General features: G+C 36.2%; 17 protein-coding genes and 2 long non-coding RNA genes across 25 annotated transcripts; 8 read left to right on the top strand and 11 right to left on the bottom strand.

Moving 5' to 3' along the window:
- Nucleotides 1-5,161: 5,161 nt before the first annotated feature.
- Nucleotides 5,162-8,893, bottom strand: LOC105953036 (putative anion transporter 3, chloroplastic). Its single transcript, XM_012976654.2, has 8 exons — nucleotides 8,069-8,893; nucleotides 7,139-7,365; nucleotides 6,680-7,028; nucleotides 6,529-6,573; nucleotides 6,273-6,419; nucleotides 6,049-6,186; nucleotides 5,912-5,945; nucleotides 5,162-5,808 (listed from the first exon to the last, which is right to left on the bottom strand). The coding sequence occupies exons 1-8, from the start codon at nucleotides 8,516-8,518 to the stop codon at nucleotides 5,639-5,641; spliced, it is 1,560 nt and encodes a 519-aa protein (XP_012832108.2). The 5' UTR covers nucleotides 8,519-8,893; the 3' UTR covers nucleotides 5,162-5,638.
- Nucleotides 8,894-9,436: 543 nt separating this feature from the next.
- On the top strand, nucleotides 9,437-18,220 carry LOC105952724 (Transducin/WD40 repeat-like superfamily protein). Of its 2 annotated transcripts, XR_016033805.1 has the most exons (23): nucleotides 9,437-9,666; nucleotides 9,771-9,989; nucleotides 10,656-10,764; nucleotides 10,870-11,244; nucleotides 11,346-11,401; nucleotides 11,619-11,865; nucleotides 11,935-11,990; nucleotides 12,097-12,343; nucleotides 12,432-12,595; nucleotides 12,749-12,891; nucleotides 12,973-13,074; nucleotides 13,224-13,359; nucleotides 13,522-13,608; nucleotides 13,670-13,831; nucleotides 14,192-14,539; nucleotides 14,764-14,909; nucleotides 14,999-15,123; nucleotides 15,215-15,349; nucleotides 15,432-15,517; nucleotides 15,616-15,810; nucleotides 16,016-16,412; nucleotides 16,725-16,906; nucleotides 17,942-18,220. XR_016033805.1 is itself a non-coding variant. In XM_088823901.1 (21 exons), exons 1-21 carry the CDS (start codon nucleotides 9,622-9,624, stop codon nucleotides 16,400-16,402), a joined length of 3,570 nt encoding a protein of 1,189 aa, XP_088680027.1. In that variant the 5' UTR covers nucleotides 9,502-9,621; the 3' UTR covers nucleotides 16,403-16,587. The 2 variants fall into 2 exon arrangements, 1 of the variants encoding a protein (XP_088680027.1); XM_088823901.1 differs by lacking the exons at nucleotides 16,725-16,906; nucleotides 17,942-18,220 and having other exon boundaries at nucleotides 9,502-9,666; nucleotides 16,016-16,587.
- Nucleotides 18,221-21,577: 3,357 nt separating this feature from the next.
- On the top strand, nucleotides 21,578-23,934 carry LOC105953037 (protein OCTOPUS). The gene has a single exon (XM_012976655.2). It carries the CDS (start codon nucleotides 21,798-21,800, stop codon nucleotides 23,766-23,768), a length of 1,971 nt encoding a protein of 656 aa, XP_012832109.2. The 5' UTR covers nucleotides 21,578-21,797; the 3' UTR covers nucleotides 23,769-23,934.
- Nucleotides 23,935-25,377: 1,443 nt separating this feature from the next.
- Nucleotides 25,378-28,768, bottom strand: LOC105953038 (uncharacterized). Its single transcript, XM_012976656.2, has 3 exons — nucleotides 28,596-28,768; nucleotides 27,534-27,900; nucleotides 25,378-26,819 (listed from the first exon to the last, which is right to left on the bottom strand). Exons 2-3 carry the CDS (start codon nucleotides 27,777-27,779, stop codon nucleotides 25,743-25,745), a joined length of 1,323 nt encoding a protein of 440 aa, XP_012832110.2. The 5' UTR covers nucleotides 27,780-27,900; nucleotides 28,596-28,768; the 3' UTR covers nucleotides 25,378-25,742.
- Nucleotides 28,769-29,619: 851 nt separating this feature from the next.
- On the top strand, nucleotides 29,620-32,333 carry LOC105953039 (Pentatricopeptide repeat (PPR) superfamily protein). Its single transcript, XM_012976658.2, has 3 exons — nucleotides 29,620-31,859; nucleotides 32,000-32,119; nucleotides 32,213-32,333. The coding sequence occupies exon 1, from the start codon at nucleotides 29,696-29,698 to the stop codon at nucleotides 31,778-31,780; it is 2,085 nt and encodes a 694-aa protein (XP_012832112.2). The 5' UTR covers nucleotides 29,620-29,695; the 3' UTR covers nucleotides 31,781-31,859; nucleotides 32,000-32,119; nucleotides 32,213-32,333.
- Nucleotides 32,334-32,457: 124 nt separating this feature from the next.
- Nucleotides 32,458-33,765, bottom strand: LOC105953040 (8-amino-7-oxononanoate synthase). Its single transcript, XM_012976659.2, has 2 exons — nucleotides 33,322-33,765; nucleotides 32,458-33,223 (listed from the first exon to the last, which is right to left on the bottom strand). Exons 1-2 carry the CDS (start codon nucleotides 33,661-33,663, stop codon nucleotides 32,783-32,785), a joined length of 783 nt encoding a protein of 260 aa, XP_012832113.2. The 5' UTR covers nucleotides 33,664-33,765; the 3' UTR covers nucleotides 32,458-32,782.
- Nucleotides 33,766-33,829: 64 nt separating this feature from the next.
- Nucleotides 33,830-36,293, bottom strand: LOC105953058 (protein NRT1/ PTR FAMILY 8.1). Its single transcript, XM_012976685.2, has 5 exons — nucleotides 36,111-36,293; nucleotides 35,762-35,883; nucleotides 35,447-35,664; nucleotides 34,809-35,359; nucleotides 33,830-34,731 (listed from the first exon to the last, which is right to left on the bottom strand). The coding sequence occupies exons 2-5, from the start codon at nucleotides 35,874-35,876 to the stop codon at nucleotides 33,906-33,908; spliced, it is 1,710 nt and encodes a 569-aa protein (XP_012832139.2). The 5' UTR covers nucleotides 35,877-35,883; nucleotides 36,111-36,293; the 3' UTR covers nucleotides 33,830-33,905.
- An 848-nt stretch (nucleotides 36,294-37,141) lies between these two features.
- Nucleotides 37,142-37,991, top strand: LOC105952725 (F-box/FBD/LRR-repeat protein At1g16930-like). The gene is made up of 2 exons (XM_088823876.1): nucleotides 37,142-37,754; nucleotides 37,906-37,991. The coding sequence occupies exons 1-2, from the start codon at nucleotides 37,142-37,144 to the stop codon at nucleotides 37,989-37,991; spliced, it is 699 nt and encodes a 232-aa protein (XP_088680002.1).
- A 1,381-nt stretch (nucleotides 37,992-39,372) lies between these two features.
- LOC105953047 (F-box/LRR-repeat protein At3g26922) lies at nucleotides 39,373-50,622 on the top strand. Of its 3 annotated transcripts, none has more exons than XM_088824165.1 (4): nucleotides 39,373-39,586; nucleotides 39,900-40,805; nucleotides 49,909-50,052; nucleotides 50,167-50,622. In XM_088824165.1, the coding sequence occupies exons 1-4, from the start codon at nucleotides 39,539-39,541 to the stop codon at nucleotides 50,482-50,484; spliced, it is 1,416 nt and encodes a 471-aa protein (XP_088680291.1). In that variant the 5' UTR covers nucleotides 39,373-39,538; the 3' UTR covers nucleotides 50,485-50,622. The 3 variants fall into 3 exon arrangements, with proteins under 3 accessions (XP_088680291.1, XP_012832121.2, XP_088680292.1); XM_012976667.2 differs by lacking the exon at nucleotides 49,909-50,052 and adding an exon at nucleotides 40,898-41,041; XM_088824166.1 differs by lacking the exons at nucleotides 39,373-39,586; nucleotides 39,900-40,805 and adding exons at nucleotides 48,373-48,613; nucleotides 48,911-49,816.
- A 3,883-nt stretch (nucleotides 50,623-54,505) lies between these two features.
- LOC148767234 (uncharacterized) lies at nucleotides 54,506-55,782 on the top strand. Its single transcript, XR_016034067.1, has 2 exons — nucleotides 54,506-55,066; nucleotides 55,140-55,782. It is a non-coding gene; the product is annotated as an uncharacterized LOC148767234 (long non-coding RNA).
- Nucleotides 55,783-56,644: 862 nt separating this feature from the next.
- On the top strand, nucleotides 56,645-59,233 carry LOC105952726 (F-box/LRR-repeat protein At3g26922). The gene is made up of 4 exons (XM_088824844.1): nucleotides 56,645-56,826; nucleotides 57,223-58,137; nucleotides 58,226-58,369; nucleotides 58,701-59,233. The coding sequence occupies exons 1-4, from the start codon at nucleotides 56,779-56,781 to the stop codon at nucleotides 59,007-59,009; spliced, it is 1,416 nt and encodes a 471-aa protein (XP_088680970.1). The 5' UTR covers nucleotides 56,645-56,778; the 3' UTR covers nucleotides 59,010-59,233.
- A 1,851-nt stretch (nucleotides 59,234-61,084) lies between these two features.
- On the bottom strand, nucleotides 61,085-63,622 carry LOC105953049 (FBD-associated F-box protein At4g10400). Its single transcript, XM_012976671.2, has 4 exons — nucleotides 63,374-63,622; nucleotides 62,137-63,021; nucleotides 61,884-62,048; nucleotides 61,085-61,625 (listed from the first exon to the last, which is right to left on the bottom strand). The coding sequence occupies exons 1-4, from the start codon at nucleotides 63,419-63,421 to the stop codon at nucleotides 61,317-61,319; spliced, it is 1,407 nt and encodes a 468-aa protein (XP_012832125.2). The 5' UTR covers nucleotides 63,422-63,622; the 3' UTR covers nucleotides 61,085-61,316.
- A 3,115-nt stretch (nucleotides 63,623-66,737) lies between these two features.
- LOC105953045 (F-box/LRR-repeat protein At3g26922) lies at nucleotides 66,738-69,101 on the bottom strand. 3 transcript variants are annotated; one of them, XM_088824320.1, is made up of 5 exons: nucleotides 68,720-68,928; nucleotides 67,765-68,477; nucleotides 67,551-67,632; nucleotides 67,330-67,473; nucleotides 66,738-67,211 (listed from the first exon to the last, which is right to left on the bottom strand). In XM_088824320.1, exons 1-5 carry the CDS (start codon nucleotides 68,765-68,767, stop codon nucleotides 66,903-66,905), a joined length of 1,296 nt encoding a protein of 431 aa, XP_088680446.1. In that variant the 5' UTR covers nucleotides 68,768-68,928; the 3' UTR covers nucleotides 66,738-66,902. The 3 variants fall into 3 exon arrangements, with proteins under 3 accessions (XP_088680446.1, XP_088680445.1, XP_088680447.1); XM_088824319.1 differs by having other exon boundaries at nucleotides 67,551-68,477; nucleotides 68,720-69,101; XM_088824321.1 differs by having other exon boundaries at nucleotides 66,815-67,207; nucleotides 67,551-68,477.
- Nucleotides 69,102-71,121: 2,020 nt separating this feature from the next.
- Nucleotides 71,122-75,245, bottom strand: LOC105953051 (uncharacterized). Its single transcript, XM_088823875.1, has 6 exons — nucleotides 75,201-75,245; nucleotides 74,157-74,264; nucleotides 73,393-73,448; nucleotides 71,924-72,842; nucleotides 71,681-71,824; nucleotides 71,122-71,536 (listed from the first exon to the last, which is right to left on the bottom strand). Exons 1-6 carry the CDS (start codon nucleotides 75,243-75,245, stop codon nucleotides 71,225-71,227), a joined length of 1,584 nt encoding a protein of 527 aa, XP_088680001.1. The 3' UTR covers nucleotides 71,122-71,224.
- Nucleotides 75,246-86,473: 11,228 nt separating this feature from the next.
- LOC105953048 (F-box/LRR-repeat protein At3g26922) lies at nucleotides 86,474-88,795 on the bottom strand. 2 transcript variants are annotated; one of them, XM_088824960.1, is made up of 4 exons: nucleotides 88,554-88,795; nucleotides 87,396-88,322; nucleotides 87,176-87,319; nucleotides 86,474-87,032 (listed from the first exon to the last, which is right to left on the bottom strand). In XM_088824960.1, the coding sequence occupies exons 1-4, from the start codon at nucleotides 88,599-88,601 to the stop codon at nucleotides 87,024-87,026; spliced, it is 1,128 nt and encodes a 375-aa protein (XP_088681086.1). In that variant the 5' UTR covers nucleotides 88,602-88,795; the 3' UTR covers nucleotides 86,474-87,023. The 2 variants fall into 2 exon arrangements, with proteins under 2 accessions (XP_088681086.1, XP_088681085.1); XM_088824959.1 differs by having other exon boundaries at nucleotides 86,474-87,036; nucleotides 88,554-88,783.
- An 886-nt stretch (nucleotides 88,796-89,681) lies between these two features.
- Nucleotides 89,682-91,851, bottom strand: LOC105953055 (F-box/FBD/LRR-repeat protein At5g53840). The gene is made up of 4 exons (XM_088824962.1): nucleotides 91,650-91,851; nucleotides 90,508-91,386; nucleotides 90,267-90,410; nucleotides 89,682-90,119 (listed from the first exon to the last, which is right to left on the bottom strand). Exons 1-4 carry the CDS (start codon nucleotides 91,680-91,682, stop codon nucleotides 89,808-89,810), a joined length of 1,368 nt encoding a protein of 455 aa, XP_088681088.1. The 5' UTR covers nucleotides 91,683-91,851; the 3' UTR covers nucleotides 89,682-89,807.
- A 934-nt stretch (nucleotides 91,852-92,785) lies between these two features.
- LOC105953057 (protein NRT1/ PTR FAMILY 8.1) lies at nucleotides 92,786-95,789 on the bottom strand. Its single transcript, XM_012976683.2, has 4 exons — nucleotides 95,223-95,789; nucleotides 94,910-95,127; nucleotides 94,267-94,823; nucleotides 92,786-93,714 (listed from the first exon to the last, which is right to left on the bottom strand). The coding sequence occupies exons 1-4, from the start codon at nucleotides 95,341-95,343 to the stop codon at nucleotides 92,880-92,882; spliced, it is 1,731 nt and encodes a 576-aa protein (XP_012832137.1). The 5' UTR covers nucleotides 95,344-95,789; the 3' UTR covers nucleotides 92,786-92,879.
- Nucleotides 95,790-96,904: 1,115 nt separating this feature from the next.
- LOC105953052 (F-box/LRR-repeat protein At3g26922) lies at nucleotides 96,905-99,126 on the top strand. Its single transcript, XM_012976679.2, has 4 exons — nucleotides 96,905-97,036; nucleotides 97,362-98,237; nucleotides 98,319-98,450; nucleotides 98,657-99,126. The coding sequence occupies exons 1-4, from the start codon at nucleotides 96,989-96,991 to the stop codon at nucleotides 98,966-98,968; spliced, it is 1,368 nt and encodes a 455-aa protein (XP_012832133.2). The 5' UTR covers nucleotides 96,905-96,988; the 3' UTR covers nucleotides 98,969-99,126.
- A 4,128-nt stretch (nucleotides 99,127-103,254) lies between these two features.
- LOC105953060 (uncharacterized) lies at nucleotides 103,255-105,424 on the bottom strand. The gene is made up of 2 exons (XR_016033912.1): nucleotides 104,924-105,424; nucleotides 103,255-103,766 (listed from the first exon to the last, which is right to left on the bottom strand). It is a non-coding gene; the product is annotated as an uncharacterized LOC105953060 (long non-coding RNA).
- Between the last annotated feature and the right edge of the window lie 15,809 nt (nucleotides 105,425-121,233).

The raw sequence follows: 121,233 nt of genomic DNA, 5'->3' as shown, positions 1-121,233 counted from the left end.
TGGCTTTTGGCTTTTGGCTTGAGAATTTGATCCCATGTCAGATTTTATCAATTTCTTGATTTCTTCTCATCAGCTTAATTAAAGACTTCTAATGACCGTAATTTACCCCTGTAGAATTATTATTATGTAAAATTAAATTAATACAACTGGACTAGTCAAATTCTATTAACTTAGCGAAATAGTAATTTAACGACATTTTTTAGCACGTTGCCTTCGACTCGGGACCGGGAAAATTGATGTGTATAATTGGATTTAGGCCCAAGATGCTCAAATTGGCCCATCTAGAGGAAAAATCCAATTAACACTCTTAATTACATTCAACTTGTCCCACATTGGTTTTTAACAAGAAAACCACATCAAACTACACCTATAAATATGTGTTATCATACACATAACAAGGTAAGCACTATTTAGGCAATTAATTAATATTATTTGCTTATATTGTGATAGTTTTCTGACTTGAGCGTCGGAGGACAATCGCCGGGCCACCCCCGGCGTGTCACCTAGTGTTTTCAACTGTTTTGTAGGTTAACGAGTGGAGCGATCCCTTCGACTACCTCGGACGCGTGGCAAGGACTCTTGGCATTCCCGATATTGGGCTTGAAGATTCCCGGACTTAGAAGACCTGTGGGCTTCAAGACCATTGGGCTGACCCATCATTTTTGGAGCAGCATCATTTTGGCGCCGTCTGTGGGAAAGCAAACTAGATCACGTGTCATGACGAAGAGGATCAAGGCGATCCCAACCACTAGCCCCGAAGAGCGGAAGAGTCTTAGAGCCGCCCGCCTCGAGGAAGCGACGGAGTCTCAGAGCCGCCTCGAAGAGCGGAAGAGTCTTAGAGCCGCCTCGAGGAAGCGACGGAGTCTCAGAGCCGCCCCGAAGAGCGGAAGAGTCGTCCGCCTCGAGGAAGCGACGGAGTCTCAGAGCCGCCCCGAAGAGAGGAAGAGTCTTAGAGCCGCCCGCCTCGAGGAAGCGACGGAGTCTCAGAGCCGCCTCGAAGAGCGGAGGAGTCTTAGAGCCGCCTCGAGGAAGCGACGGAGTCTCAGAGCCGCCCCGAAGAGCGGAAGAGTCTTAGAGCCGCCCGCCTCGAGGAAGCGACGGAGTCTCAGAGCCGCCTCGAAGAGCGGAAGAGTTTTAGAGCCGCCCGTCTCGAGGAAGCGATGGAGTCTCAGAGCCGCCTCGAAGAGCGGAGGAGTCTTAGAGCCGCCTCGAGGAAGCGACGGAGTCTCAGAGCCGCCCCGAAGAGCGGAAGAGTCTTAAAGCCGCCTCGAGGAAGCGACGGAGTCTCAGAGCCGCCTCGAAGAGCGGAAGAGTTTTAGAGCCGCCCGTCTCGAGGAAGCGACGGAGTCTCAGAGCCGCCTCGAAGAGCGGAAGAGTCTTAGAGCCGCTTCGAGGAAGCGACGGAGTCTCAGAGCCGCCTCGAAGAACGGAAGAGTCTTAGAGCCGCCTCGAACCAAAAGAACTACGGGAGCGGCCAACGAAGGTGGTCAAGGCGATCTCCACCAACCGCTTCAAGGTAACGCTGGAGTCATAGAGCCGCCTCGAAGGAAGAGAACGACGGGAGCGGCCAACCTTGCGGGATCTTCAGCGCCGGTCATTTAGATGACTGCAGACGAATTACAAGCCTTAAAAGAGTATCGCTCGACAGCCAAAGTTATTTCTCCGAACGAGCTCCTCGAAGAGGCTCACCACCACTCGCCTCAGTGTAGAGCATCCTCAGATCGTGAGCCTCGAAGATACGCTCGCCACCAATCGCCTCATCACAACCCATCATCGAACCGCCCCCTTCGAAGAGAAGCTTGCCGCCGGTCACCACGCCCCGTGAGGCAGAGGGCTCCTCCAAGGGAGAGAGCGGCGCATAGCCGTCGAGAGAGAAGTGTTTCTTCTCGGCCGGGTGTGGCACGCCACGAATCACGATATGACAGGAATATCGAGCGCTCCTTTCGCCATAGAGACTATTGGAAATAAATTTGGAAGTAGATATTCCCAATCTGAAAAGAAAATGAGCCGTGAGGGCATTGATGACCGTAACTCAAGGAAACCTCGACGAAAAGCTTCGAGGCCAACGACCGCTCGCTTTGAAACATTCCCCACTCGAATAAGCCCATTTGTTCCTGTCATTATGGAAGAAGTCTTACCTCTCGGATTTAGGATCCCCAATCTACCCCAATTTGACGGGACCGGAGATCCCCAAGAACAGTTAAATAACTTTTACGCCAAGCTTGACCTCTACGGCCTCAGTAACGCAGCTTACTGCAAGATTTTTCAGACTACGCTGACTGATCAGGCACAAGTTTGGTTCAACGGCTTGCCCGGAGGGTCCTTAGACAATCTGGACCAACTAGCGACACATTTCCTTAACCACGACTCAATGAATAAGAAATATGCCAAAACTGGATCGTATCTCTTCAAGGTCATACAACGAGACGGAGAGCCACTTAGAGATTACATACAACGATTTGTCAAAGCAGTACATGAAGTGCGCCACGTTACTCACGAGATGTTAGCCGGCATACTACAACAAAATTTGAAGCATGTTCGTTTTCGAGAGTCCATCGCGGGCCGACCCCCTAAGACCCTGGAGGAGCTCTTGAACCGCGGTGGGAAGTACATACGGATTGAGGAGATCACGGAGATGAGAGTACCCCTTAAACGAAAGCGCGACGTGGAAAGCCACAACTATAATAGAGAAGAAGAGAGACATCCCATCGAAAATCGCACCTTCGGGAAGTTCTCACCTCAAGGATAAACTTCTTGACATGATGATCATCGCTGAGCAGAAGGGTATTCTTCAACCACCGAAAAGGATGAATGAGAATCCAGAATGACAAAAGTCGGATAACTACTGTGAATACCACAGATATCGGGGTCACACTATTGAGGAGTGCTTTCAACTTAAGCAATCACTCGAAAGACTTCTCCAAGATGGGCACTAGAGCGAATTCCTAAAACAATCGCAATCCTGAAGAAATACTTTACTTAATGTTTATTATTGCCCCACGCGGGCTCCATGTAATTTCTTTTCATCAATAATTCGGGGGCAAATCGCCCCGCGCAATATTTCCAATCAGGTAATAAGTCGCTAGCATACCGCACCGCTCAATATTTCCAATTATGTAATAAATCGGCAGCACACTATCAGCCGCAAGATTATTAATAAACTATTTTAGCCGGTGGGATACCGCCGCCGTAATTTCTACATCAACCCTTTGTCTTCTGCACCCAGAGCATTGACAATCGATTTAACAAAAATTCAACAGATTCAAAAAGTAGCTAAATGGGAAGATATCAAGGATCACAAAGGGTCTGGCCAACTCGAACCTTGGTTTCTCGCTCCCAGAGCTCCAAAAAATAGAGCAACTAAAGCTCAAGGAAGTCTGATCTGCCATAAAAGTTCGTATAAAACACTTAGGCAAACAGACTTCCCACATAAAAAACTTGAGGGTCTGATCAACCGCCAAGTACAGAAATACGGACTCCCCACTAGGCAATAAAGCCAAGGGGTACCGTTTCACCTAGAAAGATGAAGCATAACTCATTCTTTACAAAATGTGCGCTTTCCACTGGCAATAAAGCCAATGGATATCACCCGCTAAGAAAACTAAAATAAGTCCTCGTTCTTGGTGAGAAACTGACTAACGATTCACAAAGTGTCGAAGCTTTATCTCAAGAAACAAAAAAAAAAAAAAAAAAACAAAACGAAACGAAAAATATATATATATATACAAATATAAAATTAGCATTTGACAGTAGGCAACACCAACCATTCCACAATTTTCCGCAAGATGGTGTCACCAGTACCTCGAATTTCGAGCCACATGACATCACAAATTCTCTCGCTGACGTCACGCAGCCTTTTGGCCAAGCACATGGCTAATGTCACGCTACCCTAACACTTAACAGCTCCGCCTCGATCCCCGCACCGGATGATATCACACTTTTCTTGGCTGACGTCACGGCCCACTCAGCCCACCTTTTTTCGAACGAGATACCAGACCCATCCGAGGGGACCCAGAGCCGACCGAGTTGACTCGAGGAGACCCAGAGCCGACCGAGTTGACTCGGTCGGCTGCAGCTGCCCCCAGCCGCACGAATTTTCCTTACCGCGTGACATCGCACCGGTCCAATTTCCGAGTTGCGACCGCCCACAGTATTTTCCTTTTCTTGGAAAACGAGCATCAACACTCTCTTGCTTCTAACTTTCTCCAAACAACTCCGAATTTCGCAAAATTTGCACCGACAAATTCTAAATTTTTCACACTACAACTTGTAACTTCCAATATCGTGGAATTTCTCACGTGTTAAGACAATCTACGGATTTATCAAAACGCCACATTAACATTGAAGCCCGGTAAGTTTTTCGACAAAACTTCTAAGTACTTCGAGTCGCGAGACCAAATATTGAATTTCGCAACATACTCAAGCCTCAAAACGCACCCCACAACATATCGGCCCTCGATATTCTCATCCCCATTGGTACGAATCCGATTACAAAAATACGGACTTCGTACTAGGCGTTAAAGCCAAGGGATACCGTCCTACCAAAAAAGATAGAGTAAAAGCTTATTCTTTACGAGAGTCGAGCCTCCCACTAGGCGATATAGCTAAAGGGATACCGTCTCACCGAAAAAGATGAAGCATAACTCATTCTTTTCAAAAATGGACTTCCCATTAGGCGTTAAAGCCAACGGATACCGTCTTACCTAAAAAGATAAAGTAAAGCTCATTCTTTACGAGAGCCGAACCTCTCAATAGGCAATATAGCCAAGGGATACCGTCTCACTGGAAAAGATAAAGCAAAACTCATTCTTTAGGAAATGCGCGAGTCCGATTAGGCAATAAAGCCAAGGGATATCACCTATTAAGGAAGATAAATTAAGTTCTCGTTCTTGAAGAAAAACAGACTCCCAATTCACGAAGTCTCGAAGCTTTTTCCAAAACAAATTAGCCATTGGCAATTTTTTCCGAAAAAGATAAAATGCAATTTCGGTATTTTCTCCTAACAGAAAAAAAGGGGGAGATACGTATTCAAGCGACCATTTCTTATTTACTCCCAGGCAGGTCTACGAGGCCGTGGCCCAACCTGGGAGTGGGGGGCTTAATGATGTGTATAATTGGATTTAGGCCCAAGATGCTCAAATTGGCCCATCTAGAGGAAAAATCCAATTAACACTCTTAATTACATTCAACTTGTCCCACATTGGTTTTTAACAAGAAAACCACATCAAACTACACCTATAAATATGTGTTATCATACACATAACAAGGTAAGCACTATTTAGGCAATTAATTAATATTATTTGCTTATATTGTGATAGTTTTCTGACTTGAGCGTCGGAGGACAATCGCCGGGCCACCCCCGGCGTGTCACCTAGTGTTTTCAACTGTTTTGTAGATTAACGAGTGGAGCGATCCCTTCGACTACCTCGGACGCGTGGCAAGGACTCTTGGCATTCCCGATATTGGGCTTGAAGATTCCCGGACTTAGAAGACCTGTGGGCTTCAAGACCATTGGGCTGACCCATCATTTTTGGAGCAGCATCAAAAATGTATTATGTAAACGAGGTCATTAGTTTATCGAGGTTCTATTGTATAATTTCATCAAATTTTCAGTCATATGTGATCTCATTCATTCCATCTAAAACACTCTTTCTCCGGTTGCGTACAAATTCCAAAAAACGGTCGTAGCAAAATAAAGGCACGCCGTGAGGGTTAAGAATGCTTGGAAAGATCCTAGCCACTGCACGAAGAATCCTGTTCCGATTGTACTAATTATTGCTGCTAATGTACCAGCTGAATTCGAAATCCCTGCAATTAATTTTTTTTCGTAATAATTAGTACGATATTGCTGCTCAATCGAAATAATTGGAAGAGGAAAATTAATTTAAAGAGTGTGTATGTATTAATATACCATGAAGATATCCGGCACATTGTGGTGCAATATCCTGAATCAAACAATCACAAGAAAGGAAAATTAATTCGAATTTTCACCGAAAAAATAGTAGTAAACGACTAAAACGAAGCCAAAAATAAATAAATAAAGCTTACTTGCATATTGAGTAAAAAGCCAGCTTGACTGAAAGAGCTTAAACTCAGTGCTATTGTTAAAAATACAGCTGCAACCGTTGGTGTTCTTACGTAGTTCAAACAGAGCAATGCAACACCAGGCCCGATGAATCCAATCGACTGTCGCGATCAAGAAAGTCACCCGCATGTTAGTATAGACTTTTGCATGGTTTTTACAGTGAAACATTAACATTTTTTTTTATTACCTGCATAATTTTTCTCGCTGATGTAATGGAATATCCCGATTGTATTAAGTTATCCGATGCTGCACCGGCTATATAGCCGGATATTGCCATTGTTCCCCAAGGAACTGCACTAAACCAAGCTGCTTGCTTCAAATTCACATCAAACACCTAACACATCACCACTAAATATTATTAAAAATATATAATAATATTTTCCGAAAATAGAAATGTAATTTGAAAAAAAAAACCAAGAAATGTATAATTTAACGGCACTCACAGTTTTAAAGTAAACGGGCATCCACGACAGAAGAACGAAGTACCCCTGCATACGAAGAAGCACACTACGGATTTAATTTATATTACTAAAAAAAATAACATCGGTACCCTCTAAATGTGGAAAAAAGAAAAGAAAAACGAAAGAAACTCACCCAGTTATTAGTGACATTAGCCAAAATAATTGCCCACGTTGGCAATTTCGATAGTAGAAGGGCTAGAGATGGAATCTTGCCCTTAATTTCGTTAGAATCGGATTTTCCAGCTTGAATTAAACGTAATTCAGATTCACTAATAGAGGTGCAATCTTGAGGGTCATTAGTCACCTTAAAAATCCAAGTAACTAACCAAAGAAGTCCAAGAGAAGTAAAAAGAATAAACGGCCCGGAAATTCCGATCGATGACATCATCACCGGAGTTAAAACCAACCCCACCACATTCCCGATCTGGAATCCCCCCATTGATATTCCGACAGCTGTAGCTCTTTCATGCGTCGGAAACCATCTAATAATATTGCAAACACGCACCAACAAATTAAAAAAAAAATATTTCTATTCTTAGATTATATCTTAGTAAGAAAAATGAAGAATAAGAATATTGTAGAATTTTTTTACCGAGATAAAAGATTATTCATTGAAGGTAAAGCTACGCCTTCGGCCAATCCAAAGAAAGCACGCATAATTAAGAGGCTGGCGGTTGAGTGATTTGCCGCCCATGGAGTGAGAAGAGTTGCTAGAGACCATAGAGCGGCTCCCCATGCAATGACTTTTTTCCCTCCGTATTTATCGACTAAGGCTCCTCCGATTATCGATGAACACATATATCCCCATAAGAAGGATGACTATATAATATAAATCAATAGTTACATATAATCAGCAAATGTAACGAGAAAATAATACGGAATATAAATCATTTACGAACCAAGCAATAATTGTACATTGGTGTTTTAATTTAGCTCTCGTATTTCGATTCACAAGTTCATGATATAGTGTTTTTTTTTTTTTTGTGGATTCGTGTAAACGAACTGAGTCTCGATAAATACTACCGAATAGAAATACGCGTCGATGTTATATACATTCGTTTCAGTTGTACAGTGTTAAGGAAAACAGAGGTTCTCATTTGCAAATTGAAATTTCTTGGCTTTAAATGTGGATTTGTTTTTTCTATGAATGTGTTTACTTTGACTTAATCATGTGTTCTACACCTAGGATTTACTTTTGACTTAATCATGTGCTGACTAGTTGACACGTGTGACTGAGTCGGATTCAGATATCTGCAGCTTTCTGTATTCTTAAAATAATGGTCCTAGTCAAGAATAATATTATATTATTATATTATTATAATTGAGGTTCAAAATCAGGGTTTTGGTACATCATACACTGTCAATTCATTCAGCGGCGGCGGCGGCCGCGGCGGCTGCTATACAAGCTACGCCACCGATCACCATCTCAACAACCACAAAAAATATAAAACAAATAAAAAAATAATAAAAATAAAAATAAAATAATAATAATAAAAATAAAAATAAAAATAAATAAAGGTACCTGAACAATGCCCAAGAAGGAACTGCTCCAGCCATGTCTGGCAGCAAGAGGTACAATGGCAACAGACATCACAACCCTATCTGCATTACACAAACACATCACCGCCGCCACCATCGCCACCACCTTAAACCTCTCCGCCGCCCTGAATCCGCCTTCGCTCCTCCCCACAAACAGCTCCCTCTCTAATCCCTCCGCCGTACACCTCACCCCACCACCACCCCTCCTCTGCTTCTTCTCCTCCTCCACAAACACACTCTCTCTCCTCCTCCTAGCATGCAGATTTCCCAATCTTTCTCCACTCCCAACAGAAAATCTCATCACCCATTTTTTCCGAACTTGTGATCTCGAAAACGAATGCGCAGACAATCCAAAACGAATCGGGTCAGAATTCGAAGTGGGCTGCCCCGAAGGTCTCCGAAGCTGTATCTTACACGGGCTGACGCATGCCATGAGCTGATGAGAGAGAGAAAGTAGAGAGAGAGAAGAGAGAGAGAGAGAGAGAAGAGGCGTGGTTCTTTTTTTTGTAATAAAGATTAAAGAATTAGAGATAAAATAATAATAGATTTTTTTTCCTTTTTTATGTGGGAAAAAAAAATATATACTGACGATGGCGTGAATCGTGATGGTGGCTATTTAATGAGGCATTAACGTGTTGCCAAACTGTATTCAAAGTGGGGTTTTGTTGCAGAAGAAAGATAATAAATCTGAATTTTCTGCGGAAAAAAAAAGGCAGAAATAAATTTCGACAGTTTTAATTTGAGGAATGAAAAGAAAGAAACAGAGGATGGGTTGGTGAGCTTGTGAGATGTTCAAATCTTTGATATTAGGTAGGAATATATATATTCAATACAATATATACACGGTAAATTACACCTACATCCTGATGTATGCTAAAATAGCTTTAAGGTCTTTATATTATTGGTAATTACAGCTACGCCCCTGAAACAATTATCGGAGCCAATATTTTCATGTTCTGGAGATTGATCCGTTAGAACCCTAGTAGAATAACTTGTCCGATGCATTATTCCGTTAGAGTTTCTAACAATGTTTCAGCGAGGTAATTGTAATTACCGATACTACATGGACCTTAAAGTTATTTTAGCATAACTCGGGGATGTAGGTATAATTTATCCTATATACATATTAATAATTTCGGATCCTCCAAGGTAGTAACATGGTCCTTACGTGTGCAATCGAGGCGTGGCTTTGTCCATTTCTCATGCCATTTGATCTAGTCTATAGTACTTCCCACCTTTATTTCGTCATTTTTTATTTTATTTTTAAATTATGAATATTTAAGAGAAAAATAAAATAGGACTAAGTTGGACTTGGGTTGGAGATAACTTTGGGCCCCTCTATCGATTTAATAGATTCAATTGGGCCTTAAATTTGGCCTCCAAATCCATTTAAATTTCTATTCTTTAATTCACACTGATTTCGCGCCCCTCTCTCTCTCTCTCTCCCCACATATACATACAAATACATACAAATATACACAGAAGTTCTACAACACAACTAGCTAGGGCTCTCGATTGAATCAGAAAAGGAAGAACATGAAACGAACTCGAAATCACAGTAAACCGCGCGTTCCTCACAATGTGCGTAAAATCGAATTACCCTAGATCTCTATCTCCCTCTCCGTTGATTTTTTTTTTTTTTACCTTCAACAATTGATATTTGTATTCTGGTTTAATTTTTGCAGCTGATTTTAGAGGAAATAATTGGATTGACTACACAAAACGGGAATGGATTGTCGTCGAGCATTTCGAGTTCCAAATTCGCTTACATTGCTGGCTGTGTGGTGGTTTTGCACGATGTTCGTTCAGGCACTCAGTCACACCTGGTGGCGCCGAATCGAGTTCCCAAACCATTGAGCTGCGTTGCTTTATCCAGTGACGCAAGTATTGTTGCAGCTGGGGAGGTATAATTGCTCGGCATTCCTTTGTACGATCATTTCATTATATTTCTGTCTACGATTTAAAGTATTTATGTAATTATACTCGGTTTCTCTTTCCCATATATTTTTAAATAATTAAAAATGATACTAAGGTTGTGTTTAACATCATTATTAACTCATTGAGGAAGATACAAGTCTCTAGAAGTTCAAAATTGAGCGGTATTGAAGTATTTACCATTTATGCATAATTATGTTTTATTTAATGTAGTGATTTAATTTGTCCTCATGGAGAAACTTGTAAGTTTTACTTGAGGGTGCGGAGATGGTATTGTTTTATTAGTTATTTCTATAATTGCAATTCAGAGGTGTCGAATGAAGATCAATGGGGCCTTATATATTCAAAGGACATAAACTATGTATTAAGATGTTTTTATTGTTAACTAAAAATATGATATATTACTCAGCAATCACACACTGTTTCTAATTCCAGTATATCATTTGTGGAATTTGTTAGTTTTAGGCATGAAGCTAAACCTACCATTTCTTTCTCATTTTATTTGGTCTGTGAGTAGCTTGTGATGTGGCGAATTCTTCCTATATATTTTCATTATATGGATTTGATGTACCACGCAAAGTTACAAGAACTTATAATTCACATTTTTTAAATTTTCCTTTGCTATGATATTCCAGTCAGGGCATCAACCTGGAGTATTGATATGGAATTGCACCACCTTAGCCTTCAAATGCGAGCTCAAATGCCATGCATATGGCGTGGCATGCATGGCTCTGTCACCTGATGGTCAGTTAAGCTTAATCAGTTTCCAAATCAAATAAAAAGTTGAATCCTCCCCTCTTGACAAACTTGCCGTTCTTGGTCTAAAATCCTATCTACTGATACTTACAGGCAAACACCTCGTCTCTGTTGGATTTCCTCGTGATGGATATATTTGTCTCTGGGACTGGCAAAATAAGATATTAGCTGCAAAAGTCAAGGGATCTTCAGTTTCTTCTCCTATCACATCTATTGACTTCTCGTTAGATAAAAAGTTCATCGTCTCTGCTGAGAAGAATCAATTGAAGATCTGGAAAGTTAGATGGTCTCCTGGATCTCGTGCAAGTACTAGATCCGTTTCTGTGACTTTGCAAAGGAAAGTTGACCTAGGTCGTCACAAGGACTGCTCATTTCTAGTTGTTACATCTCCAAGATGGACGAGTAATAGCTCTATGAAACACATTCAGGCTGATGAACAGATTCCTTTCTATGCAGTTACAGAAGAAGGCAAATAAACAACTTACAGTCAGTACCTAGATCATCTGGTCATACCTTCAGCCTTTTCTTTATTAATAGATACTCTTTCCCCACTTTTTTGGGGTTCACAGGAACTTTATGCGCGGTATATCTTGGCTCATCAGTCGTTAACTCAGTGGACTTAGAGGTAGATGTGGCTGTTTCTCATTTTTATGTTTGTAGAATTTAGATCCATTCACATAGTTTTATTTGAATGCTCTGTATATAGTACAAGACACGGGGTTTTCCTTTTCGTGTGGTTCCACACGTCTTCTTGTTAAAATGGTTAGGAAACACCTTTTCTATTACAAGTTCGAGTTGCAATTTTCATCTAAAACTGTTTCCATTCTCGTGCTCCATCTCAGGTAGAGAAATGTTATGCACTATCGATATCCACAAGTTTGGTTGCTTGTGCATGCAATAATGGACTCGTAAAACTATTTTCGACCAACTCTCTTAAATATGCTGGTGGACTATGTTATGTTGAAGCCAAAAGAAGCACTGAGTCAAATGTTGTGGACTGCCAAAAAGACAATAGCCAAGTTGAAAGTCAAAATTGGCCTGCACTTCCAGATGCCGTTGCTTGTCAATTTTCGACACCGGAAAAGCTTGGTAAATGAAAAACTGTTCTTGATTGTGGGATTTCTCACTCATTCTTCTAATCAATATTTTTTTCTGCAGTTGTGGTTTATGATGATCATAGCCTTTACATATGGAATATTGATGATATACACAAGGTATTTTTATAGTGTTTAGTTTTCCTCCACATAGGCAATTTATCTACCCAATATCTTGAACTTGTGATAGTGATTTATCGCAGTAACAGAATTGTGTCTTATCCAGGCTACAAGGTCTTGCGTGCTTGTCTCACATAGTGGATGCATATGGGACATTAAAAATGTTCCGTGTGAAAATATGCACGATCCATCTCTCTGCTGTGTTGCTAAAGGTTGTTCGGGTGGATTATCTTTTGTTACATGTTCAGCTGATGGTAACATTAGGTTGTGGGATCTTGCATTTCAATCTACCTTGTCAGAAACTAGATTGTCTATTCCCTGGGATGGCAGCTCCAATGAAGCCACTTGTTTAGGTACTACTTATACTCTTTCAAATGAATCCAAGATTTTTTTGCTGATAAGATTTGGTAAGTTCTACTCCGTTTATCCTGCTGACTGCAGTGAGTGCTGGAATCTTCGAACGTGATTCCGTTGCAAAAGGTGTATCCTCTCCAGGGTTTCGATCAATGGCAGTTAGTTTAGATGGAAAGCACCTTGCAGCATGTGATTGCCAGGGAAATATCCATGTCTTCAATTTATCCACTTTTGGTTATATTTTCATTCATGTAAGAAGAACAACTTAAGTTAGTTTCCATTATATTCATCTTCAAAATGACAAAGGATCTACCTACCTCTTTCACAACTATCTTCTTTCCTTCGTCAAAGACTTATATTCTTTTTGAGCCTCTACCTTGCTTTATGTGTCGTATTGATTGTAGGATGATCATGGTGCAGAAATCCTTTCATTAAGTTTTAACATGGCAGACAAGAACCATTTTGCTTCCAATGAAACTCGTGAAAGTCGCCAATTTCTCGCTGCAGGAGCACGGGGTGGAAGAATCTATCTTTTCGATGTTGAAAGGTTTAGATCGTGAAGTATTTTGCATTAAACAATTTGACTGAAAATTTAATTATCATCTCATTCTTCTACTTATGGCACCAGGAACTTTAGTTCCTTTGGCAGTATTGACTACCACACATCCAACGTTATATTAGTAAAGGTTGCACGTAGTGGTCGCGAGATTCTCAGTTGTGGTGCTGATAGGTGAGTTCGTTGTTACTAGAAGGGCTAGTAACATGTATATTAATTTGTCAAATGTGATGTTATGGAATATGGCTCAAATGTGTTGCTTCACATGCACCAGTTGATCTAATATCTCTACCTTCACATATTCAACTGATATTCTCCTGTAGGTCTCTGGTTCTTCACAGTATAGATGTGAGTGGGACAGAATGTAAGACTTCTGGCCTTCACAGGATTGCGACTAGTGGAACCATTTATGATGTGGCTATAGGTCATTCAGTCAATGTTGCTTTTACCGTGGGCCAGGTAATATGATCGAGGCATGTCTCTCTACCTTCCACATTTTCACTTTAAATTTTGAAATATGATTCCTTAACATTAAACATTTATTTCTCAAGTCCAAATAGTGTGCCCATATCATTTTTTTCGTTGGAGGGCTCTAGTATAATCCTTCACATGATTTCACAGGATAAGAAGATAAATGCAATGGATATTCAATCTGGAAAACTGATTAGATGGTTTCAGCATGATGGAGACATTGGGAGCCCAATTAAGGTATGCCCATACACAGTGCAAGAGGTTTAATCTAGATATTAATTCGACTCTCTGACTGCAGGTAACTATTGATGGAAGCCACAGTTATCTGGCTTGTTCTTACTCGAACAGATCTATATGCATATTTGACTACATAACTGGGGAGATGGTTGCACAAGCAACTGGACACGGCGATGCTATAACAGGCATCATCTTTTTACCTGACTGCAAGCATCTTGTTTCTGTAAGCCATTTTCATTTTAATTCTTCAATATTCTATGTTAGTAGTGCATGATTTGTAGTCTTTTTGTTTAAGAAAAAAACAGCTTATGGTGCTGAAAAAATGCAGCAAAGTTTAACTGGATAAATGATTATGAGAGGCGCAAGTGATAAAATAACCTACTGGAAAGGCTGATTTGCAGATAGAAATTAGCATATCGAACTGTCTTTCACACTCCTTCCGCATTTTAACCTCCCAGATTCTTTATTTCTTAATTATAGGAATAGCGTGTTTCTTTGCTTCTCCTTGGGGCTTAATAATTTTTTCACACTTTTTCCTAATGATTTTTTTTCTGCACAATTGTTGATTTTCTGGTGACTTCAGGTTGGTGCTGACAGTTGTATTTTTGTTTGGAAACTCCCCGCTCTTCTGTCCTCACGGATTCTGGAAAGAATTAAGGATGTTCAGCTTCCGGCAGAAAGCACAAATCAGCCCAGGACTTATAATGTGATAAAGCCTGACCTAGTCGTTGACCATCAAAACAATGGCTATATCAAAGAAGCATCTATAAAAAGTAATCTTAACAAATTTTGCGAGGAAATGTCTTTCCAAGATCACAGCAGCCCAGAAATTCCAGGATTTAGGTTCAGTATATCTCAACTTCCGAACTGGGCACGATACCAAGTTACTAACAACTCCCTGCCCGCAAATATAGATTCTAGTTTGTCCGAGGTACGGCAGCTAAAACATTGAAAACGTCACACTTCAAAACTTCTTCTAAATATTTGTTTGCGGAAAAAAAGCAACTGTGTTTTGATCGTTAGGGAAATCAATATTCTGGATGTTAAAAAAATATTATTCAACAACACTGATTCACCTCATAAGTTGTAAAATAGAGTGAGTAATGCACTATCAAATTAAAGAAAATTGACATGTTCCGCGAATTTTGCCATTAGGTTGGTGAACAAGAATATCCATGTCTTAAACCACAAAGTCCATCTAGTGATATTCCAGAAATTGGCCAACAAGGTGGATCCTTTTCCAGAAGTCTGTCAGAGACGCATAGCAGCCCAGTATCTCCAAGTCCTCCGGGAACTTATAGGTGAGCAGGCAATTTTGTTCTGCAATGACTAACGAGTATGTTTTTTTTGCCTTTCTGGTTCTCTTACATTTATGTCTGTGGTTGAGCAGCTGGAAGACAAACCACCGTTGGTTAACCATTCATACAGTTTGTATGGATTCACTTGGTACCCCCGAAACATGCGATTTAAAGGGCCTGAACGTGCAGGGATCTGCAACAGAAAGCAGATGGACCAGTAAGCTACTTCTATTAGCACACAATCACTGCTATTAACAAGTGAAATCTAATTCGCCAAAGTATTATGACTTACTATGATTCTTATGCAGCACAAGGCCTGACAACTCATTCCAACAAGCGCATCAAGCTCTCCTCTTTGGATAACAGCAGTGATTGTCCTCCTGTAGAACCCAACTTCCAACAAAATGAGCATGCTAATTTACAGGATGCCCCTTTTGAGGATTGTAAGTGCAGTATAACTGAGGTTTCTATATGATGGTACTTTTCAACTCTGGAGTAGCAATTTAAGCGTTTCCCATGACACAGATAAAGATGTTGATGTCCCCAGAAAGGATTCTCAAGGAAATGAATTCTGCAATATGAGTTTTGGCAACTCGTCTGCAGAACGGAAGGTTTGGAAATTACAATTTATGCATCCCATTTGCGCCGCGCCCCCCTTAATTCGTGGTGAGTAAGTGCAGAAAATGTGACATTTTCTTTATCTTTGCAGACAGATGTGTCCAAGTTACCAACCAGGAGTAGCTGCCAGTCTCGGTGTATAATGCAACCAGAACTTTTTGAAGACAACACCCAAGATTGTATAGATGGATCCCCGACAAAGATCAAGAACACCAATTCCAGTTTCTTTCAGACGAAACCATCAACTTTGCACGAGGGTTTGGCCCATGAAAAATACTCCAGAGAGGTACACAATAATGCAATTTTATTTTCATTGGAGTATCTTAGTTAGGACTTTGGGTAATAGCTGGTCAACTATGAGATATCAAACACAAAAAGAGCATTTTTTGTTTTGTTTAAGCTAAATGCAGATCCTTGCTAATTCAGTAATGCCATAAGATTCACTTTATAAGCATGTTATCACTCTTTTAATATTGGATTCATTTCCACAGGATGCAAGAAATGGATCACCGAGCTCAATTAGGCAAATTAATGATATCACCCCCACAACTGATTCCACTGAAATCCCTGATTGCACAACGCCTACTGAAATGCCATTGGACACGAAAGTTGTGAATATCAGAGGCCAGGAAGCACTTGATAAAGTCAGAGAGGCGGAAGTCGTGAGATCATGTGAAGAAGCATTACACAATCTGGAAGCTGCAGCTGAGAATTTATTGCAGTCATTTTGCCAATTAGCAACGACAAATATTGGAGACGAGACATCAAGGGGCTCTAAGGTTCAGTTGTATGCTAAGGCAGCAACGAGACTTTCATCAATAGAGAGCAAGATTCAGGCAGTAGCCAAATTACTTCAGCCAGCCAGCCAAATCCCGTGACAAGAATAAGGTCAATGTTTATGCTATTTAGCGAATATCAATGCTTATAGCAAATAAAATTGAAAAATACATAAGTTATCTAGGAAAATTAGGCCTCGATTAGTTACATATGTCGAATTAATTTGCACTATATCAAAATTGATTAACTAACTGTCTTGTTATTAACTAATTATTTAGTTAATAAATACATCACTTAGATTATATCTTGTATTAAATTTATTAAATTATGATATTATGTCATTTGTCTATAAAATCTCATACGTAACAAAATTAATATATTATTCTAATAATGAATATTATCTTTTTTTTTTCTCTCTTTCAGGTTCCCTTATAAAACCTCATACTTAACAACATAGAGTTAGCCGTTAGGGGACCCCAAGGAATCATCCGCCTCAAGCAGGCTTTAAAAATCTGACCAACAGAAAAAAATAAAAAAAATCAAATGCTTGCCTATTTTTGGATTGACCAAGAGATGACCATGCGACTCAAATCGAGAAATATCTGGTACATCTGAACCCTTTATTCAATCATTAGCTTTCTGGGCCAACTTTATTTTAGCACTGAAGACTGAATGTTATCTCTATATGCATGGACTTCTGCACAACTCCCCACTGTGGAATTGAAATGTGGGCTTAGAGTTAGTGTTTTTTTAGCCTCTAAAGTGATGCATACCCCAGCCTGTAAAGCTCTGCTTGGGCCCGTTCATTATTTCACTGCATCAATGGAAATCGAGGGCCCGAAAAGAGAAGCAAAGAATTTAGTCTTTTCTATTAGGATTATTCCTTTTCTCCCCTCACATCAGCGATCAGGTCTATCACTTTATAATATTAAGAAAAAAAGTAAAGTGATGAAGCAAAAGCAAAACAGCCAGCAGATTTTTGCTTTTGCTATGTCATTGAACTTTGAGAATTCATCAACAGTGATGATTTTCATGCAATTTTTAGTGTTAAAGAAACCAAAAAAAAAAAGCTGCTACGAAAGCGCTTTTTTTTTTTAGTTGATTTAAAATCATGTGTAGTAACTCCGGAAACAGTGATAATGATCAGCTTAAGATCTGTTTGGAATATTTACCAATCCCCATGTACCGATGCGCCTAGAAATAAGAAATCTCATCTTGTTTTGTGCTTCAATGGGTTTGTCTGGCTTTAGTAACATGCCAAACTATATATTCCTTCACTCAAAGCTTTATATTCATGCTATGGGGATTAAAAAATCCATTATGAAATTCTTTTGCATGCTACCGGGCTGTGTATTAATTTATAACTGACATGGTTAACTTTAGTTTTAAAAGGCTAAAAAAGCTTAACCAGGATTTTGAGTATCATTACCTTTAATCATTCACTAATTTGTGGGAGATTAGCATATTGCACCATGAACTATAGTTGCAGGCCTGTGGAATAATCTGTAATCCAGGTTTGTCGGATTTCGTTTGATTTAGGGGTTAAGAAAGTTTGCATGCTCAACTTATTTGAATAAATTTAAGTTCTATATACTTGGAATTGCCTTCTTATATTTGTTGTTATTTTCCCTCCTTTTTAGATGCTGGAAATCAAGTAAAACACCTCAAGGCTCAAGCTTTAGCTTGTCAGAAGTAAGTATTACTATACCCTTAATTTAGTCGAACTTTACTTTTCGTATTATTGCAAGACTTGATTCGATTCGCTCCCTTTAATTTATTAAATCTTACGTTTTTATAGATTACATAATCAACAATCTTAGTCTTAAAAGTGACATCTCCTTGAGACAAGCATGACCATTACCATGTTCACATTTCGACAATGATATTTAGAGTTTATTGCATTTGGTACCCTTATGTTATATTGAATTGCTAAAAAAATCATGTTATCGATATTAACAAAAACACTTGTAATATATTCTTTTAGCGCATAACTCCCTAAACGAAATAAAATAACGGGGATAATTTTCTAATAATTAGAATAAAATAGGGGTACCAAATACAATTAACTCATAACTTAAATATGCTTATAAACAGATAATCCTAGTTCAATATCAGCCTTATATGTTAATACACATTTCATTATTTTTTTACCTTTATAGACTAGGATGAAAAATAAGGTTGTGAATAGGTAAATTTGGGTCCAAAATGAAGGCTCCTTTTTATAGTGGGATATATCATTTGACAAAATGTTCTTTATTAGACAAAAAATAATTTGTGGGGTAAAGGGGTTAAATAAATGGTCCGATTCTTTTTAATGAAATGATGGAGGGATCCTTTTTTTAATTTTTTTAATTTAATTTCTCCCATGTAATTAATCATTAGACCTGTAAATTTGCAATTGCATGTTCGAATTAGAGGCATATAACATGGGGAATAACTTTGGGATGCGAGTGATTATGGATAATAATTACCTTCTAGTCCATAATTTAAGACATCATTATTTGATATAATTATTATTAATATCTACCCACGAAATTTGGCGGGACGCACGCGTGAGCTTGATTTCTTGATTATTTTCATATTCATACATAGATTTATTTCGACTCGTGGAAATTAAATAGAATAATATTATTAACTCCATTAATTCTCAAGAAGGGCATGTAAGTATGTAACTATACTGGAACTGTAATTTTGTCTTCATGTCCAGAAAAGTAATTTAATAATAATATTTTAATTAATAAACACACATAAAAAATAATATGTAGGGGGGAAACATACTCTGATAAGTTCGCTCATAGAAAATGACAAAAGGAATTAAGGAAGAGAGGCAAATCTATTGCATGGATCCTCAAAGTTAAAATTTAGTATTATTCTAGTATTAGTGTGTGAGCATGAGATCTTTAGTTTGTCTGAAAAGAAGATCTCTTCTATCAGTGGTAAGATAATTTTGTTTATGCCTAACTAGACTAGGTTTATACATTAGATGCCTCATCTTTTTTATGGGATATTTATTTTGTTATTAATAAATTAATAACTGTCTAGAAAACAAATAGAAAAATGAAACCCTAAATATTGTCTTAGATTTGTTTGATATATTGATTGTAACATATAAATAACAATTTTGGCTATTAGTGAATAAAACTAGTAAGAAAATGAAAGGACAAGGCTAGATCAAGATGTGGTCGAAAGACAAATATTGAGTACTTTTATTCTCTGGTTGATAATTCTTTTTCCTTGATTAAAGAATGAAAAAAAAAAAAAGTAAAAGTGCAAAGCTGAGATGGAGCATCACTTTATTTTTATGAACAAATATATAAAATGTTAATTTCTAGATGTATATATATAAAGACGAAAGTCACTGTTTGTATGTATACATATTTTGTATACACGAGGGGTCACTCGTGCAGAGATTATTGCAAATTATTAAATAAAAAAAAATATACAGTCCAATGAATTACCTGCTTAGTTTATGCATAATATTTATCAAACTCTTTTCATATTTTTCTTTTTTGTTTATTACAATTTTGTGAAGTACAATCCAATGAATTAGATGGCATATTTGAAATTTTATTTTTTGTAATTATTTTTGCAGAGGTAGTGGGAGTGGAAGGTAATGGGAAATAGGAATGTGGTGAATGGGGCAGGGTCATTTCTTTTTCTTCAGAAAACACATTTTGGACTCATTTAGACATATGTCCCCACTTCATTTCACGCCTTTTTTTTCCCCTCATATTTCACATCTTCCCACTGCTGTTACGGTAAAATACACCGAGTGATTTTAAACTATAGATCTACATATACTAATACACACACTCATGTATATGTGGATTTAGTGGGAAATTTAATAATATGTTGACATTTTAGTTGTCAATTGGCAAACTTAAGACCTAAATTTAACACTAGCAATAATATATTTGACTGGTAGTCATATTTATAAATAGATGAAAGTACTATTAATTAACAAAACAAGTATAGCAATAATGGAGACACATGCATGTATATAATTTATATAATAAATCTCAAACATGGAAGAAACAAATTAAGGGCAGAGCCAAATTCCAAATTAAGTGTGACATATTTATGTTCCCTTTGCAGCCACAGTGTGCATACTCAGGTTGAGAAAAACGGAAAGCAAATGGAAATTGAAAGAATTTAAAACCCGACAATGCTAAAGAAACAGTATAAAAAAGAAAGGCTGAAATCAAAATAATAATAATAATAATAATAACAATAAAGCAGAGACAGCGATTTAAGAATGTAACACATTATTGAGATTACAGACAGAGAGAGAGAGAGAGAGAGAGAGAGAGAGAGAGAGAGAGAGAGAGAGAGAGAGAGAGGAGAGAGAGATTTGTGCTTTTGCTTTTCCTCTCTCACAGGAATCTTTGAAAATCAAAAGTAATCTTCCCAAACGTAAGGAGATTTTAGTATTTACTGATTTTTAATCATCTAATTATTTTTTAACAGCATTTCAAATATGGAGTATATATATATATATATGATCATGGGATATTAAATTATAGGGTAAATTACGGCTATCTTCTGAGATAATGTTAAATTACGAAAAAACCACTTATGTTTGGGTAATTACAACTACATATCATCTCAACTATGAATCTTCTTATACGTTCATTCATATGGTGTTAAATTCAACAAAATCTTCTAAATTCCATGGTTCCCTGGTTTGTACTCGTTTTATGCATAAATGCACCATAATCTGATATTACAAGTCAAGAAATACATCGTATGATCAGCTTGTTTCAAAATGTGGAGTTCAAATAAGGAAAAATAGGTAGAGAATATTACACGTAATTTAGAAAATTTTATTAAATTATCCAAACATAAAATGTTTTTTCTTATTTGAAACCAGAAGAAAATAGACAGTAATTTACATTGAATAATATTACACATCATAGGTCTGTGTTTGACAAGAGACATTACGTTGACTTTTCTGATATTAACGTAATTGACAGGTTAAATTTCGGCATGTTTTGGGTTATTTTTATTTTATTTTTCCTATCAGATTTTAAAAAAAATACACACATAAAAAACCGACCCATTATCGTAATTACACACCGATGCACTTTAAATATTGAGTAATAATCGAAATAATAATATATTTATTAATATTTTATGGTGAACCACAAAACAGTGTTTTCGAGGCAAGTGTGAAACAGAGAGAGAGACGGAAGAAAGAAAAAAAAAAAGCATCCAACGGAAAAGTAGACACATTATTTATTTAATTAATTAATTAATAAATAAAGAGAGACAAGGGAAAATATTTTACCCTTTTTTTTCTTATTTATTTACCTTTGTTCCCCTTCTCTCTTTAATCCATTTTCCACTCTCCCAAGCTAATTTCTGTTTTCCTTTTTTCTCTCTCACACACACTACCACACTCTCCGAAACACACACAATTGTTGTAAATGCAATGCCGTTGTTGTAGTTTACTAACATGAGCGGGGGGAGAAGACTGCACACTCACTTCCAACGGTTATGAATACCACTTCTGCAGACCCAACAGCGCCTCCGCCTCCTCCGCCGCCGCAGCCGCCGCGCTCGTCCTTCAGCTGCGATCGCCACCCTACCGAGCAGTTCTCCGGCTTCTGCCCCTCTTGCCTCTGCGAGCGCCTCACCACTCTAGATCAGTCCTCCACCAACACCCCCTCCTCATCCCGCCGCCCGTCCTCCGCCTCCGCCGCCGCCGCCGCCGCAATCAAATCCCTCTTCTCCTCCAGTACTTCCAAAGCCAACAACTTCCCCCCTCCACCGCCGCCCCTCCCGAAACCCTCAAAACCCACTTCGCTGCTGCCCGAACTACGCCGTACGAAGTCATATTCCGCTTCAAAAAACGAAGCTTTAGGCCTTTTCTTCGAACCCCAGAGAAAATCTTGTGACGTTAGGGTTAGGAATACTCTTTCGACCCTCTTCACACTCAACAACAATAGACCCACCGCAGATTCCGCTTCCGCTTCGTCTTGTCATCAAAACCACCAGAATAGCAAAAACAGTGAATCCTGTGTCGCAAATAAGCCAGTGGCGGAAGAATCGGAAAATGAGGATGATTTTAGAGATCCTGAAAATATAGAGGATACCATCTCTTCCAATGGCGATGAAATTAGGCCTGTTCAAGATTCTCATTTCGAAAGTTGTCTGATAAATGCGGTTGAGCTAGACGTTAACAGCGGCGAGATTGTCGAAGAAGAAGAAGAAGACGAAGACAACGTAAGCGTAATCGATTCGAAGCCAATGAAAGATCACATAGATCTCGATACCCAGGAAAAGAAGCCTTCAGGTGGAGGGTTTTGGTCTGCCGCCTCCGTTTTCAGCAAGAAATGGAACAACTGGAGACAAAAACAGAAGATCAAGAAACACAACAATGGCGAGAATCTAGCCACATTGCCCGTGGAGAAGCCGATTCGAAGGCAGTACAGAGAAACCCAATCCGAAATCGCTGATTACGGATTCGGGAGGAGATCTTGCGACACGGATCCTAGGTTTTCGCTCGATGTAGGAAGGGTCAGCTTCGACGGTCCAAGGTATTCGTTCGACGAGCCTCGAGCTTCGTGGGATGGTCACTTGATTGGGAGGAGTTTTCCGAGAATGGCGCCTCCGATGGTTTCTGTATTGGAGGACATGCCAGCTGTACGCGTGAAACGTTCCGATATGCAAATTCCGGTGGAGGAACCACCAACTAACGAGGACGAGGGTTTGCCCGGTGGGTCGACTCAGACGAAGGAGTACTATCTAGATTCTTCTTCTAGAAGGAGGAAGAGTCTCGATAGGTCTAGTTCGATTAGAAAGGCTGCAGCTTCTGTGGTGGCTGAGATTGACGAACTAAAGATGGCGTCCAATGCTAAGATTTCTCCGACGAGTGTGGATTACTTTCACGGGGCGAATGTTTTAGTGGATTCGAATTCGAACTCTTTGAGAGACGATCTATCCGAAACGTTCGAGCTGAGCACTAGTGGGTTTAGAGATAGTAGTGTGCACGAGAAAAAGGATGCGAAAAAATCAAGAAAGTGGAGTTGGAGGATATGGGGGTTTATACAGCGGCGTAGTGGCGGCACTAAGGAGGAGGAGGAAGATGACGAGAAGTACAGTAGGGTGAATAATGGGGTGGAGCGGTCATTATCGGAGTCTTGGAATGGAGATGCGAGAGGCGGCGGTGGTGGATTGAGCAGAAATATGTTTCGGAGCAATAGTAGTGTAAGCTGGCGTAATGCTAACCAAATCGGGGGTTCGTTTGGGAGTGTGAGAAAATCGAATGTGGAGATGAGTGAAAATGGGAAGAAGAAGAACGGGTTTGTTTTGGAGAAGAATCGGAGCGCTAAGTATTCCCCCAACGATTTGGATAATGGGCTTCTTCGATTTTATTTGACGCCTATGAGGGGTAGCAGAAGAGGGGGAATTGGGAAACCTACTAATTCGAATTCGATTGCAAGAAGTGTCCTGAGGCTGTACTGAGATTCAAAGGTCCTCTAATTGTTTCTTTCGATTTTAGTGCTAAAATTTGCTGCATTTGTTGTGTAATTCGGTTTATTTTTGTTTGCAATGCATCTTGAATCTTTGATCGGAAATGCTATTTTTGGGTTTTTGAATAATGAGAAAATGCATACTTATCGCTGTTCTATCTTTCTATTGTATACTAAATTAAGGACGAATAATTACTTATCCGATTTGATATTTTCGTCGTCTAATTCCCTTTGTTCGTTTCTTTTAGTGCTACTACTTTAAGAAATTACCTCTTGTGTGATTCGACTTGTACAAATGCGAAATTTCCGGAGTTAAACACCGATGCATTATCTTGGTGAGGGGCACAAGGGTCCCATTTACGATTTGAACTTTCTTTTTGATAGGATCTTATGAAGTGAAGGGAGTTTTACGTCATATTTGTACCATAGTTTTCGTGTTTATGCATAATTGTTGAAAGAAATCGAAACTTCGTGTGTTGTGTTTTACGAGTCCCTTTTTGACTTTGATGCTAATAATCCTACGATTTTATTTTGCCGAGTGGATTTCATGATTATTTGCTCGTTGGCAAATGATAGTTGTTTGGTCAATAGTTTGAGTTCTAGAGATCACCTTACCATCTTTATTAAGTCCTCATCATTGAAACAAAGCAAAGTGGGAATTCCACCGAAAAAAGGGAAACAATGATGTGGTCGACGAAAATCGAAAATGGAGAAATTTGTCTCAAAACTTGGCAAAAATGTAACTTGGTTCAACCGAAAGAATTCGAACATTTGATCGAAATCTTGATCTCTCTTCATTTATGTTACTATTATATAGTTCGTCAAAGCACGCCTACGCTTACTTTTATATTATCTTTGCTTTCTTTTCTAACAGTACATTGTTTAACTTGATTTATGACCGTGATTAAGGAAAACTTATCATTGTCTTCTTTGATTTTTTGTCAGTGTTTCTGGTAAATTAACTGTGGTAAATTACAGTTACAAGTGCCTGAGGCTGTAGAACACAGAAAAGCACAATAAACCTGTAACAAAGAAATTTTGGGACTTTTGGAAAAGTTACGAGGAGAGATTAGTCATTTCATAACAGCAAATTATATATTATATGCTTTTGCTTTGTGATGGTAAGTGTAAAAGCTCAAAGATCGATAAATCTATGGAAATAAAAGTCAAAAAAGTGGCAAGAAAAAAAACATCCTAACATGCGAGTTCAAGTTGGATTACTTAAAAAGGAAGATGTTAAGAAAGGGACTAAGAGAAAAAATTGGCTCCCATCCATAATAATAATAATAATAATAATAATAATAATAATAATAAATAAATAAATAAAAATTGCAACGTTTTAAGAGCAATTTTTTAATATATATTGTTGAAGTTTTGGGCTTGTAATTTGAATTTTATGATTGGAACCAATTTGAATTGTATCCAAGCCAATTAAGCCCAAATCGGGTAAGAATTCTTGATTTTGACCGGTCAGATTATTTCGTTTTTATCATTTTTTTGTTAGAATTCAGGTATATATAACATGTTAACCAAACAAAATCCAAGTGAACTATAGCAAGAACATGGAGTAAAAAACATATTAGTACGTACAGTCAAGCCAATTGAAGAACATAATTGATTGTAGGACAGAAGTAATAATATCCACACATATTTGACAACTTATAAGCTCCAAATCTACATTCTCCTTTTTACACAAAACACCTAAAAGTCACTGATTCTCAACTAACAAGAACCCTTGTATGAGCAAAAATTACCGCGTACGCTTAATCAAATGGATTAAATTGGAGACGAAGCACGCGTCATCAACTTCGACGAAAATAATGGCAATTAGTTCTCTTTTGCCATGGTATTAAGATTTAAGATATGAGACAAAAAGAATGTTATGTATATATCAAGAAACCAAGAGATACCAATGTGAACGCAGTCGAGCAACACTGGTTCAGAAAATAAACCTTTTCTACGAGAGTCAAACCCCACGCAAATATCTACCCTTCGCATCCTTGCCATTGCAGATCCCTCTAGACTTTTTCTGGAAACCCATGTAATTAAAATTCTCTGCTCCATCCTCGTTATCAGTATCGATTTGTTCTATAGACAACGACCTTGTCTGAATGCTCATACGGTGAGGAATGTGGACATTGAAGTAATAATCAATAATGTCTTTACTATGTTTGTTAGGCAAACACTTCAAAGCCTGTTTCACAAAGCTCTTCCCATTGGACGAAGGTCTCTTTTTCACTAGTGACTCGAAAGTCTTTCTTTCCTTGTGGGACCACGAATTCGAGACTTGTTCGCCCATTTCATTAAATTTCCAAGCGAAAAAAGCAGGACCAAGATCACGTTCAAGAATTAGTCTTTCCTCGTGTATGTGTTGTCTGATGCAATCAGCAGAGCCTTTGGATAGACATCCACAAGAATCCAGCCGCCCCTTTCCGATTTTTCTTTTATTGGTTTTCATATTTTCGATTTCGATTTCGATTGGCCAAACTTTTGAACCCAACCACTTGGAATTATCAGAATCACTCTTATATGCACCAATAAGGATATTTCTCCACTCGGGAACATCTGCCTGGAAACGGGGCCCAACTGGAACGACACTTGTTTGGAGATGATCTTCGATGGAATTCAGCAACCTAGGTGAGCGGCGATGAGGTGGCAATTGTCTAACTTCATTAACAATTGGTTTCTCTGGGCTCAGCAAGTTTGAACCATTTATAGATTTATCCGAATATACTATTCGAGATGTATCTTTGTGGGGAAAATTCAAGAATTCTGTATTGTCTAGAAAGGAGCAGTCATCGGATGCATCTTTCTCTGACAGATCGTCAAATGCGGATGAAGTGCTGGAAGTATGAGAGTGAAAGATGAGTTTCGACTCAAGGCATTGGGTGGAGTCGACTGAATTGAGCAAGCATGATAGTGATGAAGCGTGGGATAACTGCCTCCTACTCAGTTTTGCTATGCTTTGTTGGTTCGGCAAAACTAAGGCAGAAGGAGCTATCAAAGCATCTTTTTTGATGAACTGCTCTAGTTTCCGCTTTTTCTGTAAGAAGAAAAAAATGATTATTCTGCATGAACGACCACGAGCTTACAGATATTGATTTAAGTTGAACAAAATTATGTAGCGTATCTCATCCCGATACTTCACGGTTTATTTGGAAAGTTCCAAGTTTGGCTGGAAAAGTTATTAAAAGTTTTCTGTCCCCAAGGTGAAAAAAGTAGAATCAAAGTTTTCTAGATATAAATGCTGTCCTGTTTCTTCTGTTATGCCTATCTTCAAACTTAGTACTAATGCATAATTAATCATTGCACTGAAAGAACAAGTATATACTAACTAAATAAAACAAAGCCACGCTAATGTTATATAGCTATGGAACTACTTATTCACAACTAGGTAACTTATGTAGGTATTCTTCATTCGAGACAACGTCAATTAATTGACGTCCCAAATCTAACATTAGACATTACGTAGACAAAGAATGTTTACGAATTTCATCCTTAATCAGCAACCTAAACCAAAGTGAACTAAAACAATCAGACGAGAGTTAACTTTTAAGAAGCCTTGTTCAACTGAACCCGATTCTTCTATGTGAAACTAAACTAATTTCGTCCTATAAATGGACAGTGACAAACAATACGATCATATTAAGTTAAGCATATAATTTTCAACACGAGATGACACATAAATAAAGTCTGATTCAATAATAACAGAACAAAAACCAACAAATTTGCAACAGATGAACGTTAAAAACCTTACCCAAGGAATTTCGGAATCTTTAAGGAGCATAATTTTCCGTATCCGAAGAATCTGATTCATCAAAGGCTGAATATCATCCGATTCAAACTGCTCCCTGTCAGGATCGAGGGCAAGCCTCTTTAGCCGAGCTATCATTTCTCCTTCAGAATATCTTCCAAAAACTGAATTATGCTGCACATCCTCTATGCCTTTACTGGAAGCAGCTTTAGCATTTTTCTTCCCCGTTACTCGCACTTGTTTATTCATCTATCAACCAAGAATATAAAACGACGAGTAACCCCCAGTTCGGAACTTCAATGTCACAACAATTCAGGAGGTAAAAACTATTGACTCGATTTTCGGAGCTCCTAGGAAGTAAGTCCCGAACCTGAAACCATATATACATACACAACAAGCGTAAGTACTACATTCCAAATCCCCAAATCTCTATTTCTATATTCATCTTCAGAACAAATATCCCAGGGAGGCGGGAAACACAAAGGGGCAATTGCTTAGGTTTTCTACCTTCATCAAGACACCATGTTTGTTGGAAGACAATTCAATAGCATTTAATGCAACATTTAGTTACTATTTTACATGAAAATGAGATAATCCTGATTGTAATTAATTCAATCAGTACATACAACTGAACTACATACAAAAAAAACATATAATAAAAAATAAAAAATTCTCACAGTTCATTACTCAAGAACTACAAGCTTTGGTCTCTCTCGCTACATCAAAATTTTAAAACCCTAATTTCAAAAATGCAAAATCGGGAAGTTATACTCAGGCAAACAAAAAGAAATACTTAACCATGGAATATTCCGTAATCAAACAGAGTACACACTGCATGAATCTTCCGCCATTAAACAGCTACTTATAAAGAATCCAAAAGCATAGATACAACATGTAATCAAATATAAACACTTCGTATATCGCATAATGCATAACAGAAGATGGATCTAAGTGCACAGAAACCAGAAACACAGGGGCGAAATTTGAAGTGAAACACTCAGAATTACTCGATCAATAAATAATTTTAAAAAAAATGAACAAGGAGTATTAAATTATGTAGCGTACACATTATACGCAATCGCATATGAAACTGGTTAGACATATTGGGTCGACATTTTCTCCTCTTCACTTTTTCTTCCGAGAGAGAAAGTGTGCCAAACAAACCCTTCGGAGCTTATGATGATTTTGTTAACACAGTTTAAGATTCTCTTTTTTTTTTATTTTTTTTTTATTTTTTTTTTTAAATTTTTTTTTCTAGACTCTTCTCTTCTATCTAGTTTTCATTAGTAATAGGAATGACTCTGGGTACGGATCTAGCGAGTTTTAGATCTTAATTGATCGATTTGAAGTAGGTTTAGGGAAGTTAAAAAGACACCGATTACAAACTCTAAAATTAGGGTTTTCAATTTCCCTAAGTTTCATTTTCCTTTTGTTTTTTATTTTACATTTCTCTTTTATGCCCTTTTTTATAGTTTAACTTTCTCGAATTCCGTTGTTCGTAAGCCATCACTACCAATTATCGAGCACCGCTAGCGGTCATGTCTTTTGAAATTTATTTATTATCATAATTTAAATGTAATGAAAGACATTCTATTTACTTTTCATATAACATGTATAAAATGTTGAGTTTAAATTTTATATAAATTCGAGTATGGGTTCGGACGAGTCTGGTGGATCGGGACCTGTATGAATTCTATATATATATTTTACTAATCAATGTTGGGTTTCAATAAATAGATATGGTTAGTCAAGGATAAGATTTGAATTAGATAGTCCATTGGACTAGTCGAATAGGCCCAAATAAGTCCAATGCAATATTTATATTTAATTAAGCAAAATAGAATCATGGGCCCACTTCATGGAATGTCTAAAATTTCAAATTGAATGATGGAATGAATTTTGGCGGGAGAAACCACGACTCCCACATTGCAAATTTGCAATTTTATGTATCACCACTCACCAGAGTAAAATAAATGAAGGATTAAAATCATTTGTTTGAATAATAAAAAAACAAAGTATTAAAAATTAGATAATAATAATAATAAATATTCATATGCGAAAAGACATTATAACCCTAGGCCGCTATATAATATTACGAAAATAAAATAGGCCGTGAAGTGAGGTATATATAGAGAGAGAGACAACCTAGCTCGGTTTTCTGTCTTATGGCACAGCTGCACAAAAACCTGACCAACAAACGCCTCATTCAGCTTCTCAAATCGGAGAAGACTATTAACGGAGCTCTAAACCTGTTCAACTCAGCCAGTAGCAACCCTAGTTACACACACTCTGCGGCGGTCTTCCACCACATCCTCCGCCGCCTCTCTCTCTCCGCCGACCCCAGACTCCTCCCTCACATCACTCGCATCGTTGACCTCATTCGCGTACAGCAATGCTCTTGCTCCGAAGACACTGCACTATCCGTTTTAAAAATTTATTCACGAAATCTAATGGCGGAGAGAGCTATGGAAGTTTTCCAGAAAATGAAGGAGGTTTTTGGGTGTGAACCCGGGGTGAGGTCTTATAATTGCTTGCTGAATGCGTTCGTCGTTTCGAATAAACTGGATAAAGCCGAGCTTTTCTTTAAGCATTTTCGCACGATGGGTGTATCTCCAAATTTAGAAACTTTTAATATTTTGATAAAAATTGCATGTAAAAAGAGTGATTTTGACAGTGCGAGAAAGTTGATTGATAATATGTGGGAAATGGATTTGATTCCGGATGTATATAGCTATGGAACTTTGATTAATGGATTCTCAAAGAATGGGGATTTAACCGAGGCCCTGAAGGTGTTTGATGAAATGCTTGAGAGAGGCCTGAGGCCTGATGTTACGTGTTATAACATTTTAATTGATGGGTTTTTTAAGATAGGTGATTATAAGGAGGCCAATGTCATATGGGAGAGGCTGACAAAGGATTCAAGTGTTTACCCAAGTGTTGTTACATACAATGTTATGATCAGTGGCTTGTGTAAGTGCGGAAGGTTTATCAAGGCCCGGGAATTGTGGGAAAGAATGACAAAGAATGAGCAAAAAATGGATTTGTTCACATACAGTGCTCTGATTCATGGGTTGTGTGAGTCGGGGGATATTGATGGCGCAGAGAGGGTTTTCAAGGAGATGGCTGAGAGCAAGATTTCACCTGATGCTGTTGTATATAATGCAATGTTGAATGGTTTTTTTAGGGTTCGAAGGATTAAAGATTGTTTTGAGTTGTGGGAGTTGATGGGAAGAGAGGATTGTCGAAATGTTGCAAGTTTTAACATAATGATGAGAGGGCTGTTCAGTAACGGTGAGGTAGATGAAGTTATTTCGATCTGGGAGCTTATGAAGGGAAGTGGTTTTCTAGCTGACTCAACAACTTATGGAATTTTAGTCCATGGATTTTGCGAGAATGGATACAATAACAAGAGTTTGCATGTGTTGGAAACTGCTGAGCGGAATGGGGGTGTTCTAGATGCTTTTGCTTATTCAGCGATGATTAGTGGGCTGTGTAAAGAAGCAAAATTAGTTGAAGCAGTTTCTGTGCTGAAAGGTATGGTTAAAAGTGGCTGTAAGCCAAATGCTCATGTTTATAATGCTTTAATCAACGGCTTCGTAGCTGCTTCTAAATTTGAGGATGCAATTAGGCTTTTTCGTGAAATGGGAAATAGGAATTGTTCCCCTACCATTGTTACCTACAATACTCTTATTAATGGGTTGTGCAAGGGTGAAAGGTTTGCTGAAGCATATAGCCTTGTGAAGGAAATGCTAGAGAAAAGATTGAAGCCAGGCGTTATCACTTATAGCTTGTTGATAAAAGGTCTCTGTCGTAGCCATAAAATAGAGATGGCTATCAATTTGTGGAACCAGGTAACGAGCAATGGTTTTCAACCTGATGTACAGATGCATAATATTTTGATTCATGGGCTCTGTTCTGTTGGCAAAACGCAGCTTGCTCTGTCACTGTATTTGAATATGAATTATTGGAACTGCGCTCCAAATCTTGTTACCCACAACACACTTATGGAGGGGTTTTATAAAGATGGCGATATAAAAAATGCTTCGGTAATTTGGGCTCGCATATTAAGAAACGGGCTGCAGCCGGATGTTATTTCCTATAACATCACTCTCAAAGGTCTTTGTTCTTGCAACAGAATATCAGTTGCCATTTTGTTCTTACACAATGCCTTGACAAATAAAATTGTTCCGACCCTAATTACATGGAACATACTTGTCAGAGCTGTTGTCCTTTCTGGGGCTCGGAAATGATTCTCTTGGTTGAGACATTGGTTGTACTTTTACTTGGAACCCCACCCGGTCTGGTTCACCAACTATGCTGTTGTGATAGGTCAGCTTACTAGCTATTCCTCGATCGATAATCTTTTACTAATATAGTCTTGGATTTGGAGGTCTGTTGCTTCCTTGGCTGGGTAATATGAAATTCTTGGATTGTTTAACAACATTTTTTTTGCTTGTGTATTTTGTTAGATTGGATGAAACAGTCTGGCCATCATCGTTGGTGATTGTACAGTGCGGCTGGTTGGATGACGCCGGGATTTTTTTTCTCTTTCTTACTGGCTTATGTTTTGCTGAAACCAGTGATGAAAGGTAGTCGACTATCTTTTGCGCAGCCGCAACTTTACATTTAAATTAAAGGTATGTCTTCTATGGTACAATGTTTTAATTCTTATTTTCTCACAGTGGGTGCCCGATAGTACCGCGAGAAGAGCAGATTGCAAAAAATTCAATAGAAAGCCATATTAAATTTCAAAGAGGTACAGTACTGCTTTGTATTAGCTTTAAACGAATACGACGAGTGTCCGTTTCTCTTACATAATAATCAATGTAAATATAATACTCATCTTCTTTTGAACTTTTCAATCTTGTTGCTTGCTTTTACTCTTCACCTTTTTGTGCTATGTTAATCTAGGCTCTAGAGATATATGTTTATTGAGCAGCAAAATTTTTATTATGAGTTTGATTATGTTTCGGAAATAAGTTCATTACACAGCATTAACATGGATTTGGTGATTAAAGTTGTGTCACTGAAAACTATATATGATGCAACATAAAGGTCGGCGTGATATATCAGCCCCAGATATTAGTATTTTATCTGGAGTTATAACTCATGCTACATTTGAATGTGCACACATTTAAAACCTAACTCATCTGTTTTCCTCTAACGTATACGTGTTTAATTTATGCCAACTTCGGTAGACAGCTATGAACAACTTGTTTGTAAAACGAATCACCAGAGAACCGAACACCTCGCTACTTAGATTCTTTGTTTTTCTCTTGTTCTACTTTGTCTGTTTTTGCTAACATACTCTGTTCATAGATGAGTTGAGAGAGCAAACCCACCAGAATAACCCCGAGAACTGCAACCTTCTTCCAGTCGAACGATGAAGAAAGTGACGCGTCAGCAATTCCGATACCCACCAAGACAATCAGTGCAAGGTAAATGTTCTTTCTGATTATCGAACCAGCAGTTTTCCTAGTCAGCTCCGTGATTTTCATTGCCTCCTCCATAGCTATTGCCTTGTCCACCGGCTTTTTTTCCCTCAGGTTCTTGAAAAACAGCCCTTCGTTTCTGTCGTCCTCAATTTGTCCTTCAAAGTCCGCAACCACTTTCTCACTCTCTTCAATCTCTGATTTATTCAACTCCACAGACTCCTCAAATGCCTGCATTTTACTCTCTATGTTCTCCATTATCTGCTCAAGAAAAACGAAATAAAACCCCGTTATCATCAAATCATAATGTGCTTAAACAAGCCCACCTTTTTTTTCTTAACAGGAAATTAAACACAGACCCTAGCACCAGCTTCATCCAATTCTTTGAGTGCATTCTCTCCAATCTGGTCCATTTCAGCATTGGCTTCTTCGGCGAATTGGGTAAGATACGCTGATCGTTCATCCAAGTAACCGGTGAGACGAACTTTTTGTGTTTGAAGCATAGCAATCTTCACAAGAAGTTCCTGCTTACGGCTATCTCCTTGAGGAGGTGGTGGTGGAGTTTCTTCATCTGAATTATCCGACGACGTGTTGGATTTGCAGAGAGAGAGGAAGAACCTCCTCTTCCTAAAAGTTTCTCTCTCTGGAAAAGGTCCATGGCTGGTAGTAAACGAGGTTTGTATTGATTGAAGTGAAATCATAATTTGTTGTTGTTGAGGAAGTAGAAAAACAGAGTAAGAGATTCAAGATTGGAATATGCACACAGTACATGTGTTTTGGACCTCTCATCATATTTGCATTATCTTTTGCTCAAATATATATATTTTTTTTCTTTTTCTTTTTGGGCCCACAAATATGTATACTATTATTTTATTTTATTTGAATAAATAAACAGAATTAATAAATCTGTTTTTGAATTACAATTAGCTTAATAATTAAAGAATCAAGGAGATTTGCCCACAACTTTCTTGTAAGTATACCAATTAGCAATCAATAAATAGGCAAAGAAGTTGATCAAACTAAGTATAGCCAGCAGCCAATAGAAGTAATCAAGATGCCCTCTATTCAAATTCTTGTCAGGAATCCATCCTAGCCCTCCATTTCTTGTAGTCACATTAGCCACAATAGTCACCAAAGCAGTGCACAAATAATTCCCCAAAGCATTCGTCGAAAGTGAAAGCGCTGCACAAAGGCTCCTCATTGCATCGGGGGCTTGATCGTAAAAAAACTCCAACTGCCCGATGAACGTAAAAACCTCCGCACAACCAACCAAGAAATATTGCGGAACTTGCCAAAAGATAGTCATCGGAACAGTCTTCTCGTCGTACAAGTTATTTTTTCGGACGTAATTTAATCGACTGACTTCAAGTGAACCAGCCACAACCATTGCGAAAATCGAGATCACTAGCCCGATTCCCATTCTTTGGAGCTGAGTGAACCCCCTCTCGTTTTTCGTGTACTTTCTTGCGATGGGGATGATTATTAGGTCGTATACAGGCGCCCAGAAGATTACGCTGAGTGTGTCGAAAAGGGATAGAGATGCCGCTGGAATCTTGAAATTCGGACCGAGGTGCTGGTCCATTGTGTCGCCTTGTAGAACGAACATCGTGTTCATTTGGCTGTACACTGTGGAGAAAACTATGCCGGTTGCCCAAATCGGAAGCAGTCTTATTACCGATTTCAATTCTTCCACTTGTGTCACCGTGCAGAGACTCCATGGCTTCACATTCTCATCGGATTCTGTCGCCACCGCAGCTTTGTCAAGAAACCTAAGACATCCAATCATGTCTTAATTTAGTCAACCTTAAACTTTCCAAATTTTTTTTTTCAATAATCAAGAAAATACCTGAACTTGTCTGTGTGCTCAAGCTTTCTGCTACCTTGGATGTTAGATTCATTATCATCAGTTTCGTAAAGAAGGGACTTATCCGATGGAACTTCTACGTTGACCTTTTTCATGCACGCAACCAAAACCTGACAGATTCGAGTCAACGGGCTTCCACCGGGTAATTGAATACGATAAAGACTTGTTCCAACGAAGAAGAAAATAACCGCAACAGCCATCGAAACTGCAGGCACACCGAAACCCCAACCCCACCCCACATTCATTTGTATCCACACCAAAACCGAAGAAGCGATCATAGCGCCTATATTTATCGACAGATAAAAATAGTTGAAAAACGAGCTCTTCTTTTTCTTCTCCGTCTCGTCACTCTCATCGAACTGATCAGCACCAAAAGACGAAACACACGGTTTTATTCCACCAGTTCCGAGCGCTATTAAGTACAGTGCTGCAAAGAAGGTAGCCGTCTGTGAAGACGTTGGATGACAGACATCGTCGACGCACTCGGGCTTTAGTCCCGGGATTGAAGCAGACATTGTCAAGAGTGCCATTCCCTTAAAACAAAAACGGAAAAGGGAATCTTTTTAGTGTATGTATTTTTTTCGAGGAAATGTAATTAATGAAGTTTTATTATTACTTACGAAAACATAGATGGAAGAAAAAGTGGCGATGGTCCAGTATCGACCGAGGTAAGAATCGGCTAAGAATGCACCGAGGAGAGGTGTAAGATAGCATGTGCCCGACCAGTTTGTGACACTGTTCGATGCAGCGACGTTGCCTAAACCGAGCCGTGTTGTGAGATAGTTGACTAAATTTGTTCCCATGCCATAGTATGCTAATCTCTCGCAGCACTCGGTCACTGTACGAAACCGAAAAGGGTTTCACAATATAAAAAAATTTTGAGGTTTGAAGAAAATATTTTTAGTAAAGAAATTTAGGAAATTCGGAAATTCGACCAAGAATGAAGCGACAGGCTTTCCAAGTTCCGGTTTTGTCCTTGTTAGCAGGTTTCTTGTAAAAGTCCACGGTACCATCTTTGGTATAGATATCGGCCTTGTCGTCGTCTTCCATTGGCTCTCTGTTGTGTAAAAGAATGACGACTATTCAAACCGTGAAATTAATACGTACAAATGAAATCGAATTTTGGCGAAATATATTAAACGAAATTGTTATAATTCATAGATAGTTTTGTTTAATTTGACAAATTATATTTTCATTTTTAATCATCAATTCATATATGAATCGACGTTCGATAATGCGTTAAACATGCATATTGCAGATTCTGATAAGCCAAACAATACAAACCTGCAAGAAAATGTCGTTTTCGACGACACGGTATATATGTGAGGTAAAAACCAGAGCAGAGTTGCCTGGTTTAAACCTCGTATATATACAAAATACGACGAAATGCGAATGAATTAATACACAGAGAGGGGATGAAGAAATGATTATGAAAACCCTGCAGATATATGGGAAATATATATATATATATATATATATATATATATATATATATATATATATATATATATATATATATATATATATATATATATATATATATATATATATATGATCAAATGTATGTGGACTCCTTTTCGCAAGTTTGGCTCCCAGTTTTCAAATTCATTGGCGTAGGATACTACTAGCTATTTTTGGTGCTAGTAGTTTGTGGTTAACGTTTATTAAGAATCTATTATGGCCAACTTTTTTACATACATGCAGTTCTTGTTTTTTATAATAATATCTAGAAGAAAATAAAAGTTATCAAAACTAAATTAAACAAGGGGAAAAAATTATCTATTTTGTTCATGTAATTATGAGTTTGAACTATATAATATTATTAGTGTAACTTCAGAATTTCTTTTTTTAAATTTTCGGAAATTAAATCCGGGCTAGAAATCGAAAAATCGGAGATAAGAAGTTTCGAAATTCGGGACGAAAAATATTGTTCAAGAATTAAAATATTAGGATCGGAATCTGCGGCTCAACTGGCCTAAATATAATTCACTTATAATAACTAATTAAAAGGAAAAGTAAACATTCTTTAAATAATGAGAAACTCTACTAGTCGTGGCATGCACCATATTAACTTATTAAGTGCTGAAAGATTCTTCTCATTCTGCACTACACGACCTAATTAAATAGGTAAGGTTCTGTTATTTTATTTCCGAAGATTCCGTCCAAAGATTGAAGCTTAACGGCGGGGAAACGAGAGATTGATTCGATATTTCAACTTCAGAAGGTAAGCTCTCAACACTTCACTTTTTCTTCGATGATTTAATATTATTCGAACCTCGATCTTAAATTTGAAACAACAAATTTAGGTTTGCGGTATGTCTGTCTTACTGTTCCATAGCTGTTTCGATCGGATAAGTCAGTTGCCGGATGATATTCTCGTTCGTGTCCTGTCGTTTCTATCGCTCAAGGAAGCTGCACGCACTAGTGTTCTTTCGTCTCGTTGGATAAACTTGTGTAAACACAACCCTCGTCTCGTCTTTGATGCGAACAGTTTGCCGGACAAGATTGCGAAACAAAAAGGGGTAGCCGTTGTTGTAAAGTGGCGAAAGTATGTGAAATGGGTGAACTGCATACTCCGGTCGCATAGGGCCGCCGCGTTGAAAGAATTCGCCGTCTTTCACGAACTTAGTCGGTTGGCCAGAAACGATATCACTCGTTGGCTTGAATTTGCATTTGCGAGACACGTCGAAACGCTGGAGTTGGACCTTTCGCGGAATTTGGACTACTTTGGGTATCGGCACGAACACTATGTTTTCCCCGAAGAGTACTTTCTGAACGGAAGTATGGACTTCAAGTCCCTCAAAGTGTTGTCTTTGAGAAGCGTCGAGGTTACTGATGGAGCTGTCGAGTTCTTTTTACGCAACTGCCCCTTGCTCGAAGAATTGGTCGTCGAGGACTCGTATGAAATATCTAATCTCGAAGTTTGCGGTCGGTCCTTGGTTTTAAAACACTTGGAGTTAACATGCTCCGATTTGAAATCCGTTAAGGTTTCCGCGCCGAATCTTGCTTCACTTAGTGTTCCGGGACCACAAGAACTCTTTCTTGAGAATGTTCCGATGCTTGTTGATGTAACTTTTAGCCTTGGGTGTCGAGATTCCGTCAAGAATATTCTTCCGGCACTTTCTTGCTGCATTTTCCGATTGGAGATTCTTAGCTTGCAGCTAACAGCCAGCCCGGAGGTTAGGCAATCGGATTGCGGTTTTGTTATTTCATACTCGTTTTTTATTTTAGAAATAATCGTTACAAATTACTTTCTTTAATTGCGGTAGGAAATTGTTCTCTCCACATTTCCTTAACTGCCTAAATTGAAGAAATTGGCCATACAATATCGGGGAGGACACGACGAAAGTCTTATGGGACTCACCCCTCTAATAAGGGCATCTCCCTACTTGCAGGAGTTTGTTTTAAACGTACGTCTTCGAGCATATTTGATTAGACCTATGCTCTTTTAAATCTACAACATTCGACTTATGTTTGAGTTCTTGATTTTTTTTTTTTTTTTTTGCGTGTGCAGTTAGTTCGATGGGGACATTCGAAGTCTGATATAGGAGTGAAGAATATTATAAAATTTTCGCACCATCACCTTAAAGTGTTCAAGTTCTGCGACTATTACGGTCACGTCAACGACATTGAATTAGTTGGGTACATGTTGGAGAGTTGTGTCGTGCTCGAGAAAATAATTTTTGATTTTTATTATACGTTAAAACATCACAACGCGAAGCAACAACTTAAAGCACAAGTACCTCACCACATTGAATTGGTTATTCTTTAACTTAACATTATTGTTGTTCCATTATCGAACCTCCGAGAGGTGTCCTGTGATTGACTAGTTCATGATTTTTATATACTTCATCCGTGCCATATTATATTTCGTTGGTAACGAAAAAAATATGATATTAACGGACTAAAATACCCCTTCTTATCAATACACTTTCTAATAATTCTTTCTCCATTAGTTAGGAGCATGAGAACAAATTTGTATTGACCGAAAACCCTCCGTGTATTCCCCTTTTCGACTTTAAGTCCCTCAAATCGCGATCGAGCTCTTTGTTCGAAAAATTGATTGCTCACAGCTCAAATTAAGATAAAAATTTATCTTGAAAGTTGTGGTCCATCCCTAGAATTAACGGGCTGTCACGCATTGATTTTTCTTAAGGTTTTCGCTCCGAATCTTACTTCACTCGCTCTTGATTGAGAATGTACCAATGCTTGTTGAAGTATCTGCCCATTGTTTTCGAGATTTTGTCGAGAAATTAATTCACATAACGTAAACCGAAGAAGTTGGTGATAAAATTATAACAATTTAATTTTGTGATAGGACTTAAAAAAAAGGAAAAAATTATATAATAATAATAAATAAATATTAATTAAAAAAAAAAAAGTGTTTTTGGGCTAGGCCAATCAAATAAGTGAGGTTTGGACCAGGTTTTGGGCTAAGCACAATATAGACAATAGTTTTATAAGCCCAGGGTTGACTCTCGCTCGTTGACTTCAGAATTGAGCTTCTTCTTCGTTTCATTCTTTTTTTTTTTTTTTTTTTATTTTATTTTATATTCCTTTTTTGAGGGAAACTCAAATCAAATCCAGTTGCAGCACTGCTCCATCTCCAGCTCCAGCTCCGCTAGGGCACAGTGAAAATCTGAGTTTTTTTTTTCAGACTAGTATTTGTGTAGAAATTCCGAGCTCGCAATACATTCAAAGATTCAATCTTTATGGGTGAGAAGCGACTCAGACATGATTCCGATTTCCAATTGAAAAAGGTGAGCTCTAAAATCCTGCTGTTTGTTACCTGCAAAACTCAACCTTCTTTTTTTTTCTTCTTTCAATTGTCGTTTCGGTTAATGCTATGTGTTTTACGTTTCCTGCGTTGAAATCCCTATTTTTGGTATACAATTCAACCCTAATTTTCGTGGCTGATAGTTTATTTTTCTGTTCAATGTTGAACACGACTTAGTTTCCTTGGTGGATTATAATAATTTAGCAAGTAGATGGTAATTCAGGAAGGTGGGGAATTTTGTTTATTTAGTTTTGACTATATTTTTTTTTCTTTTTTTTTTATTATTATTATTACAGTGTGCTAAGAAGAGATACCAACATAGTGATGTTGATAGGATAAGTCAATTGCCGGATGATATTCTCGTCACCATCGTATCTTTTCTATCGCTCAAGGAAGCTGCACGCACTAGCGTTCTTTCCTCTCGTTGGATAAACTTGTGGAAACACATACCTTGTCTCAACTTTGATGCAGAACAAAAGAGGTTATGGGATGAAGAATCGGCAAAAAAATTATTGGATGAAGAGAGGCGCAAATACGTGGAATGGGTGAATTCGGTCCTCAAATCTCACAAAGCAGCCACCTTGAAAGAATATAGGATATCTTTCGATTTGTGCCGATCTACTGGCGAGCCAGTTAATCGGTGGCTTGAATTTGCATTTTCTAGACGCGTTCAGATTTTGGAGTTGGACCTTTCACCAACAATTATGAATTGGCGTCCCTGGTCCAAAACTTATGCCTTTCCTGAAGAGTTGTTGACTCGAACTAGTGGTGGGGCATCCATATTGGAACCCGCTTCATGTATCGACTTTAAGTCCCTCAAAGCATTGTCTATGAGATTTGTTAACGTGTCAGGTGAAGCTATCGAGTTCTTTCTGCGCACTTGCCCTTTTCTCGAGAAATTGGTTGTGCACAACGCATCTGAGTTATCAAATCTTGAAGTTTGTGGTTCATCCCTTGCTCTAAAGCACTTGGAGTTACAGTCCTGCCACAATTTGACATCCATCAAGGTTTCTGCGCCGAATCTTACTTCACTTACTCTTCCGAATGTAAAAGGACTCTTGCTTGAAAATGTCCCGATGCTTGTTGAGGTATTTGTAAGCTGTGTTTGTACTGTAGATCCAGTGGAAAAGTTATTAGTTGCACTTTCTGGCCGCATTTTCCAATTGGAGAGTCTTTCCTTGGTGCTGCCATTCTACCCAGAGGTTAGACAATGGGATTCGTGTTCGTTCGTTATTTCTTTCTTATTTTATATACACATAATAATAGATACTCTTTACTTGCGGTGGAATTTTAGGCAGGTGACTTGCTCTCCATGTTTCCTCAACTCCCTAAACTCAAGAAGTTGGTCATTAATTATACGGTAAAAGATAAAGAAAGTTTTATCGGGCTGACCCCTTTGATGTGGGCATGTCCCAACTTGCAGGAATTTGTTTTTGAGGTATATTTTGACCTTGTATTTGTCTATGCAATTTGTTCCATAAATATGTTTGTGTAGTAGACGATGTTCGTTTTCTCATACTTGGCAGCAATAATATATGTATGAATTGAAAGTGTGTTTTTTTTTTTTTTTTGGCAGTAAATTTGTGATGAACCTTCGAGATTGTTAAGAAGAAAAGTGAAGAAGAATCCCTTAAAGGTTGCACACGAGCACCTAAAAGTGTTCAAGTTCCTTGGCTATTGCGGTAGCAGCAGTGATTTGGAATTTGTGAGATACATTTTGGAGAATTGCATAGCTCTCGAGAAATTAATTATCGACACTCATTTTCAAGTCAAAATGGGCCGTGCAATACATTGCCAGGAGCTACTAGATATAGATCAAAGTACAAGGACTAACGTAGACCTGCAGTTACCACTGGTAGTAGTACCCAAACACATTGATTTTCTTCTTCTTTAACTCTTAATTCTATTAAATTATGTCTTTTATAGTATTTATGAGTTTAAGTGACTGATGTTGTGTAATCTATTTATTCAGGAATTGCTTTGTTTTTAATTATCGAATATTGAGATAATTATTATTGTAGATTTGAGTGGTGTTGCATAGTTTAGTTTTGTATTCTGCAAGTCTGTAATATTGAGGTTTTAGTGTTGTCCCTTTGGTTTCATTTGTAGGACTATTACCTGAGAGTACCTTAAAGATATTCTCTATAATTTTACGTTTGTTACCGTTTTACACGAGTCCTTCAACGGGAGATTTTTCACGATTTTTTTTTTATTCGAAAGAATATTCCCCAAAAATGCTGATTTTACCTCCACAAACACGTCATTTCTATAAGCTACTTTTTAAAGAGAAAATTACCCTAATGGCACTTTTATATGGAATCTTTATTGTTCTTAGATAATACACACACAACTTTTTCGTATACATAATTAATTCGAGTGTAATTTTTGTCTTTAAAAATTAGCATAAAAAAAATAACACTTTTGCAAGGGTATAATTGACATTTTTTGGATAATATTCCCTAGAATAGAAAAGATAATGTGAAAAATCACTCAGTAAGAATTTGGTGCAAGACATAAACAACCGCCACAAAATTTTTGTAACTATTGATAGGTGGTGTTTTTTAGGGGTGAGCAAAGAAACCGAAAAATCGAAAAATCGAACCGAAAATCGAAAAACCGAGCCGATATGTACCGTCCCGACTTAAAACCGCATATATGGTAAATATTTTTTGAAAAATCGAAAATATCGGTTCATGTATGGAGAATTTAAAAATTACCGAACCGATTTATACAAAATGATGTATTTTTTATATATATTATAAATACTTACCCTAGCGTGCGTCTATCTTTCGAGCGCCTCCATGTGACATCTTTTTCTATTAATTAATTTTGGTTGTGACGTGTTTTTTATTAGTTAATTTTTTGTTGTTATTTGTTAATTTTCTCAAATAAATATAATGAAAGTCCAAATACATGGGTGTTATGCCGAACCGGTTCGAACAAATAGACAAAATCGAAACCGAAAATAACCCGAATTGATACCGAAATGGTTAACCGAAAACCGAATCACACCGAACCGAAAAAACCCGATATATTCGGTTTTTAAATATGAGAAACCGATATTATCGGTACGTGTTTGGTTTATTGGAAAAACCGAGCCGTACTGACCCGTGCACACCCCTAGTGTTTTTCGTAATGTATCCTAAGTTCGGGAGGTTTTTAGTAATTTACCCTTCTCTTTATTAGGTATAACCGTTGAGCTTAATTAAGAACCATCACTCGACTCTGAATTAAATTAAGGGGAAAGCTTATTTCAAAAAACTTATTTAAAAAAAGAACACAAGAAAAATGGCATATTTACCATTGTGGATGGGAGACTCAATATGAATTTAATGGCATTTCCCGTTGCAACGAAATTCAATTTAATGGAATATTTGTTTTTTTTCTTTTTCTTTAATACAATAAAATAACATTAAACTGGAAATTAAAAAATCCCTGGGAGAGTAGGGTTGTTCATGAGTCGGGTCGGTTGAATATCGGCCGATTATCGGCCCGACCCGACCAACTGACTATTACAAATATGCAAAACTATTATCGGCCCGACTATTGTGGGTCGGGTAACGGTTGGCAACCGACTTTGTCGGTTGCCGAAACAGTTCGGTTGCAAATTATCGGCCGATATCGGCCACATTAAAAAAAAAAAAAAAATCAAATTTTCAATTTATGAGCAAAAAAAATACTATTCTCATTAAATAATTCTCGAGAAAAACTTCATTTTTTTTAACTCATAAATAGTATTCTAACAAATATAAAGAATCCCACATATTTATGTTATAAATATATTCTGGTTTGTTTCTTCTCGTTTGGCTTCTTTGATCTTTGTTTAATGTGAGGTATAAAAAAAAAAAAAAAAAGAACGAGTATTCTTCCTGGACAATCAATGAGATTATAATATTTGAAAAAAAGAGAGGTCTGATTCAATGATTCAACTACTTCAAATACAAAAACACATTCTAAAAATATTAGCATCTCCCAAAAACTCAAACATTATTGCCCAAAAATTAAATGTAGGGTCAAAAGGCTAGAAAAAAAATAATATAAAAATAAAAGTCGGTTGGTTGGGTAATATCGGCCAACCGACTTTTTAATATTTCAAAAACCATAACCGACCCGACTATGCATGGGTCGGTTGATATTATCGGCCCAACCAGAACGGGTCGGTTGATGGGTAATTATCGGCCGCAATAGTCGGGCCGATAATGAGTCGGTTGTCGGGTAAAACCGACCCATGAACAACCCTATGGGAGAGTAGTGGATTATTTGTCCATTAATTTAAATTTATTGAAATGAGTTAGTATAGTTCAATGGCTATTTGAAAATTTTAATGTATTAAAAAATACTGAAAAGGGTATAACATAAATCCTAGCCATTGATCAAAGGTATTAGACAAATCCTAGCCATTGATCAAAGGTATTCTTATTTAAAAAATAGGGATCCGCGTGCATCTGTAAAGATGGTTTTCAGCCAATCATAATAGGGTAATAGGGGTGACTTGGATTGTGGTTGTATGATATTAAACAAATCCTAACCATTGATAAAAGGTAGTCATCCAACGGCCTAAAACGTCGATCCACATTAAGTGGTTAAAACTAATCCAAGCCGTCGATAAAATATAGATCCGACGGTTCTTAGAAAACACAGATTATAATATATATTAGTCGGTTTTTTGAAATCAGATCCACCATTTTTAATTCAATTCAATTCAGATCAGATCAAATCACGCTATGGCACGACGAAGGCAAGTCCGTCGCCCCCCCTCTCCTCCTCCGTTTGTGCATTCTTCTCCAACGCTAGATAAGCTGCGCGAGTTCGGCGTAGCATTGAAGAGGGAAGAGATGAAGGCCAAATGGATGGCAATCGCAAAAAAGGCTCGTGCCAAGGCGAAGGGGGAGCATCAACGTAAGAAACGGAGTCGCTGGCACCGAGTCACACGTGCCCAATGGGTGGCTGCAAGGGACAGGGTGAAGTTGATTGCTGAAGAGATCCAGGATATGCCTGTTGTCACTGTGGTCAGTAAGGAAGATGTGAAAGATCTGGACAAGCTGCATGACTGTTGGGGCTTCTTCGGACGTGCGAAGATCCTTCACCAGAGAAATGCAGAACCAAGAGATTTCTGGGCAGTTTATCTTATTGCCCTGAAGTCTGATTTTGACTGCTTTGATGAATTTGTGGATTAGGTTACAATCGTGAGCACAGGGAATTATTGTATGGGTGGTGGGTAATTGGGTATATAATATGATGATCATATATAATATGGGTATATAATATGCTGATGATATATAATATGATGATGATATATGGGTATATAATATTGATATGGAGGTATATTGGAGATTAGAAATTTGGAGTTTATGGCAATTATGGTTGTAATCGGTTTGAATTCAATGTTAACAAAAAAAAAAAATATTATGATAATTAGTCTCTTAATTTCTGTTTAATTGCTTTCCTGTTGAGTACTCTGTTGAGTACTCTGTTGTTACCTATTTCTCAATTACAAAAACATTCTAAGCTGCTGTTTACATAATACAGTCAGTGCACCATAATTCTCATTCTAAACTGTTTCGTCTCTTTGATCCGAATCTCCTATACAGATCGGGTTGATGAAATCTCTGAATTTCTCGATCGAATGTACTCGTAAATCGTAATTGCATTTTTCATCTTTGATTCTGTATTCTTCAATTTCTGTGTCAGAGTGACACACACACACAGGGTTTGAGTCTGATTGTAGCTTCTATTAGTGTAACCGAAGTTATCCCTCGGACCGTAAATGTTTGTTCGGGCATTTTTTTTAATAGACTTTATCAAGCAAATACTGTTACAGTGGGTATCTAACGTACAAGTGTTACCGTGTACAGTGTGTATTGCATTCGAGATACAACTTGATTAATTCATTGTTTATTGCATTCGTTTGTGTTTGAAGTAGCAATTATGCAGAATTAGGAATTGCGCTCGATAGTTGTGAAAGATCTGGACACATGCTTATATATAGAGGTATGATTATCGTCATTCTTAATTGATATTGATGCATTGATTATATATATGGACACTTGGTTTATTGATTGCCTTTTGGATTGTGTTGCTCTGTACAGGAGGCTATTGTTGATTTCTGGAAAAAAAAAATATGCCGATGCGATTCATCGTTTGCAATTAAATACCCTCAAAGGTGGAAGCACGGACAATTCATGATGGGCCCGCTTCTTCGTGTACTTGTCGAGGTATTTCTTTCTTTGGAACACATAATAAGTTGCACTGATGAGTATTTGGATAACAAGGATTTAAGCAAGTCGGGGTACGTAAAGTTTATGCTATCTAAGGAAAGTAGATTGAATTAGTAAAAGAAATATTTCGGTTCTAATCGGAGCTTTTGCTGCTCCAAACCATTGCTCTGAACTCAAATCGCAAAAATAAATCGAAAATAGAACGGAGGGGTGGAAATCCGATGATGGGATCGGAATATGAACTTCGGAAAAATTCTGATTTTTCAGAACTAAAAAATCCATTATAATTCTGTTCCAAAAACATCGGAATTCCAGAAATCGGAATGCTCAAAAATTGAATTTTTTCGGATCGGAAGCGACCGCAATCAGAAAATTCTATTTTTTTTAGAAACTTTGAATATAAAATTTGTAATAGTATATATATATTATAAGTGTAATTTTCGCTTTTCTATCTCTCAAGGAAGCTGCACGCACCAGCGTTCTTTCTTCTCGCTGGACAAACTTGTGGAAACACGTCCCGCGCCTCGATTTCGATGCAGAAACTGCATTGTGCAAGACCTCACACGAATACGAGTTGTTGCACAGTGAAGTGAGCGGCAAGTACGTAGAATGGGTGAATCGCGTCATCTGATCGCACAAAGCGGCCACCTTGAAAGAATTCAGAGTGTGTTTCGATTTAAGCCTCACTGTCGAGAATGCAATCACTCAGTGGCTTGAATTTGCGCTCGTGAGTCATATCGAGCGGTTGGAGTTGGACTTTTCAGCCAAAGCTCTTAACATAGGCACCGTGGGTTCTACATATTACGCTTTTCCGGAGAAATTCCTGAAACGCCCTTCACAAAGTTCCTCTATTAACTTTAAGTCCCTCAAATTATTGTCTTTGAAATGTGTTAATTTGACCGGTGAAGCTATCGAGTTCTTTCTACACAACTGCCTTTTGCTCGAAAAATTGGTTGTTCATTTCTCGAGTAAGATATCAAGTCTCGTAGTTTGCGGTTCATCCCTTGCTTTAAAACACTTGGAATCATATTCTTGCAATAAATTGAAATCGGTTACGGTTTCCGCACCGAATCTTACTTCACTTGCTCTTCCGAGAGCGGAAGGACTCTTGCTTGAGAACGTCCCGATCCTTGTTGACGTATCTGTTGGTTGTTCATTTACTCAAGATTACGGGAACGAGTTACTCGATGCACTTTCTTGTCGAATTTCCCTATTGGAGATTCTTACCTTAATGATTACGTTCAAACTAGAGGTTAGACAGTAGAATTGTCGTCATTGTTTCTTTCTTGTTGTATATATAACACATTATATTTACTCTTTACGTAGCCGTTGAATTTCAGGCAGGTATCGTGGGCTCCAAGTTTCCCCAACTTCCGAAACTGAAGAAGTTGGTCGTTGATCATCAGCCATGCGATAAAGAAAGTTTGTTGGAAATGGCACATTTGATGAAGGCGTGTCCCTACTTGCAGGAATTTGTTTTACAGTCGACGTGTGCGGAACCTCCGAAGGCGTGTCCCTACTTGCAGGAATTTTTATTTTTTGCGTGTGCAGTTAGTTCGATGGGGACCTTCGAAGTCTGATATCGAAGTGAAGAATATTATAAAGTTTTCCCACCATCATCTTAAAGTGTTCAAGTTCTGCGACTATTATGGTCACGTCAACGACGTTGAATTAGTCGGGTACATGTTGGAGAGTTGTGTCGTGCTCGAGAAAATAATTTTTGATTTTTATTATACGTTAAAACACCACAACGCGAAGCAACAACTTAAAGAACAAGTACCTCACCACATTGAATTGGTTATTCTTTAACTTAACATTATTGTTGTTCCATTATCGAACCTCCGAGAGGTGTCCTGTGATTGACTAGTTCATAATGTTTATATACTTCATCCGTGCCATATTATGTTTCGTTCGTAACGAAAAAAATATGTTATTAATTTAACGGACTAAAAAACCCCTTCTTATCAATACACTTTCTAATAATTCTTTCTCCATTAATTAGGAGCATGAGAACAAATTTATATTGACCGAAAACCCTCCGTGTATTTCCCTTTTCGACTTTAAGTCCCTCAAATCGCGTCGAGTTCTTTTTACATTACTGCTCTTTGTTCGAAAAATTGATTGTTCGCAGCTCTAAAATATTATCTTGAAATTTGTGGTCCATCCCGAGAATTAACGGGCTGTCACGCATTGATTTTTCTTAAGGTTTTCGCTCCGAATCTTACTTCGCTCGCTCTTGATTGAGAATGTACTATGCTTGTTGAAGTATCTTCTGCTCATTGATTTCAAGATTTTGTCGAGAAATTAATTCACATAAACTGCATAAACCGAAGAAGTTGGTGATAAAATTATCACAATTTAATGTTATGATAGGACTTAAAAATTATAACAATTTAATTATATACTAATAATAATAAATAAATATCAATTAAAAAAAAAAAACAAGTGTTTTTGGGTTAGGCCAGTCAAATAATTGGGCTTGGACCAGATTATGGATGCAGTTTTGGGCTAAGCACAATTTATTATAGACAATAGTGTTGACTCTCGCTCGTTGACTTCAGAATTGAGCTTCTTCTTCTTCTTTCTTCTTTTCCTTATTTTCTCTCCTTTATTTTATTTTATTTTCCTTTTTTGGGGCAAACTCAAATCAAATCCAGTTGCAGCACTGCTCCATCTCCAGTGAAAATCTGAGTTTTTTTTCTTTCAGAAAAGTATTTCTGTAGAACTTCAAAGATTCAATCTTTATGGCGGGGAAACGACTCAGACATGATTCCGATTTCCAATTGAAAAAGGTGAGCTCTAAAATCCTGCTGTTTGTTACCTGCAAATCGATTTCCGATTTCCGATTTTTTATTTCAATTGTCGTTTCGGTTAATGCTATGTGTTTTACGTTTCGTGCGTTGAAATCCCTATTTTGGTATAAAATTGAACCCTAATTTTCTAAGGCTGGTAGTTTTTTTTTCTCTCTTCAATGTTGAACACGAGTTAGTTTCCCTGGTGGATTATGACAATTTAGGAAGTAGATGGTAATTCAGTTGGGTGGGGAATTTTGTTTATTTAGTTTTGATTAGAATATTTTTTTTTTACAGTATGCTAAGAAGAGATACCACCACAGTGATGTTGATAGGATAAGTCAATTGCCGGATGATATTCTTGTCACTATCGTATCTTTTCTATCGCTCAAGGAATCTGCACGCACTAGCGTTCTTTCTTCTCGTTGGATAAACTTGTGGAAACACATACCTTGTCTCAACTTTGATGCAGAACAAAAGAGGTTATGGGATGAAAAATCGGCAAAAGAATTATTGGGTGAAGAGAGGCGCAAATACGTGGAATGGGTGAATTCGGTCCTCACATCTCACAAAGCAGCCACCTTGAAAGAATATAGGATATCTTTCGATTTGTGCCGATCTACTGGCGAGCCAATTAATCGGTGGCTTGAATTTGCATTTGCTAGACGCGTTCAGAGTTTGGAGTTGGACCTTTCACCAACAATTATGAATGTGCGTTCCTGGTCCGAAACTTATGCCTTTCCTGAAGAGTTGTTGACTCGAACTAGTGGTGGGGCATCCATATCGGAACCCGCTTCATGTATCGACTTTAAGTCCCTCAAAGCATTGTCTATGAGATTTGTTAACGTGTCAGGTGAAGCTATCAAGTTCTTTCTGCGCACTTGCCCTTTTCTCGAAAAATTGGTTGTGCACAACGCACATGAGATATCAAATCTTGAAGTTTGTGGTTCATCCCTTGCTTTAAAGCACTTGGAGTTACGGTACTGCCCCAAATTGACTTCCATCAAGGTTTCCGCGCCGAATCTTGCTTCACTTACTCTTCCGAATGTAAAAGGACTCTTGCTTGAAAATGTCCCGATGCTTGTTGAGGTATCCGTAAACCGTGTTACTACTGAAGATCATGTGGAAAAGTTATTAGTTGCACTTTCTGGCCGCATTTTCCAATTGGAGAGTCTTTCCTTGGTGCTGCCATTCTACCCGGAGGTTAGACAATGGGATTCATGTTCGTTTGTTATCTCTTTCTTGTTTTATATAAAAATAATAATAGTTACTCTTTACTTGCGGTTGAATTTCAGGCAGGTATCTTGCTCTCCATGTTTCCTCAACTTCCTAAACTCAAGAAGTTGGTCATTAATTATACGGTAGAAGATAAAGAAAGTTTTATCGAGCTGACCCCTTTGATGTGGGCATGTCCCAATTTGCAGGAATTTGTTTTTGAGGTATATTTTGTCCTTGTATTTGTCTATGCAATTTGTTCCATATTTTCACAAATATGTTTGTGTAGTAAATTGAAATAATATATGTATGAATTGAAAGTGTTTTTTTTTTGGCAGTCAATTTGTTTAAAACCTTCGAGAATATTAAGAAGAAAAGTGAAGAAGCATCCCTTAAAGCTTGCACATGAGCAACTAAAAGTGTTCAAGTTCCTTGGCTATTGCGGTAGCAGCAGTGATGTCGAATTTGTGAGTTACATTTTGGAGAATTGCATAGCTCTCGAGAAATTAATTATCGACACTCATTTTCAAGCCAAAATGGGCCGTGCAGTACATTGCCAGGAGATACTAGATATAGAGCAAAGTGCAAGGACTAACGCCAACCTGCAGTTACCACTAGTAGTAATACCCAAACACATTGATTTTGTTCTTCTTTAACTCTTAACTCTATTAAATTATGTCTTTTATAGTATTTATGAGTTTAACTGACTGTGATGTTGTGTACTCTATTTATTCAGCAATTGCTTTGTTTTTAATCATCGAATATTGAGAATTGAGATAATTATTATTATTGTAGATTTGAGTGGTGTTGCATAGTTTAGTTTTTTTGGATTCAATGTTGAGGTTTTATAGTGTTGTTCCTTTGGTTTCATTTGTAGCCACCGAATAAATAACTAATACAAGGGACTATTTATTACCTGAGATTCCCTAAAAGATATTCTCTATAAAATTTTGGGGTCTTTACGTACTTATTCATAAAAAGCTACAGACAATAAACATCTTTATAAATAAGCCCACACATAGCTTCTCAAATTTTAATATTCTTCAATTTCATTCTTAATTTAATTTAACCTCAATTTGACTCCAAATTTCACAAATTATTCAATTTTGACCCAAAACACATTTTTATGGACAAATTTGTCCGTCTACGGCGTTGACTTTTTTTTCTCCTGATTTTTCAACCACCGATTTCCGGCGATGACTTTTTCGAATTTTTTTCTTTCTTTCTGTAACACTTTTTTTCTTCGTTTAAACAACAATATTGCTGTGATTGACAGTAATATTAACTATATTACTGTTAAACACAGTAAAATTAACTAAGCTACGGTTTAACACAATAATATTGCTATATTAATCTCTAGCACAATAATATTAACAAACAAAACTCATTATTATTGTGTAATAGAGTAATATTACTATGTTAACCGTTCAACAAATGTAAACATAATAAAACACATTTTTTCGTTTTATCGGAAGCGTGAAAGATTAATTTATGTACCAGAATAATAAACTTGTTACGAGCCCGTTTTCACTAAGTGGGATCAAACCACATCATTTCATCCTAGTTGGATACCGGCCCTCTATATCCGAGTTGTTTACTACCGGTATTCCATTAATCTTTCAATTTAAAAACCGTGAAATGCAGCTTTTCAAAATTATGCTTATGACACACATAACATCACAAATATCAATCAAGTGCCACAAAGTCACACAATTATCACAATTTACCACATATTTATAATTTAGGCAAAAATCAATTCACACACATAAACACACACAACCACACACGGCACACACCTAATACACACACACACACACACACACACACACACACACACACACACACACACACATTCAGCACACACACATGCAACCACATATTAAAACATCATCATTTAATATTAAACCATGCTTGTAAAGCAAGCACCCCTTTTTCACCTTTCATTTAATGAACTTATTACCACTTCTAGGTAATAATTCATTCCAATAAATTCCAGCAGCAATAAACACATCCATGCAGTAAATTAAGGTACAAAATCCAAAATCTCATCACTCATAGTTATTTAAGCAAAGCCATGAAAATAAAAGCACAAAACATAATAAATGACATGCAAAATGTCCTAATTTCGAAATAATAACAAACTAATTCCAAAAATTCCCAAATTAAATCCTAGAACTCCTAATTGATCCAAGTTTCAGATTCTGAAATTAATTTAAATTTTCACAAAGTTTTGATTTTTTTTAAAATCAAAAACTAGAAAAATTCCCCTTTCTCTTTAAAAATCCAAAACTCTAATATACCCTTAATTACTTTGAAAACTTTATAAAGAAAACTTTTTCCCCATATAATACTTGCTGGAAAACAGATTCCAGAAATGACAGATTTTTCAGAAATTATAGTTTGACCCCAAAGTTTTGAAGATTTACACATGCAACCACACTAAAAGTTCAAAATTCACTTTTTCATGAAAAACCCCTAACAATCTGAAATTTTAATTCAATAAATACAGAAAACAAAGTTAGAAAGTTACATTATGCAAAAATTTCGAAAATTATATATTTTACCCCAAAATTTCTAGATCTATACATGCAAGACCACTAGATGTTCAAAATTCACTTTTTCTTGTAAAACCTCTTTAAATCTGAAATTATTCTTCAATAAGTGCTGAAAAACAGTCTTGAAAACACATTTAGGACTGACTTCTCAAAAATTACAGATTTGACCCAAAACTTCTTAAGATCTAGACATGCAACCTCATAAAAGTTCAAAAATTCATTTTTCTTGAAACCCCTTTTTGGAATCCGAAATTTTTAATGCTTTTGACCAATAAAACTTGTATCTACCCACTACCAACATAGACGATGCATGCAAGAACACGAAATCAACATTAAACACATTTTTTCCATTTTCCCCAAAAAACCCTAAATTTTCGAAATAACTCCAAATATTTTAAGAAATTTTGAAAACCATTTTAATACTATTGATGCCAATTAATTGCAGCAAGAAATCGGAATTTCTTACCTTAATAACCGAAAGAAAAATGAAGGAAAGATCGAAGGGAAGTGCTTCAATGGTTGATGCCAAACTCTAGCCAAACTATTTTGATTGTGAAAAAGATTGAGTGGGTTTTCAAATGAGATGTATATTGCTTTGATGAATGGTGATCTAGGCTACTCCATGACCGTGGTTAAATAGGTGAATTTTAAAGTGATTTTGGGATCTCTTTAAAAAATGGGAGTTGATATGGAAGGAGATGAAGAATAGAGGTGGTGATGTTGCTACGGTGGAGAGAGAGAAAGGAAGACAAGTAGGGGCGGTTTAGGTGTTGGAAGAGTAAACAAGAAGAGTGGCTTTTAATCCTACTAAGCAAGTGAGTTTAGGCAAAATGATTATCATTTGCCAAATGGAAAGGCATGCAATATTATCTCTAATTTATTTATTTAAATAAACACAACTTGCACTAATCACACACACATATATACACGGTCACACACACACACACACATATATATATGCAGCAAGTATTAGTATATATATATATATATATATATATGTATATAGATGCATGAAAATGCATACCTATATATATATATATATATATATATATATATATATATATATATATATATATATATATATATATATATATATATATATAACAATTTAATTTTGTGAGAGGACTTAAAAAAAAGGAAAAAATTATAACAAATTTTTTTTTGATAAGTAAAAATTATAACAATTTAATTATTAATAATAAATAAATATTAATTTAAAAAAAAAACAAGTGTTTTTAGGTTGGGCCAATCAAATAACTGGGTTTGGACCAGGTTCTGGGCTGAGCACAATTTATTATAGACAATAGTTTTATAAGCCCAATGTTGACTCTCGCTCGTTGACTTCAGAATTGAGCCTCTTCTTCTTCTTTCTTCTTTTCCTTATTTTCTCTCCTTTATTTTATTTTATTTTCCTTTTTTGGGGCAAACTCAAATCAAATCCAGTTGCAGCACTGCTCCATCTCCAGTGAAAATCTGAGTTTTTTTTCTTTCAGAAAAGTATTTCTGTAGAACTTCAAAGATTCAATCTTTATGGCGGGGAAACGACTCAGACATGATTCCGATTTCCAATTGAAAAAGGTGAGCTTGATTCTTCAAAAAACCTGCTTCCTTTTATCCGTAAAAACTCGAATAATTTTTGTTTTTATTTTAATTATCGTTTTGGTTCATGCTATATGTTTGATGTTTCAGGCGTTGAAATCCCTCTTTTGGTATATAGTTGAACCCTAATTTTCTTAGCTGATATGATTATTCCAATCCTTAAATTCTATTTTTTTTCTTCATCAATGTTGAACTGCTAGTGGATTATGATAAATTCCTCGTGAGTTAATTATGAATTTCTTCTTTTTATTTACTTACTTATTTATTTATAAGCAGTGTGCTAAGAAGAGATACCCCAGTGGTGATGTTGATAGGATAAGTCAATTGCCGGATGATATTCTCGTCACTATCGTATCTTCTCTATCGCTCAAGGAAGCTGCACGCACTAGCGTTCTTTCTTCTCGCTGGATAAACCTGTTTGAATCGCGTCATCCGATCGCACAAAGCGGCCACCTTGAAAGAATTCAGAGTGTGTTTCGATTTAAGCCTAACCGTCGAGAATGCAATCACTCAGTGGCTTGAATTTGCACTCGTAAGGCATATTGAGCGATTGGATTTGGACTTTTCAGCCAGAGCTTTTAATATAGACTTTTCAGCCAGAGCTCTTAATATAGGCACCGTGGGTTCTACATACTACGCTTTCCCGGAGAAATTCGTGAAACGCCCTTCACAAAGTTCATCTACTAATTTCAAGTCCCTCAAATCATTGTCTTTGAAATGTGTTAATTTGACCCGTGAAGCTATCGAGTTCTTTCTACACAACTGCCCTTTGCTCGAAAATTTGGTTGTTCATTTCACGAATAATATATCAAGTCTCGTAGTTTGCGGTTCATCCCTTGCTTTAAAACACTTGGAGTTATATTCTTGCTATAAATTGAAATCCGTTAAGGTTTCCGCACCAAATCTTACTTCACTTACTCTTCCGATAGCGAGAGGACTCTTACTTGAGAATGTCCCGATGCTTGTTGAGTTATCTGTTGGTTGTTCATTTACTCCAGATTACGTGAAAGAGTTACTCGATGCACTTTCTTGTCGAATTTTCCAATTGGAGATTCTTACCTTAATGATTACGTTCAAACTAGAGGTTAGACATTGTGTCTTTCTTGTTTTATATATAACACATAATATTTACTCTTTACTTAGCCGTTGAATTCCAGGCAGGTATCGTGGGCTCCAAGTTTCCCCAACTTCCTAAACTGAAGAAGTTGGTCGTTGATTATCAGCCACACGATAAAGAAAGTTTGTTGGAACTGGCACATTTGATGAAGGCATGTCCTTACTTGCAGGAATTTGTTTTACAGTCGACGTGTGCGGAACTTCCGAGATTATTAAGAAGAAAAGTGAAGAGTTCCTTAAAGCTTGCGCACGAGCAGCTTAAAGTGTTCAAGTTCCTTGGCTATTGCGGTAGCAGAAGTGATGTCGAATTTGTCAGATACATTTTGGATAATTGTAGAGCTCTTGAGAAATTAATTATCGATCCTCATTTTCAATTCCATTTTTCCAATTTTTCGTATGTATCGCAACACCCGGATACACTAGATTTAGAGCAAAGTGCAAGGACTAACGCCAAGCTGCAGTTGGAACCACTAGTAGTAGTATCTCACCACATTGATTTTGTTATTCTTTAACTTAATTCTATAGGCAGTTGTTTGCGTAATTAAATTATATGTTTCGTTTATTTAAGAGTTTAAACGAAGCCTAATTACTGTACTGTTGTGTATTATTTCATCATGGTTAGGGTTTTTTTTTTCTTTTTTAAATTATGGAATATGTCAATGAATTGAGATGGTTATTGTTGCAGAATTGAATGGCATTTGAATGATTTTTTATTTATACCAGCATTTTTCATGCACGGAATATCGTTTTAAAAGTGAAAACAATGATTAGTTTAATAAATGACAATAATAACTAATAATAAAATTTAGATGTCGGTAACATCAATATCTATACAAATTTAACAATACAAACTCATTCTTAAAAAATATATATAAACTTAATTTTTATAATATGAAATTGATCATTAAATAATAACACAAAGAAGAATTAAAGAAAATAAAACATACTAGAAAATAGGAAATATTACTAATAATAATAATTATAAAGATATAGATATGGTGGCTTAGGATTGCGCTAGCCGAGATTTAAAAATAATAGAAAAAAATAACTGCGAAATAAGAGATTATATATATTACAAATATGTTATTAGAGTTTCTTAGATTTGATGTGAAAATAATTAAAAAAAAAAGTGGCTGCGAAATAAGAGATAATATGTATATTACAACATGCCATTAAATTTTCTTAGATTGCCACAACATTTCTTTTCTTTTTATATATAAAGATTTCAAAAGTCTATAGTATAGATTGCAAAAAACAATTATCGAAATTTTATACAGAAAATAAATTTCAAAAGAAAAGTCAAAAAAAAATCTGGCATTTATTTTGTAAATTCCCAGAGATACAGAGTAAATTACATACCGAATAAGCAGTCCCAAATTTAAAAATATATTAGAATTTCTTTATTTGGACATAAATTAAAAGTAATATTTATATTAATATTTTTTTCACAAAAAATAAAAAATGCAAGTGGGGTCCTAAGATGGGCCCAAACGCGGCCCAAAAACAGTTGCTTTCTCTCTCTTATATATATATATACGTTGCCCACTCCAGCAAAGAAAGTTTACTCGCCGGTATCTCAACCTGGTTTACGGCTTCGGGTTTCCTCGGAGAAATCACCACAAGAGAAAAACTAAAAAAAACCCTGCATTTTTTTTCTCTTCCTCATTCCGATTTGGTTTAATGGCTGGAAAACGTGACAAAATTGATCCTGGTTTCCAAGCAAAGAAGGTCAGCTTCCATTTCTGAAAAAAAAAATTAGAAGATTTAAGCTTTTTTTTTTTTTTTTTTTATGACTCATGATATCTACTGTAAATCTATGGATTAAATTCTCTGTTTATGTTTATTAAATTAATGAATCAAACCCCGTCATTTTTTTCTTCTTCTTCAATTTGCCACACACACAAAAAAAAAAAAAAAGAGTTAATTAATGAAGATTTTTGGAGATCATGCAGTTTCAATTTGATGAAATCGTTATTCCCTTATGTAAAAAACCAGATTAAATTACCATGTTTATTTTACTGTTACTGTAACTGTTGCTTAGTTGTGGATTGTAATTGATTATATTCATGAAGAAAAAAAAAGAAAGAATTGTGATTGATTGTTATATATATCTGTGTTTGATAGCGGGCCAAGATAACCTACAATGATAAGGACAGAATCAGTCATTTAGCCGATGACATTCTCGTAATGATCCTGTCTTTGCTATCGTTCAAGGAAGCCGTATGCACGAGCGTTCTCTCGTCTCGTTGGATACACGTGTGGAAACAAATCCCCTCTCTCACCTTTGATGCACACGTTTCTTTGAAAAGGGTTGCAAGAGGGTTCGACATCAGCACGATAAAGAGGCAAAAGTACGTGAAATGGGTGAACAGCGTCATCCAATCTCACGAAGCGGCCGCCTTGAAAGAATTCCGAATCTGCTTGAATCTGAGCAACTTAGCTCGGAAGGCGATCACTCGGTGGCTCAAGTTTGCGTTCGCGAGACGTGTTCAGGTGTTGGAGTTGGACCTTTCGGCGAAAGAAGTGTTCTTTCGCCGTCAGTTTTCTCATTGCGCTTTCCCCGAAGAGCTACTGACTCAAAGTTGGGGTGAAGCATCTTCGTCGTCGAAACCCTCTTCGGATGGTTCCGGAGTTGACTTTAACTTTCTCAAAGTGTTGTCTTTGAAATATGTTGTTGTGACATGTGAAGCCTTCAAGTTGTTTATACGCAACTTCCCGAAGCTCGAAAGATTGGTTGTCGAAGGGACACACGACTTATTAAAAGTTGAAGCTTGCGGTCCGTCGCTTGCCTTAAAACACTTGGAGTTAAGCTGCTGCGAAAATTTGAAAACCGTGAAGGTTTCGGCGCCAAATCTCACTACACTTATTCTTGCGAAAGTGGGTGTGGAGAATCTCTCGATCGAGAATGTTCCAAAGCTCGTTGAGGTATCTGCTGATTCTCGTGGCGACGGAGTTCTTGCAGAAAAAATACTTTCTGCGTCGTCTTCCTGGATTTCCCAATTGGAGATTTTTAGCTTGAAGCTATCTGCCAAGACAACGGTTAGACGTTATTAAAATTGTTTATTTGTTTATTGTTTTATTTAGATGGAGATAATGATTAGTTTTTAAATGGGGTTGATTTCGACAGGAATTCGTTCCCTCCGCAGCTCTTGAACTAACTAAACTGAAGAAGTTGGCGGTCTTTATTTATCATGGAAAGGGTTACGAAAGTCTTATGGGAGTGGCTCGTCTGATAAAGTCGTGTCCCAACTTGCAGGAATGTCTTTTTAAGGTACGTTCGTTTTTATATTAGAAGTCCCCATGCATGCACTTTATATATGACGTTGGCTCTTGTAGAGGACTTGCCGTCTGGAGAGGTCGAGGGGCTATTTGGTCTTTTTACAAACATCATTCTCAAGTCACCTAAAACTACTTTTTACTTGATTTGGAAATTGTTTATATGCCACGTGTTTTTACAAATTTATTTACTGTACATAATCGTTGCTAGATTCGTAGTCGTTTTGCTTTAATTACTCTCGATAAACGGCAATGCATAAACTGTTTTCAAGCAATAAATTAATTTCCTTGTCTTGTTTCTTCTTTCTTTCTTTTCCCATGTGCAGTTAATGTGGTGGAGTCCTTATTGCGTACGTAGAGTGCTGAAGAGTAGCGTGAAGTTTCCCCACGAGCACCTGAAAGTGTTCAAGTTTTACCGCTATTTCGGTCGCCCTGATGAGGTTGAATTACTCGAGTCCGTCCTGGAGAACTGCATCGTGCTTGAGAAACTCGTCATTGATCCCGATTACCGTTCACCGTATTTCGTTGCACCACAAAACCCTGATGACGAAAACGAGAAACAAGCTGTAGTGGATGCATTTAAGCTCGGGATTCAATCCCAACTACCTCAGCACATTGAGTTGGTTATTCTTTGACATAACTCTACAACATGTTTGTAGCATTTCCCGTTTGTTGTATTCAACATGTTTGTTGTACTTTATGAGTTTAAAACTACAAGACTAGTGTTTACTTCTCTTTGATTTCTTATTGAGATGCTGGAATTGGTTTTTTAATTTTTTTATTTTTTTTTATATGTGAAACAGTGACATAATGTACGAGGCATGTACTGTGATTTACTATGGGTTTTTTTTTTGGTATACTTTCGGTGAACTTTATTCGGTTATATTCTAACGTGCGTGCATATAGATTGTTTGCATATTTTACATACATCCACGTGTAAATGTGTGTACATTATTGTGGGAAATGTACTTCACCAGGTGTAGTATCTACATGCTCGATTATATTCTGACGTGCATGAATATAGATTGTTTGCATGTTTTACGTACATCCACGTGTAAATGTGTGTACATTATCGTGGAAAACTGTACTTCACTAGGTGTAGTATCTACATGATCGATTATATTCTGACGTGCATGCATATAGATTGTTTGCATGTTTTGCATACATCCACGTGTAAATGTGTGTACATTATTGTGAAAACTGTACTTCACCACGTGTAGTATCTACAAGATCGAATATTATAATCTTAACGTACCGAATTCAACCTAGTGTAGATGCTAAACACAATCAATTCCGTTGAGTATTACTAAAGGCAAGTAGCAATAATCATACCTAGCTAACGGCTAAAAAGCATATTAATTATAACTGAAATGTTAAACGTCATCTCAATTTTACGCGGCACTTTCATTCGAGATTATGCTTAACTTTCTTAAGAACCAAAATTCATGTACCAACTGATAAGTGATCCTGACTTTTTCACTATTACAAATTATCTTTCACTCTATAATTTGAAGGACGCGTTAATTGTCATTTTTTTCATTTTTTTATTCATCACACTTACTGTTCTAACAGATAAATAGTGGAAAAATAAATAAATGTTGTAAGAAATAATAATAAATAAATAAAAAGGAAATCGGGTTATTTATGATTGAAGAACATTTTCTGTGATATCCGTCGAAAGGATTAAGCTTGATGAGTCTGAAGCGAGTCGGACTTGATTCCGAGTTTCAATCCGAGAAGGTAAGCTTTCAGGAAAGCTGGCTGCATTATAATCTTGTTTTGCCTCGTGATATATGTTGCATGTTTCCAGCATAAATTCCCCATTTTGTTTACTTAAGCTAGAAACCAAACCCTAGATTTTGTTTTGCTGACGTGATTATCCGAAACCCGACGCTAGTATTTTTTTGTTTATTTCTTCAATTTGCAACAAGAAATTATTATTTTTTATTGGGGATTATATCTTGTTTGACAGCGTGCCAAGATAATATACGGTGAAAATGATCGGATAAGTCCGTTTCCCGATGACATTCTCGTTAGTATCCTGTCTTTTCTACCGCTGCAGGGACAAGTGTTCTCTCGTCTCGTTGGATAAACTTGTGGAAACACACCCGCTCGCTCGACTTTGATGAACACATTTCCTTCAAAAAGATTGCACTAGGATCAGACACAAGCAGTGAGGACCTGCCCCCTCATTTTTTAGAAATTACAAAAAAAACCCTTTTTTTGAGATATTACATTCAGGCCCCTTCAGTTGGTAAATTCTCACATCCACCCCTACAAAAGGGTGTTAATGTAAGAAATCTATAAATTATAAGGGTGCATATAATTATGAAAAATGAGGGTTTTTCTTGTAAATAGACTCTTACCTAAGGGGCGGTTGTAATATACCCTTTTATTTAAGTTGCATAAAATAAGAAGTAAGAACTATTAATTTATCAATTGTTTATATTTATTTTGAGATTTATATCACAAATTATGCTCACCTGTCACAAAATCCACCAGCTTTGTTCTCCAATTTTCCCAGAAGATTGTGGTGAAATGTGAATTTTGGGTTATGATATGAATATAATTGATTTTTTCTATTTTAATTAGATGAAATCTTAAAAAGTAATTTTATATAATTACACTATCTCTTGAAATCAAACGCAACTAAAAAGAAAATAAAATACGGGCCTGGCATAATGCACCATAGAAAGTTTCGGGCCCAAAATGTTCAAAACAACAGCTTAACATCTTATTGTTCTTAATTTAAATTAATAATTACACTTAATTGTTCTTAACTAAAATTCATAAAAACAAATCAAATTAAATTAATAATTACACTTAATTGTTCTTAACTAAAATTCATAAAAACAAATCAAAACAACATGTTCTTAATTTAAAATTCACAAACACACCAAAACAACTTATTGTTTTTAATTTAATTAAGTTTATAGACTTCATTAAAGGATAACCAATTCAACGCGTTGAGGTACCCGCGCTTCAAGTTGCTGCTTTGCAAAACCCCTTGCGATTTGTATTCTCTCTAAATCTTCACCGCATAGTTCGAAATCACGCAAAATCGGTTCGAATGGATCAATGATTATTTTCTCAAGCACAACAGAGTTCTTCAAAATGTACCTAACTAATTCGACATCACTCGAGCGACCGTAATAACCACAGAACTTGAACACTTTAAGGTGATGGTGAGGCAACTGTGAAGTAGTATTCTTCACTTTTCTATGTGATCTCGAAGGATCATCCATCCATAACTGCACATGAGAAAAACACACAATAAATCTATTGCTGCATAAGTAGAAAATAAAATTTGGATAGATAAAGATAGCATATTTCATCAATAAGAGCCAAAATATATTATCAAGCGAACAAGTAGGCTTTTTATTTTCGACGGGTGCAAGTGATGCTTAGACCGTCATTCTGTGTGAATGATTTTTAAAATTTATAAATATCAATTCATCTAAATCAATTGAAGCTCAAATGTCGGAATTAGAATATGAAAGCAAACTTACCTCTAAAATAAATTCCTGCAAGTTTGGAGATGCCCTTATCAAAGGGGTCAGTCCCATAAGACTTTGGTCATGGTCTGTCCAATGGGATACGACCAACTTCTTCAACTTAGTCAGTTCTGGAAATGTGGGTAGAACAACTTTCGTCAAATGCATCCCAAGGCCCAACTAAACAGAGCATTATAATTAATTATTATGTTAAAATAAAAATAAAAAATAAATAAATAAATAAAATAACTCAATTCCAATGTCTAACCTTCCGGTGGGAATTCAGCTGCAAGGTAAGAATCTCCAATTGGGAAATGCAGCAAGAATATGTAGGAAGTAACTTTTCGACAGAGTCATTGTAATGCATACAATTGATATATACCTCTTTAAGCATCGGAACATTCTCAAGCAAGAGAACATCGATATTCGGACCAATAAGTGAAATAAGATTTGGCGCCGAAACCTTAACAGATTCTAAATAGTTGCAGTGCATCAATTCCAAGTGCTTTAGAACGAGGGATGGCCCACAAACTTCAAGATTTGATATTTTATTAGTGTAATGAACAACCAATTTTTCGAGGAAAGGGCAGTTGTGTAGAAAGAACTCAATAGCTTGACCTGTCAAATTAACACATTTAAGAGATAATTCTTTGAGGGATTTGAAGTCAATACACGAATTTCCACCACTAGTTCTTCGGGTGAGGAACTCTTCAGGGAGAGTATAATGTGTGCGTGGAGATGTTTTGTTCTTAACTTTTACGGAAAAGTCCAAATCCAACTTCTGAACATGTCTCGTAAACGCAAATTCAATCCACCGGGTGATTGATTCCTGAGACGAAAGACCCAAATCGAAACAGACACTGAATTCTTTCAAGGTAACCGATTTGTGTGATCTGATGACGCGATCCACCCATTCTTCGTACTTTCGCCTCTCTTCACTGCATAAATCATAGTTTTCTCTAATCCTGGCTAGTGCATTGTCTGCACGAAAGTCGAGAGAAGAGGTAGTGTGTTTCCACAAGTTCATCCAACGAGATGAAAGAACAGTAGTTCGTGCAGCTTCCTTCATCGATAGATAAGATAGGATATTGACGAGAATATCATCGGGCAACCAACTAATTCGGTTATTATCACGTTTCGATCTTTTATTACACTATCAAACAAAGATAAATGCTTCATCATAACTAATTAAGGAAGATTAGTAACAAGAATGTTGAAATTCACTATCCCAATTCTGAATGAAAACCACTAGCTAACGTTTATGGCATTGACCAAGTTATATAATAATCCACACAAAACTTTAATTTATTGTTGCAAATAATTGAGGAAAAGGAAAAACAACCCAGTTGAAATTATAATTCATCAAATAAGAGAGGGAAAAAATAAATAAAAAAACAATAAGCAATAAGCAATAACCAAGACGGGTATTTCATATACAACATATGGTATGAGAAGAGGAAAAATAAATAAATAAATAAAATTACAAAGAAAAAATACAACCACACCTTATTCAATTGAAACTTGGAATCAAATCCGAGTCGCTTCCGAGCCATTAAAGCTTGAATCTTTGGACCTCAAAAATAATAATAATAGTGCCAGGTGGAGGTGGATCGGTGCCCTAATTCAAGATGCATTAGGATTTCTTATTAAATTTAGGGTTCCCTTGATTTGTTATTGTGATCATAGATAAGTATGGGAAAGTGAAAGGCACGCGCGCGGTATTATTTTGAGGCGTAATAAAATGAATTGGGATTACATAATATATTGTCCTCTGTCAGACTATTATTTTTATTTTAAATGCTTCGGTATTTTAAGTTTCTTCTAATGTAAATTGAAGTCACTTTTATTCTTAAATTACAAATTCAAATTAAATCATAAAATTTCATTTCTCTACCATTCTGAAATTAAATCTTTTCGAAAATACTAAATCTATATTTTAGTAGACTGTGAATTCCAATTGGAGATTCTTACCTTGCTGATGAGCAGCCTTAAAAAAGTAATTTTATATAATTACGTTATTGCTTGAATTCAGACGCAACTAAAAAGAAAATAAAATACGGGCCTGGGATAATAATGCAGCAAAGAAAGTTTCGGGCCCAATAACAGTTGTCGCTTCCACCAGTCAGTGGGGACCTTTATTCTTAAATTAAAGACTAATTAATAAGATTCTTAATCTGTGTGAAAAATCCTTAAACGTCAATTAACTTGGGAAGGAGGGAGTATTATTTATTTTGTTCCGACAAGAGCCCTAATTGTGTAAGAGCATATGTTTTGATTTAAGCGAACCATCTCAGATAGCAGTAACTACGTGGCTCGAATATGCGCTTGCCAGACGAGTTCAGAGGTTGGAGTTTGACCTTTCTGCTGCAAATTCCAGCCGTTATTTCCGTGCCGACTTAAATTATGTTTTCCCGCAAGAGTTACTGATGGAAAGCAATGGCGTGGGATCTACGTCGCAACCCCCTTCAGACACTTGTTTCTTCAACCATCACCCTCGCACACGTTTCGATTTTAAAAAAGTCGATTTTAATATATATAAAATTTCTAATAAAAAACAACTACATTAATTGGGAACGGATCTAGAATTATCTTACATTTATGTGGATTGTAAAAGCAGAACGATTTTTAAAAGTCGATGTCTATGATAATTTTATTATAATTTATTTACGATGGTTAAAATTATTCTGAATTTTACACTTGGCATACAAAATCAAAATCAAAATCCAAAAATATATACTATTGTCCAACTCAAGAATTAGAGTAGTGACCTAATTTGAGGTGATGTATTGTACTTATTATAATTTATGCATGAATTACTAAAATCGAATTTACAATTTCTTCCAATATTAGCTCAATTCAACAACTCAAAACACCAATGAGCAATTGCTTAATTGTTCTACACTTGTGTGCAATTGGTTCTGAAAAAAAGAAAATATATCAAATAACTTGTTACTTAAGTTGCTGTTCAATTGAAACACATGCTTAGTGGGCCACATGCTAACTAGTCATATTATCATCAAAAAATTGTTATTAAAAAAAAAAAGAGAAATGATAAAAGATATCATTAAAAATTAAAGTAGCCATCAACTGAACATATATTTACTAATTAATAAAAAAGAAACTAAACATATTAATAACTAGTGTTATTTAATATTAATAAACATGGAGAAAACACACACATAAACGATCAGTTGCTTGTGCTACACTTGTACAAAGAAAATCAATCAAATTAAATAGGAAAATAAATTGTTACTAAGATTGATCATGCTAAATGATATGGTCGGTGCCACCCTCTATGCTATATATATATATATATATATATATATATATATATATATATATATATATAGTTTTAGGAGAAAAGCAAATAATTATGACATGTTGAAGAAGCAAAGTCTTGAAATAGATGGCAACAGGGCAATATGAAGAATACTATCTGTGAACAAGAGTACTACAAAGTTGGCAATAAAACTATAACTCATCATCATCGATTAAACGCAAACACATGTAAGTCTATAAATACCACGTAAAACATATTCATTGTTTCCACCACAGAGAAAAGAAAGAAAGAAAAAAAAAAAAAAGAAAGAAAGAAAAGAAAATGCATCCGATATAGTGGAATGGAGTACTGATGAAAAGTTTCTGAGAGAAAACTGCCCCGACAAGGTTAGTGATCACATAAGGCCGGAGATGAGACTTGATCTGGCCGAGATACGCAAGGACCTTAATGAGTGGGCAGAAGCACTTGTATTCTTCCACGACACGATTCCAGCTGAGGAATATGAAGATGTGGACAGCCTGAAGGTCCTGAAGAAGAAATTCCTCTTCAACGGAAAAGTTGACGTCTTCATTCCTCACGGCAACTTTTCCGTTGAAGAGGAATTTCTTCTCCAGGACCTTCAGGCTGTCCGCATCTTCATATTCCTCAGCTGGAATCATGTCGTGTAAGAATACAAGTTCTTCTGCCTTCTGATTAACGTCCGCGCGTATCTCGGCCAGATCAAGTGTCATCTCCCTTATGTGATCACTAACCTTGTCGGGGTAGTTTTCTCTCAGAAACTTTTCATGTGTGTGTGTGTTTTGGAGCTAACTTCTGCTCAATTTGCATAACATTAGCTCTGAAAATGAAACAAAATATTCAATCTTCTCTTTTGGAATGCGTTTCTTTTGCATGGCCGGTGACTTTTTAGGTATGTCTTTCTGCTTTTGTTTTACCATCGATGATGTCTTCATTACATCACCAAAAAAAAATTGTTCATAAAAATTAATTTTACCAAAATGAGTATTCAATCGATTTTCTTCATATTTGGCTTCTTTAACATATGATTTGACTATATATGTCCCCCAAAAAAAGTATTATTATAATTAATAATAGTAATAATGTGGTTAATTAATGTACTTACTGGCTTTAATTAGTCGAAATAACAGCAGTCTTTCCACACTCATAATAGTATGAAATCCTAATTTATTGCTTAAAATATTAATTAAATAAGACGAGTTATTAATGTGTTTAATTTTTTTTTTCTTTTTTTATAAGAACTTTGTAATGATATGGGTCCTAAACATGTGCTTCAATTGACTTATTTCATAGATTTTTCTTTTTTCAGAACCAAGAATATAACAAGTCTAGAACAAGCAACTCATCATTTATGTCCAGAGTTGTTCAATTCACCAAATCTTGCAATAATAAATTGTAAATTCAATTTTAGAAATGCAGAAAATTATAATCAATAATTACATCACCTCAATCAGTAAATATAACGACTCACTGAAAATTAATTAAAAATATTTAAAATTATCTGAATTTTATAATTTTTAGTATAAAAAGAAAAAGAAAAAAAAGCTCTCTCTACTGATGGTTCAATGAAATCAACCGAAAAATGGGCCGACAGATAAATAAGTGGGCCCTTTTATAATTCAACTTTGAACCAGCCCAACACAGCCCATAACCATAATATTCTTAAATTGCTTAATCATCGTCATTCCTCAAAAATTAATTCAATTTAAACCTTGCAGACACAAACTATTAATTAATTAAAGAATAACCAATTCAATGTGCGCGGGCACTTGTGGTTCAAGCTGTCGCTTGGCGCAATCCCTCGCAATTATTTCCTCAGCTACTATATGAGGGCGAATTGGTACACGGGGAATATATACTACGGTGTGTGGATCAATAATCAATCTCTCAAGCACCACGCAGTTATCTATAAAGTACCTGACAAATTCAACATCGCTGCTGCGACCATAATAGCCACAAAAGTTGACCACTTTAAGGTGCTCGTGAGGAAACCTTACATTACTCTCGACTTCTCTATCTGACCTTGAAATTTCTAACCAGCCTAACTGCATTCCATGGAAAACAAAACAATACGTAACTTGTTTCCGCTAATAATAATAATAATAATAACAATGACTTTATTTCTTTTGTTTTGTGTTAACAACTACGGTGAGGAGGAATTACCTTTAAAACAAATTGCTGCAGATACGGAGATGCCCTGATCAAAGAAGTCAGTGCTATGAGACTTTCTTCACCGTGTGCCCAATAGTCAATCACTAGCTTCTTCAACCTAGGCATTTCGGGAAAGTTGCACAGCACCGTACTTCCCTGTAAAACGAAAAGAGGTATTTATAATGCATAAATAAACACAATAGAGAATAACGAAAACAATTTAATTATCTAACCTCCAACTTGTTCAGAAACAGATGAAGACTCTCTAGTTGTGAAATGCAGGAATAGAGTAGTAATTTTTCGACAGAAAACTCACTGTAACCGCAAGAAACAGTCAACTCATCAAGCATCGGAACATTCTCAAGTATGAGTTCGTTAAATAGATTAACTGAGAGTGAAGTAAGATTTGGTGCAGAAACCTTAACGGAATCCAAATCAAAACAGTACCATAGCTCCAAGTGCTTCAAGACGAGGGATGAGCCACAAATTTCAAGATTTGTTATTTTTGTTATTTTGTGGACGACCAATTTTTCAAGCAATGGGCAATTATTTAAAAAGAACTCAATAGCTTCACGAGTCACAGTAACAAATTTCAAAGACAACGCTTTGAGGTGCTTAAAATCGAAACGTGTGCGAGGGTGATGGTTGAAGATACAAGTGTCCGAAGGGGGTGGCGACGTAGATCCCACGCCATTGCTTTCCATCAGTAACTCTTGGGGGAAAACATAATTTAAGTCAGCACGGAAATAACGGCTGCAATTTGCAGCAGAAAGGTCAAACTCCAACCTCTGAACTCGTCTGGCAAGCGCATATTCAAGCCACGTAGTTACTGCTATCTGAGATGGTTCGCTTAAATCAAAACATATTCTGAATTCTTTCAAGGTGACAGCTTTATGCGATTGCAGAACGGAGTTCACCCATTCTATGTACTTGAGGCCCTCCTCCTCCTCTAACTCCCTTGCCCTTGCCCTTGCAAGCTTGCACATTGCTTCCTCTGCAACGAAGTCGAGAGAATTGGTGTGTTTCCACAAGTTAATCCACCGCGAACAAAGAATACTCGTACGTGCAGCTTCCTTTAACGATAACAAAGACAATATAACAACAAGAATGTCATCCGGCAACTCACTTATCCGATCATCATCATCATCATCACCCACACACTATCACCAAAATAAGATACTATCAATTAAAAATCTAATAAACAATTTGCCGTAAAATTACAATTCACAACTTCAACTTAACTCTACTATAAAAAAAAAAAAAAAAAACAATAGGAGCTGAGCATACTGACAACTTATATATTAACTATCAATTAATTTCTACTTCCAAAATTGAAAAGGGAAAAAAAAGCTGTTGAGAATTATAAAACCAGGAATGAATTACAGATTTTTTGAGAGCTCACCGTCTTGGGTTGGAATTTCCGATCAATTACAACTGGCTTCGCCACCATCAAGCTCGAATCTTTGAACACAGAAAAACCTCGCACAATTGCTGGACAAAAACTAATCTGCAGCAAAAAACGATAACTGGGGTGTATTTCAATTAGGGATCTTGGCCCTGCTTTATTTTTAATTCTTTTTTCTTTTTACTTTCCATATGATTTTTAGTGATGATAGAAAGATTACTTTTATAGATTTGATATAACTTAAATAGAACCAATTATAAGTTTTAATTTATTTTCTTCGTTTAACGAACTTGACAAAGAAACAATCTTTTTGGGGCGTTGCTCTTGGAGTCCTCATTGGGCCTCACATTCACATACATTATTTTTCTTTGTAAATTTCAGGGGTAATTACTAATTAATAACTAATATATAAGTATGAACAATCACAATTTGTCTAAGTAGAAAACACTAACTACGTCGGAAGGAAAATGTCAATCGGGACGAAGTGTAACTATAATAAAATTTGGAAGGTGGAGAAACACTTTTTTTTTTTATTTGTCCAGAAAATGCAAAAATGGGAAATTTTTAGGGGTGGAATGTTTTTTGACTTTTTGTCACTGTCTTCCTTTTTTATTTTCAAAAGAAAAAAGTCAAAGACGTCAAAAGTTCAGAATTAAAAAATAAAATTGTTTAATTATGTTGATTAATCAATAATAAATCAATAAAAAAATAATCTTCCACGTCAAATGATATTGAAATTTAGGAACAAACTAAAAGAACTTATTAGGTGGTATTTGCAAATGATTATTTAAAAGCAAAAGTTAGAAATTGTGATTTAAATCAGTTTTAAATGTTTATTTCTAAATGTTGGGGTGTTTGCAAATATTTCAGAAAATAATCTTAAATAGAAAAAGCAGGGTTATGGGTGCTTTAAAAAAAATAGCTTAAAGCAAATTATTTTAAGAGAAACAAAAAAAAAAAGGTTAATTTTACAAACATCTAAAAACAAATTATGAACAAAAAAAAACTTATAATCACTTTCAAAAAGTTTTTGCAAACACCAAGCATATTATGTAACCGACACAAATATACTAATGCCTATATAAATTAAGTTAAGGGTAAATTACAAACACCCCCCTAGGTATGGTCAAATTACAAAAACACCCCTCTTGTTTGGATAATTACAACCACCCCCTCAACTCCTCAAATTTAGTGGAATCTTCGAGATTATATGGAATATTATCACTTATGTACCCATTTTATCCCATTCAAACTCTACATTATGAAGCAAGATGATCATAATATGTGATTTTTAGCTTGTATATATCAGTTTTTGGTGCATCGAAAACTGTATTTTTACACAAAACGAGTACAAACTAGAGCACATTCCACGGAATCTAGATGATTATGTTGAATTTGGCACATTAAGGGTGGAGGTGTAAGAAAAAATCATAGTTGAGGGGGTAGATGTAATTATCCAAACAAGAGGGGGATTTTTGTAATTTGAACATACCTCAGGGTGGTGTTTGTAATTTAAAGAATAACCAATTCCATGTGTTGAGGTACTTGTGCTTCAAGTTGTAGCTTGGCATAAGCTCGTGAAGTTCGTTCCTCGACTAATTTCTCTGGTGGTAAAGATTTACGGGAACGTAGGAAAAATATTAGTATGAAGATGTCATGATTCATCTAATTTTAATGAAGAAAATTTTAGTTGTTTACCAAGCATGTGAACAAAGTCGATGCAACCAGTAATACCATATCATTTTAAAGTTAATGTAATTATGAAAAAATATCTACGATAAATATATATATTTTTAGAGGAAATATTTCCAACGTGCTTCTAAGAAGTATATTCAATGCCATGGATCTTATTAACAAACCTTCATCTTTCAGTATTATACGAAATAATAATTAAAAAAAACAAGAATATAAATATTAAATTCTAAAAAATTATAAATAATAAGATTTCTAAAATTTTGAAAACGTTATTTTTCGTAACATTTGAAGTATGTTTCTTTGTCCGTTATAAGTATTTTCAAATGACTGCGACTCGTGCCCCATGAAATAGCAATATATAATCGTTTGCGTGGAAAATAGGCTTTGAAAATATATGCATCATAATTTCGCACATGTTTTTTCCCTCTTTAATTCATCAACCTTTTCATTGGAATTTCTATAATTACTATATGAGATATGCAGGAATATTCAACTCTTTATTTTTAATTAGTCATTAAAGTAAAATTGTAATCCATATAAAGATGAGATATGCAGGAATATACTACTCTATTAGCCACATGGCCCACATCTAAGGGCTTAGTCGGGTAAAATTATTTTTAAATATTTTATCAACTCTCACAAAAAATATTTACGAAATATTGTTAAAAGGCAATATAGAATTGATGACTTCGAAATGCAGTACATGCCAAAAAATATTAGAAATGCTTTCAACATCCAATAATATCCATGATCAAAATAACATAATTAGTGATAGTTTAAACTCATAAATACAACACAAACTATTAATTAAGGAATTATAACCAATTCGATGTGGGCAGGTACTTGTGATTCAAGTTGTCGCTTGGTGCATTCCATTGCAGTTACTTCCTTAGCTAATTTAGTAGGGGTAATTGGATCATGCGGTGCATATGGTACACAGTGGGGATCAATAATCAGTCTCTCAAGCACGACACAGTTATCTATAAAGTACCTGACAAATTCATAATCACTGCTCCGACCGTAATAACCAAAAAACTTGACCACTTTAAGGTACTCGTGGGGAAACCTTACACTAGTCTTGATTTCTCTATCTGACCTTGAAAGTTCATACCAGTCGAGCTGCATTTCATTGAAACAAAACAAAACAAGATAAGTTGTTGCAAGAAGATAAACATGTTATAACTAGGTCATAAGTTCTTGTTTTATATGCCAAAGAGATGACAGACCAAAACCAAAACAAAAACAACTAAGGTGAGAAATTGCCTCTAAAACAAATTCCTGCAGACGAGTAGATGCCCTTATCAAAGAAGTCAGTGGTAGGAGACTATCTTCACCCTTTGAGCAATAGGCTATCACCAACTTCTTCAACTTAGGCATTTCGGGAAACTTGCACAAATCTGTACTTCCCTGTAAAAAACCCAAACGAAGTTGAGTTTTTATAATGCGTAAGTAAATAAAAACAGAGATGATTACCAAAAAAGAAAAAAATAAATTGAATTGTTTAACCTTTAAGTTGTTGAGAAATAGTGTAAGACTCTTCAACTGTGAAATGCATGCAGAATATGCAGGAAGTAACTTCTTGCCAGGAAAGTCACCATAACCGTAACCAACACGCAATTCATCAAGCATTGGGACATTCTCAAGTATGAGTTCCGAATATACCCTAACTGTGAGTGAAGTAAGATTTGGTGCTGAAATCCTAACCGAATCCAAACCGAAGAAGTAGCATAGCTCCAAGTGTTTTAAAGCGAGGGATGAACCACAAATTTCAAGCTTTGACATGCTTTCTGTGTGAAGGACAATAAATTTTTCAAGGAATGGGCAATTATTCAAAAAGAACTCAATAGCTTCGCGAGTGACGGTAACAAATTTCAAAGACAATGCTTTGAGGTGCTTTAAATCGAAACAAGTGGCTGAGGTGGTGAACTCTTGAGGGAAAACATAATTTAGGTCAGGGTTGCCAAATTCATAGTAGTCATTTTCTCTCACCATATTCAATCTAATCATTTCGAGTGTTCCCGCTATAGCCATGGCGAGAATCGAGATGACGAGTCCGATCGCCATTCTCTGGAGCTGGGTGAACCCATTTTTGTTGCCGGTGTACTTTCGGGCGAAGGGTACGATGATCTTGTCGTAGACCGGGACCCAGAAGATGACGCTGACCGTGTCGAAGAGAGAGAGAGTGGCGGATGGGATCTCGAAGGATTTGATGACGTGGAGGTTCATTGTGTTGCCTTCCAAGACGAAGAGTGTGCCCATTTGGCTGTACACCGCGCTGAAAATGATTCTGGTTGCCCATATCGGAAGAAGGTTTATTATGGCTTTTAGCTCTTCAACCTGAGTTACGGTGCAGAGTCTCCATGGATTAATTTTCGACCCATTTTTGCTGTCTGATTGTGTCTCTACTGCTGCCTTGTCGAAGAAACTGAATCATTTGGCCAACGAACATAACAAATCAGGGGCAATTAGGTAAATAAACATACCAACATATATAAATTTTAATTTAATACGTGACAATAACAGTTATAATAAAAATAACTAATAGTATAATAATAAAATTTACTAGTGGTATTTAAATTACATTAACAACGTCAACATTCATACAAATTTGATAAAATAAACCTAGTCCGCAACGTATTATATAAACTCAAATTTCCAAATATGAAACTGATTGTTAAACAGATGAATCAATTAATAAAGAAAAAATATCAATAATAATAAAAAAAAATCATAGAGAAAAAAAAATAGAAAATAAATTTATTTTGTAAGATGTCACTATAAGGAAAGCTGAATAATAAAGAAAGATGCAAGTTGTTGCAACTGAGATAAGAACGAAAAAAACAAAGAAAAAAATAGAATAAAAAATTAGTAGAGATTTTTTTTTTCAAAAATTTCCTTGGTTTTTTTAGGCTGCATTTCTTTCTTTTATATATAAGATAAATATTTTGAGAATTTAAAACCCTAATAATTATTACCTAAATTTTTCAGTGTGTTCAAGTTTCCAACTCCCCTTAAGAGCATCTCCAAGAGTCTAATGCAAATTCATATTTTATACAATATGAACAACCAAAAGAAAAAAAGTGAAAAAAAAGTAATAGATTGGCCAAATTGTAACTTTGGTTTCTCAAATTTGAGAAACCAAAACTACAATTTAGCAAATGTAGGAAATATTAAAATAATATTATATTGTACTTTATAATATATTTAGCATTAAAAAATATTTTATATTGTCTTACTTGTTTTTATTTGCAAATAAATGTACTAAAGATGAAATTTAATTATTATTTTACTTAATATAAATAATAATTAAAATAAAAAAAATTATCATTTTAATTACAATAAAAAAATATTTCATAAAGAATTATAAAATTTTAATGTTTATTAATATATATCAATTAAGTTATTGAAAGTTATTTTATGAAATTTAAAATTAATTTTGTATACTTATTAATTAGTATTATAAGTTATTAGTATATTAACCAAAATAAAAGTCAAATAAATTTGTATAACAAAGATTATTAAAGATTCAACTTATAAATATATTGTTTAGAATAATACCCATTTTTATTAATATTTATAATAATTGAATATCATGTAGAAACTATTTAATAAAAAGTAATAAAATATAATAACCGTGTAAAATATGAACAATGATGTTGGAGTGCACTGTTAAAAGTGGAGTGCTAAAACACTGTTCGTTGGTTATACTATAGATATAGACAACCGTTTTTAGACAAACTGTTGGAGATGGCCTAACTGCAGATTCATGTTCTTCCTCAGTTTCATAAAGATCAAATTTATCCTTAGGCACATCCACACCGACTTTTCTAAAAGAAGCAACGATGACCTGGCAAATCCATAGTGAACTTCAACATGAACAAACTAGATCCTCCCTTGGATGAGTTAATCAACATGTTGGTCAGTTTCGAGTCCACCATTAAGAAAAAGAAGTTTGTTCTCATTGCTGCTACTTCTGGAAAGAAGAGTTCTTCCCAAAAGAAGAGAAAGGAAAGAGTTCCCTTCCCAAACAGCAAGTTCGAAGTGGGTGAAGGTAGTGGGGGCCCCTAAGGCGAAAATCAGCAAAACGTAAGGAGATAGGTCAAAACCCCGCACAACTTTGGCACGCTAGATTAGGTCATGTCTCTTTAAGAAGGATGAACGATTTTGTTAGTGAAGGATTGTTCTCTTTGGAGGACGTGAAATCACTACAAACTTGTGAATCTTGCCTTAAAGGGAAAATGACCACAAAGGGTTGTGGGCCCACGGCTAGCTTACACCTGAACCATCGAGGGTCACACTGCTCGTGCACATGAGATCTTTGAATAAATGGTCAGAGATAAAATGGTTTATCTTTGCATGATTGGAAGTCAATATGATTGGGTCCAACATTCGTAATTTGGAATTATGAATGAGAATAAGAAAATGAAAAGAATAGGCGAACATCTTAGTGGACTTTCTAAATCGGGAAGTTTCCAAATATAGAAAGTGCACTGAATTTGGGTTTCCACTTTTGGAAAGTTGGAAATCGAGAGTTGGCACTCGTAATGATGAGGACATAATAATGATTCCGAAAATATAATCGTTACAATTTTCCGATCATTGAATTGAGAGAGACGAGTAAGTAAAAGAACTAACGAACTTAAGCTGTTGGCCCCTGTCCAACTTAAGCCCGTTAGGGTTTTATGCAAGACACTATAAATACTTGATTTATAGGTCTTACTCACATGAGAATACACGAACTAACCCTATCCGCTCTCACCTCTCTCGGCCAATCTCAACCCACCGCCACCACCGCCGCTGTCGCCACCATCTCGCCGGAATCGGCCATCCGTTGGCCGATCCTTTTGGTATTTCTTTCCTTCTTTCTGTTCTTCCGTTTTTCTAACTATTACGTGTCTAGTGCCACGTATTTAGTAGATCGAAGTATACGAGGTGAAATCCAAGAGGAGGAAGATCGAAGAATCGAAGATGCGAGAAGGCAATTCTGAAAAACTGCTCTCGGATTTTCTGCGCTGTCCAGCGAGAAAATTCTCCATAAATCAACCGTTGATCGGATGGACGTGAAATTTTGACCGAAGCTTCTTGACTCATAAATATACAATTTTCCAAAAGGAATTGTCGATCTAGTCAATAAGAATGGAGATATTGAAGTCGGAGTAAGGCTATAATTTCAGATCAGCAAACATGTTGGATCAATAGGAGTGAGAAGAGCAGCTAGCCATCTTCTCGAGTCTTCGTTCGATTCACGCTTCAAGACAGCACGTGAATCAAACGCGCCGCTGTAGATCGGATCATCGCCGTCGCTGCATCGCCGTTGCTGCCCCGGATTGCACGGATTGGTTTCCGTGGCAATCTAGCTTTGCTTAGTGCGTCTACCTCACGCTTCAAGAGGTAATGTTTCGAATCTATTGTCATTTTATTCGGTTACGTTTAAATTAATATATGCATGTTCGTTTTAATAAGAAACTTGTATGATTTTATGTGACTACATAAAATTGGTTTTATTATTGCGAGCATGATTATTTGATTTAAACGCGAGCATGCTAATTGATTTAATTTCGATTAAGTAATTGATTTAAACGCGAGCATGCTAATTGATTTAATTTCGATTAAGTAATTAAGCATGTATGTTGTTTTAATTTCGCTGGAAGCACAAAGGTACGCAATGTATGTTGTTTTTAATTTCGCTGGAAGCGCAAAGGTACGCAATTAATTGTTTTCAATTATCGGGCATGTGTTTATGTGTTTTAAAGTTGTTTAATTCGCATAATTTTTTTTGTTTTCCGCTGCGTACACGTGCTCGTAACCCAACAATCTCAGCCTCCAATATTATCAAATTAACATCCACCAACTATCTTTCGTGGAAACTGCAACTTGAGGCACTTCTCATAGGTTACGATCCATACAAATTTATTGATGGCTCGCATCCCTGCCCAGCACCCACAATTCAGAAAAACAATGTGACTTTGCCAAATCCAGATTTCTCTACATGGATTCGCCAAGACAAATTAATTTTCGGCGCCTTGGTTGACTCTCTCACACCACCTCTTGTCCCGCTTATTCAACAAGCCCAGACTACAAGTGATGCTTGGACAACACTTGCACACACCTATGCTCGTCCTTCTCGTGGTCATATCAAACAAATCAAGGACCAGATTAAAAACGCCGTCAAAGGTTCTCAAACCATCACTTCGTACATGCAATTCATCAAAACCCGGGTTGATGAATTGGCTGCTCTTGGCAAACCCATGGACCATGAAGATCTTGTTGAGAAAATTTTTGATGGTCTAGATGACGACTATAAACCTATTGTTGATGTTGTTGAAGCTCGTGAAACACCAATCACCTTTTATGTGCATGTTCGGTTACGTTTAAATTAATATATGCATGTTCGTTTTAATAAGAAACTTGTATGATTTTATGTGACTACATGAAATTGGTTTTATTATTGCGAGCATGATTATTTGATTTAAACGCGAGCATGCTAATTGATTTAATTTCGATTAAGTAATTAAGCATGTATGTTGTTTTAATTTCGTTGGAAGCACAAAGGTACGCAATGTATGTTGTTTTTAATTTCGCTGGAAGCGCAAAGGTACGCAATTAATTGTTTTCAATTATCGGGCATGTGTTTATGTGTTTTAAAGTTGTTTAATTCGCATAATTTTTTTTGTTTTCCGCTGCGTACACGTGCTCGTAACCCAACAATCTCAGCCTCCAATATTATCAAATTAACATCCACCAACTATCTTTCGTGGAAACTGCAACTTGAGGCACTTCTCATAGGTTACGATCCATACAAATTTATTGATGGCTCGCATCCCTGTCCAGCACCCACAATTCAGAAAAACAATGTGACTTTGCCAAATCCAGATTTCTCTACATGGATTCGCCAAGACAAATTAATTTTCGGCGCCTTGGTTGGCTCTCTCACACCACCTCTTGTCCCGCTTATTCAACAAGCCCAGACTACAAGTGATGCTTGGACAACACTTGCACACACCTATGCTCGTCCTTTTCGTGGTCATATCAAACAAATCAAGGACCAGATTAAAAACGCCGTCAAAGGTTCTCAAACCATCACTTCGTACATGCAATTCATCAAAACCCGGGTTGATGAATTGGCTGCTCTTGGCAAACCCATGGACCATGAAGATCTTGTTGAGAAAATTTTTGATGGTCTAGATGACGACTATAAACCTATTGTTGATGTCGTTGAAGCTCGTGAAACACCAATCACCTTTGATGAACTCCATGAAAAATTGATCAATAAGGAACTCTCTTTGCGGACTCAACAACCCACCACATCACCGTTTCCGGCTACTGCCAACGTTGCTCATCGCCACAATACTTCTGGTGTCTATCGGTCCAATTTCAAAAGACCATCTATGGAGCATACTTTTGGCGCTCACCATGTACCCGCACCATCAGCACATCGGCCTCCGTCTCGCCCATATCTTGGAAAATGCCAAGGTTGTCGGGCACAAGGTCACACAGTCCAACAATGCCCCTCGTTTCGATTGGTGTCTACTTCTCCCTCGCAGTCAGCATCGCCTATGCAAACACCATGGTCACATCGATCACCAACCCAACCATGGCAACCTCGTGCACATGTTGCAACCAACCATTCATCTAATACTCCTGATTGGCTTCTTGATAGTGGAGCTTCCCATCATGTCACTTCTGATTTGGGCAATCTCTCTCTCCAGACTCCTTATGCTGGCTCTGACGATATTATGATTGGCGATGGCACGGGTCTTCCTATTACCCACACTGGTTCTATATCTCTCACTACACCTACTAATACCTTTTCTTTGCATAATGTTCTTTGTGTGCCATCTATGAAAAAGAACTTAATTTCTATTTCACAATTTTGTTGACACAATAACTCTAGCATTGAATTTTTCCCTTCTTCTTTTTATGTGAAGGATCTGCGCACAAGGGCAATACTTCTGCAGGGTCGCTATAAGGATGGTGTTTATGAATGGCCGGCTACTCTTAATTCCTCATCTTCACTTGTTGCTTTTTCCAGCTTTAAGACCACTTCGTCCGAGTGGCACCGTCGACTAGGCCATCCATCCCTTTCAATTCTTAAGCATATTATTACACATTCGAAGTTAGAGTTGTCGAGTCCTTCCTCTTTGTCCTTTAATTGTAATGCTTGTCAATGCAATAAAAGTCACAAACTCCCATTTTCTAGTTCATCGATTATCTTCAACTCTCTTTTACAAATTATTTTCTCTGATGTATGGACATCATCTATGCACTCATTTGATGGTTTTAAATATTACACTATTTTTGTTGATCATTTTACCAAATATATTTGGTTTTACCCACTAAAAAGAAAGTCTGATGTTCTAGATGTCTTTATTCGATTCAAGGCTATTGTGGAAAAATTCTTTAATCGACAAATTGTTACACTTTATTCTGACAATGGGGGGGAATACCGAGCACTAAACCACTTCTTGGCCACACATGGAATTTCACATCTCACCTCTCCACCTCACACCCCCGAACATAATGGGTATTCTGAACGTCGCCATCGGCATATTGTCGAAACGGGTCTCTCCTTCCTTTCAAATGCCTCTATGCCACTTACATATTGGTCTTCTGCCTTTGCTGCTGTTGTTTATTTAATTAACCGGTTACCCACTCCTACTCTTAGTCTTCAGTCTCCTTATCATGTCCTATTTCAATCCCCACCAAATTATTCTAAACTACGAATATTTGGGTGTCTATGTTATCCGTGGCTCCGCCCGTACTCCCCTCACAAACTAGCATCTCGTTCTGCCCCATGTGTCTTTCTTGGATATTCTTTAACACAAAGTGCATACTTGTGTCTTGATCCATCTACTAACAAGCTTTACACATCGCGTCATGTCAAGTTTGTTGAGTCGATATTTCCCTTTTCTTCTATCGAGTCTCATCTTCCTCGTCCCACCGACGAGACCTTCTCTGAGTGGTTTCCCTCTCTTATCTCTTTGCCGGTCACTCGTGCATCATCCTTCGACTTGACCTCTGCTGCCCCTGTGACGTCGCATAACTCACCAGCAGACCTTCAAAATACCACCATTGTTCCATCAGTACCTGCCTCACCCACCCCAGTAGAACCAATCCCACCGCCACAACAAGAAACCCTAAATCCCTCGTCCGCACCCTCCGACCCAACCACTACACCACGAGTAATCATTACCTGATCCAAACACAATATTCATAAACCTACTCGAAAACTCAACCTCACTGCCCAATTGACCAACCTTGATGTTCAACCAACTTCGGTTACCCAAGCCTTTAAAAATCATAAATGGAGACAAGCCATGTCAGAAGAGTATGATGCCCTTGATAGGAATGGCACTTGGGAACTTGTTCCTCCTGATCCAAATCAAAACCTAGTTGGATGCAAGTGGATTTTTCGAATTAAACATTTACCATATGGTTCCATTGACAGGTACAAAGCACGCTTGGTTGCTAAAGAATTTCATCAACGCCCCGGTGTGGACTACTATGAGACATATAGTCCTGTTGTTAAACCGACCACTGTTCGCATTGTCTTGAGCATTACTGTTAATCGCGGATGGCCTCTTCGACACTTAGACGTGAATAATGCCTTTTTACAAGGAACTCTCACGGAGAATGTCTTTATGGCACAATCACAGGGCTTTATTGACGGTGACAATCCACACCATGTGTGTAAGTTGCACAAAGCCATCTACGGTCTCAAGCAAGCACCACGTGCTTGGTATCATGAATTGCGGCAATTCCTTACTCACTCAGGCTTCATCAACTCTCACGCCGACACATCTCTATTTATTCTCACTACAGGCAAAGCGTTGTTATATTTATTGGTGTATGTTGATGACATAATCATTACCGGAGACAATTCTGATGTTGTGAATACATTTATCGATCTCCCTCTTAGCGGGTCGGTTTTCTCTCAAGGATCTTGGTACTTTAACATATTTCCTTGGTGTTGAGGTTGTCTCTCATAAAGACGATTTACTTATGTCTCAACGAAAATATATTCTGGATATTCTCGCCAAAACCAAAATGATTGAAGAAAACCGTACTCACTCCACTTGCCACTGCGCCGCCACTTTCTTTACATTCGGGTACAGCACTTTCTGACCCTTCTGAATATCGGACTATCGTTGGAAGTCTCCAATACTTGTTGCTCACTCGCCTGATATTGCCTTTGTGGTAAATAAGCTTTCTCAGTTTATGCATCGACCGACTAGTGAGCACTGGAATGCTCTTAAGTGTCTGTTACGTTATCTTTGTGGTACAGTGGATCATGGCATTACCTTTTATCGGCACTCTCCTTTGTCTCTTCATGCTTTTTCTGACTTTGATTGGGCAGGCAACAAAGACGATTTCACATCGACCAGTGCTTATATTGTTTACCTCGGTCGAAATCCTATATCTTGGCGTTCCAAGAAGCAACGAACTGTTGCACGCTCATCTACTGAAGCAGAATATCGCTCTGTTGCTGCTACCGCCGAGGAATTGTGTTGGCTTAGTTCTTTACTTACTGAACTTGGTGTTCACATAGCTCAACCTCCGGTTATTTACTGTGACAATGTTGGTGCCACCCATTTGTGCTCTAATCCCGTGTTTCATTCGAGAATGAAACATGTAGCATTGGATTACTACTTTATTCGGGAGAAAGTTTAAACTGGAACATTACGTGTCACTCATGTCTCCTCCGCCGATCAGCTGGCCGATGCACTTACCAAGACACTACCTCGGGCCCGCTTTCTGCTCTTGAAATCCAAGATTGGTGTCTCCTCACGGAGCTCCATCTTGCGGGGGATGTTAGAGATATTTTGGAAAGGAGATCACGTTAACCTCTTATGATTGATTGCAATCTTTTGTAATCTCTTTTGTATATCTTGAGGATTCTATTAGTTAGGATATATTTAGAATAGATTACAGGTTATGTAAACTATATATACACTCTCTTCTCAATTACGTAATAACACAATAATTATTCTCATTCTCAATTCTCTACAGTTTGCGTGGAAAATAGGCTTTGAAAATATATGCATCATAATTTCGCTCATGTTTTTTCCCCCTTTAATTCATCAACCATTTCATTGGAATTTCTGTAATTACTATATGAGATATGTAGGAATATACTACTCTTTATTTTTAATTAGTCATTAAAGTAAAATTGCAATCCTTTTAATAGAAGAGAGAGAGCCTGAAACTTATACTAAATCTTCTGAAAGCTTAATCCTTTGAGGAATTAATCCTCTAAGGTTGACCAAACAACAATGCAACCATTTGACTATTTGTATTGTTTGCTGGGATTAATTAATTATTTTGGTTTATTTATTGGTCTTTTCATTAGAAATGGTCATAATCAAAATCCAATATGGTTTTTTTTTATATTATTATTATTATTATTATTATTATTATTATTATTATTATTATTATTATTATTATTATTATTATTATTATTATTATTATTATTATTATTATTATTATTATTATTATTATTATTATTATTATTATTATTATTATTATTATTATTATTATTATTATTATTATTATTATTATTATATTTAGAATGCTATTTATATACTAGTGAAGATTTTTTATTGCATGATCATTTTCGATTGTTATGGGGTGGAGTATTTAAAATAATGACTCGGAAATAAGACAGAACAACTTATCAAACTCACAAATATTATTTTTTTATGTGAGTTAATAAAATATTTAAAAATAATTTTAGCCGACTAAGTCCTTAGACGTCGCTAATGAGCTCAAATATAAGCTCGGCTCTTGTGCCAAGAGCGGCCCAAACAGATCGGTGAAAAGAACATAACCCACTTTTCATATCCCAACCAATAAGAGTAAATTACATTTACTACCCCTGTAAAATTCGCAACTACATGATTCCCCCCTATCATAAAAAAATTTAGCGATACCCCTATGCTTACTTCTAGAATGCACATTCGACCCATTTACTTAATTTCCATTGACCAGTCGTGAAAGGATCAAAATACTCTGAGTTTAAACTATCACTAGTTATGTTATTTTGATCGTGGATATTATTGGATGTTGAAAGCATTTCTAATATTTTTTTGGCATGTACTGCATTTCGAAGTCATCAATTTTATATTGCCTTTTAACAATATTTCGTAAATATTTTTTGTGAGAGTTTGTAAAATATTTAAAAATAATTTTATCCGACTAAGCCCTTAGATGTGGGCCATGTGGCTAATAAGATCATATATAAACTTGGCTCTTAGGCCAAGAGCGGCCCAAACAGATCGCTGAAAGGAACATAACCCACTTTTCATATCCCAACCAATAATTAATTTTGATTTTCTCAAAAATAAAAATTAAATTAAACATTTTATATTCGGTCAAATGTGTTGACCAATTCTGCTTAATACACCCAAACACACTACTTAGAAAAAAAAATATATATATTAAAATTTTCCAAGTAAAATCGACCGAAAATGTTAAAAAATATAATTGAAAATGACTCAAACAAACCCTTATATTTATAGGCTTAGCAGGGGTATTTTCGTAAGATTTTGGAAAAAAAATATCACCGTAGGAGACGGAGTGAGCGACCGAACTCGATGCCTCTCATAAAAAGATTGAGAGTTGTCGGCTCCCTCGATCCTACACCCGGTGAAAAACACCGGGTGGGTCTTATGCTGCCACGTGTTCCTTTTTTTATTTTTCTAAAACCCCTAGAGGTAAACCCTAGCGGGGAATCTATTATAAAATACAAAAAAGAGACACGTGGCAGCAGAAGACCCACCCGGTGTTTTTCACCGGGTGTAGGATCGAACAAATCAGAGTTGTCACCACCTCAGCTATATAAACACTAGCTAAGATAATGTACGTTTATTCTAATAATAAATGTTAAAATTGGAGCCCCAAAAAGAAATGATTGGGCTAGGCCTGAGAGTAAATAAATGTTGGATTTTATAATCGAACTTGGGTCTTATTTTGATTAAAAGAAAGCCCATAATACAAGTGGAGCATGATAGATCTGCCCAGAATTGGATTGATCAATTCAATTGACATAAGATGAATTTTATTACAATTTTTAGAAAGTAAAGAGGTTATAATAAAAAAATAAAATTTAAGAGGTTGGGATTTAATTGAATTGAGGTTTTGACTTTTATATGTGGCAACTAGCTACTAACTAATTTCTCATCATTCCCAACACTTAACCAAGCTCGTTAATTAGTATATCAAAAAGTTGAATTCAAAAAGAACAAAAAATAAAAATTAATTATATGAGAAAGTTAAACTCATTTTCAACTAAGGTGCTTCCACCTCTTTATTTATTTATTTATTTATTTTCCCCTCAGCTGCTGTATTTATTTAATTTTTTTGCAAGTTTGGTTCGGTTTAAATTTTGTACTGTATAATTTCGTTTTGTTTTGGGGAAGTAAGGAAAATTTAAAATATTGGAGGCCCATTTGGATTGGGCTGGCCCAGAGAGTAAGTAGGCCCATTTGGATTATGGGGATTGATTATTTTTGAGGAATAACGATGACATAATAATTAGATTAGAACATCGAATAAAAGATTTTGATAAGAAGTAGTAATTCACTAATTTGAATAGAAATAGAACAGTGTGTCTTGATAAACGAAAATAAAGCCCGAAATCTAAAATGCAAGACTAATAATAATATTAAATAACAAACATGAGACACACCCAAACCTCAGTACTCTAAATATCAAGCACAAAGAAACCCAAGCCAGTTGCATAGTCCCTGAGACTGGTTTCTCCAACTTTGACGGCGACACGTCCGGTGAATGCGTACTTGCGCTTCAGAAACAGGACAATGTTCACGTCCGCGTTCGACTTGACCGGAATACAGTCGAGGTTGGAGAGATACCCCGCCAGTTCTTCTATTGTTGCACGGACGTTTTGAAGAGCCATCCCAATCTTGTCCAACTGCTCGTGACGCTCAATTGTGCCCACTCCTTTGAGTTTCTTCTTACCTTGCTCCAACTGTGCTTTCTTCTCCCCCTCCGCTTTCAATTGTTCGGCCAAGGCCCTCACTTTTTGGATAGTTGAATGCATTATATTATATTGTTTTCTTCTTCTTCTTCTTTTTTTTCATTTGTGAAAACAATCAAGTGCTTCGTACGCATTTATAGATGGATCATGTGTGTGTGTGTGTGTGTGTGTTTTGGAGCTTACTTCTTCTGCTCAATTTGCATAATTAACATATATTTTTAGCTCTGAAAATTAAACAAAATATTGATCAATCTTCTGTTTTGGAATGCGTTTGTTTGTGTTCCTGTTGCATGGCCGGTGACTTTTTAGGTATGTCTTTCTGCTTTTGTTTTACCATCGATGATGTCTTGCTTACATCACCAAAAAAATTGTTCATAAAAATTAATTTTACCAAAATCAGTATTCAATCGATTTTCTTCATACTTGGCTTCTTTAACATATGATTTGACTATGTCCCCCCAAAAAATATTATTATAATAATATTAGTAGTACTAATGTGGTTAATGTACTTACTGGCTTTAATTAGTCGAAATAACAGCAGTCTTTCCACACTCATAATAGTTAGAAATCCTAATTTATTGCTTAAAATAATTAATTAAATAACACGAGTTATTAATATGTTTCATTTCTTTTTCCCTTTTTATTCTTTTTTTATAAGAACTTTTTAATGATATGGGTCCTAAACATGTGCTTCAATTGACTTATTTCATAGATTTTTCTTTTTTCAGAACCAAGAATATAACAAGTCTAGAACAAGCAACTCATCATTTATGTTTAGAGTTGTTCAATTCACCAAATCTTGGAATAATAAATTGTAAATTCAATTTTCGAATGCAGAAAATTATAATCAATAATTACATCACCTCAATCAGTAAATATAAGAGTAAACTGCAAATACTACCCCTGTGTTATCTCGAAATAGCGGAAACCCCCCTGTGATAAATAAACTAGCAAAAACCCCCCTGTGAAATTTAGTCAAAGGCAGAATCCCCCCTAGCTGATTTTTTAGACCTGAAATGACAAAATTGTCCCTCAAAATGTATTTATATATATACATATTATATGTATATTTATTCTTTTTAATTTGTTTGTTTAGAAATAAAAAAAATAGTAAACAACTAAATTGATTATTTTTTAAATAAAATAATTAAAATATTTATAAAATATAAGAATTTATTAATTGCAAGACTCCAGGGGCTTTTGTGTCTTTTTATATCAAGTCAACCCTTAAATAGTTTCATAAGGGGGTTTTTGCTATTTAAATAATTTCACAGGGGAGGTTTTTGCTAGTTTATTTATCACAGGGGGGTTTTTGCTATTTCGAGATTACACAGGGGTAGTTTTTGCAGTTAACTCGTAAATATAACGACTCACTGAAAATTAATTAAAAATATTTAAAATTTTCTGAATTTTATAATTTTTAGTATAAAAAGAAAAAAGAAAAAAGAAAAAAAGCTCTCTCTACTGATGGTTCAATGAAATCAACCGAAAAATGGGCCGACAGATAAATAAGTCCCAATCCAAATGGGCTTCCAATATTTTAAGTTTTCCTTACTTCCCAAATAAAAAAAGATTTTTTATTTTTATTTTTTGAGTAAATTCAAGTCCATTACAAGGTGAAGTAGGTGAGGGGGGACTCGAACCCTAGACCGTTACCCTATTGATAAATGCTAAGTACCAACTAGGGGAGAGAAAAAAAAACTGAGGAACCGAGAAACGAACCAAAAACCGACACAACCAAACCGAAGCATAAACCGCATACTCGGGTTTCAATTTTATGTGAACCGACAATTTCGGTTCGTATTCGGTTTTCCAAGTAGGAAATCGAACCGACAACAGCACGACCTCGTTTCGTTAAGTATATATATATATATATATATATATATACATATATATATATACTTGAATGAATTTCAATTGATTTTCGGGCCTATTTTGGGCCTACATTTGGGCTGGTTTTTATTGATTTTTTTTTCTTCTGAATTTTGAGGTGATTTATTGAACTTTTTGGCTGATTTTCGGGCCAAAATGAGCCCAAAACGGAACCGAAAATCAAACCATTATTGAAATTGAACCGATAATTTTATGAAACGAGACGGAACCGAAACCGATTGGAACTGAACCGAAACCGATCGGAACCGAACCGAAACTGTTCTCACCCCTAGTACCAACTCTCCTAAAGATGGTTGGTAAAAACGAAATTATTCACTATGATCATTACAAAATTTAAACCTTGCGAAAGAAATAAATAACAACCTTCCCTAGTCGTAGTTTAAACTCATAAATACAGCAGCAGGCACAAACAATTAATTAATTAAAGAATAACCCATTCAATGTGCGCAGGCACTTGTGATTCAAGCTGTCGCTTGGCGCAATCCATCGCAACTATTTCCTCAGCTACTATATCAGGGCTAATTGGTACACGGGGAGTATATGCTACGGTGTGTGGATCAATAATCAATCTCTCAAGCACCACGCAGTTATCTATAAAGTACCTGACAAATTCAACATCGCTGCTCCGACCATAATAGCCACAAAAGTTGACCACTTTAAGGTGCTCGTGGGGAAACCTTACATTACTCTCGACTTCTCTATCTGACCTCGAGATTTCTAACCAGCCTAACTGCATTCCATGGAAAACAAAACAATACGTAACTTGTTTCAGCTAATAATAATAATAATAATAATAATAATAATAATAATAATAATAATAACTTTATTTCTTTTGTTTTGTGTTAACAACTACGGCGAGGAGGAATTACCTTTAAAACAAATTCCTGCAGATACGGAGATGCCCTGATCAAAGAAGTCAGTGCTAAGAGACTTTCTTCACCGTGTGTCCAATAATCAATCACTAGCTTCTTCAACCTAGGCATTTCGGGAACATTGCACAGCACCGTACTTCCCTGTAAAACGAAAAGAGGTATTTATAATGCATAAATAAAACAATAGAGAATAACGAAAACAATTTAATTATCTAACCTCCAAGTTGTTCAGAAACAGATGAAGACTCTCTAGTTGTGAAATGCAGGAAAAGAGTAGTAATTTTTCGACAGAAAAATCACTGTAACCGCAAGCAACAGTCAACTCATCAAGCATCGGAACATTCTCAAGTATGAGTTCGTTAAATACCTTAACTGAGAGTGAAGTAAGATTTGGTGCAGAAACCTTAACGGAATCCAAATCAAAGCAGTACCATAGCTCCAAGTGCTTCAACACGAGGGATGAACCACAAATTTCAAGATTTGTTATTTTTGTTATTTTGTGGACGACCAATTTTTCAAGCAATGGGCAATTATTTAAAAAGAACTCAATAGCTTCACGAGTCACAGTAACAAATTTCAAAGACAACACTTTGAGGTGCTTAAAATCGAAACGTGTGCGAGGGTGATGGTTGAAGAAACAAGTGTCCGACGGGGGTTGCGACGTAGATCCCACGCCATTGGTTTCCATCAGTAACTCTTGAGGGAAAACACAATTTAAGTCGGCACGGTAATAACGGAAGGAATTTGCAGCAGAAAGGTCAAACTCCAACCTCTGAACTCGTCTGGCAAGCGCATATTCGAGCCACGTAGTTACTGCTATCTGAGATGGTTCGCTTAAATCAAAACATATTTTGAATTCTTTCAAGGTGATAGCTTTATGCGATTGCAGGACGTAGTTCACCCATTCTATGAACTTGAGGCCCTCCTCCTCCTCTAACTTCCTTTCACTTGCCCTTGCAAGCTTGCACATTGCTTCCTCTGCATCGAAGTCGAGAGAATTGGTGTGTTTCCACAAGTTAATCCACCGCGAACAAAGAATACTCGTACGTGCAGCTTCCTTTAACGATAACAAAGACAATATAACAACAAGAATGTCATCCGGCAACTCACTTATCCGATCATCATCATCATCACCCACACAGTACTATCACCAAAATAAGATACTATCAATTAAAAATCTAATAAACAATTTGAGGTAAAATTACAATTCACAACTTCAACTTAACTCTACTATAAAAAATAAAAAAAAAAACAATAGGAGCTGAGCATACTGAACTTATACATTAACCATCAATAAATTTCTACTTCCAAATTTGAAAAGGGAAAAGACCAGGAATGAATTATAGAAGAAGCAACAGATGTTTTGAGAGCTCACCGTCTCGGGTTGGAATTTCCGATGAATTACAACTGTCTTCGCCACCATCAAGCTCGAATCTTTGAACACAGAAAAACCTCGCACAATTGCTATAGTTAAAAATATGCTCTTACAATTAGGGCTCTTGTCGGAACAAAATATATAATAATAATTTAATAAACAAAAGCGTCCATGAGGGCCCCACTGCCCTGCTTTATTTTTAAATACTTTCCATATGATTTTTAGTGATGATAGAAAAATTACTTTTATAGATTTGATATAACTTAAATAGAACCAACCAACTATAAGTTTTAATTTATTTTTTTCGTTTAACGAACTTGACAAATAAACAATAGCTTTTTGGGCCGTTGCTCTTGGAGTCCTCATTGGGCCCCACGTACATTATTTTTCTTTATAAATTTCAGGGGTAATTACTAATTACCCATGAAATTCCAAGCATGTGAACAAAATCGATGCAACATGTAACATCATATCATTTTAAAAGTTAATGTAATTATGAAAAAATATCTACGATAAATATATATATTTTTAGAGGAAATATTTCCAACGTGCTTCTAAAAAGTATATTCAATGCCATGGATCTTATTAACTGACCTTCATCTTTCAATATTATACGAAATAATAATTAAAAAAAAAACAAGAATATATATATTAAATCCTAACAAATTATAAATAATAAGATTTCTAAAATTTTGAAATGTTTCTCTCTAAACGTTATTTTTTGTAACATTTGAAGTACGTTTCTTTATCCGTTATAAGTATTTTCAAATTACTGCGACTCGTGTCCCATGAAATAGCAATATATAATCGTTTGCGTGGCAAATAGGCTTTGAAAATATATGCATCATAATTTCGCACATGTTTTTTCCCTCTTTAATTCATCAACCTTTTCATTGGAATTTCTGTAATTACTATATGAGATATGCAGGAATATACTACTCTTTATTTTTAATTAGTCATTAAAGTAAAATTGTAATCCATATAATAGATGAGATATGCAGGAATATACTACTCTTATTAGCCACATGGCTCACATATAAGGGCTTAGTCGGGTAAAATTAATATTAAATATTTTATCAACTCTCACAAAAAAATATTTACGTAATATTGTTAAAAGGCAATATAAAATTGATGACTTCGAAATGCAGTACATGCCAAAAAAATATTAGAAATGCTTTCAATCCAATAATATCCACGATCAAAATAACATAACTGGTGATAGTTTAAACTCATAAATACAACACAAACTATTAATTAAGGAATTATAACCAATTCGATGTGGGCAGGTACTTGTGATTCAAGTTGTCGCTTGGTGCATTCCATTGCAGTTACTTCCTTAGCTAATTTAGTAGGGGTAATTGGATCATGCGGTGCATATGGTACACAGTGGGGATCAATAATCAGTCTCTCAAGCACGACACAGTTATCTATAAAGTACCTGACAAATTCATAATCACTGCTCCGACCGTAATAACCAAAAAACTTGACCACTTTAAGGTGCTCGTGTGGAAACCTTACATTAGTCTCGATTTCTCTATATGACCTTGAAAGTTGATACCAGTCGAGCTGCATTTCATTGAAACAAAACAAAACAAGATAAGTTGTTGCAAGAAGATAATAAACATGTTATAACTAGGTCATAAATTCTTGTTTTATTTGCCAAAGAGATGACAAACCAAAACCAAAACAAAAACAACTAAGGTGAGAAATTGCCTTTAAAACAAATTCCTGTAGACGAGTGGATGCCCTTATCAAAGAAGTCAATGGTAGGAGACTATCTTCACCCACTGAGCAATAGGCTATCACCAACTTCTTCAACTTAGGCATTTCGGGAAACTTGCACAGATCTGTACTTCCCTGTAAAACCCAAACGAAGTTGAGTTTTTATAATGCGTAAGTAAATAAAAACAGAGATGATTACCAAAAAAGAAAAAAATAAATTGAATTGTTTAACCTTTAAGTTGTTGAGAATTAGGGTAAGACTCTTCAACTGTGAAATGCAGGCAGAATATGCAGGAAGTAACTTCTTGACAGAAAAATCACTATAACCGCAACCAACACGCAATTCATCAAGCATTGGGACATTCTCAAGTATGAGTTCCGAAAATACCCTAATTGTGAGTGAAGTAAGATTTGGTGCTGAAATCCTAACCGAATCCAAACCGAAGAAGTAGCAAAGCTCCAAGTGTTTTAAAGCGAGGGATGAACCACAAATTTCAAGCTTTGACATGCTTTTTGTGTGATGGACAATAAATTTTTCAAGGAATGGGCAATTATTCAAAAAGAACTCAATAGCTTCGCGAGTGACGGTAACAAATTTCAAAGACAATGCTTTGAGGTGCTTTAAATTGAAACAAGTGGCTGAGGTGGTGAACTCTTGAGGGAAAACATAATTTAGGTAAGGGTTGCCAAAATAGATAAAATTTGGCGGTGAAAGGTCAATCTCCAACGACGGAACTTGTCTGGAAAACGCATATTCAAACCACTTAGTGAGCGTATCTGCATCTTTTTTTGTTAAAAAAAATTGGATTCTAAGTTTTTGAATGGTGTGAGATTTGTGCGATTGGATAATAGAGTCCACCCATCTCACATACTTGCGCATCTCGTTGAACTGTAACTCCTTCTTTAGCCTTGCAGTCTTGTACAGCGCAGCGTCTCCATCAAAGTCGAGAGAATTGGTGTGTTTCCACAAGTTTATCCACCGCGAACAAAGAATACTCGTACTTGCAGCTTCCTTTACCGATAACAAAGACAATATAACAACAAGAATATCATCTGGGAGCTCACTTATCCGATCTTCATCATCACCCCCCGTGTATCCCTTAGTAGAACACTATCAAATTAAATAAATATGATAATATAATCCATTGGATCTTAAGAAAAACATTACAGTAAATACAAGTATAGGAGCTAATACATGTTTGAAACCCTAAAGACGACGGACTAACACAACAATCGAAATTCGAAATACAAGTTTAATTATCTAACACCGGTTCAGTTTGAATCAACATATAAGATTGATTGGGGAAACATAATAAAGTCCTAATCTTTCGATTTAAACTATTGCATAAGGCAACAGATTTTCTGAGAACTAACCTTCTTGGGTAGATTTTTCCGCTTCCTCACCATCTTTGAAAATCTGGAAATAGACAAATGAGTCGCTAAAAAAGTATTATCTTTCAATTGAGTCAGACTTTGAGAAATCACAACAAACCCTACACCATTAGAGGAAGAAGACGAAGGTACTCTCTGTTCTCAAATTAAGGAATTTTTTTTTCTTTTATAAATATATATATATGGGGTAAATTACCGCCATGGGGCAAGAGTTATATCAAATTACGAAAAGATCTCTCTTATTTGGATAATTACAGTCACCTTTCTTTTAAATATTTTTCCAAAAAAAATTATATAATTCGGTTATTTCCCGAACCAAATTTTATTTTTAGTTCGATAAACGGTATGAAATGTTGGCGTATCGAAATTTCGATTTTATCGATTTAGCATCCCTAATTTTACCTATGGAGGTATATTTTCGTAAAATAATACATGGTTGAAGACTGAGTGTAATTACCTAAACAAGAGAGGAATTTTCGTAATTTGACCATAACTCAGGGGTGACCGTAATTGTAAAATATGTGTGTGTGTAAAATAATTGTGAAGTGTGAACAGTTTGCACCATTATGATAATCAAAGTTTATACTTTTTAATCAACATTTATTGTGAAGTGTGAACAGTTTGCACCATTATAATATTTGCCAAACAAAATATTAGTTTCTTATATGATCATAACGCCAGAAACGGTAGCACCATTATGATAGTCAAAATTTATACTTTTCTTGATTAAAGAAAAGATTTGTCACATATTTTTTTGGAATAATAGGATATACATGCATATTGCATAAAGCCCCATATAAAAAAGTTGATTGTGAGAGAGAAAAGAGATTTTTTAGTTATGGGCTGATTGAAAATCAAACAAATCTACTCGACATTTAACAGCTCCGTTTGAGCTTGGTTTGCTAGTATTTATTAAATTCTTCTATACATGCTGTCTCGACCCGATCGTCGTAGTAATTAAAAAAACCTTAAAAAACTCGTATTCAATTTAATTAATACACCCAAACACACTACTTATCCACTATTAATTCTATTCTCTATTCCATATAATCACATTTGTTTAGCCTTATTTAAACATGTAATTTGGTAAATGGCATTTGAACTTGATCATACAAGAATTGAAAAAATCAATTATTACTAATCAAAAGAACGTTAATAAAATTAAACAAAGTGCAGTTCAAAATTGAAATACTCATGGTGTACGTATATGTATCACTCACTTGTGCCTAATGCCTTCTTATAAGTATACCATTTTGCCACTAACAAATAAACCCCTAAATTGAATACACTAAGTACCGCCAAAAGCCAGAAAAAATAATCAAGCCTACCATAATTCAAATTATCAGGAATCCATCCAGGCCCACCATTTCTCGTGCTAACGTGCACCACAATACTCACAAGCAAAGTACTCAAATAATTCCCAAACGCCGCTGTTGTTAGCGACAACGCCGAGCACAAGCTCCTCATCGCGTCGGGTGCCTGCTCATAGAAAAACTCGAGCTGCCCGATGAACGTGAAAACCTCCGCGCACCCAATCACGAAATACTGCGGCACCTGCCAGAATATAGATAACGGCACATGCTTAAATTCATAGTAGTCATTTTCTCTCACCATATTCAATCTAATCATTTCGAGTGTTCCCGCTATAGCCATGGCGAGAATCGAGATGACGAGGCCGATCGCCATTCTCTGGAGCTGGGTGAACCCATTTTTGTTGCCGGTGTACTTTCGGGCGAAGGGTACGATGATCTTGTCGTAGACCGGGACCCAGAAGATGACGCTGACCGTGTCGAAGAGAGAGAGAGTGGCGGATGGGATCTCGAATGATTTGATGACGTGGAGGTTCATTGTGTTTCCTTGTAGGACGAAGAGTGTGCCCATTTGGCTGTACACCGCGCTGAAAATGATTCCGGTTGCCCATATCGGAAGAAGGTTTATTATGGCCTTGAGTTCTTCGACCTGAGTTACAGTGCAGACTCTCCATGGATTAATTTTCGACCCGTTTTTCCGGTCTGATTGTGTCTCTACTGCTGCCTTGTCGAAGAAACTGAATCAGTTGGCCAACGAACATAACAAATCAGGGGCAATTAGGTAAATAAACATACCCACATATAAAAATTTTAATTTAATACGTGACAATAACAATTATAATAAAAATAACTTATAGTATAATAATAAAATTTATTAGTGATATTTAAATTACAGTAACAACATCAACATTCATACAAATTTGATAAATAAACCTAGTCCGCAACATATTATATAAACTCAATTTTCCAAATATGAAACTGATTGTTAAACAGATGAATCAATTAATAAAGAAAAAATATCAATAATAATAATAATAAAAAATCATAGAGAAAAAAAAATAGAAAATAAATTTATTTTGTAAGATGCCACTAAAAGGAAAGCTGAATAATGAAGAAAGATGCAAGTTGTTGCAACTGAGATAAGAACGAAAAAAATAAAGAAAAAAATAGAATAAAAAATTAGTAGAGAATTTTTTTTTCAAAAATTTCCTTGGTTTCTTAAGGCTGCATTTCTTTCTTTTATATATAAGATAAATATTTTGAGAATTTAAAACCCTAATAATTATTACCTCAATTTTTCAGTGTGTTCAAGTTTCCTACTCCCCTTAATTGCAGATTCTTGTTCTTCCTCAGTTTCATAAAGATCAAATTTATCCTTAGGCACATCCACACCGACTTTTCTAAAAGAAGCAACGATGACCTGGCAAATCCGAGTCAACGGGCTCCCGCCGGGCCTCTGTTTCCTATAAAGGCGCGTGCCGGAAAAGAAGCTGACGACAGCCAAAGCCATGGCCACCGCCGGTATGCCGAACCCCCACCCCCATCCGACGTTCGTTTGTATCCACACAAGCACGGTCGCCGCAACAAGCGCCCCTATATTTATAGATAAATAAAACCAGTTGAAGAAAGAACTCTTGCTCTTCTTCTCCGACTCGTCCGAATCGTCGAATTGATCCGCACCGAAAGAGGAAACACATGGCTTGATTCCGCCGGTGCCTAGCGCGATCAAGTACATGCCCGTGTAGAAAACGGCCTTTTGAAGCCCGTTTGGACTGCACACGTTTTTGTCGTCGCAGATAGGTTTTAGGCCGTTTACGGAGGCTGATAAGGTCAAAACTGTCATTCCCTGTGACAAAACGTTGAAAAAAAAACTCGGATTTTGTTTGTTTATTTGTTCATGTGTAGTATATGGAAGAATTTACGGAGACTTACGAATACGTAGATGGTGGAGAAAGTGGCGATGGTCCAGTATCTTCCTAAGTACGCGTCGGCAAGAAAAGCTCCGAGTAATGGTGTGACGTAGCAAGTTCCCGACCAGTTTGTGACGTTGTTAACTGCCGCGACGTTGTTCTCGTTCATCTGGATTTTTAGATAGTTAACTAGATTCGTGTTGATCCCGTAATATGCGAGTCTTTCGCAACATTCATTTCCTGTATAAGAACACGAAAAAAAGAAGTTTATATAATTATAACAGTAATTAAATAAAAAAAAAAAAAGAAAAGAAAATTAGGGCATGCATGCATACCAAGAATGTAAGGACAAGCTTTCCATGTCCCTGTTTCCTGTTTGATAGCAGGATTGTTGCGGTAATCAGTCGTGCCGTCGTTCGTATATTTGTCGACTTCATCGTTGCAGAAATCGCTCATTTTTTTTTTCGTTTATTTTCTATAAAAATTGAAGATTGAAGTGAGATTTGAATTTGTGCATGTGTTGAAGTGTAAAACATATGCATGCATGCATGCACATATAACAGGTGCAGTGGGCACACGATTCAAGCCAATTGTGTTAACTGCTTTAATTAATGACTGAGAAATTGGTGTTTAATTCGAGTAAGGAGCAATAAATTGAAACTTTATTTAATATATTGCAGTCTGGCGCAATTTCTTGGAGTGCTGAAGCTTTAATTTTCTTCAATCGTAAACAAACTTAATTCAACTTTGTGCAGCACTCCATCGTTTGTAATTGTAAATTCATTATTTGAATAAATCATTCAAGTGTGAACCAGTTAATAATTTTAGTTAAGTTTTAGAGAAACAAATGCATGTGTAATTTCTTAGTTAATCAATGATTGCATTGTGGTCTGATCAACCTTACAATAAAAAATAAAAAATAAAAAATAAAAAAAAATAAAAAAAAGAAAAAAAGAAAACCTTAAAGGATCAAACTTTCAGAAGATTTAGTATATAGCTATCATGATTGAGGTTGCAAGCTCTCTCTTCTATTATATGGATTGCAATTTTACTTTAATGACTAATTAAAGTAATTTGATTAAATCACGCGAATAATTATATATAATTGCTATTTCATGGGATACAAGTGGCAGTAATTTGAAAATGCTTATAACTGACAACGAAACATACTTCAAATGTTACAAAAATGTTGTTTAGATAGATGCATTTCTAAATTGGGTAAATTACAACAATCCTATGATACGGTTAAATTACAAAAAAACCTCTCATGTTTTGGTAACTACAACTATTCGTCAACGACTCAACTATAAATCTTTTTATACGTCCACCCTTGCGGTATCAAATTTAGTAGAATCTTCTAGATTATATGAAATATTCTCAATTATGTACCCGTTTAATTTATTTCATTCGAGCTCCACATTTGAAACAAGATGGTCATAACATGTGTTTTTTAGCTTGTAGATATCAAATTGTGGTGCATCAGAAACTGCATTTTTACACAAAACGAGTACAAACTAGAGAATATTCCACGAAATCTAGAAGATTATGTTGAATTTGACACCATAAGGGTGGAAGTGTAAGAAAATTCATAATTGAGAGGTAACTGTAATTATCCAAATATGAAGGAGTTGTTTATAATTTGACTATACATCAGCGGTGGTTGTAATTTTCCCATTCAAAATTTTAGAAATCTTATTATATATTATTTTAAAAAAAATGTTGTTTGCGTTATTAGTTACAAATTTACAATAAGGGTAAAATTAAGAATCAACCGATTTTTTTTTTTTTTTTTTTTTTTTATTTCAGGCGGTTACTAGTTTTTACTTTTTTTTTTATTTTTTTTTTTTTTTGAGAAGTAGTTTTTACTTTTTTCGTATCAATATTAAAGGAAAAAAAAAAAGAGAAGCCCTGGTTCAATGATAATTGAAATAGAAACAAAAAGTGGGCCCATTTAGAATCGAACTTTGAACCAGCCCAGCCCATAACCAAAACATCTTGTGATTTCTAATTGAAAAATAAAATACTTGTAGCGCCTCAGTTTTCTATTTCCAGATTTATTATTTTTTTTCCCTAGCAATTGAGAGAGATTTTTTGTCCAAAGATGGTGGGGAAGGGAGTCACAATTGATTGGAAACTTCGACCCAAGAAGGTGAGCTCGCAGAAAAGCTATGGCCTTTTTTTTTTTTTTTTTTTTTTTTTTAATTCTCTCTTTCTTTTATCTATCTGTAAATCGAAAGTTTAAAACTTTATTTATTTTTCTCGCACTCATGCTATATGTTGTATGTATGAAGGTAGAAACTGAACCCATGGTTTTGTTCCCTGATGTGTTTATTCAAACTCTGATGCTTGTTTTTCCCCTTCAATTAGCAACTCGAAAATTTGAAGTTATGTTGGGATTTCTGTAGATAAAATCTTCAATTTGCAACTAGCATCGTTCTTTTGGTTCTGATAAGATTTTAATTTGTTTAAAATAGTGCGGCAAGAGATGCTACGTTGATAATGATCGGATAAGTCAATTGCCGGATGCCATTCTCGTCACTATCCTATCTTTTCTATCGATGAAGGAAGTTGCACGCACTAGTGTTCTTTCTTCTCGCTGGATAAACTTGTGGAAAGACTTCCCGCGCCTCGATTTTGATGCAGAAAGTGCATTGTTGAAGATTGCACGAGACTATGAGTTACACGGTGAAGAGAGTGGCAAGTATGTAGAGTGGGTGAATCGGGTCATCCAATCACACAAAGCGACCACCTTGAAAGAATTCAGAGTATGTTTCGATTTAAGCCGATCGGTAAAGAATTCAATCACTCAATGGCTTGAATTTGCGCTTTCGAGACATGTTGAGAAGTTGGAGTTGGATTTTAAAACAAAATTTGAGAATTCAGGCTGTGAGGATACACATTATAATTTCCCGGAGAAATTCTTGAAACACCCTTCACAAAGTTCATCTATTAACTTTAAGTCCCTCAAAGCATTGTCTTTGAAATGTGTTAATGTAACCGGTGAAGCTATTGAGTTCTTTTTACGCAACTGCCCTTCGCTCGAAAAATTGGTTGTTACTTACACAAGTAAGCTATCAAATCTTGAAGTTTGTGGTCCATCCCTCGCTTTAAAACACTTGGATTTGCGCTTCTGCTTCCGTCTAAAATCTGTTAAGGTTTCAGCCCCGAATCTTATTTCACTTACTGTGCCGAAAGTGGAAGGGCTCTTGCTTGAGAATGTTCCCGCGCTTGTTGAGTTATCTCTTATTTTAACGATTCCTTATCGCGCTGTCAAAAAAAAACTTTCTACACTTTCGTGCTGCATTTCCCAATTGGAGATTCTTTACTTGAATCTGGACAGCAAAGTAAAGGTTAGACAATGGAGTTTGTGATTGTTAATCCTTTTTTATTTACTCATAATAATTACTCCTTACTTAAGGTTAATTTCGCAGGACATTGATCTACCCACACTTCCTAAACTGAAAAAGTTGGCCATACGATATTGGATAAGCGGTGATAAAAGTCTTTTCGGACTAACCCCTTTCATAAGGGCATCTCCTAACTTAAAGGAATTTGTTTTACAGGTAGGTTTGCAATAATCATATCGGTAACCTAACCCCTCTCCCCTGTTTTTTATTATATATCAACTTATAGAAGAAGCAAACATGAATGCATATATTAAAATTTAATCACTATAATTTTTTTGTAGTGAGTAGTGGACCTTTATTTGTTTTTACATACTAGCAATCGACGTATTTCTTAGTTATTTACTTTTTTCCTCCATTTGCAGTTATGTTGTTGTGATTCCACGAGGTCAGATGGACAAGTGAAGAATACTGTAAAGTTTCCCCATGAGCACCTTAAAGTTTTCAAGTTTTGTGGCTATTATGGTCGCTCAAGTGATGTTGAATTAGTGTGGTGCATTTTAGAGAATTGTGTGGCGCTTGAGAAATTAATTATTGATCCAAGTTATCCGCCGACCACTCGTTCCCATAGACCGTTACGGCCTGAGAGATTAGTCGAGGAACGAATTTCACGAGTTTATGCCAAGCAACAACTTGAATCACAAGTACCTCAACACATTGAATTGGTTATTCTTTAACTAACTCTATAGGCATTAGTATCTTTATGACTATTGAATAATCTGTTCGGAATTACTTATTTTTGCAAGATTGTATAATTTTCGTTCTATGGATTTAAAAATATGACAAACAACTACTACTATCGATTTATTTTGAATTGAGACATCAATTTCCAAAACGTCCTTTCTAAAGTACTAAGGTTTAAAAAAATTTGTCCAAAAGAACATAAGTAACAGCCTACTTTTCCTAAATATCCAAATGAGGTTTTAAGAGCTCAGACTCATCACAAAAGGATACAGAACTAATTAACATCAAAGATAATGAGAAATTCTTTTTTCATTTGTGACCTCTAAATTCATCGAAATTTCATGTATTGGTAGAATTTTCAAGATTCATCTTCAGTCCACCCACCCGCCCTAAAAAGTTAAAAGTATAAGAGATGAATGTGCAGAAGTCATAATAAACATGTTCATATACAAAAGCAAATATCGAACACGCCACACAACGAAGAACGATGGGGAAGATCTGTGTGTGGTTTAGCGAATAGGGATTGGGAATTTTGGGTTTTGTGTAAAATTATTGAGAATTTGATTTCTTTTACGTTTAATGACTTAAACAATCTTCTAAAAAAAATAGAATTGATGATTCTTTTAATTTACTGTGTTGATTTTGTAGGGTTAATAAAGTAATTTGCATGAAGTACGATGTCAGTACATTCATGTACGATCTATTTTTACTAGATTCGTACTGTAATCTATGTTTTTTTAGGATCGTACTAGGTTGTATTAGATCGTGCTTAGAATCAACGATTATAATTAATTAAAAAATATTTAGTTGTTACATTTTTAATACTTGGTCTAATTAACAAAAAGTAAAACAAAAATCAAGTTCTACTTTTATAATTACTATTTCGTGCAATGATTTAAATGTTCCACCCAACTGCAAGGGGAATGGAATGTGAAACAGTAAAAGTTATGAATTAAAGATATTCAAAATCCTAAAAATAAATTAACCAATAAGAATGTGTCACATATGATTAGTACGTAACTAGTAAAAAAGAGTACAACCCCTAGGATACAAATAAAATTACATAAAAACCCTTTCAATTAAACATAAAATTTTAATTAGAAAATCAATAATTTAAAAGTTAATTACAAATTAAAAAAAAATCATATTAAGTATATTCTTCCTAAACTTTAAACCCTAATCTTCATTATTGTTTTTTCTATTTATCATCGTCGATCTTCTGAAAAAAATTATCATAATCATCACCAATCTTTTAATATTCATTAGATGAAAAATTATATTTAGATAAATGAAAAAAGAACAATAATAATCCTTCATTAGATCTAATATAACAAATGGTACGCTACGTTTAAATCCTTGGCTTCGGTCTCCTGGAGTTCGTCCCACTATTTATTTTTTCTGGCAAAATTCTTGGGAACCCTTACCCTTCATACATAATCTACCGAGTCGTTCACCCACTGGCGGATCCACTATGGTTCTAGGGTGTGCAACTGCACACCCTTGATTTTAAAAAATAAAAATATTCCTTATATATTTATGTTCTATAATTATTTCGATGTATTTCTTTAATGTAATGTTGCTCTAGCTTCAATGGTAAAGCGTTCAAGTAAGGGGGCAACTATTTTAAATCCCAATTTTTGCTTACTTGAATACTACCAAGTTTAAAACCAAAATTGAGTACATATTTATCAGTTTTTTCTTACTTTAATACCAAAATAAAAAGAAAAGTACAAAAACACCCTTTCATACAAAATATCAATTATATCAAAATTTTTTAGAAATTACCTATTCAAAAACCAAAAAAAAAAAAAAAAACCCTTTGTTGTAAAAAAAAAAAAAACCTCCACCATTTCTTCTCCTCTCCAACCCTCACCGCCGCCGCCGCCGCCGCCGAACGCCGCCGAACGCCACCGCACGTGCTCGTAACTGCCGCGACAACCCAATTAAACCCTATCTTTTTCATCTTCTTAAATCCTCCAAAACATCTCCAAATTCAAAAAATCAAAACCTCACAAAAATTATAAAATGGAGTTATAAGACAATAATATGGTAGTATATGTGGAAAGAGAAGCCATTAAGGTAAGTATCGATGTCTTTTTTGAGCTTCGAAGTCGATTTTGAAGTTTTTTTTTTTGAAACCCGTCGGCAATTTTCGACACATACAGGTCGATTTTTTGGTCAATTTTCGACACCAACGTGTCGAAAAAAGAAAAAAAAAAAAAAAAAAAAAAAAACAAATTTCGACACCTACCTGTCGAAAATTCTCCAAATTTCGACTGTGTCGAAAAACACTATTGGTAAAAAAAAAAAAAAAAAAAAAAATTTTTTTTTTTTTTTTTTTTTTTTTTTTGCCAACAGTATTTTTTCGACACATACCTGTCGAAATTTGGAGAATTTTCGACAGGTAGGTGTCGAAATTTGTTTTTTTTTTGTTTTTTTTTTTTCGACACGTTGGTGTCGAAAATTGACCAAAAAATCGACCTGTATGTGTCGAAAATTGCCGGCGGGTTTCAAAAAAAAAAAACTTCAAAATCGACTTCGAAGCTCAAAAAAGACATCGATACTTACCTTAATGTGTTCTCCTTTCATATATACTACCATATTATTGTCTTATAACTCAATTTTATACGTTTTGTGAGGTTTTAATTTCTTTAGTTTTGAGATTTTTTAGAAGGGTTTGTTGTGAGATTTTTTAGAAGGGTTTGTTGTGAGGAAGATTTTTTAGAAGGGTTTTTGGGGAGGGAGAAGAAGGAGGTGGAGGAGGGAAATGGTTTTTTTGAGTTTTTGTTTATTTGGTATTTAAGAAAGAAAAATAATATTTGTAATATTTTTTTGGTTTTAATTTCATTAAGGGTATTAAAGTAATTTACAATTAATTATTTATTTTTTATTTTTTTGGTATTCAAGTAAGCAAAAGTTGGGATTTGAAATAGTGATCCCCTTCAAGTAATTTTTTGGGAGGTGCAGAGTTCAAAACTCCATACAGTGCATTTTACATGTTTTTTTTTTTTTTTTTTTGTAATATTTATAACCTTTTTAAATATTTAAATATTTTACATGTTTTTTTGTAATATTTATAACCTTTTTAAATAATCTTCTTAAAACCTTATTAAATATTTTACATGTTTTTTTTTTTTTTTTTTGTAATATTTATAACCTTTAAATTCTTATTTTATATATATATAATATATTTATGGTGCTACTATTTAAATACACATTTTGCTACTAGAAACTATAATTAATTTATAGTTTTTCGAACATTTTCATCAAGTTTATGTCCGAATATTTTCTAAATTATCCCCCGAACCTCCGTAAACATTTATCCAATCTCGCACCCCCTTGGTAAAAAACCTGGATTCGCCACTGCGTTCACCTTTCCTATTTCAGTAACGAATTGTTTAGGTTTCAAAGTTATCAAAGAACTAGGTGTTGTACAAATAATTAGGTTTTCGCCCCTTTTCTTTGAAAGTGTACCTAAATCGGTCTATCTTCCCTTGTAATTTTGCATTATGATATTCTATTTCATGGTCAACAAATAAAATCCATTCAAGTACTGTGATTTTTTACTAATCAAATGACGAAAATTAAATTGGTGAATTAGGTTGAAAAGACAACTTGTATCATCATGCCGTCACTGCTTAGTTAATTTTGTTTTAGCATGGTCTTGACACTAATGCTTTTAATCTTTCAACTCCTCATGTTATGTTATGTTTCCTTGCTCGAAAAGACTTGGAATACGTTGATCTGATAAAAAGTGACAACTCCTTTCAATTGGCTCGGTTAGAGCAATATTCTTGTTCTCTAGAGTTAGTGAAAAAACCTCGGTATATTGGACAATCCGATGATTTTTTCTGATGTTAAAGCTCACTGTGAAGAAGCTAAATCAGTTTCAGTCAGCAGAATGTCTAAGCTGGAGCAGGGTGTTCCGTGCTGCATCGGCCTGAGTTTTGTACATAGTATACCCAGTTATGATGTGATTTTTCCTTGGATCATGAGGGTAAAATATGTTTGCTACATATGAAACTTGTTGAATAAAATGATACTTATATTATTGCATTCAATGTACATCTAAATTTCTTTTCTTTGTCGTTTTTTATATCAATGGTTCGGAAAGTGCATATTCATTATGAAAATAAATATCCTCGGCCAGAAACTGATCGCTCATTTAGCTACAATACATGTCTTATTTGGTTTGCTAGGCTGATATCCGTATGTACATAGTTACGTTATACAGTTCTACAAACTCGAGCAACTTAACTGGACCTAGTAACAACTAAAATTAATAATTTTAGTTTAATAAGTCGTAGCTGAAAAAATAATAGTCTTCGTTTAATAACTACTGAAATTAATGTTTATGAGAGCAAGTTGATTACAAATTGGAATGGCAACATTAACAACTTTACTTGGAACAAAGACAATGAGACATTCCAATATCTCAATGAACACATATCACTGTGCGATCTCATCTCGAATGACAATAAGCTCTTCTTTATCATCCCCACTCGATATACGGAATTTCAGGCTATTTGCAACAAGCCTTCAATTTGAATCATTTTCATAAGTAACGCAATACTCGGCCTGCACTAGAACTGCATAACAAATTGTCCATAAAACATAGGTGTTTTCTGAACAATCAAATACTAGTTCACAAAACCCGAGCAACAAAATAGAAATTTAGCTAGCGAAATGAATGGTTAGCCAAGTAATCCCTGTCATTAGGTTCATTCTTTGAATGCTCTGCTCCCCCGACGAAAAATGGGGACAAAAGACGAAATCCACCACACGGAGAAACTACAGCAATGACATAGACCCATTATAATCCCATAATTCTTTATTGAAAAAAGTACTTCCAAATGATAATCACAATAGAAACCTACAGGCTACAGGGCATATTTTCAAATTTTATATTTTATTTAGCTCTTTGTTTTGATTTATAGGCCTGATTAATGGATTCAAAAAACTTCACAGATCAGTAGATTAAACACGAAAATATGATATGGCATTCCTCACATTTCCATTAAAAAAATCCCTACATTTAACATGAACAATGACTTGAGGGAATATGTATATAGAGAGATAAACAATGAAACTACAACAATAAGGATGTCAGGTATTTCAAAGTGTAAAGACAAGAAAAACTTACTTTAAGATCAAAGTGAAATAAATGGATTATGTCCAATGGTTACCTAATTGAGACATAAAAACAAGCACATAACACAAGAGAAACATTGTAAACAAGTTCACCCTGATTGCAAACATGTTATTGGCAGTACATTTTCAAAATAACAAACAAAACATTTATTTAATTTGACTTGTAATTTGGTTAATTATCGATTATTATAATATTTTTTAATGGATATTATTTATAGATTTAAGTTTATGATGCATATACGATGATGTACGATTCCCAGATTCAATCGTTAGGGTCCGAGAAGTACGATCCTCTCGGACCGTAGGCAACCCCTTTTAACAATTAAGGTAATATATGAATGCCGAACGCTAAACCCAAATTAAAAAATAAAGTGGTGAAGCCCCCAAATATAAAATTAGTAGGAATGGTGGATGATTTAATTAACTATTTGATTATTATTAAACTCTAGAAACAAATTGAAGTAAGCAAGCAAAAGGGAAATTACAGACAAGAGTCTGATTCAATTTGCATAACATGCCCATTTAGCTAAATTAGGATACGCAAAATAATAAATGTAGATGTTTTGATCTTGAATGAAGGGAATAACAATAACCTGATTTCATTTTCACTGCCACATCATCGATGCATTGCACAAAAACAAACACGCCTACACCTCAAACACACACACACACACACACACACAAATTTGAATTCAAAAAATCCTTCGAGATTCTTCCAAATTGATGGATTGAGTTTTCAGTAGAGAAAAAAAGGCGCCAAAAAACCCCTATAAATACCACCACACAAATCCCCTCACCTCTTTTTTTCACACCCAAAAATGGCAGGACAAGCAGGCGCCGGCCCTCCTCAAGTTCAACCAGCAGTCGCCGCCGCCGCTCCTCCTCGATCTCCGACTTTGGACCTACTGAGGGAATTTATCCAGGCTAGGAGGGAACATAGGTTAGCAAGGCGAAATCGTCCTAGATCTACGCCCCGTTCAGAAATGGAAACGGCGTGGTTGCGGAGGTACATCATGATCGGAATAGAAATTGAAAGCTTTCTGGAATTACGCGTGCGAACTAGACAAGACGTCGATGGTGCCATAGAACTGCGACGACGATTCGGCTTCAATGGAATGCTTAAAGTGAGCCCTGACCAGCTTGATTCAGATTTTCACAATGAGATAGTTTACATGTAAACACCAGTTGCAGTTAATTACGGATTAATTTGTGGTTTTGTTAGATGAGTTTGAAATGTGGCGTGGCTGCTGGATCTGGATCTGGATCTGGATCTGGATTTATTAATTAGGGGATTAATTAGTGGCTGCTGGTTTTATTATGCCAATTAATTAGGCACGGGATGAGATGATTAATTAGTGGTATGCGTGGTTTTATTATGGCAATTAATTAGGGATGATTAATTAGTGGTTTTGTTAGATTACTATATTCTGCTTTTATACTCTGTTCTTATTCCAAATATATATATATATATATATATATATATATATATATATATATATATATATATATATATATATATATATATATATATACCATCATCCCACAATTTATTTTCTATTTTCTTATATATACTGAAAATTGGGTAAAACTATTCCACCATAATAAAAATGATAATAAGCTGATTTATAATTAATTAGGGATTAATTAATGGCATTGGTAGATTAGGTGGATCTTGTGCCCTGTTCTTATTCCAAACTAGTATTTATTCCCGGGATGACATTTAAAAAATGAGAAAAATAATGATTTACGTACATGATGTGAAAAAGGGCATATTGGAAAAGAATATTAAGACCAAATGTTAGAAAATAAAAATCTTCTTATGCAAAAAAGTATAAGAATTCATAGTTGGGTAGCAAATATGTTGTTGGGGTGCTTTCCCTTGTATTGTTTCCGAAAGTCTTCAACAAAAACAAAGAAAGCACTTGGATCCCATCCCTCTTTTGTCTTGTTTGGCAACAATGCATACGGATGCTACGAAACTATTTCGTCCAAAAACGCGATTGTAATCGATGATGATACTCATATGAATTACATCTTTACCTCCCATATAAACTCCAACGATGACATGGGTACCATATAATTCTTCAACAATAGGTTAAGGTATCAGCAACATCAAAACTAAACGATGAAGACTCGAAATATATGCCGCCAACTACTATTTGGATTGTTAAAAAAACAGAAACCATTCGGTTGGAGCTAATCATCTAATGAAGCAAGAGCAACAGGATCCCAGGTAGATCGAACTTCTTATTTCACTTTATCAAATAATAGCTATTTCTCAGTTTCTCCAACTAAATCCAATACAAACTTAACCAACCATCAAAAGCGAGCATTTTGGTGGTAGATGAATCGTTTCCACCCATCTTGAAGATAAAACATTGCATTGAACGGCTCAAAAGTCAACGATAATTTCTGCTTAAAATGCTCCGACATCTGAAACATATTAGCAAAGGAAAAAAAAAAAGTAATAATTTAGAGTTTCATGTGGTGAAGATAACATCTCAATTACATAATCACGCAAGACTAATAATTCATAGCAGCTTCACAAATTAAGCTATACAAAACATACTCGACCTGTGGATGATTGTCCTCTAATCATTTCAGAACACAAATTGAAAAAAAAAATCAACGGAAAGTTATGAACCTCTATCCTTGAAGATTTGAACATAACTTTTAATCATGATCGATATACAATTATAATTATTTTTGTTTTTTAGGATATCTACGAACCAATTTTTTTTTTCTAAATATCGTTAATACCCCTAAGACAACACCAACACCAGACATTATCCTCCGTTTCACCTTATGTTCTACTTGTAAACAAATATTTCATCTATAGTGTCTCATAAGATGGTAATAACACCAAATTAACTATACCATATGACACCCTCTGTTCACTACTTGAGAATAATATATATGTTTATAATTTCACAATTTAATACTCCAATCAAATTTTGTTGAAAAGAAGTAAAGGGTGACTAATTGGATAAAAGAAGAGGCCATAAATGCGGGTTTCTTGTATTTGCTGGTCGATATCATGTTTTATCAACCAAAAATATATAATCAAGATAATCCAAATTGAATATAAATAATTTACCTTCAAAATCTCGTTCGATACCTTTCAAAGTAGCTTGAAAGTAATTTTGGCCTCACTCACACAATTATTACTATCCACTGCACATAAAAAGATAAAAAGAGAATTTTTATTAGAAAAAAAAAAATTAAAAAAAAATCTCGATTAGGGGTGTTGGTAAAGGATTAAAGATAACAAATCCCTGTTTTTGAAACAACCTTAAGAATTATTCTAAAACACGGTAAAAGAAACAAAATAAGTTCAAAGTATGTGTCATTTCAACCAAATTTAATTCTCAATACACCACGATTCTCAGTACACTATTGTTAAATATCGGGGGGAAAAAACATGGTTAAAGTTTAAAACTGACGAATTTAAAATACTCACCATCAATTCTATGTCGAAGTTATGTTCCCTCTGAATTTATACATCAGAAACCATTTGGTTCTTGAATTCCAGGAAAAGTGAGCATTCAGAATATTAGCACCTAGATGAAAACTTCAAATAAAAACGGAATCTTGCCACTCTGTACAACCATAAAAGCAGCCGAACTCATCACCATCACAAAAATGCCATGATTGTGTTTTCTTGAAAATAAACGCATATATTAGAGTGAAACACTGATTCTTCATGTGCTAGGAGAAAATGAAGATAAGAAAAAATAAGAGGTGAAAAGATGAGAAGAAAGAAAATAAAAAACGTAATCGGAATAATTATTTTTTTAGAAAGCAGCGTCACTAAAAGAAGCTTTCTTGAAGAGATGGTGCTATAGCTAGTATAAGTACATTTGTAGATCATAGAAGGAAAATATTAGAAAAAATCAAGTTCTAAAAACAAAATACATAACCTCGAAAAAGAAATGAAAAAGGTCTTCTTGAAGAAATAAACCTTGAGCAATTAAAAGGGAAGAAAAAGGAAATTTAACTAAATAAATCAAATTTGTCGATGGATAAGAAAAACAAAGAATATATATTACTTCGGAACTTCCGTCGGTTTTGAAATAGCAGATCGTGTTCAAAGATCATGATAACGTGGGAGAGTGGGTTTTTTTCTAGAGGGTATTGCCTGATGAAGTTGAGAGTAGTTTGGGTTTCAATTTTTCGTTTTTTTTATTTATTAAAATGTAAATACTATAAATCAAAAAAGTCGTAGACAATTACAACGGGTATACCCGAGGAAATTGCAGAACCTAATGCAGAAAGCAAAAAGAAATAAACTAACATAATAGCATAAATAAAAGTGGGAAAACCCACTAGAACCTAGCATCTAGATCACGCCCTCATGGGTGCATAAAGCTGTCCGGTTGTCCGTTCGTCCTTGAAATCGCTAGCTCCGGGTGCTGGCCGAACATAGCTGAGTAAACATGTAGCTGAATCTTCCTTGTGAGGTCCTTCGAATTAGTTCCAATTTTCTCAAATTTCCACTTATTCCGAGCCTCCCAAATGTGGTACACGAGACTTGCTAGTGCACATCGCTGCGTCTTGCTACGGTACGACTTCCCTCGTACGTCCTTCTTGAGCCATTTGAGTGCGGCATCCAATGTGGTTGGTCTTCGGCGGATACCCAACCATATCTGTATGTTGGTCCACACCTCTCAAGACATGTTGCATGCGAAAAAGAGGTGCTTCTTAGTCTCTTTCTCCACACCACATAAGACGCATTTGGAGTTGACGGCTTCACGTGATCGTTTCTCCACTCGGTCCATTGTGGCCAATCGATCCATGGTTGCCATCCATAAGATAAACGAGTGCTTTGGAGTCATAGATGGCGCCCAAAGAAGTTTACCCCACGGTTTGATCGGGGCCTTAGCCCTAATCCAGTCGTATACTTTGCTCACATTTAATTTGCCAAGCTCCGTAAAAGATTCCAGCTTAGCAATAAGTAACTGAGTAGTCCCCGCGCTCTCTACCATTTCATTCCGGATCCGGATAATGCTCTTGAAGAAGGGTGAAGCTGTAGGTGACGGTGACCACTCCCATATGGTTCGTCCCTTGAGATAGAACTCATTCACCCACTGTATCCACATAGAGTTTTCTTCAAGTGAAAATCCCACAAATTTTTCACAAGAAAGCTTCGATTCTAATCAGTCAAATCAAGAAGACCCAAACCCCCTTCTTCCTTTGGTTTGTACAACTTCGGCCACGTTACTCTTGGGGTCGCCGCACCCCATAAAAACGTTTTGCATATTGTCTCTATACGATCGATAACTGCGTGTGGGATCGAAAATATGGATAACCAGTAGCAGCACGTACCTTGAACCACGGTTTTCAAAATCTCCAACCGTCCGGCATAAGAGAGTGTTTGGCGAGTCCACGCTCCTATGGCTTGCTCGATTTCATCGAGCAATGGTTGATGGTTGAGCACTCGTAACTTAGATGCAATGAGTGGAATCCCAAGGTATCGAAACGGAAACTCTCCATTGGCAAAGTGAAACTCGTTTTCGATCTCTAATCGGTCCCCCGGTTTAACTCCCGCTAAGAAGATATTAGACTTCGCATGATTTGCCTTGAGCCCCGAAACCTGCCCAAATTCGTAGACCGTCTTTGCGAGGATACGGACCGATGCCACATCTCCTCGAGAAAATACCATTAGATAGTCCTCAAAGATCAGATGTGTTATCTTGTGGAGATGGAACATCGGATGGTAGTTGAGTTCTTGTTCAATCGGACGTACATGAAGTAGTCGGGAAAGATACTCCATGCATATAACGAACAAATAGGGCGATAAGGGATCTCTTTGCCTCAATCCACGCATTGCTGGAAAAAATCCCTTCGTTTCACCGTTAACCGAGATCGAATAAGATACAGAAGTTACGCATTGCATAATCCATCCCGTGAATTTAACTAGGAAACCCAAGCCCTCCAACATAGCTTGGAGAAATTCCCAGTTAACCGAGTCATATGCTTTGCGTAAGTCCATCTTCAACAAGCACCTAGGCGAAATACGCTTCCTCTCGTAATGCGGAATAAGATGTTCCACCAAGTGTATATTGTCCGTGATCGATCTCCCCCCCACAAAAGCTGATTGTGCTTTATCAATAATCTTTGGTAGAACGCTGCCTAAACGGGTGGTGAGGACTTTTGCAATGACCTTATAGATCACATTGCAGCAAGCTATTGGTCGAAAATCCCCCACTTCTTGAGCTTGTACTTTCTTTGGAATAAAAACAAGTACCGTGTTATCCCATTGCTTCAGCAAAGAGCCACTCCGAAAAAAATCATGCACTGCTTCCGTCAAGAGTGGCCCAACCATGTCCCATGATTGTTTGAAAAAGTGGGCGGAAAAACCGTCCGGTGCCGGAGCCTTGTCGTCCGAGATATCAAACAACGCATCATTTATTTCCGAATTAAGGATTGGTCCCATAAGAGTAGCACTATCATCCTCTTGAATCCTTGGCCCGGAATGTAGAACCTCCAAGTCAATAGCATCACAAGGCTGACGTAGGGGTGTGAACGAGCCGAGCTCGCCTCTTTTGGATGGCTCGAGCTCGAGCTCGAGTTTATTTTGTCGAGCTCGAGCTCGTCGAGTTCTTCTTTTTCTGGCTCGAACTCGGGCTCGTGTTAATTTTGTCGAGCTCGAGCTCGAGCTCGAGCTCGAGCTCGAGCTCGAGCCCAATCCCTTTTTTTTTTTTTTTTTTTTTTTTTCTTTTTTTAAATATTATTTTATTATTAAAAAATATTTTAAAAAATTACAAAATAAACACAAAATTGTGATTATATATTTTTTTAATATTTGTATTTATTTCTATAATATTTTATATTATTATACATTTTTAAATAAAAATAACATATAAAAAATAAAAAAAATAAAAAAATAAAAAATATTAATAAATCCGGCTCGCGAGCCGGCTCGCGAGCTGATGAACAACTAAAATCGGGCTCGAGCTCGGCTCGTCAGAAAGCTCGAGCTCGCGAGCTCGAGCTCGAGCTCGAAAACCTCGAGTCCGAGTTCGAGCTTTTTACGAGCCGGTTCGTCGAGCTCACGAGCCGGCTCGGCTCGTTTACCACCCCTAGGCTGACGTGTTCCTAAGAATTCCATGTAGAACTTCAAAAATTCTGCATGGACTTCCTCACGTGAGGTGGTCATCGTCCCGTCCGCACGACGAATAGATGCCACGTGGTTTCGTTGAGCATTACGTTTAGCCATGCCATGAAACAATTTCGTCGGCCGATCGATGTTCTTCAAATAATGTAGCTTCGCCTTTTGGTAGTAGAAGCTTCGTTCCGCCTTTGTGAGAAACTTCGCCTTCTCCGATCGACTAAGTACTTCTTGTTGCAGGGCTGCATTATGCTGATCGTCATGCAGCTGTTGTTGGCTCTCCTCAAGATCATGAGATGTCCGTTTAGCTTGTTCCGAAATGTGACCAAATTCGTTCGGATGCCTTAAGATTTTTTATCACCGCCCATTGACGGCTTCCTTGACGATCCGCTGTCCATACGTCTTGAACAATTGTTGTAAAATCCCCATGCATCGTCCACATATTGAAGAATCGGAATGGGCGAGAGACTTGCTCCCCATCCACCCCCATCTTTACTAAGATCGGCGAGTGGTCCGAGTGCTTCCCGAACGGTAAGAAAGTAGCCGAGCTGTTGCCATACGTTTGCAGCCAAACCGGATTCACCATAGCTCGGTCAAGCTTGCTCCACACAGTATGATTTGACCAAGTATAGTAAAATCTTGTAGAGGTTAAGTCATCCAATCCGGTTGCCCGACAACACTCTTGGATATCATTAACCATATAAGGGGTCACAACATTGCCACCCGATTTTTCAATCGGTCGTCGAACCGTGTTGAAATCCCCTAAGCATAGCCACGGTAAAGTAGAAGATTGACTGTAGTTTGCAAGCAACGTCCACAACGGCCTGCGAGAAGTAATTGTAAACCATCCATATATAGAGCTCACCTGAATTTGCCGTTGCGACACAAGACAAAAGATTTTGCAATGAATGATTTGGTCCGTCATTCCCATCGTCTCCACCTGAACCACTGTCGGATTCCATATCAATAGAATACGGCCCGCCCTATGAAGTTGGAAATTGTTCACTTGACCCCAGTGCCGGAATTTCCGAGACATTATCCCTTCCAACACCCCCGGATCCCATACTTTCGTCTCCAATAAACCGCATACATCCACCTTATGTCTCCTAATGAGGTTGGCGACCTCGTTTTGCGTGAGGGCATTGTTTAATCCCCTCACGTTCCAGCAGGCGACAATCATTGTTTAACTATAGGAGGAACCATGCCCCTCCGCGGCAATAGCGTATTTTCATCGGTTGCACTGGTGGGCGTCTTCGCCCCTTCCACTCGCACTGGGAATGCGTCATCCCTAATTTTTGGCACAAGGATAGCATTAGCCGGGAGCTCCTTCTAATTGCGCGTAATAAATGGTTGCTTACCCGGAGTCGAAGCCTCAGGAGTATTTAGATTGTTGAATTTCGGTAGCTCCTCCCCCATACGCACAGGCGTTTCATAGCAATCCGTGGAGTCATCGTCTTCGACCACATCCTCCTCCCTAATGTCTTCGTCTAAAGCATCACTATCACTCAAATCCTCAAATACCGTGCGGGTGCCCGTCCATGGAACAGTGGCATCCTCCCCTTTATTCGGTTGCTCAAGTGGAGTCACGGTCGTAGCATCCTCCGAGGGGGCAGGGGGTGCTGCCTATTTCCGGATCCGGCGTCTTTTCTTCAATTCAACCGCCCTACACTTTCCCGATGTGTGAGACATCGTCTTGCACTTAGTGCAATAGGCCGGAACATAACCATACTCAATTTGAACCTCGTAAGATTGGTTCAACGAGTTGATCAATGTCAACGATTTCCGTAGAGGTTTCGAAGCATCCACCTCCACCTGAATCCGTGCATAGCCAAAGCTGGCCACCTCCTTTGTATTCTTGTCCATTTGAACCGGGCGACCGATCTTCTGGCCAATAATACTCAGGGACTTCTCGTTGTACAATTCTTCGGATATGTTGCGAAGCATCACCCAAACCGGAACATACACCATCTCTCGTATGTCAAAGTTACAATATTTTACAAAATTGTTTATAGGGTTCGCGGAAAACCTTTCTTTTATATATGAAGATATATTCAGCATATCACTCATGCAGTTGTTGATTAAATATTCCAATTAGTACCTACAATTATTATAACTAAAAAAACATGGACACAACTCCAAATTACTAATTATGGAGATATTGCTACAATGTGAAGGTGGTGATGAAAAACACCACCCATGCGTGCTCGAACAAATCAATCGTCACCGTGAACGGAAAATTCTCGGGGCCCACTATCTACGCTAGGGAAGGCGATACAGTCCTCATCCGGGTCATCAATCGAGTCAAATACAACGTCTCAATCCATTGGTTAAAAAAAATCAACTATTTAATCTAATTAAATCCGAAAAGTACTAAAAGTAAGTTAAAATCGAAAATAATTTTTATTTTTTTAAAATTAATATAGGCATGGTGTTAGACAACTCCGAGCCGGGTGGTCAGATGGGCCAGCATATATAATGCAGTGCCCTATACAACCCGGACACAACTACGTATACAATTTCACCATCACGGGGCAAAGGACCGGGGCACACTCTTCTGGCATGCGCACATCCTATGGTTGAGATCCACCGCCCATGGTGCCCTCGTCATCTTACCTAAGCTCGGCGTCCCCTATCCTTTCCGTAAACCCGACCACGAATCCGTCGTCGTTTTAGGTATGACCTAATAAAAATTAACTGATAATTTTGCACTAGTACTTTTTTTTTTAAATCAAGTGTTTTAAAATTTAATTAATGTTTCTTGATTTTGTAGGTGAATAGTGTAAATCCGACACTGAAGCTGTCATAAACCAGGCTCTAAAATCCGGCCTCGCTCCCACCGTTTCCGATGCGCATACAATCAACGGTCATCCTGGACCCGTCTTGAATTGTCCTTTCACAGGTAATATTTGTAAAAAAACAAAATAAAAAAACAAATTAATATTGACATCTGTGAGGTGGGACCCAGATTTTTCTAATATTATACTCGGTCATCTGGCAGGTGGATTCTCGTTAAACGTTTCGGGGGGAAAAACTACATGCTGCGACTAATCAACGTTGCGCCCAACGAAGAACTCTTCTTCAAGATCGCCGGCCACAAACTAAATTAATTTTCTATTTTTTTTTTCTCTACGAATTTTTTTAATTATTTTTATTATTATTAGTATTTTTTTATTAATTGATTCATCTATTTAACAATCAGTTTCATATTAGGAAAATTGAGTTTATATAATACGTTGCTGAATAGGTTTATTTTATCAAATTTATATGAATGTTGATGTTGTTACTGTAATTTAAATATCACTAATAAATTTTATTATTAGATTTTATTATAATTGTTATTGTCACGTATTAAATTAAAATTTTCTATATGTTGGTTTGTTTATTTACCAAATTGCCCCTGATCTGTTATGTTCGTTGGCCAACTGATTCAATTTCTTCGACAAGGCAGCAGTAGAGACACAATCAGACCGGAAAAACGGGTTGAAAATTAATTAATCGAGACTCTGCACAATGACTCAGGTCAAAGAACTGATAGTCATAATAAACCTTCTCCCGATATGGGCAACCAGAATCATTTTTCAGCGCGGTGTACAGCCAAATGGGCACACTCTTCGTCCTACAAGGAAACGCAATGAACCTCCACGTCATCAAATCCTTCGAGATCCCATCCGCCACTCTCTCTCTCTCTCTTCAACACGATCAGCGTCATCTTTTGGGTCCCGGTCTACGACAAGATCATCATCGTACCCTTCGCCCGAAAGTACACCGGCAACAAAAACAGGTTCACCCAGCTCCAGAAAATGGCCATCGGCCTCGTCATCTCGTTCTTCGCCATGGCTATAGCCGGAACACTCGAAATAATTAGATTGAATATGGTGAGAGAGAATGACTACTATGAATTTAAGCACATGCCATTATCTATATTCTGGCAGGTGCCGCAGTATTTTGTGATTGGGTGCGCGGAGGTTTTCACGTTCATCGGGCAGCTCGTAACTACGATCAGGCACCCGACGCGACGAGGAGCTTGTGCTCGGCGTTGTCGCTGACAATGGCCGCGTATGGGAATTATTTGAGTACTTTGCTTGTGAGTATTGTGGTGCACGCTAGCACGAGAAATGGTGGGCCCGGATGGATTCCTTGAATTATGGTAGGCTTGATTATTTTTTCTAGCTTTTGGCGGTACTTAGGTGGTGTTTGCAAATGATTATTTAAAAGCAGAAGTTAGTGATTGTGATTTAAGTTAGTTTTAAGTGCTTATTTCTAAAAGTTGGGGGTGTTTGCAAATATTTCGGAAAATGAACTAAAATTGAAAAAACAGGGTTAGGGGTGTTTTTAAAAAAATAGTTTAAAGCAGATTATTTTAAGAGAAGCAAAATCAAAAGTTGATTTTGCAAACACCTAAAAACAGATTATGAGCAAAAAAACCGCATAATCACTTTCAAAAAGCATTTGCAAACACCACCTTCGTGTATTCAATTTAGGGGTTTATTTGTTAGTGGCAAAATGGTATACTTATAAGTTATAACAAGGCATTAGGCACAAGTGAGTGATACATACCACGTACACCATGAGTATTTCAATTTTGAATTGCGCACTTTGTTTAATTTTATTAATGTTCTTTCGATTACTAATAATTGATTTTTTCAATTCTTGTATGATCAAGTTCAAATGCCATTTACCAAATTACATGTTTAAATAAAGCTAACTAAATGTGATTATGGAATGGGGTGAGATAAATTCCACATTAAAATTTACTAAATTCCACACATATATTAAAAAAAAATATATTCTCTCTTCTCGTTTTCTCTCTAATTTCTCTCTAAAATGATTTTATCCAAGTAACTCAAAATTCATTAAATTTTTACGTTAATAATCATGTAGGACTTGGGCAGTCTTGACATGTGTTGTCATTGACTTGAAATGCTACTTATTATACTTGACGTCAATGTCAAATCTTTTTTTTTTAAAACACACACACACACACACACACATATATATATATATTAAATACTTGATGGATAAATAAATTAAGAATTACTTTTTAATATGAAAAAAACAAAAGAAAATAAATAAAATGACTTAACTTAATTTAATAGGAAAAAATGGGGTATGAGGGTATTTATCGGAAAAAATGGGAGGCAAAAATTCAAAAAGAACAAATAACGGACGGTTCACCGGGCCGGTTCAGTAGGCCGGTTCAAGTTTTTTTATTCTTTTTCAACTTTCTTTTAATATGTCTTTTTTTTTTTTCGGATGAACCGCCGGGCCGGGCCGGCGGTTCACGGTTCACCTATTTCAAGAACCGGGCCGGCCCGAAGGACACGAACCGGTTCACGGTTCGGCGGGCCGGTTCCGGGTTGGCCCGAAAATTTACATTTATATATATATATATATATATATATATATATATATATATATATATATATATATATATATATATATATATATATATATATATATATATATATAAATACTTGATGGTTAAATAAATTAAAAGAATTACTTTTTAATATGAAAAAAACAAAAGAAAATAAATAAAATGACTTAACTGAATTTAATAGGAATAAATGGGGTATGAGAGTATTTATCGGAAAAAAATGGGGGGCAAAAATTCAAAAAAGAGCAAATAACGGATGGTTCACTAGGCCGGTTCAAGTTTTTTTAATATTTTTCAATTTTTTTTTTTTTTTTAATTTCGGGTGAACCGCCGGGCCGGGCCGGCGGTTCACGGTTCACCTATTTCAAGAACTGGCTGGTGAAGGTTGTGCAACGGTGAAGGCTGGTGGAGGTTGTGCAACGGTGGAGGTTGGTGGAGGTTGTGTTGTTGCCGTCGTTGAACCTCCACCAGCCACCATCATCTCCCAACCTCCATCAGCTTCTGTCGTCTCCCAATCTCCACCGGCCTCTGCCGTTTTCCATTCTCAACTAGTCGTCGACGTTGCACAATGTCCACCAGCCTTCGCTGTTGCACAACCTCCATCGTTTGCCTGTTGTCGCTGTTTCCCAACCTTCACCAGCAGCCGCCGTTGCACGACCCCCACATGCCTCCACGGATGGTGGAATTCCGATCATTCGAGAATTCGCTGTAGCTGCAAAAAAGGAGGAGGAAGTTAAAATGACTGCAAAACGTTTAGCCGAAAGACTCGCCTCCTTACCGATTATAATGGTTGAGAACAAGGAAGACTTAGAGACTGTTAACATTATGAAGCAGGAGTACTTGTTCAATGGAAAGCTTGGAGTAAAAGCTAATAAATAGTAACTCTAGAATTCTGGTGTAGAAATTGGTTTCATTGTGTTCGAATGGATTCACTGACTAGGTTTAGTTTATTCTCTAAATATGTTAGTTTTTCCATAAATAAGATTTAATTTTCTGGTTTACCCAGAACATTAAATAGGTTATGTACGTAGGCCTTAGGCAATCTTGACATGTGTTGTCATTGACTTGAAAGGCTATTATACCTGGTCTTCGAGAATTCGCTGTAGCTGCAAAAAAGGAGGAGGAAGTTAAAATGACTGCAAAGCGTTTAGCCGAAAGACTCGCCTCCTTACCGAATATAATGGTTGAGAACAAGGAAGACTTAGAGACTGTTAACATTATGAAGCAGGAGTACTTGTTCAATGGAAAGCTTGGAGTAAAAGCTAATAAATAGTAACTCTAGAATTCTGGTGTTGAAATTGGTTTCATTGTGTTAGAATGGATTGACTGACTAGGTTTAGGTTATTCTCTAAATTTGTTAGTTTTTCCATAAATAAGATTAAATTTTCTGGTTTTCCCAGAAAATTAAGTAGATTATGTACGTAGGCCTTAGTCAATCTTGACATGTGTTGTCATTGACTTGAAAGACTACTTTATTATACCTGATGTCAATGTCAAATCATTTTTTTTAAACAATATATATATATATATATATATATATATATATATATATATATATATATATATATATATATATATATATATATATATATATATATATATATATATATATATATATATATATATATATATATATATATAAAGTGAGTTTAGGTTTATTTAATATTTTTCGATTTCATTATGCCTTTTTAATTAATTAAATTCATATCAATTCGAATTTTTTTCTCAAATTTGAACTTTATTTTAGTTTGAACACATGAAGATTTTTCTCAAATTCGAACTTGGAATGATACGGACATTTTTAGTGTGTGATTTTGTGAAAAAAGTTAGGGAAAAGGAAGGATGGGAAAGGAAAATATGAGATTTTAGAGAGAGAAAATTTTTCAATTGTGTGTATGATTTGGTAAAATTGGTGTGGGATTTAGCATATCAGATATATATATATTATACATCTCTATCTTCTGGTATACTACGTACATGTAGACACGGCCATGGGCCGGTTCCGGGCCGGTTCACGGTTCATATTTACCGGAATCGGAACCGGCCCGTACATATATATATATATATATATATATATATATATATATATATATATATATATATATATATATATATATATATATATATATATATATATATATATATATATATATATATATATATATATATATTTTAAATACTTGATGGATAAATAAATTAAAAGAATTATTTTTTAATATGAAAAAAACAAAAGAAAATAAATACAATGACTTGAACTTGATTTAATAGGAAAAAATGGGGTATGAGGGTATTTATCGGAAAAAATGGGGGGAACACTTCAAAAAATAGCGAATAACGGACGGTTCACTGGGCCGATTCAAGTTTTTAAAGTTTTTTTCAGCTTTTGTTTTAAAAAAAAAATTATTTCGGGTGAACCGCCGGGCCGGCCCGGCGGTTCACGATTCACCTATTTCAAGAACCAGGCGCTCTCGAGGGATACGAGCCGGTTCACAGTTCCGGGACCGGTTCACCAGTCAACGGGCCGGTCTGGTTCGTCAATGGGTCGGTTCTTGACCGAAAACCGGCCCATGGTCGTGTCTACGTACATGGTTATTTTGTTATACTTTTTAAACTTACGAAAATGGTGTGATGAGCCGCCATGATTTACAGTTTATAACTTTTAATTAAGTTTGTGTTATCGAGAAGTAGGGATTTAATTTGGCTACTGTTTTTCTAAATTAATAATATCCAACATTATTTTGTTATTGTTAAGCATGGATACACCATCATTATCGTATCAGATACACATAGTGCAGAAGATGTTATACCATGTCATTAGGCCACTTAAGAGATGGAGGGTGAAAAGGATAGCATCAGAATATGCGTGCCTCATTCTTGGAGAGAGAGTGAGCTACACGCTCAAGTGATAGTGAACTACACAAAATAGAGAGAGAGTGTAGCAAATTTACTTTTTGTGAGAACTCACAAACTACAATTCTATAATAGAAAATCCACATTGTGTTATGGGTTGATTTACATGGAATATATATAGAGAAATAATACGAGGTAATAGAGTTTCACTAGGTAACTAGTCTAGGTAACCAAATCATAATAGAATACTAATATCTTATAATATCTAATAATATAATATACTCTAACAAAGCTCGCGCAGTCGGAACGTGAAGACTGGACAATCACTTGCTAGCACGCTCCCGCAGTCGGAACGAATAAACTTCAAAAGTGAAGACTTGACAGGAATTGCGAAACACAACGCTAGAGAATTCCTTTGTGAAAATGTCTCGCCAAAATCATAGAAAAAAAATTTCCTTTTTTTTTTCATTGATATTCTCGAAAAAGAGAGATGTGAGAGGAGGGAGAAGAATTCAAAGAAGAATAGAGAAAAAAGAGAAAGATAAGAGATTAACCGACTGAGAAGAAGATGTTGGAAAGGGAAAAAAAATATAAGTTACCACCACTGGGAGGGAGAGAATTGGTTTGGTGGTCGCTGGCCATTGAGAAGAAGAGAGGCGGCGGCTAGGTTTTAAGCCATGGAGAAGAAAAGAGGAAGAAGAAGAAGAACGAAAAAAATAGAGAAGATGCACCATCGGGGGAGGGAGAAAATTCGAGTGGTGTTCATGAAAAAGATAGAAAAAGAAAGATATTAGAGTAACACCACTGGGGGAGGGAGAAAATTGGGTGGTCGTCGGCATGGAGAAGAAAGGCGGCTAGGTTTTCACCGCCATGAAGAAGAAGACGACTAGGTTAAAAAAACCTGGTGCTCTGATACCATATAGGAAGAATAGAATTAGAGCATGAGAGAAATAATAATATGTAATAGAAAACCCCCATTGTGTTATGGATTGATTTAAATGGAATATATGTAGAAAAATAATAGAATGTAATAGAGTTTTAATAGGTAACTAAATTCTAACTAATCTAGGTAACTAAATTATAATAAAATCATAATATTACAAAAATTCTTATAATATACTCTAACACATTTAACTTTTTAAACTTATGTCAGGCTTCTCTTCAATAGATGATTTTTTTTGTCTTTTCAATCTTTTAATTTTATATTATTAAATTAGTTTTTTTTTCTTTGGGGACGCACGCACATTAAGTTGAGACGTATTGGGAATGATCACAAATGTTTATGCTACATTATTTGTGTTGCCACATAAATAAGTCAAAACTTATTTTTTTTCAATTAATTATTATTTCTATACCCGCGACGGCTTCATAATTATTCCACAATCCATAGGACCGGTACATGCATTACATATAGGATTAGAAATTTTAAATTTTTATGTAAGATAATTTAATTATGCTACCATGACATGTTATAATTTTAAATTTTTATCGGTCCTAATAATGTCTAGACATTGTAATTATGAAATTAGAGCTAAGTTCATTTTTTTTTATTTTTGAATAGACCAAGTATGAGAAAAAAGATAACTTTTATATTTTCACTTGAAATCATATGCAAAAGTAATAAGAAATAATAAAATATGGGTCATCGACATTAGTGAACCACAGAAAGTTTGGCCCGAAAAGTGCAGTTAGAACAATTTGAATGGGTGGGTTGGCCCGTTCAATAAGTCAAGTTTCAAACCCGAAACAGATGATTCAAGTATCTTATT

This window comes from Erythranthe guttata, chromosome 10 (assembly GCF_056151865.1).
Source record: "Erythranthe guttata isolate IM_541 chromosome 10, IM_541, whole genome shotgun sequence".
Classification (NCBI taxonomy): domain Eukaryota; kingdom Viridiplantae; phylum Streptophyta; class Magnoliopsida; order Lamiales; family Phrymaceae; genus Erythranthe; species Erythranthe guttata.
Note: the sequence above shows the minus strand (reverse complement) of the source record. Positions and strands in the feature narration are given on the sequence as shown.

Bases quoted from the DNA above. Each gene is read 5' to 3' on its own strand.
- LOC105953036 (XM_012976654.2), bottom strand. From the start codon at position 8,518: ATGGCATGCGTCAGCCCGTGTAAGATACAGCTTCGGAGACCTTCGGGG. The intron at 6,574-6,679 runs GTGAGTTTCTTT...CTTCGTATGCAG, and splicing joins CTAATGTCACTAATAACTGG to GGGTACTTCGTTCTTCTGTC. The intron at 5,809-5,911 runs GTATATTAATAC...AATTAATTGCAG, and splicing joins ATGTGCCGGATATCTTCATG to GGATTTCGAATTCAGCTGGT.
- LOC105952724 (XM_088823901.1), top strand. From the start codon at position 9,622: ATGAAACGAACTCGAAATCACAGTAAACCGCGCGTTCCTCACAAT. The intron at 11,866-11,934 runs GTAAATGAAAAA...TTTTTTCTGCAG, and splicing joins TTCGACACCGGAAAAGCTTG to TTGTGGTTTATGATGATCAT. The intron at 11,991-12,096 runs GTATTTTTATAG...TGTCTTATCCAG, and splicing joins ATATTGATGATATACACAAG to GCTACAAGGTCTTGCGTGCT.
- LOC105953037 (XM_012976655.2), top strand. From the start codon at position 21,798: ATGAATACCACTTCTGCAGACCCAACAGCGCCTCCGCCTCCTCCGCCG.
- LOC105953038 (XM_012976656.2), bottom strand. From the start codon at position 27,779: ATGAATAAACAAGTGCGAGTAACGGGGAAGAAAAATGCTAAAGCTGCT. The intron at 26,820-27,533 runs GTAAGGTTTTTA...TTCTTCTTACAG, and splicing joins AAGATTCCGAAATTCCTTGG to AAAAAGCGGAAACTAGAGCA.
- LOC105953039 (XM_012976658.2), top strand. From the start codon at position 29,696: ATGGCACAGCTGCACAAAAACCTGACCAACAAACGCCTCATTCAGCTT.
- LOC105953040 (XM_012976659.2), bottom strand. From the start codon at position 33,663: ATGATTTCACTTCAATCAATACAAACCTCGTTTACTACCAGCCATGGA. The intron at 33,224-33,321 runs GTCTGTGTTTAA...TTTCTTGAGCAG, and splicing joins TGGATGAAGCTGGTGCTAGG to ATAATGGAGAACATAGAGAG.
- LOC105953058 (XM_012976685.2), bottom strand. From the start codon at position 35,876: ATGGAAGACGACGACAAGGCCGATATCTATACCAAAGATGGTACCGTG. The intron at 35,665-35,761 runs GTCGAATTTCCG...GGTTTCGTACAG, and splicing joins AGCCTGTCGCTTCATTCTTG to TGACCGAGTGCTGCGAGAGA. The intron at 34,732-34,808 runs GTATTTTCTTGA...TGGATGTCTTAG, and splicing joins GAGCACACAGACAAGTTCAG to GTTTCTTGACAAAGCTGCGG.
- LOC105952725 (XM_088823876.1), top strand. From the start codon at position 37,142: ATGTCTGTCTTACTGTTCCATAGCTGTTTCGATCGGATAAGTCAGTTG. The intron at 37,755-37,905 runs GTCGGTCCTTGG...TGTAACTTTTAG, and splicing joins ATCTAATCTCGAAGTTTGCG to CCTTGGGTGTCGAGATTCCG.
- LOC105953047 (XM_088824165.1), top strand. From the start codon at position 39,539: ATGGGTGAGAAGCGACTCAGACATGATTCCGATTTCCAATTGAAAAAG. The intron at 39,587-39,899 runs GTGAGCTCTAAA...TTATTATTACAG, and splicing joins CCGATTTCCAATTGAAAAAG to TGTGCTAAGAAGAGATACCA. The intron at 40,806-49,908 runs GTTAGACAATGG...GTTGAATTTCAG, and splicing joins TGCTGCCATTCTACCCAGAG to GCAGGTATCTTGCTCTCCAT.
- LOC105952726 (XM_088824844.1), top strand. From the start codon at position 56,779: ATGGCTGGAAAACGTGACAAAATTGATCCTGGTTTCCAAGCAAAGAAG. The intron at 56,827-57,222 runs GTCAGCTTCCAT...TGTGTTTGATAG, and splicing joins CTGGTTTCCAAGCAAAGAAG to CGGGCCAAGATAACCTACAA. The intron at 58,370-58,700 runs GTACGTTCGTTT...TCCCATGTGCAG, and splicing joins TGCAGGAATGTCTTTTTAAG to TTAATGTGGTGGAGTCCTTA.
- LOC105953049 (XM_012976671.2), bottom strand. From the start codon at position 63,421: ATGGCTCGGAAGCGACTCGGATTTGATTCCAAGTTTCAATTGAATAAG. The intron at 63,022-63,373 runs GTGTGGTTGTAT...TTTGTTTGATAG, and splicing joins CCAAGTTTCAATTGAATAAG to TGTAATAAAAGATCGAAACG. The intron at 62,049-62,136 runs GTTAGACATTGG...TGCTCTGTTTAG, and splicing joins AGCTGAATTCCCACCGGAAG to TTGGGCCTTGGGATGCATTT.
- LOC105953045 (XM_088824319.1), bottom strand. From the start codon at position 68,767: ATGGTGGCGAAGCCAGTTGTAATTGATCGGAAATTCCAACCCAAGACG. The intron at 68,478-68,719 runs GTGAGCTCTCAA...TTTTGGTGATAG, and splicing joins GGAAATTCCAACCCAAGACG to TGTGTGGGTGATGATGATGA. The intron at 67,212-67,329 runs GTAATTCCTCCT...CATGGAATGCAG, and splicing joins TGCAGCAATTTGTTTTAAAG to TTAGGCTGGTTAGAAATTTC.
- LOC105953051 (XM_088823875.1), bottom strand. From the start codon at position 75,245: ATGGCCGATTCCGGCGAGATGGTGGCGACAGCGGCGGTGGTGGCG. The intron at 72,843-73,392 runs GTAATAATTATT...CAAATGATTCAG, and splicing joins GAACACACTGAAAAATTTAG to TTTCTTCGACAAGGCAGCAG. The intron at 71,825-71,923 runs GTTAAACAATTC...GGTTTTTTACAG, and splicing joins TATTTCTCAACAACTTAAAG to GGAAGTACAGATTTGTGCAA.
- LOC105953048 (XM_088824959.1), bottom strand. From the start codon at position 88,601: ATGGTGGCGAAGACAGTTGTAATTCATCGGAAATTCCAACCCGAGACG. The intron at 88,323-88,553 runs GTGAGCTCTCAA...TTTTGGTGATAG, and splicing joins GGAAATTCCAACCCGAGACG to TACTGTGTGGGTGATGATGA. The intron at 87,320-87,395 runs GTTAGATAATTA...TTCGTTTTACAG, and splicing joins TGTTTCTGAACAACTTGGAG to GGAAGTACGGTGCTGTGCAA.
- LOC105953055 (XM_088824962.1), bottom strand. From the start codon at position 91,682: ATGGTGAGGAAGCGGAAAAATCTACCCAAGAAG. The intron at 91,387-91,649 runs GTTAGTTCTCAG...TTAATTTGATAG, and splicing joins GGAAAAATCTACCCAAGAAG to TGTTCTACTAAGGGATACAC. The intron at 90,120-90,266 runs GCAATTTCTCAC...AATGAAATGCAG, and splicing joins TACAGGAATTTGTTTTAAAG to CTCGACTGGTATCAACTTTC.
- LOC105953057 (XM_012976683.2), bottom strand. From the start codon at position 95,343: ATGAGCGATTTCTGCAACGATGAAGTCGACAAATATACGAACGACGGC. The intron at 95,128-95,222 runs GTATGCATGCAT...GTTCTTATACAG, and splicing joins AGCTTGTCCTTACATTCTTG to GAAATGAATGTTGCGAAAGA. The intron at 94,824-94,909 runs GTAAGTCTCCGT...GTTTTGTCACAG, and splicing joins TCTCCACCATCTACGTATTC to GGAATGACAGTTTTGACCTT.
- LOC105953052 (XM_012976679.2), top strand. From the start codon at position 96,989: ATGGTGGGGAAGGGAGTCACAATTGATTGGAAACTTCGACCCAAGAAG. The intron at 98,238-98,318 runs GTTAGACAATGG...TTAATTTCGCAG, and splicing joins ATCTGGACAGCAAAGTAAAG to GACATTGATCTACCCACACT. The intron at 98,451-98,656 runs GTAGGTTTGCAA...CTCCATTTGCAG, and splicing joins TAAAGGAATTTGTTTTACAG to TTATGTTGTTGTGATTCCAC.